We start from the raw sequence: 144,179 nt of genomic DNA, 5'->3' as shown, positions 1-144,179 counted from the left end.
AACAAATCCCATGATGGGTGTGCTTTGACAACATGATTCAAAACTGATAGTGAAAAATGTTTTTTTTAAGATCACTTTTTACTTCTAAACTTCCAGATTCTAAAAACGACTCTTCCCCCAAGAAGTTCTGAAATATTCATATAATTCAACGCCACTGTGACGCTTGAAAGAGGCACACTGCTTTTATATACAAGCTTGAGAATAAGCTGAGGCTGTCCCTGATAGAAACTTCATTCGGTCACTCACCCCATATTGACTGATTGCCTATTTCTGAGATTTTAGGGTTCTAAGATGTAGTGAATGGATGATAATTTAGGGCCCTTCCCTTACAGTAGCTTTTCAAAAAAAAAAGTTTAGGCTAGCAAGCATCAAGGTAGAAAAGGGTTCTGTAGTCAAAAAAGTGTGGATGGATTAAGGTTAATCAGATATTTTTGCTGCAGAAATTCTCAAGTCCATTAACCAAATCTGTTAATATACCTATGAATTTCCAGCAAAGAAAATTGGTTTGCAGTATTTTCCCAGGATTGTGAACAACATGGAACCCTGTGGAACAAATGATTCAAGGAACACCCTTTGGAAAAGCTGGCCTTATAGTAATACAAGTTTGCAGTGGTTCCTGAGCAGTTCTATAGTGATACCATTCATTCTGTCCTACCCACCACCAAGAGAATCATGCTCTTGAGTGATACACAGGATCATCTACTAAATGTTCCTTCCTTCCTCATTCTTTCCTTCCCCAGATTCCACCAAAGTGAATGAACCATGGCTCCCATAAGGCAGTGTTTTGCTGCCCCTGTCTTGTACTAACAGACTCTTTGTGGGCTCAATGGACCAGTGGTCAAAACATCCAGTTCTGGACCTTCCTCTGGCACTAAGTAGTAAGGTGGCCAGAGTGAAAGACTAAGAATTGTATTACAGAGATACAATAATTAAGTTGAAATCTGTTGTGTTTGTGAAATGAGATGAATTTTAAAGATGTTGTTTAGAGATGTACTTTGAAAAATAAATTGAAGCACTTACCACATCTCCAGGTTCATAGCCCTTGAACATTTTGAAGATGAGAACCTGGAAAGTAATATTAATGTTCCGGTTATTAAACATTTTATGCCTGAGCTATACTAAGTATTTTATATTCAGATCTTTGCTTACATGCCAACTCTTCAAAGAAGTCTCTCTAACGATCCCATCTCAAAGACCTTCCTATCTCTCTATATACCCTAATCAGGCTTTCTGCTTTTTAGAATTTGTCACTACTCAACATCATATTCTATTATTCCCCTGTGTGTTGTCTTTATCCCCAACTGAAATTTAAGCTCCAAGAGGACAGAAGTCTTGTGTCTTTTGTTCTATGTTGTATCTATAACATCTAGAGCAGTATGCGGATGGAACATTCTAGGTCCTCAATAAAGTATTTTTTAAAAAGAAGACATAAGTGAATGATCTCCTGGAATTCTAACCACAACCCTATGAGCTGAGTTCTTTGTTATCTCCATTGGAATTGAGGAGACCAGGCCACAGAGAGGTTAACTCACTTGCTCAAGGACATGGTAAGAGGTGATGGAGCTCTAATCAGATCCAGGTCTGACTTTACAGCCTTAGTCACCAGGCTGCAGATAACCTTCTAATGACCATAGAGTTGTTTCTCAGAAGGTGGTATCTGAACCCCCGAGGAGCTTACAAAAGTAAATTATTTGGGTTTTACTTGATATTTTAAAACAGAATAGGTGGAGGGAGGGCTGGGGAAATAAAGGGTAGGGAAAGGGATGAGTGGAGACAAAAAAAAAATCATATTTATTTCAGATGTCAGCTCCCAAGTGAATCGGTCCCATCTGTCAGAACTCCTGTGTGACCCTCCCAGAAAGATACAGGGACACAGGAAAAGCCAAAGGAGCTGTGAGAACTGGGATGCTTTGGTGTCCAGGGAGGAAGACGATATCAGTTAAGTTCCTTTTGCTCTGGAAGCACCAAGAGATAACAGCCTTAGCCCAGATTCCAGAAATGTCCAGCTTGGGGGAGGGATATAGAGGGAATCGGAACACTGAATATGAACACAGAGTCCGGGGTGGGAAATAACAGGGATATTTGCAAATCCTTCTGAAACATCACCTGGGCTCGGCCAGAAAGCCCTGGGAGGGGGGCAGAATTTACGAGGGTTGGAGTTCCAAGCTGACATAGGTAGCTCCTGACACAGCTGTCGTGATGCCATCCATACCCACAAATATTCTTTTTCCTTTTGCGGGGTCCCTGTTTTCCTTTGTCTGGTTGGGTCTGTGGCAAGCCAGAGGTCAACCCTCATGTGCAACATTGATTTTTTTTTTCTGCTCTTTAATTCTCTGGTGGCTTTAAATGGGGGTGAGGAATTGAAATAATAACTGCCTGGGTGTGAAGTCCTGCATCCTGGTGCCCCATTTCGCTGGGTATGGGTGGAGCTCCAAAGAGAGAGAGGAGACTTTTGTCCTTGTCAAACAACTTAATGTGTCTAAAATTTCACACAGTGTCCCAGGATTAGAGTGAAGTTGCCCTTCATTTCTAGCAGCCAAACTTTTTTTGAGAGGCCCCTCTGGGCTGCTACCTTTGTCACTCCTTTATTTACATATTAGTTAGTGAGCTACACCCACTCGGATTGTGAAACACCATTCATTGTTTGGGGTGAGTTGCTCTTTAGGTGTAGACAAGAAGTCTTCATTCTAAGGGGTTCCAAAGTGTTTCATAGCAACGCCAACCTCATAGTTATGGCCCTAAGTCAAACCTTGACCCGAGAAGTGAGAAATGCTCTCAATAGGTGAAGCAAGTAATTAAGCCAAGTACTGCATTTTATTGTGCAAATTACGCTCCACTTACTGTAAAGCTAAACTTCCAATAACCCTTATAAAGTCCTCACAGGTAACAACTTAACCACCAAGAAGAATGAGTTCCAGGGCTGCAGAACAGAACACGTCTGTCCTTTAAATGCTATTGGGAAAGAGAAATGAGAGAGATTACATTTGAAAAAGGCAGCTTTCCCAGTCTCTAGTCACCAAAAGTTTGGCTTGACTTCAGGGCTGGAATTCTGGTTTTCCCCCCAAATCTCCCCAGCAATGGGTTATGCAAATCTCAGGTGGAGCAAGAGTTGGGCATGACATCAACTGCAGTTTGGAAACTGTTTGTAGTTTACCTGCAACTTGCTAATAACGTGCTTTCTTCTCTCCTGGGCCGTTTTGCTCCCTGGAAATGAGAGACAGGTGAACGTAGCTTTCAGGCCCACAAGTTTACAGAACTCCAGGGAAGACTGTGGCCAGGGAACATGGTTAAATGTTGCCCCTAGAGGTGGGCAAAACATCTGCACTGGTTGCTTTATCACTGGGCCATTCATAACTGCTTTCCAAATGTGATGTCCATGTCCAGTTAGGTATTCCATTCTAGCATTCCTTTCCCACTTCCTGGCTCAAGTGAAATGATCGTTTTACCCTCACTCTGTTTTTATTTTTTCCTGTTCTTTAAAGATGGGATCTTTCATCCAATGCTAAGGATTATGATGTGTAATATCTATCATAAGAAAGGCTGGGCAAGTGGGTTAAGAAGTTTCTAAGGTGCTCTAAAGAGGCTGGAACATTCGTTATGAAAAAGATGTGAGAAATATCTTTGTCATGGAAAATAGCATTTTAGGTTTCAGATCGTGTGTCTGGTGTTGAGATGAAAGGAAGGCAAGGTGTTCCTGGCAAGTGATTGGAAATGGTCGTGTCCCCCACACTCCTCAGCCTAAATCGGTTTGTTTGTTCTTACTGTCTGCCTTTACTTACGTAAACAGCTAGTTCCCTTAAGAAGTATGCGTCCAGCTAATCCTCCACACAGATACTTGGCTTCAACAAAGAGAAGAGGTTTGCCATATTCAGCAGAAAGCTTGATAGCACTCGCCTTCAGGCCTTTGAACAAGCAGAGCTGCCTTCTCCATGAGGCACTGCAGGCAGAGTGCCCAGGCAAGGGCTCAGGAACGTTTCAAGAGCCGACTAAAATCCGAGACCCAGGGTGGGGAGAAAGAGAAAGAAATGTTTTGGTTCTGTTGAATGCTGTGATATCAGAATTTTAAAGTGTGTAGTGACGTAGCTAAAAATGATAATACGTCAACTTCATGATTAAATTCAATATTCAGCAACATAATTAAAAACAATTTGTGAATTTGATTTTCTCACTTAAAATCTCTCATGGATATCCTATGATTGCTAAAATAAAATCATTAACCAATTATCAAATAATTTAAATACTTAAAAATTTAATTATATGAAATCATACCAATTATGAATCCAAGGAATTACTAATACAAAAAGAATTTCAAGAGCCAATTTGGAAAATACTTTTTCTCTCTTTTTTTTTTTTTTTTTGGTCCCCAAATTATATTGAATGTGGATACAATTGAATATGTTTGGTAAGAAGTGAGGGAAACTGCCTATCTCAGACTTAGGGATCCTCCAGCCACCCCAAGAGGGAGTTATTATCCCAGTTCTCTCTGGGATACCCTCTAATTTCCTCTACAATTTCTGCCCTTTCTCCACTTTACATCTATAAAACAACTTCTCTTTATTCTCTTCTTTATTCTACTCTACTAGTCTCTGTGACTCTTTCCTCAACAAATGAAGACTTTGTATTTGCTTATTACAGACACATTTCATCCCGATGTTTTTATTTTGGAAGCCCAAATCCATTTTATGTATTTACGTGATACTTTAACTAAAGTGAAGTCCTCAAAAGGCACGCATTCATTTATTCAACAAAACTACCGTGTGTCAGGTGCTTGGGATACAAAGTTGAGTAAAACAATATTTACCCTCTCCTTCAAGACATCCAGCCTCTATTAAACAAGATGAGCAGGAAGGTCAAGACTTACATGCTGAGGCTGAGACTTGCATTGGGCTCAATATATTTTTATTTATTTAATAAATATGTTCTGTGTGTCCAGTACTATTGAACACAAATGGTGTTTTAATACTTTTACAAATATTAACCCACTTAATTCTCAAAATAGTATTATTGGGAATTATTATTATTATTACCACATTTTATAGAACAGGTCCTTGAAGTGCAAGGTCAGTCACATAACAGATAACCAGCAGAACTGGGAGTTGAGCCCAGACAGCCTGGTTCCAGAGCCCAGCTTCTGCTTCCAAAGTCTGAACTGGAATAGTTCAGAGTTGGTGACAGTGGGATTTGTAGAAAATGCCACATGGCTGATTAGGCACAGGTAGAATGAAATAGTCAGATCGTCACAAAGGAGGTGATATTTGAGTTGTTTTTTTATGAAACAGGAATCTGGCCAACAGGCATGGGTAGAGTACAGGATCCCAAAAGGCGTTCCAAGCAGAAAGAACAGCCGAGGCCATAATCTATAAAGATAAAACAGATAACCATGATTTGTTCTGAGAGATGCGAACAGTTTAGATGACTGGAATTCAGTTTGCATAGAGGATTACAGACATGGGACTTGAAAGGGAACCAAGGAAAATAGAACCTTACTGATCATTATGAGGAGTTTTGCTTTGGGTCAGTTTTGACTTTGGTTAGTTAAATGAGAACTGGCTCTACCTTCAAGACCATGAAAGCAAATCTCCATAAATTAAACTGTACAAAAACAAACAAGCAAGCATAGAAGGGAACCAAAGTCCAACAAATCAAAGAGGTGGTGAACAGTTTATAGAAAGGAATCAAACATTTGTGAAGGTGTTCTGAGTATTTACAAGGGACATGCAAATGAAAACAAGAGTGAGAGATCATTGTCACTGTTGGTTTGGCAAAGTTCAAAAAATTTGATGACACATTGACCTAACCAGTGTTTAGAGAAACAGCCATTCTCAAACACTGCTTGCATGAGGGTGAACAGGCACGATCTCTATGAGGGCAATTATCTGTCAAAATTATTTATATGTATGATTTTCAACCTAACAATTCCACTCCTGGGAATTTGTTCTGCAGGTAGATTCATGCAATGTGATGTTGCATATACAAGAACATGTATGCAAAAGATTGAGGGAAAAAAACTAAACGCCCAGTAGGGAACTGGTTAAGTCCATTATAGTGCATCTTTGCTGACTTTAAAAAGAATAAGTCTGTTTTTATGTGTATCTGAGTGGCAGAATCACCTACAGATGATGAAAAATACAAGTCTACATAATAGCAGTTTTGATTTGTAATCTCTCTCTCTCTCTCTCTCTCTCTCTCTCTCACACACACACACACACACACACACGAATGTATGTGTGTTTAAAGAAATAGATACATAGAGGTTAAAAAATGCATTAAAGACTTCTGGAAGGAATCCTAAGAACCTGATACAATTGATTGTCTCTAGGGAAGGAAACTTGCTGAGGAGAAAGGGATAATGACCATCTATTTGTTGTATGATTTATGGATCTTCTAAGGATTTGGCCATGTATTGCCTGTTTTGATTTTTTTATCTCACCATATATTCTCCGGATTTTAATTGCCATTTGAAAATGTTGACTGACCCTTATTGCATCGTCCTTCATTTGGTAGGAGGGTCAATCTAATACATGCTTCATGGATTTAACTTGCTATAGAACTCCAAACCGAGTTAGCTTCCTGCAGGAGGGAGTGGAGTGAAGAGCTTGGCCACAACACTCAGGAGCCACAGTTTCAGATGGCTGGGGAGGCTGCTGCTTCTGCCCACCTTCTGGAGGGCAGTCAAGTCACCAGCTTCCCTGCAGGATGGGCAGGTGAGACAATGTGCATGTAGGGAAAGGCATGCAGCAGAGCTCCTGGGAGGATTCTGTTTACACACTTTTCCAAATGCTGGTTTTCTGGTTAGTGAAAACCAGAGACGAAGGTTGTGAAACTCTTATCTGGTCTCAATTTGGGTGACAGCTCAGTATGTGTTTGCTGACACGTCGCAGTGTAGAAGCAATCCTCACTGACCTGAATTAGAGCAAAGGGATGCATTTCTACATCTTTTTTTTTAATATCTGGAATAGCTCTGCTTGGGCTTAATATTGCTTATGTCACCTCACAAAAGATCATTTCCTCAATTAATAAGGATGAGTGTGAAGAACCTAAGTGTTCCTGTAGAAGACACTGTGCTTGGACCGCTCAAGGTGTAACTAATAAAGGGAATCAAGGATTGAAGATCATTTCAACTGACAAGCTCAGGCCCTTCAAATTAGTGAGAACTGCCCAGTTGTCTTGCAATATTTTCTTTACCAGAAGACAACTCCTGTCCTAAATGTTTAAGTGACTTCTTGTTGAGCTGGTTTTGGAGGATTAAGCTTAGTGTAATTTCATCTTTCCCAGGTGTGAGACACTTGCCTGTGCAGTAATATGACTCTGTACTGTCAGGGAAAATAGTGTGTTTTTGTCAGCACTGTTCGAGAGACAAAGCCCTGAATCACGACTTCACACACAGACAGCCACTCTTTGCTGGCCTAAAATCCCTGTGGCTGCCACTTGCCCTTCTGCTAGGAGGGCAAAGCTTTGGGTGCTGGCACATGGTCAGTAGCATGAAGGTGATTAGTATCACAAACCAAGCTGGATCTGGGAAAGCATTTCCTTTCCAATTCCTTTGAACTTGGCTTCTAAGCCCTGAGTAATATCATCTCTATTTTCAAGAAGGGGAAAATTTAAAAAAGCTTAGTAATTAATTTACATTTACTGAGGCTGATTGTTAGATTATTTTTCTGATGATTTGGGTAATAGCCTCATTAAAAGTTTCCCACTGAATGTTTGCATGTCTGATATATAATATGTATAATTATCATGCCCTCTTTACAGACTGGAAGTGAAACATGGGGGGAGTAGAGCGACCAGGGCACTGGGCTGGTCAGTGGTGGATGTGAAATAGGACTCCGGTATTTATTCATTCTGCCTATATTTATTATATATGCCAGACACATGACAATCCTGAGAAGAGATGATTGTCATCCCCATTCTACAGTAGCAAATAGAGTGGAAATAAGCTACCCAGGTAGTGAATGATTAATTCTAGCTCAGATCCAAATCTGAGTCCTTAAGTCACAAATCATCTGACCAAGAAAGGGAAATCCTAGTTCTATCTTGGTCCACAGGGAGCCTAGCACACGTGATTGACAGACAGATATGAGCCGCATTGCTGTTTGGCTGCACCTGTCCACACTGTGAGGCACTGGAAATGAGAAATGGTTGTATTCTGATCTAGGGATTACAGAAGTGTGTTCCTCTAAGTCCAGCCGTCTTATAGTATCAAGGAGCAAGAAAAGTGTCTTGAAGGGATAGACACTTAAATAACATGGGTCAAGTCCAATCCTTTCCACCGGTGAGGAACTATTGCCTTAGAGACAGAAAGCCACTCATGCAGAGAAAATGTTAGTGGCCTTGCTGGGGATAGAATCAAGGTGTCCTGGCACCCAGACTGCTCTTTCTGCCACTCCTTTGGCTTCCACATAGTTTTGTTGACACTTGAATTGCAAGACAATCACCCATCCACCCACCCACCTACCCAACCAACCAAACAACCAAACAACAACCCCAAACTCCTGTTTTGGTGCTGCTGCTGCTTGATCTATGGTTCAAGGTCAACTCGTTCTTCAGTATCAGCACTTTACAGTTCTTGACCAGAAGCCTCTTATTTAGGCAACCTGAACTAGGTGAAATTGCTGCTTTTATGAGTCAAAAAAAAAGCTGAATATAATAAAGTTTCTTATGGTTCTACCTGCTATATTTTTATTTGCAAATTTTCAATTATAGTACTCAGCCTTGAATTTAGTAAATTAAGAAATTATGTTCCATAACTTATGGGACTATTTCTTTATCCAAACCCTACCCCCTAAACTCATAATAATACTTTCTACTCTTTCTTTTCCAACCAGAAGGAATTGTGCCACACTGGATAAGAATACAGGGGGTTCACCATAGCTAAGTGTCCTGAAGCTACCAAGATGACGGGTTGTGAACGCCTCTGCATCCTTGGCAATTAAATTTCAAAATATTCCTTCCTAACCACCAGTTCCGCCACCAAAACCAGGTCCAGTTTCTTTATCATACATTTTTGTAGCACCCCATAGCATCCCTTGTAGCACTTACACCTTTGCACTTGCTTGTAAGATTATTAGACCTCTCCTAATCCCCTGGGGACAGGAACCTGGCTGGTTTGGCTCATGCACACCTTGAGAATTCAGCACAGTGTCTGCCATATAGTAGGTGTTCACCAAATATGTGTTAAGAAATGAGTGAAGGGCTGGGGTTGTGTCTCAGTGATGAAGCCTTCACCTAACACGTGTGAGGCCCTGGGTTCAATCCTCAGCCCTACATAAAAATGAATAAAAATAAAGGTATTGTTTCCATATACAACTTAAAATTTTTTTTAAATGATTGAAAAAAATTGCAGTAGACGTTCTCATTTATTCTGATTTACCCCATCCATTGAACTTAATGTCAGAATATTTTATTTAAATTTAAATTAAACCATGGAAATTTGTAGGAAATATTCCCATTTTAGGAGATTTAAGAAGCTCACCTATCCCATGTCAACAAATGACCTATGCCGGGTACCAAGGTACTTAGGAGACAGCCTTGGCAAGAGCTTTCCTTGTCTGACCATGAAACCATCATGTAGAGAAAATTAACACTTGTATCATAAGCTTTAGGGAGTTTTAAAAGCCATCACCATGCTTTCTGAGCCACAGGAAGGCCCTGTAGTAAATCCAGCCATGCTAATACTCGCTAGAAGAGCCACTTCAGCCTACAGAGGCAGGAGCTGGAAGAGAGAGGGGAGGAATTCTACAAGGTCCAGTCTCCCTCAATTCATCAGGGCCAGAGGAGTTTATATACTTTGCATCAAAGATAGGACCAACTGGGCATAACAGAAGGTGCTCTGGAACAAATATCTTAAGATTTTTGAGACAAATCAGAACCTCCACCCACTGTCACTGCCAGCTGGTTCCTTCAGATAAAATGATCTGACCCTAAAATTAATCCATAGACCGCCAATGTCTTACAAAGGCCAAATCCACGCTGACTAACCTAGATTCTGCCCTACCTACATTCCCGGGCAGGACTCGAATTCCTTGCAGGGAATAGCACTTCCACTGATTGCTTTACTTCCATCAAGTACACACAGGAAGAGTGATCTTTCCACCACTGAAATAAGGACGGGGTGACCTGACACCTGAACTACCTTGCAACCTTCTAATCAAGATCATTATCTTGGGGCGTGCTAGAAAGTAGAGTCTGCCTCACTGACATTTCAGCAGGGATTTAAGATCCTCTCTGCTTAAGGGACAAGAGACAGCCAGGCCCTGGGAAATAGCTGAGACAGTCGGCTTGCTTGTGAAATTACCTCATCAAAGAGGACTTAGCTTAAATAATTGGTCTAAGCTGGGGTTGCAATTGGTCGTGGTCCAGCCAGAATTCCCCATGTCTCTGTCATCCACCACCAAACTTCTTCAAAGAGTGGTCCATGTACGTGCTTTAGGGCACCGTCTCCTTAACATCTGACTTCTGGCTTTTATGTTTTTCCTTGTCTTCCCAGAGCCGGGCCATCTCCCCCCTTGGATCTGGGTTGTTAGTACTTACTATGGTTGTCTCTATTGCTCTCCCTACTGGTTCTCTGCTCTTGTCCTTATTTCCAAAGCCCAAATACAGGCAAAAGAAAAATATTTCTAACTTGGAGTGATTCTGCTGCTTGATTTATTCATATACTACAGTTCTGAGTTGTGAAAGCCAAGATGTATTCTTGGTTTTAACTTCCTGATTTCTGACTGACCACATCCTCCAAGCTAAGAGGTCAAGGCATTGGAATGCCAAATGGTGGCCCTAAATGATTGTCACAAAAGCCGTTCTTCCCACATTTTATCAGAGGGACACATAGTGGAAGACACTGGAAAGTGCTGTAAGGAAGAACATACTATATTTTAAAGTTTAAGAACTTCAGGCAAATTGTCTTTCCAATTCTCCTTTTTGCCAAATTCGAAACAAAACAAAATAAAAAACACATAAATCATGTATTAACCAACATACTTGACACTTGGCATACATTATCTCATTTATACAACCCTTAACTCATACTAAAAGAGACTTGCCCAAGTTCAACTCACTAATCGATGGTGGAGTAGGACTCAAAATTAGTTTTTTCTGAAGCTAGAGCCCGTGTTCTTAACACAGTATTATGCTTTGTTTTCTCCATCTTATTTTTGACTTTTTAACCATCAATGATACTTTACCTTTTCTCTCCCTTTTAAAACTCTCACATCTTAAACTAAATGCTCTGTTCATCTGGTTCTCCACATATGTCCATACTTCCTCTTTCTCTATTTCCTCTGCTACTTCCTCTTTTCTCTCTTATACTCCAAAATTTGCCCCAAAGTTTAGTGTTTCTTCACACCCTTGGCTTCAGTTAACACTTCCACGATCTCACCAGACTCTAAATTCTAGGACAACAGACACCAGATCACTCTCAATTCACTGGCAAAACCCTAGTATCTTGAAAAATGACTGACATATGGTAGGTGTTCAATAAATATTATTGGAAAAATAAATGGCTGAATGGATGGGTGAACCACCGATCTGCCAAGTATTCTTATATATTCTTTTTGCTCAAAGTAAAGACTCTTACCTACTAGATATATTAGAGTCCTACCATTGCTGTAAAACGGTAGTAAGAGTTTGATGTATCCATTGAGGGTTTCAAAATTTACTGGGGCTGCAATATTATTTGGATTTTTGTCATCATTTTCCCAGATGAGGTAACCATTTACCAAGGTGGGATATAGATCTTCCATAGTGGAGAAGAACAGCTTGATTCTTCCAATGCCATGGGTTTGGGTCCCTGTGCAGCAACTGTGTGGTCTTTACTAAGTAGACATGGAAAGAGGACAGGTAGATCTGCCACACCTGGTGGCTCACTTGAAGTTGATAATATCACCATATTCATTTGGTAAATTCGGCCTAATGTTGAGAGCACAGAGGAGACTTAATTCCAGGTCAAGTCTAGACATGGAAGAATAATGAGCTCATAGCCATGAAGAGTCACGATCCTATCAGGCCTTCCAGATCTTTTTTTTTTTTTTTTTTTGCTTGCCTACTCCTACTGTGAGTCCTCAAATATGCCCATAAAACTTGGCTATGAAGGCCAAGGTTGTCTTTAGTTACTAGGGGTGTGGTCCACTGAGGATTTGTTCAGTCCAAAATAATTAATCAAATGACTTTTTATGGGAGGGATTATCAGAGACTTAGAGGCTGGATGACATCTGCTGGCTGAGTCAGCTGTCCACCTGTCGTTTCGTACCTATTCTATAGCATGTGCCTTCTGGTGGGCACTGACACGATTCAAAGATCATCAACACTTCATGCCCGCCATGGTACCTGTTCTCATGCTTCTATCCCAGACTGATTTGATCCCAATTTTCCAATCTTCCTCCTTCCAGACTTCAGATCAGCCAGCCAGACCATTTTCTGCTGCTAAAAATTCTGATTTCTATTTTAACCTCGGGCAATTTCTTTTGTTCATACAAAGTGAGTGGCCTGATTCATCACCTGAAATTCTCCCCATTGGAAGAAGTTTTCCCTCACCATCATCTTTCAAAGCCACCCTTAAGGGGGTGTGCAGTGAAGCTTCTGGCCATTTTTAACTTGCACCCACATACTGAGCTGACCAGTCTACACACTAAGCAAAGGTTCTTTCCTCCTCTGTCAGCTGGTTGTAAGGAACTCTCCAATGTGGTCACAGGGAGCTAAATGAGAGGAGCTGGGGTAACATAATGAATGGCATGGAAACCTGGGATACCTGCTGTTGCAACATGCTCGGGACCTCTGGCCTAGCTCATGCCTGGCTCCAGGTGTATTGCTTCTGTTTATGAGGTACTGTGGCTGGGCCTGTCTGAACTTGACTTGTTGGGTCTGACAAAACCCAGCTTATGGTGATTGGATATCTGGAATGCATGGTCACTTGGAATATTAGTCAGGGTTTTTCAGAAAAAAAAAACGATCCACTAGGATTTTAAATCAATGCATACATAGAGATGGTCCCTGACTTACGATGGTTTGGACTTAGGAATTTTTGACTTTACGATGGTGTGATTCTGGAAGCCATCCATGAACTGTGTGTGAACTGAGTGACGTCTGAGCCATTAGGCAGGGAAGCCCAATTTTGGGAACTCCCAGTTGGAATCCACCGGTTTGAGAAAGCCTGATTCACGCCCAGCACCCTGTCCTAGCTCACCACTCAAGTTCAAGCTCAGCTCCTGAGAGGAATAACGTGCTAGAGCCAAAGGGCCTCCTGGAGATGGGTGTGGCTTGCTAAACGCCAATCAACCTGTCTACTGCAAGACCCCTGACACTGAGAAGCAAGCAAGGAAACAAGATTCCTCTCACTGAAACCTTATCCCTTCCTTTGATGCATTCCCCATTAAATAAAGAATCCGGGCCTTTTTCAGTTTGTTCAGTTCCAGTTCCTATCAGGGCTGGGAGACCCATCAGGTGCTCCACTTTTAAAATCTATCTTTGGCTTTATCTTATTTTTTTACTGATTATTTCAGACTTTTTATTTTCCTAGGCGGCTCACACCTCCTGAGCAGGAACTTGCTCTGTTGGGGTGCTGGTCCACCCATCATAGTGTAAAAATGATACATATTTAACAGAAACCATAGTTCCAGTTTTGATGTTTTCCCAGACTAGTGATATGTGGCAAGACACTCTCTTGTGATTCTGAGCAGCAGCAGCAGGCAGCCGTAGCTCCCAGTCAGGTGCATGATCCTGAGGGTAAACAACCAATACTGTACTCTATAGTCAATAAATTACATGAGGTTTTCAATACTTGACTATAATACGTCAATACTTGGCTTTGTGGTAAATGATTTTGCTGATCTGCAGATTACTATAAGTGTTCCAAGCGTGTTTAAGGTGGGTTGGGCGTGTTTAAGGTGATGTTCAGTAGATTGAGAGTATTTTCAATTTATGAACTTGTTGGGTTTTGATGGGTTTACAAGACATAACTCCATTGTAAGTTGAGGAGCATTGGTATTTCAGTATATACCCATATATATGTATGTGCATCTTTACATATATTGGGAAGAAGAGTGAAAGAGATTTATTTTAAAGAATTGGTTCATGTGACTGTGGCGGCTGGCATGTCCACAATTGGCAGAACAGGAGGCAGACTGGAGACAGGTAAAGCTCAGGTAAAACTTGGGTCCAAAGTCAGTCTGAAGTTGAATTTCTTCCTTCTCAAGGGATGTCAGTCTTTTCCTTTATTTACCCCTTAAGGCCTTCCCATTGAATCAGATGATGCACATTCATTTCATGGAAGATAATCTGCTTTATTCAAAGTCTACTGATTGAAATGTAGATTGCATCTGAAAAGTAGCTTTGGAGCAACATCTATTGTGGTATTCAACCAAACATCTGGGCATGAGAGCCTAGCCAAGTTGGCACATAAAGTTAACTATCACTCCCTTGGTTCTCATGAGAAGATTCCTTCTCTGTCAGGGACCAGAAGCACACTAGGGGTTTCCAAAGACAAAGAATTCTCCACTGTAGATAGCATGGCCTTGATCCAGGGGCCTTGGGACCTGCATAATGACTCCTTACTGGGATTTACCAAAAACCACACATGACATCTTCTCCCACTATGGATTCTCAAATGTCACAGGGTCTTCTGGGTCATCTAGCTCAAATGCCAGGGAGTTGCTGTGGAGCTCTTCCTGCTCTGAATCGCACTTAAAGGGCAGCCTTTCAAGACACCCAGTATATGGGACTGGAGGAATAGTACCATGTGTGAAGTGTACTAACTTCAGAACCCAAAGAGACCAACACTTCAAGGTGTTGTGCTTCCTTCTTCCTAGTGGGAAGTACAAGATGTAATGATTTTTTATTTTGGATTGGATACCCCAGCATGCCCCGGACCATTGGACTTTTGAATTTTTTGCTGATGTGTTAAGACCATGAATCTTCATAAGTTATCTACTACCCACTAGGGCAGATGTTAGTCCCTTTTTGATTATTGAGCCCATTTAGCCTGATGTCATAAAGATAGTGGATCAATACAATGTTCTGTGAAGTATACAGAAAGTCCAAACAATTTCAGACTGTATTACAAGAATAAGAACTAATACAGTCCTTAGGAGAACTGTAATTGTTGCCTACCTCACATGTAGGTGAACTGTATCTGATCTTCTTTACTGAGAGAGATTGATGGTTCCATACCATGCACCTGAGGCCAGGTTAATCTGCTGTAGCAGAGATGCCATACCTGGTATGGCAGATGTGTTGGGTTTGAGATAGTCCACTCTCACCATCCAGGAGATTTATCTACCCAATATCTGCATGGGCCCAAGATGATAAATTAAGTAGAAATATAATATGGCTCTCTTCCCCTGCCTCCTTTAAATCCTCAAGTGTGATATTAATTTGTCAGCTCTCCAAGAATATGAATTTTATTTTCAATGAACAAGTACTAATAGCATATATTAATAGGGTTCAGTGTGCTCTTTCTGATATGCATATGGCATGCACTGATCAAATCCAAACTCCCTATATTCACACACACCCTCATCTGTTAATTACTATGCAACATTCATATTGGCTTTTTTCAGCTTCTACATTTGAGGGAGAACATGTGATGCCTCTCTTTCTATGTCTGACTTATTTCACTTAACATAATGTCCGTTAGTTGTTTTGCCGCAAATGACAAGATGTCATTCTCCTTTGTGGTTGAATAATCTTCCATTGTTTATGTATACAACATTTTCTTCATTCCACTTGATTCCATAACTCAAGTATTATGAATAATGCTGCAATCAACATGGGCATTCAGGTATCTCTTTAGTGTGATGATTTCGTTTCCTTTGGATACATATCTGAAACTGGGATAGCTGGATCATATGGCAGTTCTATTTTAATTTCTGAGGCACCTCCATTCTGTACCCATGATGGCTATATTCTCTTACATTCCCATCTGCAGTGTATATTAGAGTTCTTTTCCCCACTCATATCTTCACCAGCATTTATTATATTGTTTTTCAATAACAGCCATTCTTCCTGGGGTGAGGTGGTATCTGATTGAATTTGTTTATTATTTAGAAGCTAATGCATACATTGGCCCTATCTGTTGGGAACCTAGTCGGAGTGTAATGTACCTCAGGACGATAAATAAACTCTCCCATAACCAGTCTTATATCTCAGGCTTTTTGACCAAGCACCTTGGAATTCACTCCTATGGCACTCCCCTGGCTTTTGCCAGTACATGACAGCTGCAGGTTTTAGCTCTTTTGGGGTCCTTTTCCTCACTTACTGGGCCTTGTGCAATCCTGGGTGGGTTATTCTTTAATTTAACCTCAGTTATTCACCTAGAGGTCAGGAGGGCAGGGGAAAGATTGGAAGAAACACAAGAGGAGTGCCAACCCTTAAGAGGAGAAAACCTCACTTCCACGGGCTCAGAAAGTTCAGGGAATCTGGGACTCAAAGATTTTCAAGGCCATCAATGTTAATTTATCCATCCAAAGGGTCAGGGTTCTATCTTTTCCCAACAGGGCCATAACCTTGTCAAGGCAGACCTGCCTCAGTTGGGAGGTTAACGTCTTTGACTCCCAGATATTCTGATGATCAAAACCTGAGCATGTTCTTCAGATTTATTTGCCCTCCCACTGCAGGAATTAAGAGTCTCTTGGCTTCCAAGGAAGCCTTCTGGCTTTCACACTTAGCTTTTAATTGCCCATGAATCACTCTCAGCCTTTTGTTATCTTTAATAGAGCAACAATCACAGTATATCCAATCCCTGTCCTTAAAGTGACTCTCCTCCATAATTTTCAAATTCCTACTAGGCTGCCTGTGCTAGCAATTTTCATTCCTTTGTGAAGGATCCAACTTTATCATTAGTGAAAGTGTCAACAGTTGGGCCATTACCTTGTGCCAGGGTCTACCTGTTCTACTTACCATAAGATGGGGTGCTCAATGCCAACTTGGTGGTAAGAGATTCATCTCTGAACTCTACCAAATCACCTACTTTTCCAGGCCACTCTTGCTATCGTCACAGGCCAAGTTCCCCTGGAAGCTGTTGATGAGACTGAGTTCAGTGTTCGGGATGTTTATTAGCTGGTGTCCTTGGATCAACACATATGAACAGGATGATCTATTTGTCAATTTTCCTGGAACAGCCTTAGTTTTACCACTGAAAAATCCAGCATTCTGGGAACAGGGACTGTTGGGAGTGCTATCTCTGGAAGGGCCAATGCAGAAGCAGGATTTAACCAAAGAGAAGTCAAACAGACTTGATGGCCTTAGCTGACCCACAAAGAGCTCTGTAATTAAATTGGCCTACTGGACATTTCTAGCATCAAACTGACATGGCTGGGACTTTATGTCCCTGCTCCTTCTGTCACTGGTTGTGCACTGTCCTGGGAAGTTTGTGGCCTTCGAAGAGCTAAGAAGACCTCTGAGTGGGGCTAAAATGAACTAACAGACTGCTTGCTGACAATACTCTTATGACATGGTACAAAAAAAGTCCACCTTTGAAAAGTTATCTGAGTGATATATCGCTGAGCTCAGTATGGATGTAGATGGTCATATTCTTATAGTCACATGGACCATCCATACAGGGAAGCCCAAGAAACTTGTAACAGTGGCTGCCTCTAAATAGAGGAAGTGGGTGGCCAGAATAGGGTAGGGAAAGGATTCTCTAATGATATACTCCTTTGTATGTTTTGAATTTTGAAAAACCATGTTAAACATATGTATGAATTGCAGACATGAATCTAAATTGAAAATCTATTTAACAAATAAGTAATATGGAAATAACTTAAGAAATAAATTAGAACTTAAGCATATAAACCATTTTCTCAATAATTTGATTAATTAATAAGTATTTATTGAGCATCTGTCATGTGCCAGGATCCTAGAGATCCAAAAGTGAAAAATGGACAAAATCTCTTTTCTAATGCACCTACATGTCTACTATGCATCTTGTTAACAAAGTGGGTAAAATTATTCAAATCATCCTACTCAGTCATCCTCTCATTTTTTTCCAACAGTATAATAAACATAGCCAGTTTAATAGCATAAGAGCAAGAATGTTAATAATCTGATTTGTTATGAATTGTCACCTTATTTTATACAAGATCTGAATAGCATATAAACTAACTTAGGATTCTACACCATTCATTTTGTTTTTGCCTTAACCTTACCCTACAACATATCTCTGTTTCTATTTCTTCCCTTTCACCCCAGATTATCTTATTATGTAAAATTTTATGTAGTCTTCAAGCCTTTTTTAGGAGTGTATACAAATGGGATACAAATGCTCTAATACTACATAGGTATATATTCCTGGAAAATTCATATAAAATATTAGATAAACATCCATCTAAAATAATAAGCCAACTTGGATAGACAAGGTAGAGGCAGGAACTAAATGTTTATATGGAACCATGTAACAGTAATACAAATGTTACTAATAAAAATGCCAGCGTGGTTAGCTCTCTTCCAGTATGCACCACTGTGGATCACTTCCTTCCTTGTAATTCCCTGGGTGGTGCTTCCTTCTTTAAGATATTAGAGGGCATCTGCTTCTAAAAGGGTCAGATTTGGAAATCTGCTCAAGTCAGTAGCCTTCCTCATTAACCAATCACTTATGTGAGTGAAAGCCTCTTCCTACTGTCTTCGTCCATGCCTGCTGCAGGTAATGTGACAGATGAGAATGTTGAAGCTTCCTGATTCTTCAAATATCAGCTTTCCTTTTTTCCATAAAAATGAACTTCTGCAGATTTTCAGCTTTTTTTCTATAAAGTTTTCATATATTCCTAAAGCTTCTTGTTAATTATAAGAAATATTGTTCTCATTGCTTTAAATAATGTGCTAATAAAAGTCATAGATGACCCTGCATAACTTCCATATTATGCCAGTTACCAACATCAATCCTTGATTTATCAATTCTGTCTGTACTTTGCATAAAAGACCATTTTCCTTCACATCAATGTGAGTTAGCCTTTTATCTCCTAATATTGCCTAACATTTGGTTTGATTTAGTATTAGGTATTATATTAGTTAAGACTTTGTTATGAAAGAAACCATCTCAAAATAAGTTTTTTTTTTAAAAAAAAAGAAACTTATTCCTTCTCATTTAAAGACTGAGGGCAAATCCAAAGGACCTGCTGAATCTCAGGACTGACACCGAGTGGCTACAGCTCTGTGTCTATACCTTGGCTCTTTTTTTTTTTTTTTAATGCTTCTCTTTGTGTCTTGGTTTCATTCTCTTCAATCACTAACAGGTTTTCCCTGTGTGGCAGGGAATATGGGCCCTGATATCTCTCCTTGAATCAGGAGCCTAATATTTGGAATGATCTCTGTGGACTGGAAAATGATGTGCCATATTTGGTCAGACCTGCATCACCTGCTTATACCTGGGTCACGTTCATGCCAGAGGGCAGGCAGGACACCAAGATTGACATCATTCCAGAACTTCATGAAATAAGGGGTGGAGGCTGAGGGAGACTGGGTAGACACGAGCCATAGCTTACCAGTGCATATATATACCAGTGCCTGAGTATTGAAGTAGTCTGACTATTAAACAGGATTTGCTGAAATTAGAAATTTAAAAAATTCTTAGAAAATGCAAACCAAAACAAAAGGAAAAAAGTAAAATGATTCTGCTTAAAGTCAATGTAAATGTATCAAAAATATTAACACATATACTAAGAAAATAGGTGTCAGGAGAGAAAGAGTAAGTCAAGATGGTAATAAAAATAAAATAAAAGATACATATTTAAAGAATAAAAATGAAGAGTAATAAGAAAAAGGCAAACAAACAAACAAATAAACCCAAAATCCAGTAAATAAATTTCCCTTATTAAAAATCAACAGGGAGCTGCCTCAAGATGCAGATCAATGGCAAAAGACTTGTCTGACACACACAAGCCCCTGGGTTCAGTTCTCAGTGTAACAAACAAATAAAAAGTATGGAGGTGGGGAATAAATAAATGGACAGAAGAAAAGAATGCTAGTAGGAATTTGAGTCCCAGGGTGTAAAAGCATTAACAAAGATTATGAGTGATAATAGATACATTATGAATGTGTTTCACAGTACAGTTTTATTTCATATTGGTATGATAAGTGGCAATTTGTGTCTTAAGTAGGAAACATGCCTGAAGAACGTGTGAATGGCATTGAATGATTAAAGATTAACAGCTAGAAGTAGTTAAGGCTTTTGCTTAAAATCACAGTCATTTGTACGTTTGATGAGTCAGGATCATTGTAGATGGTAAATGGCAATTCTTACCAACTACCCCAGGCAAAAGTAATTTCCTTTAAATTGCCAGCTTTCGCAACACCACAAGGTTTTTAAAAACCATGTCACTCTTGGTTGGGAAAGGAAATAAACAATCAAGAGTTCAGCTTAGCTCTCTGAATGAAAAGAGGCAAAATAGAAAAATCATAAAGGATTGTGAGGAAAAGAAAGAAGTCCCTTTCAGAAGATTGCTGTAAAAGCTCACATGATTGCTGTTATGACATCGATGGATGTTGATGGAAATGAGTTAATTCATTTTATTGTGTGACAAGATCACTTAGTTCAAGATGCCACACAATTAAATTAACTGCAATAATTGCTAGAAAATAGCAAAGTTTAAAGGGCAGAATTGAAGCTCACATCCTGTAAATGACTTTGAAAGTCCCTTTGGAAAGCATTCCTAGGGGGCAAAGCTCTTACAGGCTTGAATTTAAAACAGAATCAATACATTTCCAAGCTACATGTGACAGAGATTATCAAGATCCTCATTTCCCCTGACAGCTACTCCAACAAAGTGGAAAGAACAGAAATGTGCAGATTTATCAGTTTATTTAGATTCATTCTTAAAAACTGTAGAGGGAAATAGTTGTTATCTTTGATAATATCCTGATATTCTAACATTGTGAGGTTAATCATCTTTACAAATATTATTAAAATAATTGTGCAGTTTTACTAAGATGTCAAAGAGAATATTCCTGAAATTTACATGAGGAATAAAAACAGACAAATCAACCTGAAAATATCCCTATGTATATTATCTTAAACAATTTTGAAAAGCATGAATCAAATGCATAGATATATGCATTTGCTAAGAGATATCTGTTTAACCACGTTGAGCAAATGACATAGAATTTAGAGTTCAAGAATCAATAAATGGGATGGTATCAAACTAAAAAGTTCTTCACAGCACAGGAAACAAGAGTGTGAAGAGAGACCCTACAGAATGGGAGAAAAGTCTTGGTCACCTACGCCTCAGATAGAGCATTAATCTCCAGGATACATAAAGAGCTCAAAAGACTTAACATCAAAAAACCAAATAACCCAATCAATAAATGAGCGAAAGAACTGGGCAGGCACTTCACAGAAGAAAAAATGGTCAACATGTATATGAAAAAATGTTCAACAACTCTAGCAATTAGAGAAATGCAAATTAAAACTGCACTGAGATTCCATCTCACTCCAGTCAGAATGGCTATTATTAAGAACACAAGTTACAATAAATTCTGGTGAGGATGTGGGAAAAAAGGCACACTTGTACATTGCTAGTGGGACTGCAAATTGGTGCAACCACTCTGGGAAGCAGTATGGAGACTCCTCAGAAAACTTAGAATGGAAGCACCATTTTACCCAGTCATATCACTCCAAAGGACTTAAAATCAGCGTACTATAGTGATGCAGCCACATCAATGTTTATAGCATCTCCATTCACAATAGTTAAACTGTGGAAACAACCTAGGTGGCCTTCAACAGATGAATGAATTAAGAAAATGTGGTATATATTTACATAATGGAATATTACTCAGCCATAAAAGAATTACTTTATGACTTCTTCTGTAAATGGATGAAAACTGGAGACTATTATTCTAAGTGAAATAAGCCAATCCCCCAAATCCAAAGGTCAAATGTTCTATCTGACATGTGGATGCTAACGCACAACTGGGGGAGGGGGTCACAGGGAGAATAGAATTTCAGTGGATCAGACAATGAGGAATGAAGGGAAGGGAATGGGGATAGGAATAAGAAAGACAGTAGAATGAATTAGACATAACTTTCCATGTTCATATAGAGAATATACAACCAATGAAACTCCACATCATGTACAACCACAAGAATGAGATTCTAGTTAGAATAAGTTATACTCTATGTATGTATAACACATCAAATGCAAAATCTACTGTCGTTGTATCTAAAAAGAACAAATTAAAAAAAAAATAGAGCTAAAAGCCTAGAACAAATTCCCAGCTCTATGGCTTACAGGTCTCCAGTAAATTAACCTTTCTGAACCTGTGTCTTTCTTTGACATTTATCCAAAAAGAAAATATTTTTTTGATTGTCTACCATGAGTGGACACAGGGCTACGGAAATAGATAGGACATGGCCCCAGTTGGCCAGAAGCTTATATTCTTTAGTAGATGGTGACACCACTGAAAATCACTGTATTGTTGGGAAGATGATGGCAAGAGGGAAAGTGTTTGCTAAACTATAATATTGTATGCAATCATTATTAAACACAGTAATGTATAATGTATAAAATTAATAGGAAGACCAATAAAAATTAAAGACACTGAATACAGAGATATTAGACAAGCTTTGTTTGATCAAGATTTTATAACCCTGTTACTCCAAATTCCTTCAAGAGGAAATATATTACTGATTTATTTTTATAATTCTCCCTCCCAATTCTGTCCCAAATAGGGATTTGAGACTTTTCTAGTCCTTCTCCATTAACTACAATGGCCAATTATGTCATTACATATAATGACAATTTGTTATTTTGTGCAATAAAGTTAACGTGACATTTATTCTTCTTAGGCTCAATTCTCTCACAGTGGCATTGGGAGGAGGAAGAGAGGAGGAGATTTCATTTTACTTCTCATTTCCATTTGCTGTAATGTTTTTGGAGGATCAAGAGTCATTATTCAACATTTACTGACATCTACTTACTAATTTGATTCTTTGGAGAGATGATGTTGACTGACAAGGCTTACAGCAAAATCGTTTCCTGTCATGGGCAGGAACATTCAGTGCCCTGAGGAGGTCTATGCCCATCCTCTTGCTTTTTGTACCTTTCTTGAGGTGTCCAATTGTATCAAACCCATATACTTATAGACGGCCATCAGGGCTTAGACAGAGAGCCTTATATTTGATATCAACACAACAGAAGACTTCACACGTGGCAATTCCTTATCTAGGGTATTTTTTTCACTCAGTTCTTGTGAAATAATGCAAACCTAAATATGCGTAAGAGTACACACAAACATATAATCTTTTTACTTTTAGAGCATGAATAAAAATGCTTATTAATAGGAAAGTTCAACCATGCTTGAGGAAGGAACAAATACTAGTTAGTGTGTTCTCGTTACAGTGATAATAAATTATTTTTAAGTTTTAAATTATAGGACAATTTCTCTTTTTCTGTGCTTACAACGGATGCAATTAAACCTGAAATCAACAATGAACATTTGTTAAATCACTGGGAAAATTTGTGAATGATTTTAAAACACATTGTCTAAGTAGTAAATGATTGTGATGGTTTGATCAACATCTTCCAGAAAGGAAATAAAGTACGATTAGTGGAGGACCATGGATAAACACTACTTAATGAATAAGAGAACCTAGATTAAATTCACATATCATATGTATAGTACTTTACTTTACAAAAAAAATTTAAAGAAAATTTTATAGTAATTTTGACTATTGGAGATTTTTCACTTTACTTAGCTTTCCAACCTAAGATGCAGCTATGAAAAGAAACAATTCTCTGGTTTCATTTGTAAAAATATGTATTTATTGCAACAATAAATATTAAGTAGGGTGAGCAAAAGGTACTTACTGAAAATATAAGGAAAATAATAGAAGAAAGATAACACTATATTTATATTTAAAAGGATAAATATTAATCATATATTGAATGATAAATGAAAACCTATCTTCAATAAATACTCCAAAAAGAAATTTTTGAAACTATTAGGCTCAAAGGCAAAGATGCTTCTTTGTGAACATACATAAATATTCTGTTAGAACTCTAAGTCCTCAATACCTATATCAGAAGGTATATACAATTTAAGAGCAAAGTTGTGTTTACAACTTCTAATTACAAAAGAATACTTATTTCAGTAATCATCATTCAAAACTTGATGGTTCAATGCTTATAGATTACAAACCAGTGATGTGGAAATCAAAAACTCTTCTTTTGTAGTTCTGTTTTAAAAAAAAAACTTTGCTAGGAGAATAGTAATTGCCTTTTGAAATGTATTATTAACTTTCTATACACTCATAAGAGCAATTAGTATTATATTGATAAACCAGAAGAAGTGTGGGAAGTTAGAAAGGGCTTACTGGGTGACTTTGGTACATTTTTTGCTTGGGTCACTTAACTTATGAATTTCATTTTCTTTATGTGGAAAATAGAGTAATAATGCCTTCCAAGGTTATTATAAGAAATGAATGTACTGTATGTATTAGATCTTTAGCACAGTGCCTGGGTCCTAATAAGAAGAGGCTGTGTGATCATTACAATTTCAGTTGACCTGTTCTGGGTGCTGTTCTAATGACAACACATGTAAATTCATCTTATCCCCACAGCCTGAACTTCCTCTAAATCAGAAAGTTTCAAGGACAATGATAGAGATGACGACAGCAACTGTAATGAAAATTGAATTGCTTATTTTCTGGCTTCAAAAAGGCCAGTAACTAAAAATTTATAGAACAAAGAAGTATTAAATAGAGGAAATTTTTTTCTTAACTCAGGTCTAATTTTCAGAAAATATACATTCAAGCCATCAAAATCATACAGTTAGAACTGTGACAAAGAAATGAATATGACTTATTACTTATAATCATAAGAGAATACTTATTTCAGTGATTGTCTTCAAGACTTGAAGCTTCACAGTTTACAGATCAGCAGAATGGGCCCCAAACTCTCTTGTAGTCTTGTTTTAGTGAGTCTTAGTGGGAGAATTCTAATTGCCTATTGTTAGTCCCCACATTGGACCACCTTGCCTAGAGCTGCTAATGAGACCTGGCAAAGTTTTCTTTTTCAAAAGTATTTGAACAAACTGGAATGTAAGATGAAAACACTCCTTCGGACTATGACTTGCCTTTCTGATTGTTTGGAACATTCTCTGAGGGGAACTGTATTACTTTAAAGGATCTCTCACAAAAGAATTGGGTGGGACCAAAGTGCTCTAAAATCATTTGAGAAACTAATGACAATCTCTTGATTAAATGTGTTGATCCCTTGTTTAATGTGAGCATGAATAGCATGTCCTGCACTTAATAAAAAAAAAAAATCTGTTTGCTCTAGATCGTTTACCAGTTTAATCCCTTCATTTATAACCAACCTTTCTCTCTTATTTTAAGGAGTAGGAGTAATGGAGAGAACAAGAGTCACAAGGACATGCAAAGAATGCCTGTTGCTCTCTCCCACAGTCACTGAACACTTATGTGCCAACCACTTGGAATTAGCTCTCCCAGGTTGTGTTTGGATTCACCTTTGGAACTTAGTTCCTTGCAACCACGCCAGAGGGATCATATTCTTAAAAAAAAAAAAAAAAGAATACCAACTCAGGAATATGGAGTTCCACTCACTGTCCTCCTATCTCTAGACCAGATTTGCGAATCTTTTCTGCATTCCCTGTGATGAAGAAATATACAGTGGAGATGTGCTGTTGCAACGTGGCTTAAATGATTTTTGTGAATAACAGCGAGCCGGAAGATAACCGGGCAAGGAGTTCTTAGGAAAGGAAGCTTATATTTGGATTGTATACCTACCATAAGACAGGTATTGTATTAAAAAGTTCAGATGCTTTCCCTTATTTAAATTCTACATAATTATCCTGCTCTGAGCTTCAATTTCCTCATCTTAAAAAATGATAATAATACCTACATCAAAAGACTCTCATGATCCCACAAGATAATTATGTGAAGTTCCTCTTAATCTAATCTTAAGAATGATCATGAAGATTGAATGGAATTTATAGAAAGGAAGTTAACTAAGATTTATTGAACACCTACCATGGCCCAAATATTATGGTTTGTCTCTTCACATATTTTTATCTCATTCTTAGCTTTAAAAGTAAGGAAAATGAAGTCAAAACAAGAATAATCCAAATATTTTTCCCTAGTAGAGGAACTTCCACTAAGTATCCAGAAAATAAACATTTTTATGGAGTTGTTACAATGGTGGCAGGCATTTTTGTTGGTTGTACTGAACAAGATGAAGTCTGTCTCAAGGAAATTTTTGGCATAATCATCTAGAAAGTGTTTGGAGGTGGGGTGAAGTAATGGCTTATAGGGAAGAAAAATCAATTGTGCTGTTTTGACCATAGTAAGTTTAAGATGGTAGATATTAGATATCCAAAGAAAAATGCGGAGTAAGAGCTGGGAATAACTGGAACGTGGAGAAGACATGTAGGTCAGAGATAAAACACCATGAATCATCAACAGAGAGGTGGTATTTAAAAGCACTAAATGAGATTCACTAGGAAAACAAAGTATAGTGAACATGGTCAAGGACAGATCCTGAGGACCTCCACATTTCAAGGTCTGATAAAAGAGAAACAGTCAAGGAAAGACTCACAGAAGTGACCAGTAATGTAAGTAGAAAATTGGAGTTTGGAGTCATGGAAACATGGAGAGAAACATTTGCAGGAAAGAGTAATCACTAGTAATACAGCTGAAAAATTGAGCAGAATATATCCTGTTCTTGACAAAAATGTGGTCTTTCATTCAACAAATATTGTTGAGTTCCAACAAAGTGAACTCAACTGGCTTTCCTCTATCCAAACACTACCTGAGGGAGTAGGGATGGATACACACTGAACAAACACAAGAGTCCTACCTTCATGGGATTAGCATTCTATTGAAAGACACAAATAATAGTATGTTAGTTGGCTATGGAAAACTAAAGCAGGGAAGGAGAGTTTTGTGTGGGCAGGAGTTGTGATTTCAAATATGGCAGTCGGATGCATTTGAAGATGTGAATGAGTAGGGAGGGAGCTACATGGGTGTTTGGATGAAGAGCATTTAAAAAAATGGAAGGAAATGTACAAAAAAATGCCTGGAAAGTGTGAAGATTCAGGCTTTCAGAGTGCTCAGGGTAGAGTAAATGAGAAAGGTAACTGAATGAAGCAATAGGAGAGGGAAGACGGTTGAGCCTTTGCTTAGAGACAGGAAGCTAGGGTTTTGAGTGGAGAAGTGACACTGGCTGACCTCCATGGTAACAGGATCATGTAGATTGGTGTTGATGACGGACTGTTGGGTGCAGGGGTGGTGGGACAAGGGCTGAAGCATAGAAATTGATTAGGAGACAACTGGCATAATTTAAATGAAAAATGGAGGGTTTTGGCCCAAGTAGTAACAGTGAATGCACTAAAAACTTTATCAATCAAATGTATTTTGAATGTAAAACTGAAAGAGTATGCTGATTAGCTGGCTATAGTGTGTGAAAAAAAAACATTAAGCATTACACCAAGATTATTAACCATGAGTGATTGTAAAGATGGTTACCATTAACTGAGCCAAGGAAAGGCTTCAGGAAATGGGAACTGGTTTTGTATGTATTAAGGTGTCTACTGAACATTCCTCTGATGACATTAAAAAAAAAAAAAAAGCTGAGTTTGGAGATTGGGAAAACTATTGGCTAAAGATACATACACTAAGAGTTGTCGGAGCACATATTGTGTTTAGGTCTGTGAAACTAGATGAGATCATCAAGTGAGGATGAAAGTTACACAATGACGAAAGCATGAGATACCCTTGACTTTGTAGCACTAGCACTGTGTGGAAAACCAGTGTCGTGATTTGTCACTGGATCAGGCAATGTAATCATTGTCAGAGGCCGTGATGACAGTCACAGTAGAGTGGTTCAGGCAAAAGTCTGATTGGAGTGAATTCAAGAGTAGGATAAATATTTATTTATTTTTTCTTTTTAGTTCTCGGTGGACACAACTTCTTTGTTGGTATGTGGTGCTGAGGATCGAACCCGGGCCACACGCATGCCAGGCAAGCGCGATACCGCTTGAGCCACATCCTCAGCCCCTATAGTGACTCTTTCAAGAAACTCTGGAGACAAAAGCAGAGAAATGAGGCCATATCTAGAAAGTGGGTTTGAGACTTTGGAGGACAACATACTTAATACGCTAAAGGAAAAACAAGATCGAGAGAACAGAACTGATGATACGTGAGGAGGAAGAAATTGCTTCAATGATGTCTTTGAACAGGAGAGGGGGCGTCTGGCCTCAGTGGGCAGCGAGGAAAGCTCACCTGTGCTGCAAGGCACATACAGAGGTGGGAAGCCTGTAGAAGTTGATGACTGATGACTTTTTTTTTTGAAAGTGAAACAGCAGTCGAGGTCAACAGCCCAGATTGAGTATGTAGGGAGGTATTTCAAGTTTGAAAATCGAGAAACAGTTGCCTGAAAAAATGGGAGAATGAGACTAGACAAGGGCAGTAAGGTAAAATTCCCTGGCAGCATTTAAGATCCACTTGACATTAACATAGGTTTTTTTTCCCCCCCAATACATCAAGATGCATATGTCCAAGTGTGGAGTCAGAAAACAGCTGGAACTATGAATGAGAGTTTTGCTGAGTACAGTGGAACAAGGGAAAGGAGACATTTAGCACTCAAAGAATTCATTCATCTTAGCCCCAGGCCCAGTGGTAAAGGAAGAAGTGGAAACAGCCACTTCATCCTCAAGGGAAACTGTCTTTAGGCGAAACATGAGAATGTGGGAGATTTGGTTGCTCTTCGTAAGAGTGGTTTCAGTGGAGATTAGAGGCCTATTTGGAAAAAATCAAGGACCAAGTAGGGGCAAAAAAATTGGTAGGAGGGAACAATTATTTTTAAAAACTTTGTTGTAAAATAAAATTGCTGGGGTAGAAGGCAAAACTTGGAAGTATTTTAAAGTGGAAGACATTAAGAGCAAGTTTTTATGTAAACTGAAAAAAGACACAGTTGGGGGAAAATACCTGACAATACAAAAGAGAATCAGGTAGAGATAGAGATAAATGTAGAGATCTTGACTGAAGCAAATCCCTTGAAAAAAAAATCTAAAGACAAAGGGTCGAAGGCATAAGTGGAAGAATGAATCTTAGAACCAAACCTGTGGAAGGAAATTGGCAATGGTGGCTGCAGGCAGGAAGGGTGGCAGAAGTGTGAAGTGGGGCAATGAGTTAGTTCCCTCGGAATGAACCTATTTCACCTTTTCAAATATAAGGTGAAGTTGTCACCTGAGAGTTGGTGTGAGAGAATGTTGGGAGATTGGACTAAAGAAAAGGAAAGGTAAAGACAAATAATCAACAGACTGGGCAAATGAATTCAGTAGGGAATTGTGGTAGGTTTGTTTATGGTATCCAGTGCCCCCCTCTGTGATCTATGGTCTGATTCATCATGGTTATATAATTTCCCTCACCAGTCCTTGCTACGTGGGTACAGGTGCTAAATAAGTGGCTTAACAAAGACACTGAGGTCTTCTCCAGGTGAATATGATTGAGGAAGCAGGATACAAGGGGCTTGGAATGTCCTCAGTGAAGTGGTGTGAATACTGGGTGCCTCACAAGGAAGGAAGCAAGGACATGAAAAGAGTAAAGGGTAATGAAAAATGGTAAAAGCAAGGACTGGACATCTGTGAGGTTAGAGAATGGCTGGCTGGGAAGATCTGGGTAAACCATCTTTGACGGGTGGGAGATGATCATGGGGAGCAGTGGGAATACGACATTAACATTTCAGAGATGGTGCATTATTGATTTTCTCCCTTAAATGTAAAAAGTATTAACCAAATAAGACCTTTATAATTAAGGTGATATTCCTTCTGGCACCATTTAAAAAAAAAAAAAAGGAGCATTTTCTGATTAATTGCATCTGTGGTTTTGTCCGGGTTTGTTTGGTAAAAAACTGGACTTAATGTCATCTGACTTGAATTTCATAATTGTTCTTAATATAAGAGGGTGTCCTATATTCTATTACAGGCTGAGTATTCTTAATTGAAATGCTTGGGACCAGAAGTATTTTGGACTTTAGAATATTTGCATATACACAATGAGATGTCTTGGGGATGGGACCCAAGTTTAAACACACAATTGATTTATATTTCATATACAATTTGTCCTGAAGGCAATTTTATACAGTGTTTTTAGTATTTTTAGTGCACCTGTGTTTAGACCATGACCAGTCACAGGAGATCAGCTATAGAACTTCTCACCTCTGGTAAATGTCTGTGCTCAAAAAGTTTTGGATTTTGGACTTTCTGATTATGGCTGCTGAGTCTGTATAGTGAAATGCTCAAGTTTATGGGTGAGATCTATAAAACTGTCTTGACGTAAAATATGGGGATATATTAGGTCTTAATGTTTCACATAAATTTTATATACCAACATTAAATCAAGAAAATGCTCATTTCATAATTAAATGAAAATTTACCATGAATTCTGTTATCACCAGCAGCTTTAAATATTAAAAGGAATTCTCTGAATGCATATAAAAAGGCATTAATTTATAGACAAATATTTTGCTATCACAAATTTTACACATAAAAAACACTGAGTAAAAAATTTTTATTCCACTGTCCTGTCATTTAAATTACAAGAATATGAGCAAATATTATTCAATGTCAGAAGAGATTAAATATGATCATCTGTAGCATTTAGTGATAAATCAATGGTGTTTTTGGAAAATTTCAATTCATTTAAAACTAATTGTTTCACTTAAATAATAATTAAGTTTAGTTTAATCTCTGTATAATTAAACTTTTGTTTGGCTTATACAATTCCATTTTCTCCAACTGGGAGCTGGGTGGGATCAAGTCCTACTTTCTTCATTGATACAGCAATATCAAATAAATAGTCGTAACATTCACACCTGTAAAAGAAAAAGAAAAAAGAAAAAATGAAGGTGTTTACTTGAAATGGAGTTCTCCAAACTTAAATAACCACATCTCTCCTTTCTGTCCAGTTAACTCTGCTTTCTTCCTAGTACCTGCAAATTTTTCCTATCAGTTTGAGGGCAAAAATCAGAACATTTAAAAAACTATTTAAAAACAACAATTTAAAAACATGTAAAGGAATCATATTGAATCAGGCAACCATGTCATATAGTTCTCAGGAAATAAAAGAGATTTTTAAACATACTACTTACACAAATTTATACTGTGTGCTATTTTTTGAAATAAAATATATTTAGGATCTGCGTCTCCTTCCTCTTCTGTCCACAGAGCCTTCCCAAATAATGGCTCATCCAATAAAGAATTCTCAATGAATCAATACATAGTAAAAATCAAATATCTGGATATAATGATAAACCCTTTAAATTTAAGCCTATTTGACCAATGAAACATGACAATCATCCTTCATTTTAAATTGTTGAGACATTTTTTGTTCATTTTCACATTCAGGGTGTGGTGACTTATCCCAAATGTTTTTACACTTACATGGTTTTAGCCTTCTCCCATGTGTCTCCCCACACGTACACTCCATGGCGCCTGACCAGGACTGCACAGGAGTCGGGGTACTCATTCATTGCACGGGCCATTCGTTCTTTGAGGTCTTTTTCTTGAGGTGTGTTCTCAATAATAGGTACCACTAACATATCATCATATCTATAAAGACAATATGAGCCATTTTTTTCTGTTAAAACAAACATATATAGTAATTTTGACAAATTACCAGTTAAATATTCTCTTTTTATTTGGAAAACCACTCCAAATTATGAACAAGATGTTGCATGTTACTCTGTGTATCTTGCATAAATATCTGTATCAAAAGACACCCTGGGAATTTGGCAGACAATCCTAAGTATATGTGGCAGAAATTTGTATAGTATCCCAAAATCTAACAAAGAAATCATCAAGATCACACAAGTATTTCCTTGAAGCAGATACAATCATAATATTTTTAATAAGAGACGGGAAATCTTAGAATCAAAAGTGTTGATAGGATTAAAAAGTGAATTAGGTAGGAATTTTCCAATAATCTAAGATCATTGTGTTTTATCTCGGTAGGACTGCAAAATGTCTTGGACAGATAAATCGATAAATATAGGTATAGTTTGTGGCGGTAAGATAGCAAGAACTTTCTAGAGATAACTACTAAAGGTATGATGATGCTTCCAGAATATTCTCAAATCTGTAACTTCTTTTATTTCCACTTTATTCTCAGTAAATACATGTGATGAGATCAATGTTCAACCAAAAAAAAAAAATAGTTACTAATTCAATTAAGTCTATTTTTGAGGTCACTTAGAAACAAACAAAGCTCAGACTAGTTTTCCTTTTCACATGAATTTCTGTTATGTTGTTAATATAATATCTGCCTTTTCCCATCTCTGTAGTGTGTGACTTAACAACAACAAAAAGTTCTACCTAAAGTGGTACCAGAAATTACTACTTTAGGGTGGGTATAGATTAAGTACCTGTCATGTGATTAATTGTGTGATGAACAATTATCATTAATAATTTGGAGTTGCCCAATGTTGTTTAACATTAGTGAAGACAGAAGTAATTATAAAACATCCTCAAACATGGAAGGAATGAGTAGCTAGTTCAAAATCTTTCCTAACACTGGCTAGGAGAACCACAAACTTCTAGTAGACTTCTAGTAGACAATGATCAGAAATATTTCCAGGTGCAAAATAATTTCACAGCAAAATAAGACTTGAAAGCTAATTCAAGCTAGTCCCCCCATTTCACAGACAGGTTAAACAGGAGACAGCTGGGCAGTCCTTTGACCACGGTGTTCTTTTCACTTTACCAGCCATGTTGCTTCCAACAGGGAGGACAATTATACTGACACATGTTAACTACCTCTGGTAAAAACTAAGTATTTTAAATCTGTTTCTTTTCTTTTCTTTTTTTTTTTTTTAAGGGTGACTTCCAATAAAAATAACACTAGAGAATGTCAAAACTTCTTTCTTTCCTCCTCCTCCCAGCTTAGGATTCTCCCTAAACTCAGATAAAATATCACTACCTCATTTCCCAACAAACTCAAAATAAAATTATATCTTAAAAGAGTTTTAGGCTGGGGGTATAACTCAGTGCAAGGCCCTGGTTCAATCCCCTAGCAACACACACACACACACACACACACACACACACACACACACATTTTATTCTTTAAATTTTGACACTCTGTAAATATATATAAATGTATGTTATACATAATAAATAGCATCTTTTCATTGATATCATCCTTTTCTCCACAAAATTCGAAAGGCTCTCTATTATGCTTTGATCCTAACTCACAGTTCCCTACATTGTTCTGTCTTAACTTTTATTTGTTCAACAAAGTAATCAAATGCATATGAAACTGATAGCACCCATATGGCTTCTCCTTTAAGCCCCAGAGACAGAAAAGGCAACACAGGCTATCCTTTCTCCAGTATGTCCACTTTTCATAATTTAAATATTTAACTTTTGTAAATAGGTTTTTCAGGGTGCTGAGGAATGCTTTAGGCACACAATAAATATTAACCAAAATCAAATTAAGTTCTCAGTTCACCAGTTTAATGGTGTACCTTCTACTAAACGCGGTAACAGAAGATACTGCTGGAAGAACACTTCAGTAAAACTGGCACTGCTTCCTCCAAACAGACAGCTATCAGGCTCTTAGGGAATTAAGAAGGGTGACATCCCAGGAAGAATGCCACTAAATTTAAAGGCAAGGTGTGGCTGGTGCCTGGGCACCAAGAACATGCTTCTTCATGCCATAATATTCTAGATTTATGAATAATGACGACATTTTTGTGGGCTGGAGGATTTACTTAAACCTATCTGGAAGGTCACTGTTCCATACTTACAGTCCAGGCCAGCTTCCACACTGAAGAATTCTAAAATATAGAGACCTTCTTAATTAAAATGATTAGAAAACTTTTTTTTTTTTTTAAAAATGACAATATTCTAGAAATACTAAACTGGATCAACATGAATTCTAGACTCTAGCGGTGATTTAGGCCTCCTGCACACAAAGTGAAGGTGGGTAGATCTTGCTGTTTGGGTGCTTCAATGTAGGGACAGAATTTTTCTACCTCCATAGAAATCACAGCCAAGATTTTTTTTTTTCATTTCACTCTAATGAACATTTCATTATTCATGTTGCTAGTGCTTTACCATTACCTGGCTGAGGAAGAGTGGAGGAGGATTTGTGTCATTGCAAATAGATCTGGAAGGGCAAGATTAAGTGGGGTATTATTTAGCATAGATCCCACAGCATTTCATTAAACACATAAAAGATCAGTATCCTATTTATCAAAGAAGGAAAAATACTTTCAAATTATTTAAGAAAAAAAAAAAAACACGACAGCAATAATACCTAAAATAGCCTCCTGAGGTACATTTCCTTATTCCTTTGATCATCTCTTGATGTGTAATTTTAAATTCTCGTCCTGGAAAGAGGAGAGTAGCCATGACAGCAGCTTTAGAGTGGGTATGAATCACTGCGCCTGCTCCTGAAGAGGAAGAATAAAGTCACATGCTTGGTGAAGATAAATTATAGCTTCACACACACACACACACACACACACAACTATGGACTTATTTTTTCTAACATGAAATAGGTAGGAGGGTAAGTGGGGTAATAATGGACATTCTTCAAAGCCTGATGTGAGAACCAAATGAATTAATATTCTTGTACATGACAGATATGCAAGAAATGTTAACTAAAATAATAACTACTATTACTTAGGGGAGCCCGCTCTGCAAATATTCCTGGTGTCAAAGGCATTTCCGGCATACCTCTCATTGTGTATGCATTCATGAAAAGGGGAGTGCACTGGCTTTTTTTTAGCTTCTTAGATGCTGGAGGTCCACTTATATCCTGCTCATTTATATCACAGACAAACATATCTTCTGGCTACTTAGAGAAGGAGAGAAAGAAAAAAAAGATGACTTACAAAACATCAATTAGAAATGCCACTGAGATATAAAAAAGTTCCCTACTATAAAAAATATTCTTGAGAGTTTAAAAATAGAATGTGAAGAAGAAAATTGACATATGTAATGATGCTGATATAATTTCATTCATTTAGCTTAACTTGGCCCTGTAATTTCACAACTATATTTTGGGAAGACTAAAAAAGGAAACAACATTCTCAGACAGGTGTTACCATATTTTTTTCACATTTTATAAAATAAGAAGAAAATTTTAGAGGATAATTTTATTTCTTTTTATTTAAAATTTTTTATTTATTCTTTTTAGTTATACATGGCAGTAAAATGTATTTATACATATTATATATATATATATATATATATATATATATATATATATATATTTTCCCATTTTTGTGGTTATACATGGTGTGGAGTTATACTGGTCTTGTATTCCTATATGAGACATAGAAAAGTTATGTCTGAATCATTCTGCTGTATTTTCTATTCCCATTCCCTCTCCCTACTTCATCCTGTCCAATCTGGTGAACCCACCCCTGCCTATTGTGAGTCAGCATTTAAATATCAGAGAGAATATATGATCTTTGATTTGGGGGATTGGCTTATTTCACTTAGCATGATAATCTCTTGTTCCATCCATTTACCAGCAAATGTCATAAAGTCATTCCTGAGTAATATTCCATCATGTATATATACCACATTTCCTTTATCCATTCATCTGTTGAATGGCACCTAGGTTAGTTCCATAGCTTAGCTATTGTGAATTGAGCTGCTATGAACATTGATGTGGCTATGTCACTATTATGCTGATTTTAAGTCCTTTGGGTATATATTGAGGAGTGGGATAACCGGGTCAAATGGTTGTTCCATTTCAAGTTTTCTGCTTTCCAGAGTGGTTGCACCAATTTGCAGTCCCACCATCAATGTATGAGTGTAGCTTTTTCCCCACACAGAGGACAATTTTAAAGTAAAAATTCCCTATATCCTGAGAAATTTAATTGGCATTCAGAAAGGTTGATTTCAATAAGGAATATTATTTTTTAAAGTGTATGGGGGGTTTTTGTTTGTTTTTTAATATTGGAGACCAAATCCAGGGCCTCCAGTGTGCTAGGCAAGCACTCTACCATGAGCTACAACTCTAGCTCCCTTTTTAAAATATTTTGAGACAAGATCTTGCTATGTTGACCAGGCTGGCCTTGGGATCCTCCTGTTTCAGCCTCCTGAGTAGCTGAGATTATGGGATGTGCCACCATACTTGGCTTGTACTTCAAGTTTTAAGGAAGCATATAGATCTGCAAACTTTTCTTAGTAATGCATGTATATTTCTGATCTGTAACTTTTATTTCTCAGGGCTTATAAACCACAATAAAAATGTTTTGTTAATAAAGCAGCTTTTTTTCCCTTTGCCTTTGAAGTATTACATGTTTGTCTTAACTAGATTTTGGATTTTATTCCAGTATTAATATAAAATAAAACTCAAAAATTCAAAATAAAGTTTCATAATTTTAAATTGAAATAGTTTTGCTAATATGAAATATGAATCCATTTGGGCCATCTGAGACCATTAATCTGATTACCCCAACTAACTTGATAAAGATAGCATGATAAGGCTACAAAATTATAACTACTTTTTATTATGATTTATAGTAGCACTATTCACTTTTTCCCTCTACCTACTTAGTAAGATTCATACATTGGTTGCATGGAAGATACTTACCACCTGAAAAAAATTAAATTATTCAATAAATATTTGTTACTCAACAAATGTTTGTTGATTTGTTATTTAAATTATCACAGTATAACTACCCTTCAAAACTAACACAATTGTTTCATAAAACAATAGTCAAGAATGAAAGATAAGACATTTGGGTTAAAGAAGGATCCATTTACCATACCTGAATTCGTTCCTTTTGCACTCCTGAAGGAGCAATGTAGATTTCATTGCTGGCAACACAAAATATAGAAATTGGGTATTTATTTAATTTTATGCACAAAAATATCTCTGCAGTACAATCATTAATGTTATTTATAAATTAAGTTTTATAGTTTCTTGGCTTAATTAAAGATTTAGGATGCATAGAAAGAATAACCAAATTACTTTAATGCCTTGGTAATGCTGGTAGCTTACCACAAGACTAGTACTTGCTTTTTGTCACATACATTTATTTCTTTTTATGATGTAAAATCAATGTTGACCAGGCTTTTATCTAGTTGGAAGAAATAATCTGAACATGTAAGTCTTCAACATCTTAAGGTGTCAGTAGAGTTCATACTATCATATGTGAAATACAGTCATTCTAAAATACAATCAGAGGAAAATACACTCAACAGAAGATTTCTGCATGCAAAGAAGCAAGTTTAATATTATTGCTTGAAATACTTATTACAAACCATGAAGTTCAGAGACCTCTGCTGGGCAGGTTATTAAATTACAGCATAACAGTGTCTTGGATAGAAGTGTATTCTATTTGAAAAGCACATGTATCTTGGAAAATAATTGGTAATGAAGCTAAAACAAACACAAAAAGTTAAAAATATAAGAATGGCTACATGCAGAGATCTCTACCACAGGATGTGGTGCTAAGGAAGATAGTGTAGCAGTAAGCTGCACGCATGCATGGAAATCAATTTAGACTTTGAGAATGTCCACAGAAACTCTCAAATTTGATTTGCAAATTAATTTCAAAATCTTCTTTACATTCCTTCCACACTAAACAATAGTTCTTTGGCTCACTTGCTTTTTTCAATTGCTGCTGGGGAGTGTTAATGAGCTGCCACATAAATGCAAACCAAGGAAATGCCAGCACCTGATGCTTCTGCTACTAAGGAACAGACATAAGGACACTCAATGAATATTAAATGCTTCATAGTGAGGATGAGGGTCTATGTTGACCTGCTGATTTGGAACTAACGAAAATGTAAGGTGAAATTAGGGCTCCATTGGTAAATTAAGTCTAGAAAATCAATGCCTGATAATCTGAGTGAAGTCCTATGCACAGTAAGCTGCACATATGCATTAACTTTCATGAAGCAGCTACTGTTCTAGAGCTCTGCTGCTCAGGATGACACAGAGGGCACTCTTCCGGAATCACTGTTAAAAGGGGCCTTTAACAAATAACAGTTATCTAAAACCTTTGTCTTTGTGTAACATAAAAGAAATCCAGAATCATGGGTAGTATGCCATCTACTCACTTGCACAGGTAAGGAGATGAGTCCACAGGTAAGTGGATTCATAGATCTTTGGTGCAGGAAGAATTTTATGCAGTACTGGGAACAGACCAAAATAAAGTACAATATGGCCTGCTAGTAAACAAAATCCATCAATGACATAGGAAAACCCAGGGCATTTATTCTGTTTATTTGTTATTTGTCAAGCTAAATCTGTCTTTACTACTGCCTTTGTAAAATGGAAATCAATTTAGACTTTGATCAACTTTGGGCAATTAGCTAAACAGGTTTTAGACAAAAACATATTAACATCTACAAAGAAAGAGATATTTGGATAAATACAAAGGTGACAGAACTTTTATTTTAGGAGAGAAACACGCCAAACAGTCAGTGAGTGTTTACTTGGTACTCTAAGCCACACATGAAAAGCATCTTGAATTTTAAGTTATTAAGTTTTGGAATTTACTTCTCTCTACTCCCTGATTTTTCACTGTATGATAAACAGAGAAACAAACTCCAAGAATTCATAATAGATCATGTTCACTTACTTCTATTTTTATTTATTCTCTGTTCACAAAAAATCATTAAGATATTACTATGACTCAATGATCTCATCTCTGATATGGATTTATAAATTGTAATCCTACTAGTGAGCAACAGGATTAGTATGTCTTACACCGATCAATACTATACTGTGAAAATAGGAAATGTTAAATTTGAATGGTGAGGACTCAATCTAAACACAACAGTGGAAGAGTATCCTGTGATTACCCACATTACTGTTGTTTTCTTAGTCCTCCATTTTTTCCTTCTCATTTAACTCTTGTGTCTGTCCTAGGCTACCTCTTACATACATCTTTTCATATCACACACCATTGGTGTAAGCTGGAATGATATTAGCCAAACCTTATAATCAGTCAACAATTCTGTATTCCCAAAGAGCTTATTGCCAGTAATATTCTAAAAACACATTCCAAATTTATTTGCCCTAAGAGCCAGAAAAAGAAAACCAACTATCACTGACAACATGAGAATGATATTCTTGACAAAATAAGTGATGCGGGCTCATGAAGTCGTTTTAATTATCAGAAGCAAAATTCAACTTTTTACTACAAAATGCCTATTTCAGTCTGTAAGGCTCGAATGTATTACAGTTCCAAACAGTGCCATAAGATGTGGCTCTTTCTATCTGTGACCTCTAGGAGGAGCTCCTCACCCAGTAAGAATCTGTAGAAAAAGTATTTTACACATGATGCAACTTTCCTATAAATTGATTGTAGTGCTATGAAAGCCATTTAATTTTAAAAGATGTGCCAATAAGTGTTTTATGGTGGCCACATACAGCCACAGTTACATGGATTAGTAAAATTCTGCTAGAAAGAAAAGTCTTTATGACGTGGTTAAAATAAATCCCTCTTAGCCTTGGGGTTGTGGCTCAGCGGTAGAGCACTCGCCTCGCACACGCGAGGCTCTGGGCTTGATTCTCAGCACCACATAAAAATAAATAAGCAAAAATAAGGGTATTGTGACCAATTACAACTAAAAAAATTAATATTTTAAAAAATAAATAAATCCCTCTTGAGTTCTGTATTCTCATTTTTAGCTCTACTATTTTTTAAGAGGCAATTAGAAATGGTTATTTCAGTTCATTTTGAGACACAGCTTTGTTTTGTGTGTACAAAAACTTTTCACACATGCAAACAGTAGTTAATTAAAGGCAACATTTAGATATGATTTATTATACATAGTATGATGGGAAAACCAAATTACTGTGACTCAGCTTCTAAATGGATAAGTGAGATGAAAAAATTGCTGTTAGCATTGAGTCTGCTGTAACAGAACAACTTAAAAGTTTGGCAAAATAATCTGAAATCTTGCACAATGCTGAATTGACACATTAGCAACTGGGATGATAATGACAGGGCAGCACAGATGGATATACAGAGCTACCACGTGGAACATGGTTTTACTGGACTCTAAAAGAGTGCATTCTTAATATTATTATTATTAATAATTAATATTATTGATATTACTAATATTAATATTTTATACTTGGTAATTTGAAGAGGATGAAATTATAAATGGCATCATCTTGTGGTATGCTATAAAATCCTTTTTGTCCAAAATGTTCTGATTTATTTTATATCTTGTTTCTTATTATGCCATGCAGCCTCCTTGGGGGGGGGGGCATTTCTTTCTTTTTCTTTCTTTCTTTCTATCTATCTATCTATCTTCATTCAATAGCATAGCAATGTTTTAACAATCCAATTTTGTTAAAGAAAGTGAATTAGGATAATAAATTACTCAGCTTAGCATTTAGTCTCCAGATAGTAATATTTCAGAGGAAAATATTAATCCTATTTTAGAAACCTGTGAAAGAAATTAGGTGCCACAATCTTTATTTTCATTGTTAGTAAGGTATTTATTCTTCATCTTTCTGGAGGAAAGACACTGAATAAATCTAATGAACAATCTAATGAACTATTTATTCTTTCTGTTTTGGTAAGTCTAATACCTCTTGTTTTGCCCAATATTTGATAAGTCCAATACTTCTTGAGGAATAAAGACCAGCAAGTGCTATGTTCCATTAATAATGATACATAGACTAGCATATGGTCTTTCTTTTGACTCAATAAAGCATAACCTTTAGAATTTTAATGGTTAATAATCTGTATTTAAGTGATTTAAAAATAAGTATCTGAACATTTGAAACAAATCTTGTCTACCTAGAAAGTATTTTTTATAATTCCAGACATATGAACATACTTGCAAAACATAATCTAATTTTGGTACTCCAAGGATTAAGGACAAAAAATTGATTAGAAACTGCAGTTCATAAATCCTTAGGTATTTATTATAACTATTTCTGCATACCGGCTCCATTTAGTTATGCAAATAGCCATTTGATAATTTAGAAATGAAATACCTTTACTATCACATAGAACTTATGATTAGCTGTTCTTTGGACATACCACATTAGACTCCCTGTGTTCTACTCATATGGAAAATTCCCAGAGATGAGCCAGCCAGAAACTTACCCATGCTTCAAGCTAATTCCTCCTCCAGTCCCAGTGACCCAACCCAAATGGTAAAACTGTTTGCAAAGTTCTGGAATCAGGTATCTTGGATGTTCATTGTCCTTAAAAAGAAAATAATAATTTTTAAAGTAGGCATTATTTTATCAAATAACTATTCCAGCTGGTATTTCTAATATGAAGCTCATTTAAGGAAACTTAAGATCTTCTACTACAGAGACGAGACAGAGAGGAAGAAAACTATTACAAACATATTTTGTTTTTAATGTTCATGAAGTAGATTTACTATATTATTTGGCAATCTGGGAGTATTCAGTATGGGGCCGTATAGTTCATCACTAACAGGCTTCAGGAACAAGGTAGGATGCCCAGTATGTATTTATTACATTCTACATGGCTGAAAGAAATAAAATCTGATGCTGAAAGAAACATGCTTCTGTCTGTCAAGAAAATTTATTTATAAACACATTATTACAAAAAAAACCTTGTTCAATTAAGGCAAGATATATATGAGATATCATGATAGCTACATGTTCAACACAGACTGTTTGTTCAGTTTTGTTTTTACTTAAAAATTATCCTCTTTTTTCCAAAATGATTTTAATGTTTCTCTTATTATTATTATAAAGTAATATATGCTCATTATGGAAAATTAAATCAAGCAAAGAGTATTAAAAACACTCAGAAACAATTACAAAACCTGCTAAACCCATTTTTATGAAAATATGTGTTTAAAAGTATATGCATAAATGCTGAAATAAATATCAAACCTTACCTATAAGTCCAATAATGACTTCTTTAGAAAAAAACATACCAATGATTTCTCCTTTTTTAAAATTTTAACAATTTATTAAAAACAAAAATAAATAGAAATACAATGAATTTAATTTTTGGCAGTATGAAGTATGATATACAACCCTTACCTTGAAATCAAGCTAAAATGCTAAGTAAATTATTTTTACAAATATTTCAAAATAAGTTGCCACACTGTCAAGAAAGTAAGGATTCAGAGGGGCCATAGAGAAATGAGAGTGAGACTATCTGGGTTGGAAACCTGGGAGCCTAAAGCCAGAATTGTTCCTGAAGGTATTTGAAAAAGTCTGATGACACTGAGCTTCAATTCGATTGGCTATATAAACCATTAGAAATATGACGTACAACCTAAGGCTTGCTTAAAATCCCCCCATATAAGCTTGAGAACCTAAGGGGCTATACCCTTCAGGAAAGGGCAAACAAGAAACAGATGTACTATGCAGAAGAGCACAGGCAAGCAAGCTTGCCTTTACTGATCTTGGTCCTGTGTAAAGGAGAAAAACACCCTTGAGTCAAAAGAAAAACCATTACATAATGGACTAAAGTCTCAGCTACTTAATTGGTTACCTGCAATTATGGTGTTTTCCCCAATTTCCTGCTAATGTTTTATATACACATTTCATTTTAGGAAAGTACTATGAATGATATTAATGGAGTAGCTTTCAAAATATAATATCAGGAATATGGGAAACTAGAAATTTTTAAAAGTTTTGATGCAAAGGGCTCATGAGTTAGCAGGCATGGAGTCAAATCCACATTACATCACTCACTGCTTACGTGACTTTGTGGTTCAGTTTACTCATTCACAGAATGAGCATGCTGTGAGAGATGCAACGCATATGAAGCACCCAGCACAATGTGTGATTTAAATCCTGTTTTAAAGAGTTAAAAATTCTTGAATTAAAATTGATTTTATTATTACTTAAAGATATTTCTTGTCTGTTCTTAAGAAATCTAGCCAAAATTATCCATGCCCTGTATAAGTCACTATTTCCTTTTTTAGGAACATAAATGATATTTTAATTACATATTAAAGTAGAGTTAACAGGAAGACTCCTGCAGTTTTCCAATCCTTAAAAGCAAATTGGCAGAACAAATTGCAAACATTATTGAAAATGGTCTGTTATTATGGGTCTTCCCCTTCTCTTTGTCTTTTCCAATACTTAGGTATTACAGCAATTAGTAAGCTTCATGCTTACAGGAATAAGAATCAGGCAGTTGCTGTTAGTACATTTTCATCCAGTCATTCAGACATGTAAAATTTCAATTAAAGCAACATGATCAGTTAATCGTCACCAACAGAGATACATTTGGTGAAAAATTCAGTCCTAGAAAACTGTCCAGATAAGATACTAAAAATCAGAATATATACTTTAAAAAGAATTAACAAGAAAGAAAGGTTTAGTTAGTGTCTAGTTCTCTTTTGAATGTCAATAGTATTACTTGGATCTGGATTTCAATTCAATTATTAAATTTAAAATATGTATTTAAAGATTCATTATAATCAACTATTTAAAATGTTCATCATCTCTAGAAATTAGAGAAATGCAAATCAAAACTACTCTTAAGATATCATCTCACTCCAATCAGAATGACAGCTATTAAGAATACAACAATAAGTGTTGGTGAGGATGTGGGAAAAAAGGCACACTCATATATTGCTGGTGGGACTGCAAATTGGTACAGCCAATATGGAAAGCAGTATGGAGATTCCTTGGAAAATTGGGACTGGAACCACCATTTGACCCAGCTGTCCCTCTCCTCGGTCTATACCCAAAGCACTTAAAAACAGCATACTATAGAGACACAGCCACATCAATGTATATAGCAGTACAATTCACAATAGCTAAACTGTGGAACCAACTAAATGCCCTTCAATAGATGAATGATAAAAAGAAAATGTGGCATATATACACAATGAAATATTACTCAGCAATAAAAGAAAATAAAATCATGGCATTTGTAGATAAATGAATGGAGTCGGAGAATATAATGCTAAGTGAAGTTAGCCAATCCCCAAAAGAAAACAAATGCCAAATGTTTCTCTGATATAAGGAGACTGACTCATAGTGGGGTAGGGAGGGGGAGCATGGGAGGAATAGATCAACTCTAGATAGGGAAGAGGGGTGGGAGGGAAAGGGAGGGGGCAGTGGGTTAGCAATGATGGTGGAATGTGATGGACATCATTATCCAAAGTACATGTATGAAGACACGAATTGGTGTCAACATACTCTATATACAACCAGAGATATGAAAAACTGTGCTTTCTATGTGTAATAAAAATTGTAATGTATTCTGCTATCATTTATTTAAAAAAATAAAAATAAGAAAAAATAAAATAGAGGTTCTATTGTAGACAGAAACATATTTAACAGTATTTAGTATATATGAAAAATATTAAAGCCTAGAATGTTTTTGATTCAGTATTTTATTTTTTCAAATTATTAATCTAGTTATTTTAAGGAAATCAGACTTGTTACTGATATACCTATTCATAGCCAATAATGACTCTAATTCCCAATGATTTATCCTTTTTAAAATTTTTTTTAACAACTTATAATTTTCTTTCAATTTAAGAAAATCCAGGCTCCAGTTTGGTGCAGTGGCACACACCTCTAATCCCAGCAGCTCAGGAGGCTAAGGCAGGAGGATCTCAAGTTCAAATTCAGCATCAGCAACTTAGTGAGATCCTAAGCAATTTAGTGAGATCCCATCTGTAAAATATATAAGAAAGGGCTGAGGATGTGGTTCAGTGGTTGAGTGCCTCTAGGTTCAATTCATGGTATAAGAAAAAAATCAAATCCAGGCACTTGTTATTCAAAGATAATTTTCCTGGGAGACTCAGACAAATTATTTTAGATTTGTCAGGATGGAGGTATAGTTCAGTGGCACAGTGCATGTCTAGCATGTGCAGGGTCTTGGGTTCAATCTTTAGCACTAAAAAGGATGACGATGATGATAACATAAAAAATAATACTTAGCTCATTAATTAATAAGGAAATCTGTAAGATGTTAGAACCATTCAAAGGAGAATTCAGTATACTTGTATAAGAGTAATCAGGAATCTTAACTGGGGAGTGGCACACGCCTATAACCCCAGTGGCTCAGGTGGCTGAGGCAGGAGGATCAGGTCCTGCTTTGGAAAACCCTCTCTCAAAATTAAAAAAATAAAATAAAATAAAACAAAATATACAAAAAAAAAAAAACCTACTGGGGATGAAGTTCAGGGGTAAAGCACCCCCAGGTTTATCCCAAATATACCTCTCCAAAAAAAGTAATCAAGAATCCTGAATTCACAAAGAAGGCACAATTGGACAATATCCTTAGGGTAACTATAAATCGAATGTCTACTGAACACAATTTATTGTCATAAACAAGTCATGTACATTACTGTCAGTATTCTGTAATTTACATACTTATAAAATAACTAAAAGATAATCTTAAAACACCTAGTAATTTTTTTTTACTCATTTCAAAGTTTTCATAATTTTTTCTGACACTGTCTTCAGGAAGGGACTGATATATTTGTGCAGTAGTTGTCTAGATTTTCTCTCTGTGCTTGGTCTTTGTGTCTTTCTGCACATTTATTCTATTCTCCTCTCTGTGCATGTTGCTTTGCTTTCCAATATCACCTTCACTCAGAAGCCCTCTCTTCTTCCTCTTGCCACACTAAAAATTCTTCTCTTTCCTCTGCATTTCAGTTAAGTGTTGAATAGAAATTAAAGACAATGAATCTGGTTTCAGCTTTGACGCCACTAGCTGTGTGCCCTAAGGCAAGTCAGTGACATTTTCTGGTACCAGTTTCCTCATATTAATAATCTGGATCAGTGATTTCCAGACTTGTGAATTTCAATAGCAGTTTTACTTTTCTATTTTTTTTTTCCTTTTGATTTTAGGAAATGACCTAAGATTGTCAGGTTATGACATGAATTACATTTAACTATCCACTATCACCTTCTTCAAAAAAGAAGCACATTTTTAACATAAAAGGAGGACAACCTCAGAATAAAAACTGTTTTTTTTAAATTGCATTCAATTAAATTTAGTGAAATTCATGTTTTGCTGACTTCCTTTTTATTACTTTGCTATATATAGTTGTAGTAAAAATTCTCTTAGAGACTGACATTTGGGAGTATGGAGGTAATCTTTTATTTGGTCTCCTTGCTACAATTCCTCCTTCTATTCCAGCTTATCCTCTAATATGAATCATAAACTAATACTATATTGATCACGAACTCCATTCTTCAAATCATCTAATGCTCAAATGCTCTATGGTCTGCTAGGATCTTTCTGTATTTATACAAATATCTCAGTTCTAGTCACCCTAGTTGCAGTAGTAAAACTACAGAATGGCTCCTCATGTTCTCTACCTCCTGATGACCCCATTCCATTTTACCCAAGTTGATCTGTGTGACCAAGAAACTATGGCAGAGGCAACAGTATGTCAGTTCTGAGATTAGGTCATGGAAGAGTGTAGCTTCTATCTTGATTGATCTTTCTCTCTGCAGATCATTGGCTTTGTGGGAAAGCCAGCTGCTGAAGCATAAGAGTAATCAGAAAGCCCAGGAAGATGGCCATTTGGCAAGGAACTGAGGTTCAAGGCCAATGACCAATGCGAAACTAAGGCCTGCCAAACTCGCTTGAGTGATCTTAGAAGCAGTTCCTATGGCTGTAATCAAGCCCTGAGTTGACTGTCAACCCACACGACAGCCCAATTGCCACCTCATGAGATGCTGAGCCAGAATGTGAGCACAGCTGCTCTTGGGTTCCTAATCCTTGCAAATTATGGGCCACAATCACTGTTTGTGATTTCAGTTACTAAGCTAGGAGGTCATCTGCTATGCAGCAATAGATAACTAAGACATGATTTCTTACCAGCCAACATATTTTTAAATTTTCTTTGGGCTCTTACTGCTCAGGCTGAATCTCTAATTACTAAGAGTCCGTCAAACTCCTCCTTAAGAGCCTTTACACCAGGCTCCCTGCTCACTTATGATGCCTTCACTCACCTCCCAGTGGGAAGTGGTCACTCTTCCTCCAATGCTGTGCCTTGACATTTGTTCTCCGCACTTTTCTTGTGTGTTTATCACATACTCACATTCAATGCACCCTTACTGAGTGCTAGGTTCTGTGACAAGCCCTGAAGAAACAAACATAAGATAAAAATCCTTACCACTGAGGAGCTCAACCTAGTAAAGAAATTGCTATAAAATGAAAACAATTTCTTTACTAGGTTGAGCTCCTCAGCAAGATAGTCTAGGGCACTATGGGATTAGAAGGTACTGACAGAAGGGAACAGGAACTGGGAAACGTTTCACAAACGAACTATGACTAAAGTCAGTCTTGAAGCACAGTGGGAGGACACTGGTCATTTGAAGAGAAAGGACACTTAAATTGGAGAGAACTCCCAGTAGCTGGAAATGGTTACACATTGGTGGTTTGGTGGGGTGGAGGTGGGACGGAAGCAGCATATAAAGGATCTTTCGTGGTGTGCACAGAAGTTTGGGATTTATTTTATAGAAAACTGAAAACCACTGAGGAGTTTAAATCTAAGATGATCAGATTTTGTCTGTGAAATGTTCTATCGTGTCAGTGAACAGAAGAGGCTAAAGGGTGGTTAAGATAAAGACCAGAGCATTAAGAGACTGCTGAGATTTGAAAATGAATTGGTGAGGTAGTGAGAGCAGAAGTGGATTTGGAAAGTTAAACAGAAAGAAAGAATTCTGGGTGAGAAAACTGAAGGAAAGAACACTTCCACATTCTGGCTGGCCGAGCAGCTGGGTGGGGAGGAATACCGTTCTCTGGGATGTCAGCCATCAACATTTACTAAAGGCTTACTATGTGCACAGCACTTCTCTAGGCCCTGGGAATTCATCCACAAACAAGACAAAGTCTTGCCCTAAAAGAATTTACACCCCAGGGTAGAGTTTTAAAAGAGTAAAATGAAAGGATAAATAAGTTGTAATAAGTGGTAAGAAACAAATAGGGACTTGAAGAAAAATAGCAGGGATCAACTTTAATCAGGTTGTTAAGGCTTAAACAAGTGGCATTTAATCTTAAACTGGTGTGTGAAGAACTCGTGTGTGTGCACAGGTAGTTTTGTGCTGGGGAGAGGCAGGTGACTCCAGGCAGAGGAAATGACAGGTGTGAAGGTCCTGGAGTGAGAAAACCCTTGGCACGAGGAAGACCAGCTGGCTAGGGCAGGGTGATGAAGTGCTGAGAGTGGTGGAAAATGACCGCAGGGACCGGATCATGTAGGGATCTGAAAGCCCTGCTGATGAGCACAGTCCTCCCAGGGAGGAAATGATTGATGGTAAGACAGGGAGAGGGAGAGAAATAACTTCAGAAGGTGAAAGGCCTGGAGACCTGAGACTGGTGGAAGAACTGGGCTGCTTCCATTTTACGAAATGAAAGGAAGCTGGGTTCATTTTTAGGCATATCTGTAGGTTTTATGGTGGGAAGGTGAGGAAGTTCACATCTAGTGACTTCTGTTTTCTTAAGTATCAATGGAGTCATCAGCTGAGAGTGTGGGGATGGTCTGAGAGGCATAACAAGAGAATGAAGGCATAAAACAGTCCTCTGGGGAGAGGGTACTTGGGAGTGAGCACTACTGTAGGACACAGGAGCACTGCTGGAGTATGAGGTTGAAACCATGAGTCTGAAGTGAGCCCACACAGCACAGTTGAGGAATATTCCTCAGGAACGTTCAGGGGCTAGTGAAGGAACAAAGAAGGTGGGCTAGCTGTGGTAAGACCCCATGATATTTGTAGAGACATCAACTCGTACAGTGAGTGATTCCTTCCCTTCCCTGGGAACATTCTCAGCAGACCTGGTGGAGGGGGGGGGGCTTCCATAAAGGTACCTATTTATGATAGTGTGTGAAGGATCCTCTGATAGAGGGCACACAGAAGGGACCACAGAACGAAAAATTCCTTCACCTACAAAATCTGTGAGGTGAAGGGGTAGTGGTTGGGCAGGGAGTTTATGATCATGAGACTGGGTTGCTTCCACGGAACTGTTGAGGTCCAGGAAAACAAAGGGCAGGGAGTTGGATAGCCTTGTTTTGTAGAAATATCAAAGAAAACAAATATTTGTTCAGAAACACTATGACACATAAACAAACAACAACAAAAAAAGCAAAAACAAACCAGGGTGACGCACGACTGCAATCCCAGCAGCTGGGGAGGCTGAGACAGGAGGATCGTGAGTTCAAAGCCAGTGTCAGCAAAAGTGAGGCTGCTAAGCAACTCAGTGAGACCCTGTCTCTAAATAAAATACAAAATAGGGCTGGGGATGTGGCTCAGTGGTCAAGTGCCCCTGAGTTCAATCCCTGGTAACTCCCCCTCCAAAAAGAGTAAAAACAGTGCCTACCTGTTTTTTCTCGCCAACTCTGCGCAGCTCACTAAAGGGTAGGCAACATGCTCTTTCTAAGTTACTCCTACCGCAGTGCTTGGCTTAATAAATACTGGATGAATTAAGATCATATATCTTACATTCAAGAATATATTATAGAAGTAACAAATTGATAACTTGCGGATTGCATCAGACTTCCAGGAAGTAATTAATTTGGTCTGTACAATACGTATTTTAAAATTTTGAAAATTATTGATTTCTATACAAAATCCCAGTTTCTGGTTCCCCTAAAAAAAAAAAAATTTTCCCCCAGCAAAAAAAGTCAGAGTTATATATTGTAAACTCTTAAAATAGGGCATATGGTCACCCTAAGGAACTTCTTTTTGGTATCCCTCTAGAACTATGAGCACATCCAAAATTCTCCATAAAGTCCTCCTTGAATTGCTGTTTCCAATTATCTTTCCTCTTTCTGCATTTGCAAAAATTCCTTAAGAATTTAGTCTTCTCCTCTTCCTTCCACTGCCCAATTCTGTTATATAGTATATTAGTTACTGGTATGCATTTATAACTGCCTTAGTTTCCCAAGAACAGAGAACAGTGACTTATTCATGTTAGTACTTTTAGAATCTGGACTTTGTTAATACACAGTTTCTAAGTAAACACTTTCTCTCTTAGGGAAATACCCCTTGACTTTTTTTAATTTTTATTTTTTAGCCGTAGATGGACACAGCATTTTTTAAAATTTATTTTTATGTGGTGCTGAGGATCTAACTCAGGCAAACAAACACTCTACCACTGAGTTCCAACCCCAGCCCAACCCCCTTGACCTTTTGATACTAGAAAAATTTAGTCCAAGTATCAGAGGTCATTTGGGATTGAATTTTTGGACTGTAAAATCAGCCTAGACATTACTGGTATAAGCTGAATCTATCCCGAAAATAATACATCAGTGCCTGAGAAATCTTTGCAATACTAGAAGAAAGTCCATGAAACAAATCACTTAAAAGTTACAGGCAAGCATGATAAAATAATATTATTGAAAAGCCCATAGAGGAAGGCAATTAATGTAATAGGGGTTTAGGGAGAGGGTGTCCATCAAATAAAGAACAATAAATACAAGAGGGAAGGCTTTGGTGACCAAGTTTTCCAAAACTTCATCTCCAATCCAGCTCTCTTTCTTGAGCTTGAGAGCCACAAATATGAAGCTTTTAATATCTCACTCCAACCAGGGACCTCAAATTTGTTATGTCTATGACAGGCTTATCATCAACTGTTTCTTCCTCCAGTGCTCTTTCTGAGAGTCCACCAGGTCCTAATTACTCCATCAGAAACCTAAGTCATTCCTGGCTCCTTTTTTCACCATCCCCATCGAATCAACATCACGTCCTCTAGACTTTACCACCTAAATCCCTCACTGAGGGCACTGGCATTTCTTGCCTGGTTACTGCTACAGCTTCCTGGTTTGTATCTAAGCCTCCAGATTCCAATCCAGTCAGCACCCCATACATTTTCTTTCTTTTTTTAAAATATCTTTGTTTTATTTATTTATTTTTTTATATGGTGCTGAGGATCAAACCCAGTGCCTTACCCACGCGAGGCAAGCGCTCAACCACTGAGCTACAACCACAGCCCGTCACCCCATACACTTTCTTCAGCCATCTTTCTTATTATCTCATTGACCTTAAAATAAAAATCTGTATTCCTAAAATGGCTTAAAGAGCCCTCTAGTTTGGGTCCTAGCATTCATCTTTTTAGCTTTATCATTTTCCCAAGTCCCTGTCCCCTACTTTGTTCCCATAACACCAAGATTCTTTTGATATGAGAACAGACAATGCCCTTTTTTCTAAGACTCTGTGCATGCTACTCTTTCTACAGGCTTACCTTTACTGTGCTTTATGTCATTGTACTTTGGATACTGCATTTTTTATGAATTGAGGGTTTGTGGCAACCCTGAGCTTTGTAAACCTATCAGTAGTATCATTATTTCCAATAGTTCAGATCATCATAACCATTTTTTAGCAATAAATATTTTAAAATTATGTTTATTTTCTAGACATAATGCTATTGTACACTTAATAGACTATAGTGTAAACATAACTTTATATGCACTAGGAAACTACAGCTTTTGTGTGACTTTATTGTGATGTAACCTGAAATATCTCCAGTGTAAGCCTGAAATTAGAAAACCCAGCTTCATTTCTTACTGTGGTTTTCCTGATCCTTTAAGCTTTAGTTGATACCTTTATTTCCTCCAGAGGCATTTTCAAACCCTACTGCACCCTGAACTTTCCCATAGTGGTGCTATTATATTGTCATACTGTCTCTTTACTGTTTCTCCCACTACATGGCACTCTCTATGGGGGAAGGAATTAGATGTAACTTGCATTATGTTAAATTTACAGTGTCTGGCACACAGTAGGCCCTCATTCAATATTTGCTGAAACAATCACAATTGAACACTCCTCTTCCTTAAGGATAAACTCTTTCAGTTGCACCCTCTAAAACTGCATTGAAATTTTATGCCTCAAAACTTTTCTTATTGCTGTTCTCATTTATTTTTGTAACACAAGACAAACAAAAATGTTTAGTGGGGTTAATGTATTTAAATGTACATGCAAATCTAGTTTGAGGAGTGGAAGCACATGCCTTGGGTTAAATTAGTAGCTATTTGTCAGTTCAATCCAGACCCCATGAAGAAATAAGGGTCCAGTCATACCAAATGCTCTTAAATTTCAATAGAAGCCAAGATTGTTCTGGACTCTGAAAAAGTAGCTCACATTTTTCATGACCACAGAGTGAAGCAAATAAAAGATGCCTGTTCTACATGTTGTCCTGTGGCCATTTTTGGTTTGAGAATCTTAGTTTATTCTTAGTTTTCTTGTTTTAGGCTCTTTGAAGCTTAGACATCCTGCTCTCTTAGAGACTGCCAAAGATCTAATTACTGGGGGCATGTGCACATGTGCCAAAATGTCTTAGCAATGTTTCTTCTAATGGACTGCTTTCACTTTCCTTATTCTCCAAACCCATCTGTCTCAAAATGATCTCCAGTGATCTGTCCTGTATCCAAGATCATCATCTTCCTCATACAATCATGTCTATCCAGCATTCTAACCTGTTGTGTTTGCTAATTTGGGAGAAGTCACTTACTCAAAACAACATAACGGTTTACAAATGCTTAGCAATAAAATCTTCCCAGTGAGACCTTCAGCCCTTTGATCAGAGAACTAAGCTTAGGGGGCTTTTCCTGCCTCTTATGCATTGTGCTGAATTTGTTAATTGACCTAGTTCTCCTCTGGACTCCGGGCCATCTGTCATATTCACCACTCTCTGGACACTCAGAGGCGTTCATTAAGACTTCCAGTAAGATTGTTGGTTGTGTATAAGTGAATGATAAACCTGCAGCCTGAATTCTGCTCAAGGAAGAATCCTTAGGCAGAATCACCCCGTTATTCATCTAAACAGTCAGGCAAGGAGCAACTCTACTAAAGGGTGCAGGCTTCGGAGGCCCAGCTGCAGTTCAGCAGCGTGGAGCTGGTCGCCAGGCGCAGAAAAGAAGCTCGAGGAGCTCCGCTTTCGCTCCAGTTCCACTCCAGGGCCTCAAGACTCCTTCGGTCTGTCATCCCGACAGGCACGCGATAGCGGCCCAAATGCACTCCTCACTCATTCTTCCTTTTTCAGTCTGGGGCCCAGCTCCCGCAGTGAAGTGCGCAGCCGGGACGCGGAAGCCCCGCCCACGACCCTGCGGCTCGCGACCCCGCGCCAGCGCCCTGCAGCCTCGGAAGAGCTGCGCCGGCGGCCCCGCCCCTACCTGCGCGACGCATTGCCGTGAGCAGCAGTCTCCCTCCGGACCGTGGCAGCCAGACATGGTCCGGACGAGGGACACCCACGATTTCCAGCCTCCACACGGTTCTGCACCCAGCACTCCGCCCGGTCTACCGCGGCCAGGCCACAGTGCAATCAGGCGGCGACAGGGGCATCTCGGGGGCGGAGCGTACAAGTAGGGAGGCGGGATCTGGAAGGGCCTCGCTGGTTGGGAGAGGCTTTAGTGTTGCTGCCCGGCCGGGAGGCGTGGCCAACGAGGCTGGAGGCGGGGCTAAGAGGGCTAGTCATCGAGATCGACTCGCTAGGCGGGCGCCGAGGGGGCGTGACCAGCGGGAGAAGGCGGGGCCTGGGAGGGCCCTGAGGCTGGCGATCAGGCTGTGCTGCGGACAGCCGGGGGGAAAGCCGGGAAGATGGCGGCCTCCTGGAAGCTGGGCTGTGACCCTCCGCTTCTTCGTTACCTCCTTGGCCTCGGCGGCCGGCGAAGCATGGGGGTGGCCAGGGCCGCTGCCGGGTGGTCTGTCGGCCGTGGAGCTAGCTGGAGATGGTTTCACAGCACTCACTGGCTGCGGGGTGAGTGGCCGAGGCTCGCTCATTTTCTCTGGAGCTGAGCAATGGGCCTGAACGCATTCTTGCTTCAAGGCCTCGGTCTGGGTATGAAGGTGCCTGATCCCCTTCTGAGAGGGGTCTGCTGGCTGGGTCTAATGCGTGCCGCAAAGGGATGTCTTGGGAGCTGAGAGAGCTGGACTCCCGCACCTGGGCTGGTATGGCTTCTCTATGACCTTGCTTCGGAATGTGGTTTGTTTGTGAGGCACCGAGAGAGGTTTGCTTTAAACGATCTTCTCTAGGACCCCTTCCTATTCACAGCTCAGATTCCTTTACTGTTGTCAAGAATCTCTGACCGAGAAAAACTGCGTAAGGTTGCTTAGATTTTAAGGCCTCTGCTAGCTGTTCTTATTCATTCTCAGGGCCTATCCCTTTTAGGAGATTTGAGGTCTTGGCTGCCTGTCTTATAGCCCCACCTGAAGATACGTAATTTATAAGATTTAACTTCGGATGATTAGGAGAATGTTTCAAATAAAACATTCGCTTGAAAAATGAAAATTTAGGACGGGAAACTAAGTGGATTATAGAAAATTGACTAGTAATGATATTGGCACAAAAACATAATCTTCCAGTATTTAGCAGGACAGTATGTAAAATGCATGCCAGGCATTATTGTTTCTTAAACCAGGAGTCTGGAATAGGGGTTTGGAGTGAAGTATTGGAAGATAAAACTTAACGTTTTTTTAGTTTGATAGTATTTACCTACTAGTCATCATTCTTGGCACTCCACAGAATGAATTTTCATCTAAAAAATTAGGTGGAATTGTCTACCTCGGCTGCCTGAGGTTCAGAAAAAATAACGACTTACAATAATCAGCAAAATGACTGAGGTTCTTAAAGATTGGGTGATGGAAACAATTTATTTCAATCTCTAATGTTTTGTACAACATTCCTTAGAGCAGTGGTTCTTTTATTGTGTATATTATTCTGTCCCCCATCTCTCAGTTTGTTGAAAGAATTGAGCTTTCCTACAGCTCTCAGAGATTCTGTTTCAGGTGGAGTTTGGGACTCTGCATTTTACTAACAACCTTAAGTGAGTTTTAATGCTTTGTTTGGGGGTTAGATGGTCTACAGATTGAGACTTACTGCCTTAGAAAATCATGGAATGTTAAAAGCCACGTTTTGGAAATAATCTAGAAAGGTGCTTACTCTTGCTTATAAAAAATCCTTTTTAAAATCTTTGAATGCTCCAGACTACAAAGAAAAGAACTTACGCGAATGTGCATGCAGTTTTAGACGTTTTTCTTAGAACCAATTTAATTCCTTCTGCTTTCACAATTTCACTTAGGCAGTGTTTATTTGATGTATCTTCACTGTTTTACCTACTCACCACTCTCCTACCCCTACCCCTACCTCCATCCAACAGAGGTGCACCATGAACAACACCAGAGTTGTCTAACATCATCTGTAAGGGAAAGAGTACTACATTCCAAGGCAAACTGAATTAATTTCCTGTTGTTGCTGCTGCCACAGACAAATCATTATCTTATAGTTTGGGAGGTCAGAATGCAAAATGGATCTCAGTAAGCTAACATCAGGCAGAGTCTTTATTCTTTTCTGGAGGCTCTGGGAGAGAATTGTTTCCTTAATTTTTTCAGCTTCTTAAGACCTCTCAGATTCTTTGACTCATGGCTCTCCTCCATCTTCAAAATCACAAATGGCTGGTCCATTATTTTTCACATTACATCTCTCTTGCCACTCCCTCCTGCTTTCCTTCTTCCAGGGCCTACCTGGATAAGCCACCATAATCTCTTCATTTTCAAGTCAGTTGGTTAGCAACCTTAATTCTGAGGAGGGGAGTTTTATTCTACATTTGAAGTTGTGTTGTTAGATTGTTCTGTTATTTGGAAAATTTGCACACTTTTTTTCTTTTCCAAACACTGAGCCAAAATATATCTCCTAATATATTAGCATTTACAAGTTTTTGTTTTGCCGTGATAAATACTTGCATAGCAAACATGAATTTGCAATGGTGTTTTTCTTTATATATAGACAGGTTTTTTTAGAGTCTGATTAAAAACAAAACAAAACCCTATGGTTTATAAAGCTAAACAACTATTTGGATAACTGTAAACTGTATAAATTAAGCAGAAATTATTGAACTGTTTCCTCTTTCGCACATCTAACATTTAAAAATTTGTCATTTGGAAGTATTTTTAGAGTTTTGGTTTCCCTAAAAGATGTTTTTTTGGAAGCATTTTTATGAATTATGACTGCCTTTTACTCACTTTTCATAACAACCTAGTAAATTTGATATTATCCTTATTTGGTTGGATAAAAATACTAAATTAATTGCATTAAGCTGTACATCTTTAATGTTAATGAACTAGAGGACATATATACATTTATTTATGTCTAGCAAATCCCTCATTTATTTATTTCTTTTAACTGAAATGTTTATTGAGAAGGATGAATCTATGTTATTCACCACTTCACTAATATTATTTGAGTAAAGGAATGAGCATCTGTTAGGTGCCTGGTACATGGTAGCCTCCTTGGATAAAAGGTGGTCTACTAAACAATACTTTCAGTGTTCTACCACATGGTCCATTTTTTTTATATTTAGCTCCAGATATACAGTCCCAAGGATTTAGACCTTATCCTTAAGGTATTTATAGTCTGCTTGGAGAGATAAACAATAAAGACATGATTTCAGTAGTGTGCAGTGAGTTCTGAGGGTTAAGTTCAGGATGATAAGGAAGTTGTATATTGTGGAAGAAGGGCACAGTGTGATATTTAAGGAACTGACAGCATATGCAAGTAGTTTTTCAACCTACTCTAGGTAGTGAACTATGAAGAGTTTGTGTTGCTGTCCTGTTAGAGTAGGTAGTGTGATTTGGCATTTAATGTTAATTAAGACTTGTTTCAAGTTGTTGCTGAGGAACAACATTCAATTTTAAATCATGTGACTAGAAAAATACATGAGGTTCAACTTTGATAGTGATTTGCCTAATACATAGTGGAAGGCTTTGCATATTATAGATGTTAAACATAATTTAGGGAAGCTAGAAATATAGGAAGTTTTAAATGATGCTAAAGTCTACAATAGAATTGTAATTCAACAGCCAGTGAACTGACCCACTTTATTGTAGAAGAAAATTAATTTATTAACATTTTACAACTAGGAGACTTTACATAAAAATCTAGATTGTTATCTTCTCTTGTAAATTTCAGGTTAGACCATATAATGGTGATAGTTGCCGGAGACTCAGTAATGATTTTTTTTTTTTTTTTTTTTTTTTTGTAGAAAATGTCTTCCTACTTTACCATTACCACTCTTCTCTATAACCTTTTAGTCAGCAAGGCTGAATGTCCCTTGATATGTACCATCACCTCTAGTCTTTCTTTTCTTGTGTCCTGCTATGATTTGAATGTGCCCTTCCAGATTTGTTTTGGAAACTTAATCCCCAAATTCATATTTAATGATATAATAGGGGTGGAGCCTTTGGGAGGTAATGAGGATTAGATGAGGTTGTGAGGATGGGGTACCCATGATGGCTTTAGTGGCTTTATTAAGAAGAGAAAGATAAATCCAAGCTTATGCAGCATATTTATTCTGCCTTGCCATGTGATGCTGTTGTGTTATAAAAGAACAGGAAGGCACTTACCAGATACTGGCACTATGCTTTTGGACTCCCAGTCTCCAAACCTTGAGCTAAATAAATCTCTGTTCTTTATAAATTACTAAGTCTCAGGTATTGTGATATAGTAAGAGAAATGGACTAAGACATACTCTCATCTTTGTGGAACGCAGAAAATAAAAGGTAATCCAAGAAAAATGGGAGAGAGCAAATGAATGTGTTTTTGAAGAAGGAAAAATTTTATCCAGTTAATATGAAAATAAACATGTTTAAAGAAGAAGAATAAAACCTAAAGGTGCCAGCCTCCTTCTCTCACCTACCTGTTTACTCTAGGCACCTGTTTTTGACAACAGCTTCTATAACAAGGAGACAACATCTTTTCTTTGATAACAAAATTGCTGGTGTGGTATTTCTGCCAGAATATGGATGCTCTTTTAGGACTAATACTGATGAGATTGATAGTCTTTCTCAAATTCTCATTTAACTGTGGAAACAAAAACAGAACAGCTGAAGTGAAAGTGGGATTTATTGAAGGGATACAACACCACAAATATGAAATGATGCAGGCCACACGGTAACCATTACAGTTCCATCTATATCTGTTTGTTTCTCTTGGGTATTTCTCTGCAGTCTTGCCAGTCTACTTATTCAGTTTTCTTCCTTTTTGATGTCATCTTGCCTTGCCTTAATGCTGTCAGTCCTTTTTTTTCCCATGCTCTTTCAGTTTTGTGATCTGATTCCATTTTTTTTTTTTTTTTAAAGAGGCTGATCGACCTAGTATAGGTTTGTTGTGGCATGGAACACTCAAGAGCTTTCTTTCAAAGGCTGAAGTTTGAACACTATCTTAAGAAGGAAGAATGAGTTGTGAATCAGTGACTGGCATCTCTGCTATTACAGTCTGATGAAAATAAGACCACCATGTAGTAGTTATTTATTTTAGATTGAGTTACTACCAAGTAAAATCATCCAAACAGAGTATTTATAGGCCACTCAGTGGTTGCGATATATGGGCTTCCAAGGTAAGTAGGCAAAGAGTAAAGGAGGTTAAATGAGTAGAAGTAGCAACATGGGAAACCAAGATCTGGATTCTTAAGTATACTTTCTACGTGTTTGCTTTAGAACATTTCATTGTTTGTGAAAGTGGGGCATTAGTAGTAGCTGTCACATACAGGATACTCACTATTTGTCAGGCTTCATTTATTTACATTACTTGTTATCAAAAGAACACTAAAAGGGTTAATCAAATTGTAGTGGTATGTAGAGATTCAAAGAGGTTTTAATAATTCGACTAAAAATAGAATGTAAATGGATGGTTACTTTGGAATTGTGTGCTTGATGATGCCTAGTAGAAGTGAATAGAGTCTTTCTTCTTGGATCCCTCTTTTGCAAAACTAGGAAGTATCTTTATGTGGTAAGGCAACAGAATTCCCTTATTGTATAGACTAGAATTAGATCATGTTCTCTTTCCTAAGCCAGTTGCTAACTTGACTATACTGATGGGACAAATGGATTGGCTTTGGTTAATGTAGGAGTTGGGTGATGGAGTCACTAACCTTGAGCACTTGGTCACAAGAAAAACAGATAGCTGAGTAAAAGTGGGCCTCTGGCAGCAAGAAAGAAGTTGGAGGGAGTGGGTTTTGGAATAATAAATAGTGTGTTTTGAGAACTTATTTTGTTCCATGCACCCCTCTAAGTACTTTACATGAATTAACTCATTTTCTGTCACAGCTAATGCTGTGCTCTGTGGGTAGAGTTCAGCTTCAACCACATCTGCTGGACACCAAAGCCTGTTACCTAAAACACAGTCAGCCCTAGTATCAAGTGACTTGTTATAGATACCAGCAGAACGGCGTCAGTGTGCTGGAGTTTTATTGACTATATATATATTTTACAAGTGAACATTTCTGCTTTTTTGTTTTATGAAGTGAGATGTATTTTTAATAACCACCACATTGTGAAATAGTATTTCAGTAATGGTTGTCATGTTACTCTTGTTTTAACACAATTTAAAGTACTAAAATTCTAGGCTGTATAAGGTAGCAGGACTATTTAAGAGAAAAAAATATGTAACTTCTTGCTGTCTTAGTTTCTAAGATGGTATACTCTTAATGTGCCTTTTTATTGTTATCATGAGCTTTCTTTACTTTTTATAATGTGTCAATGCCCCCAATTATCACATTTGCATAGATCTTTCCTAGATTAAGTGGAGTGATACTTTCTTTTTGCCTTTGTTCTAGAATTGCAAAATAAACAGGAATTCATGTGTAATTTTAATATGGTTTAGAACCAAGAAGACCTGTTCTGTAAACTGAAACCTCTTCACTCAGAGGAAATAGATACTAGCAGTATACTGGCAATAATTCCAGTCAGTCCCCTTTTAAATGTGCCAGTGAATACAACATGAAAATGTACAAAAAAAAAATATATATATATATATATGTGTGTGTGTGTGTGTATACATATATGTATACATATATATGTATATATATATAATCTCAACAGTCTCTAACAAAATATGTGTATGGTCATTTTTTTTCTCTTACTGTAAGTAGTGATCTACTTGGTACATTTCTTTAACTATATAAAGACCTTTCTTTATTATATGAAATATTTCTAGGGAAGAATTGGGATTGACAGATGTATCATTCAGGACAATTTGCTAGCACTGTTTTTTAGAGAGGCACAAATCTACTTGAAAACCGATTTAAAAAACTTATACCACTTCCTCGGAAAAATGCTTACATGCAGATTTTTATGTGATTCCAAGGGACTCATATCCCCCATATAAATTAGCCATAATATACTACCTCATTTCCAGCCTATATCCATAAACATTCTGGCATTAGTTGTGCTACTTTACAAGAATATTTAATGTATTTGAGAATAAGGAAGTTGTGTTTTAATATAGAGGTTTCAACATAAGTAGTGGATACATGTATACATGTGACTACAACAAATCCAGCAATATGGAACTCTTTCTTCAGATCTGGATGTGGGTTAATTTTACTTGTGCATTTAGGCTTTATCAGACCATTCACCTTTCCCAAAACATCTGTGCTTCTTTGTCCTTTCTTACGCTTGTACTGTTCCTTTAAATGGACTGACCCTCCTTATGGTTTGACATCTTTCTCATTTAGCTGCCACCCTCCCAATTCTTTCCATGAAATCCAGGAAGTCTAGGCAGGAAAAAGTCTCAAAATGTTAATTTGTGGAGAATTTAATAAGTGACCAGTTTTGTGAATGCAGGGTGTAAAGACAGTGCTTATACTATGAGGCTATTTGGAAGAAGGTACTAACTATCACCACTACCAGGAGACTTCAAGGGACATGGGAAGGGGGCAGTCACTAGAACTGGAAAGGAGTGAGCCTGCTAGGAGGCCCTCCAAGGGGAGGCAAGCTATGTGCCCTGCAATGGAGGTTGCAGCCATCTCCAGTGACCCCACAGGAGAAAGGGAGCCAGGGAAGAAGTGCTCTGACCAGACTCCTCTCTCCCTTCCTTCTGCCTGCCATGCCCATTGGCAACACAAGTTGAAAGCAGAATGCTAGGAAGCCAGGAGATAGAGTAGTGAGAGGAAGGGCAAATGGAAGCCACCCACCCCCAGCTGACTCATTCCCATCAGTCTTGATACTTTGTTTCTACCTCAGTTTGAGCACTTAAACTGTCAAGCACTGTAGTGTGGGTGTGTGAGTGTGTGGAGGTAGTTCTCATGCTAAGAGAAGGGAAGAGATGAAGTATAATTTCTACATTTGGAAAAATCAAGTTGTTTCTCTGGATTGTGACTTGCACAATATATTTTATTATATTTTGTTTTTTTTGTGGTGCTGGAGACTGATGCGTGCCAGTTTGGTACTCTACCTCAGAATCTTTTAGACTGACTTTTAATGATTTTTTTTGTTTGGTTTTTCATTTATATAGTTGAATAAGAAGTAAGTTTGTAGTTTACAAGGCTTCTTGGGCAATTTTTATAGGAAGAAATATTTTTCAATTTGGAGCCATGACATCTAATTTTGCATTTTGTTCTTTTCACTTGTGCTCCTAACAAGAGTCATTTTTTACTCCTTACTTTCATATTCCACATCCGGTCTATCATTAATTCCGTTGGTTTTACCTTTTAAATGTAATCTGAGCACTCCCAACTATACTGCTCCTTTCAGCCATTGATCCATGCAGTCACCATCACCAATCTAGATTGTAAGCAGTGGTCCAGTATGTGTCCTCACTACCATTTTTGCCCCAGGATAGTCTACCACAAAGACACACAATACAGTGCCTGACAGTTTAGGTACTCAAACTGAGGTGGAAACAAAGTGTCATGACTGATGGGGATGATTCAGGTAGGGATGGATGTCTTCATTTGCCCTTCCCCACACTACCTTGTGGCCTATGTCATTTGGCTTTCTTTCACATGGCTTTCACTTGGGTTCTGTCAGTGGGCAGCACAGGAAGGAGAATGAAGGGAGACAGGAATTTGGTCAGGACTTTCTTCCCGGACTCTTTCCCTCCTGTGGGATCACCTGGGGCTGGCTGCATACTTCACTGCAGGGCACACAGATTGTTCCCCAGGAGGTCTTCCCCACAAGCTGCACAGCTTTCACAGTGCTGCTATTAAATTGGAAGTCAGATCTTGTCAGTTTTCTGCTGAATACCTTCCAAGAGCTTTCCATTTTCCTCAGAAGAAAATTGGAATTCCTTACCATGATTTACAAGGCCAGGGAAGTGAATGCCCCCCCCCCAACAAATCTTACCTTTTCCCTTGCCCCTCCTCACTCCCACTCCAGCAACTGACTAACTGACTTGCTTGGGATGTTTTGGACATGGCAAGCACTTTCTTCTCATTCTTTGTGCTTGCTATTATCCACGTTCAGAGGATTTTTCATTAGATATATGCATGGCTTCCTCCATCCAGCTCAGCTTACCCTTAAGGTTTGGATCTAAAAATATCCCCTAAAGATTTTATGTATTAGGCAACGTGGTAATGTTCACAGGTGAAGAGATTAAATTATCAGAGCTATAAGTAGATTAATTCATTTGATTGTAATAATTGGAATGGACTATGAGGTGGTAACTGGAGGAAGTAGGTCACTGGGCACATGGCCTTGGACTCTATCTTGTCCCTGGCTCCTTGCTTGCTCGCTCACTCTCTGCTTCCTGGCTGCTGTGAACTGAGCAACTTTCCTCTCCTATATACCCTTCTGCCATAATGGGCTGAACCTCTGAAAACTGTGAGCCCAAAATAACTTCTCCTCTAAGTTGATCTTTTTAGGTATTTTGGTCCTAGTGATGAGAAGCTAACACACCCTTTTGAAGAGAACTTCTATGATCAACTAACAAAATAGTTCCTCCCCTGTCGTGTTGTCTCTATACCATTATTTAATTTTTTAGTTTATATCACTATTCAGATGTTTTATTTCTTCTCCCTCTACTTCAGAATGAAAGCTTCATGAAAATAGGGATTTTTGTCTGTTTCTATTCACTTTGATGTATTTAACACTAGAAGAATACCTAATTAGGGCTGGGGATGTGGCTCAAGTGGTAGCACACTCGCCTGGCATGCCCTGGTTCGATCCTCGGCACCACATACAAACAAAGATGTTGTGTCCGCCAAGAACTAAATAATAAATATTTTAAAAAAAGAATACCTAATTAGCTTCTGGCTAATTAGAAATATTTGCTAAATAAATAAATGAAAAATCAGGTCTCATCATTAGCCTTTCTACTCCTCTCCTGTGTCATGAAATAATCTTCTAGAAATGTATATCAGAGGATGCTACTTTCTGGCTTTAACTCATTAGTCCCAAGTTTTCAATTCTGAGAATAGATCAACAAAATTGTTACAGGTATTTTAAAATAAGTTGTAAATTATAATCTAGAACTTATATATCCTTTATTATTGTTAAGAATGAAAATACAGGTTATCCTATAAATAGGACCCTCAGACAATGTAGTATCTTTTTATGTATATATAAGCCATCCTGTAAATGGGACACTGACTGAGCAAATAGGGTGTCCTTTCATACATTACACCATATACATAAAAGTGACTGGCATGATCCATTCAATCGTTATTTTTGGTGGAAAGGATCAAACCACTTCAAACATTGTTAGATTACATTTTTTACAATATGTTGTCGATTTCACATGATGGGACTTGTTTAGACATCACCGTTTTTGCCATTTGAAAATAATATGGCTTTTCACATCAAATCTGATAGTTTGGACTGTATAAGTACTAATATGCTTTCTTCCTCAGTTTCTCCTTCCGTCATTTTAGCTATGCTGAGCAGGTGTCTGTTTTGAAATCCAACAAATGATCTTGTCTTCACAAATTTTGTGAGTAATTCCTATGTATATGGTAAACATCAATTATTCAGATGAACAAAAGCCAATATCATTTTTTATTTAATATTATTTTCTAACAAATGTAGTATTAGGAAACCAACCAATTGTGTTCATCCACACAACCACTGACATTATTATAGCTACCTAATGCTTTTGGTTTAAACATAAATGTATATGTAGATATATATATAGATATAGATATATATATATATAGATATTTTTTTTTCTGTTTATTTAATCACAAATGATTCTCTTGTTTTTACATCAGATCTTGTGAGTTTCATAAGATACCAGTTTAGTTTCTTTTCCCTCTTGGTGCTTGTACCTTGGAATCCAAAATTTCAAGTGTATCAACAAGTCATTACCAGTGAAGAGATTGTTGAATAAACAGAGTTTGTTTATTCTCTGCCACTTCATCCATTAGTAGAAATACCTTACTCCCCCCCCCCAAAAAAAACCTTCTTGAGCACCTCTTTTCTACAATATGTATCAGTTATTGCAAAATCTTGACATTTCACACAATGCATAGAATTTATAAACAAATCTTGTTGATTTACCTCTTATAAAAAATGTCACAACAATAAGTGCAATAACTATTTAGGAAAAGTATGAAAAAAAAGTCACAACTTGTCCACAAATAGTGACAACTAGCAACATATTAAGAGTTTGTCAGGCAGCAGTGCAGTACACTGCACTGCAATGATTGTGCAGCATACACTATTCCATTGTCCTGTGTGGGGACAGCTCTTTTCCGCCACAGGTAATTTGAATTACAGTGCATTCTCTTAAAATGATTTTCTAGTTGTAGAAAATTGTTTATGCATTTTTATATTACATGTCAGTCATACATGTACTATTTTGTTCAGTTGAACATATAGTAGAAATAACTTTCACAGCAAAGTTTGCCATTTTCATAATAATCTTTTTTTTTTTTGGTTTAAACTAAATTTATTTATTCACAGTTCTGGAGGCTTTAAGTCCAAGACCAAAGTTCTGGCTGATTTCATTTCCAGTGAAGGCTATCCTCCTGGTTTAGAGATGGTCATCTTCTGTGTCCTCACATGACCTTTCCTCAGTGCTTGTATACGAAGGGAAGAAGAGGAGAAACACTGTGTGCACATGAGCATAAAATGAGTGGCCTACTGTCTACTTTGACAAGGATGTTAATCCTATTGCATCAGGCCTCATGTGATCTCATTTAAAATCAATTCCTTAGAAAACTCATCTTTAAATACAGTCACACTGGGCAATAAGGCCTCAACATAGGAATTTGAGGAGGACACAGTCTATATCACACATTGCTTTTTGAGTTATCTTACAGCTTTAATCATAGGTAACTGATAAAATGCAATATAATTTTTCATAAGACATGTATATTACTTTCCTATTGAAGCTGTAATAAAGCACTACAAATTGAGTGATTGAAAACAACATAGGTTTAATATCTTGATGGTAGTGGAGGCCAGAAGACCTAAAATTAAGACCCTGGCAGGGAAATATTCCTTTTAGAGGCGCTGTGGGAGAGAATCTATTTCCTTGCCATTTCTAGCTTCCAGAGGCCAACTGCATTGCTTGAATCTTGGCCCTTCTCTCCATCTTCAAAGAACACTACTCCAACTTTTTCAGAATACATTTTAAAAATATTTTCAAACACTAATTATTCACCTAGTCTCATAAAAGACATTTGAAAGCAGAATAGTTGTTTTGGAGTTACTATAAATGGCATATTTTGTTGCTCAGTTTAAGATTTTATAGGTGTTCCATTTATGAGATGATGGGGCAAAATGTGGTAGTCCTTAATATGTGGACCCTACGTGCCTTTTTAGTCTCACGTCAAATGACCTGCATGAGTGAAAACAGGCAGCACATCTGTGGGTATCTTTATTTTTTAAAATCTGAAAGTTTGTTAATTTAGTTCCTCTGCAGTATTTATAATTGTGACCATCTCAGAAAGGTGTGCAGGGTTTAATGGATTTTAGTTTTATGAATGTGTGTGTGTATATATATACACACTTATATATACTTATGTATACATATTTTTGTATATATATTTTTTTTGTAGTTTATAATTTGGGAATATTAACCATATATATGGAATTGCAAATAAGTCCCGTTTTTGTTGTTTACTTGCTCAAAAAAAATTTTCCTGGCTTCTCATATCTATTTAAATAATACCAAAAATAATTGGGTTAATAGAATACCTTAAGGTCATATGTACTAAAAGGTACTATAGATGACTGTAAAGTAGTCCCAACATTCTTGTCTTCCTTACATGGCTCACCCTTCATTTTTATTATATTGTATTCCTCAGCAAAGCTAAGTAACAATTGCCACCTATTTCTCTGCATAGAAATGCTTCTAATACCTGGAATGTGTCTGTTCTTCTTCTTCCCTTGTTCTGTTTGCCTAGCACAGATTTTTTAAAAGTTAATTTTATATCATGGTTAAAAAATATAAATTACATCATTTTAACGATTTTTAAGAATACCATTTCCCTGGTGTTTATATCATTGTGCAGCCATCACAGAACTCTTTCATCATTTCATACTAAAACTCTGCCCATTAAACCATAATCTCCAGTTCCCTTCTTCAGTATGTGGCAACAGCTATTCTGTCTCTGAGTTTGCTTATTCTACGTACCTTGTAGAAATATTGTACGTGGGGTCATACAACATTTGAACTTTCATGTCTGACGTTTTATAATGGCAGGTATTTCACTTTCATTTTTATGGGTCAATCATATTGCCAACATTTTTATCCTGGTGTACATCAGAATTGTTTCAATCTTTTGGCTTTTGTGAATAACACTGTTATGAACAAGGGTATGCAAGTATCTGTTCCAGTCCGTGATTTCAATTTGGGCGGGTATATACCTAGAAGTGTGGGAAGCCATTCTAACACGTGATTGGGTGACTCCCGTTAAGGGTCTGAGGCACTTTGGCTGTGTCGAAGTTTTCCCGGCCCTTTCCTAATGAGAGAGCCTATCCGTGTGGGGGTGTGCCTGACCACTGACCCCGGGGACCCAATCACTGACCCTGACCTTGGAGTGCAGCCCCCCCTCAACCTTCATTGGATGGAATTCTCCCCTGAATCTCTTGTTCCCCAATAAAAGGCTAGTCCCCGGCGTGTTCACTCTCTCTCTCTCTCTCCTGCTAGCCCTGAGTAATCCTTGCTGCCCTGCTGGGCAGTTAGAGGAGGGAACCAGAGAGGGGAGCCATCTCGGACCTAGCAATAGAAATAAGGTAACTGAGTCTGTGTGTTTTATTTTGATCTCTTCTAACTAACTTTATGCCTAGAACCTCATTAATGAAACCATTGCGCAGGCTGCGTGGTAGATAGAAGTACAATTTCGGCATCACATAATAATCCTTTGTATAATTTTTTTTGAGAAATTGCTCTATTATTTTCCGCAGTGAGTACACCATTTTACGTTTATACCAACAGTGCATAGGGTTCTAATTTCTTCATGTCCTCACCAACATTCTTTCTCTGTTTTTGTTTTGTTTTGTTTTGTTACTGTACCCATCCTAATAATTAATAAGTAGAACTAGTCCAGGTTTTGTTTGTTTCTTGATAAGCTAGAATCTCAGCTCTTAATTCTTCTATGGTCTCATGGCACTTTTATTTATACTGTCAAGTACTTATGTATTTATCTTCCCATCTAAATTATAATCCTTTTGAAACTGATTATGTCTAGGTCTAGGCTAAGATAATAGATGTGTTGTAGACATTTGTCGAATGCTTGCTTTGGCTTTGAGCTCTGGTTGTGGATAGTATAACTGAATCTAAAGTGGAATATTTGCTAGTGATTCTAATGATAGTTTGCTTTTCAAATATGAAATGCAGTTAGAATAGAAATTAAGAGTGAGTGAACATCAGCCATAAGGATAAGGCTGGGTACAGGAGAGAATAAAAAGGCAGTTTCAAGTTTAGGTTGGGAAGGTTAAATGTTTATTAAATATTTTATTAGCACAGTAATACATGCATAGAATTTAAGTAGTGAACTAATTGTAAAAGATTCATAACCATATGGTTAGTCTCTGCCTCAATTTCTTCTGGCATTTGCCCATGTCTGTGTTTCAGACATTATCTGTGGGTGACGTTTGGTCAGTGCTATCCTGTTTTCCCTTCTCCATGTAGTTATTTTGTAATTCTTGGCTAAATTTATATTTATTATCAAAACTAAACAAATATTGTGCACTCCTGAGATTGTCTGATATTGTCCCATATTTTGCTTGTTGCTTTTGGTTTGTCTTTATCTGTGGTAATTATCGCCTTTTAAAATTGTTTGGGCTTCTGTGTAACTGTCTTATACCACCTAATACTATCTACAGGGAATTTTCTGTTATGTTAGTCATATCAGCTCATTTTTCAGTTAATTTTGTAGTTTTTATTTGTCTGCGGCTATATAGGTTAAAAAGCCTCTGTACGAAGGTCTTCTTGTTAGTCTTCCAGAGAGAACAACCTCCAGTCTTGTATTGAATGATGGTGGAGTTGTTACCTAAGTACTGGACCAAGGTGCCCAGGCAGGCACTAACTGCTTCTCAGTGTTCACCCAATCCTCTCTGGCATAGGATTCAGCTTTCTAGGATCCCTTTAGTTAGTTACTACTTAGCTGTTTACTTTTTTATTTTCAAAGTTCTGTGCCATTGTTCCCACTTCATGTCCTTGATGGTTTCTGTTTAAAAATAACAAAAACTAAAAACACACTTTTATATTTGGTTAAGTTTGGGGGAGGGAGTGAAATTGGATAAACTTTGTATAGAAGAAACAAATATAAATAACTGTAATAATACCATTAGCTAGAGGTAACTACTGCTGTCATTTTGGAGTATGTCCTTTTAATCTTTGTGTATGTGCAAGCTGGCCAGATAGAAATTGGATTATGCCTTATATACTGTTGGTAGGTTACCTTTATCTGTTTGTTAGCATGCTAACAAGACCTCTAAATGCTATTTTCACACAAACTGTTGTACATTAATTTCTGTTGTGTGCCATAGGTATTTTTCTATTTTTAGACCACTACCCACATCAAGATAACTTTGAACACAGAAAACTTATAAAACTTAAGTGATAAGCACTTTGATAATAACTTTGAACACAGAAAACTTATAAAACTTAAGTGATAAGCACTCATTTTTAAAAATGCCACAGCTATCTTTATTCAAATATCCACTTTTAATATTCTGTGCCCTGGTGCTGATTTTTAAATTGCCTGCTCTTCATTCTGCTTTATTTCATTCAGCCTGCAGATGGCAGAATTGTTTTATTTAAACAGCAATTTTAAAGGTTCAATTTATTCAGTAAGTTCTTGCTTTGGAATGAAAAGTAATTAAATGAGTGATCTCTCTACCTATTAAAGAAGAAGCAAATTAATGTTAGGGACAGGGAACCACACTAAGAAACTACTGGGTAATTTACTTCTTCATTTGGTCTTATCTATTTCACAGTTTTTGTGTGCTTAGGTTATAGCCCCATAAATGGACCAGAGCATGACTCTAAAATGTACCATATGTAAACTGCTGAGTTTCCTTAATTACTTTAGTCAAAGTAATGGAGCTTAGATCTGCTTCCCATTAACCACAAAGCAATTTGTTCTGTGTTTATATTTTAAGAGTTTGCATATATTCTTTTTTAATTCAGATGCCTTTTACAATTCTTGTATATCATTGGCTTAAGATATTTAGTATAATTGATTTTGTTGGAATATGAGTTTTATTTTTAGTGCAAAAGAACTACTAATAAGTTAGAATTAGGTCAGTGTACAATATTTGAAATCAATATTAGAAATATGCTGTAGAAAAATTGGAAGAAGAAATTCAAAGAAACAAAAATTGCTTAGAGAAGCTTTTATAAAATTCAGTGATTGATAGATTGATCATGTGATTGATATGGCAGGGAAAGCAGCAGTAAACTAAGCTGTTTAATTTATTGTGTCATTCTGTTGAGGCAAAAAACATTAAGAGATAAAGATAGTTATAATGATTTGTGAGATATTTGCATTTAAAATCAGTATATGTGAATTTAAATTGCTGGAAATATACATTACCAGAGTCATCTTATGAATTTTTAATGTTTTATAAGTGTTACAGAATGGCAGACTTTATAAGAAAATTAGGCATCATTTGATAGTTTTGTATAAAAGAACAGAACAATAAATTACTACAAATGGATTAGATTCTAATTTTCAAGCATTTTTAAGTTCTAATTAAAAAAAAAAAAACCTGTATAACCAGTTTAGAAAGATCACATTTCCTTTTTTCTTACCTGTAGTTGTGCCAGTTGGTATTAGTAGGAAATGTAATGGGTGCACATTTCAAGGCTTCTGCAATTTAACAGAATAATGGTGGAATGTACTGCTTACTGAAATGAAGAGGGGGCTGTCATTAATTTCTAATGAAAATTAAATAATGTATGTGTAGGGTATTTCTATTCCAAGGGAGTCTAGAAAAGCATCCACTATCTTAAGACAGTTGACAGCAACCTAAAGGGTAGATATTAATTATGTGCAACCTTGACACTGAAAGCTGATATTATATAATTACTTTCCCATCAGAAAAATACATTTGGAAAATATATGTAATATTTCAGTCCAAAGAAGGAACTAGAATGAAATATGGACTCTTACTAATAAATTAATGCTTTTATTTTGAAATGTTTTTTCTACCATTAAAGTCATAGGATTGATCGGTTAGAGTAGTCAGAGAATATATTACACTTTTTATTCCATAATAAGCCAGTATAATCAATCAAGAGATGGTACTGAATAATGGAGATGTCAAAATCTTTCTTCCATTTATGTCACCTTCATTGCAGAATAAGGATAGTGATCTATTACAGAATTTTTATATTTTATTATCATTATTCAGAGAAGCAATTTCAGTTCATCCATGAAGGGTGACTGAAAAATGATTTTTTTTTTTTAAATTTTAAAACATGAAAGTGTTTGAGGTGCTTGATGTTGTGCTTTGGAAAAAAATACTTAATGCAGACATTTCATAAAATAGTCCTTAATGTCAGGAATAATGCAAATATGAAGGTCTCTAGGTGAGAAATTATCATAGGAGATAGAATCATAAAATAAATTTGAATTTTATCATGGCAACTGAACCAAAGTATAAAAATATTGAAGAGACTTTGTTTTGAGAGAATTGATTTAGTATTTGTCATAAATTGGAATCTGAATGTAGAATTATTGAGATCCATTTATTTTGTGCCGCGAAGTGGAACTTTATTTGATGGATTCATTCATATATATATATATATATATATGTCAGTCTCATAATGCCAGGCTTAAACTTGTTGATAGAGTCAGCACATTGGGATTCTTTTTTTTAAGTTGTGCTTCTTACCATGATACTGTTTAGAAGTTAAGGGGTTTTGCCCTTTTTTTGAGTACCGGGGATTGAACTCAGGGGCGCTGGACCACTGAGCCACATCCCCAGTCTTGTTTTGTATTTTATTTAGAGACAGGGTCTCACTAAATGGCTAAAAGAACCTTGCCATTGCTGAGGCTGGCTTTGAACTCATGATCCTCCTCCTCAGCCACTGGGATTACAGGCATGATTAAAGCCACCGATCTGGCTTTTTATTTATTTTTTTAAACAAAAAGCACATTTGTCATTACCAGCTTAAAAAACAAATGCTGAAGGTTGAGTTGGCTCTACATTTTTTAGGCAAATTTTTTTTTCATCAAGCCATGTAAAAAAAAAAAAAAAGAAAAGAAAAAGGGAGGAGAGGCAGCAGACAAAATTATCCAGGAGATTAGAAAGTTCAGTTTATTATTTCCAAATATGTTCAATGTATTAAGCTTTAGCACTTTAAAATTCTTTCATTTTCAAGTGTAGGATTGTTGTGATTTGGATTTGATCTGTGTGAGTGTTTTTCCCAAGTGTACTTCCCTGATTGTAGTTCATTCAAGAATTTAGCATTCCACTGTTTTATAGATTCCATGCATTAAGGTTAGGCATAGTAGTTTGCATTGTTTTCTACCTGTGTACAATGTCTGAATGTGCCTGTTTATGGACTTATTTTACTAGAAAAAGTGCAAAAATTTAGAAAGATATACTCTGTAATTTGTCTTTCAATTAGAGGTAGCTTGGGAATTAAATGCAACTTGCAACAATAATTATTGAGAGTCATAAGTGACAGGAGTTTGATGGTCAATATTCTGCAGTCCTTTCCAAAATAACTGTATGTGTGCTGGAGATTAAACCTAAGAATGCATTATAGCTGAGCTACATCACCAGCCCTATAAATAATCAGCAATCAACTGATGATCAGTATTTGTAAGGAACATGAGAAACAAAGTAACACAGTCTAATAAAGGGCAGCCTAGAGAGCTAGGCGGACAGATTCAGCTCCCTTAATCTGAACTGTGGTCTTCATATTGGTGAAATGGTCATGCTCACTTTGAATTTAGTTTGGGCTCTGTCATTTTGGGGCCATTAAAAGTGATAATTCTAGCTGTCTTAGAATTTGGTACCAAATGTAAGAGAGGAAAGGAGTCAGATGTATGAAGATCAAGTGGGTGGGTGGAGTCGCTGATAGGCTGGATTAGAGAATGTGATGCAGAGCTGAGGCCTTCCACAGTTGGACTTTCCAGTACAACCCCGTATTTAAAGTTTGGCTTTTTGTTTGAGGGAGAGAGTTTGTGTATACAGAGCAAACATGGATTGTCGCCTCACACCCAATGAACCCTGATGATGGGAACAGGGAGAGGTGAGCCTGTGGATCTTTCTTTTTTTTTTTTTTTCTTTCTTTTTTTGAGAGAGAGAGAGAGAATTTTTTTTTTAATATTTATTTTTTAGTTTTCAGCAGACACAACATCTTTGTTTGTATGTGGTGCTGAGGATCGAATCCAGGCCACACGCATGCCAGGCGAGCATGCTACCGCTTGAGCCACATCCCCAGCCCTGGATCTGTCTTTCAAAGGCAGGTTCATTGATGCAGGGCCATGCAGGGCCATGGAAGAGCTCAGAGGAAAATGTAGGTTCCCTATAGACAGGAAGGTCTTAAAAGAAAATGAGGACGAAAGCTGAGGCAGGTAGACATGCTTTTTCCCAGTCCTTTACAGAGGAGTGAAGAAGTAGAGAACGGACAGAACCTTTCTTCTTAATATTCTTGGAAGTACCTTTAACATGAAGATATCGAAATTCTCCAAAAGTCACTGTAAAATTAGTTCCATTTCCCAAAGGAAACCTCATTTTATTTAACCTCATTTAACATGAGTGCTAAATTTCCTTACTGTTAATCCTAATATATTAATGGGGAGTAAACTCCATTCTCTCCTCTTCCACATTTGAAATATGTTAGCTGTGCTGCAGTATTTTGCTTTTTTTGAGTCTTGAGTGTTGAATATCTGAGAAGAGAATGGTTCTGTGAAAGACTTCAGGGAATGTAATTTGTTGTTACAGTAGTTTATTAGTATAACCTTTATATAAATTTTAATCAGAAGCTGTGTGCTCTTTGAGTATAGTCCTGGACGGTGGGTGATTATTGGGAAGCAGATACATACTGTCTCCTTTTTGGGTGTCTAAGGAAAAAATAATTTGCTTCAGTGAGAGGTGTCTCAGGTTTAAGGTCAGCCTTTTTGAATCCTCAGTTGAATCGTGATAGGGAACAAAATCTGAGATCAGTTCAACTGCTTAGTTTCTTGCCTGATCAGCCTTGACTAGAAACTTTTCCTTTCAATCTTAAAAAATTTGAAATGCTATCTCTGTCACCTACAGTTGAATATTAAGTAATATAATATACTGTTTGAATATTGAATCATTGAATATTGAAAAGTATAATATTATACCTTTGAATCTTGTGTAGTGTAGGTTTAGAGGTACATTACAACAACCAATTTCTGAAAGGCTGATCTTGATTATTCTGCTCTAGGTCATCAGAGTCCTGTTTTTTTTTTTTTTTTTTTTTTTTTAGTTGTTGAAAGACCTTTATTTTATTTATTTATATGTGGTACTGAGAACCGAACCCAGTGCCGTACACATGCCAGGCAAGTGCACTACCACTGAGCCCCAGCCCCCAGAATCCTGTTTTGATGTTATTTTTTCTTATCTTTTCTTGTGATCATTTTACCTGAAATATTTTTTGCAGAGATAAAAGGGAAAGGAGATGAAACTTAAATCAATTTTTCTTTTTTAACTTATAAGCACCTAATTATGAAAGTGGTCAAGTATTTTAAAAAAAGTTTTATAAAAATATGCACAGTTGAGAATGTTATGTTTCCATAGTATTTACTAGACACTTTATTTGTCATCTGGGAATTGTCTTTGGAGTACCCTCTTTCTCCATAGAATTTGATAGTAATTTATTTGAATTGATATTAATTCCTTGTGTGTACTTTTTTGGGAGAGGCTAATTTTTCTTTTTTTCCATTTTCAGTTGATCCTATTAAGGTTCTAATGCCATCTCTGTCACCTACAATGGAAGAGGGAAACATTGTCAAATGGCTGAAAAAGGAAGGTGAGTTAAGAACATCATTGGTGTCTACTGTGCTTTTTTGATCACTCTTCCTGGTTATTTTGGCTTTTTTCTAATCAGTTGTATTACATAGTACATAATCTAAATGAAGTAACTTGTGTTTCTTTGCTACTAATATAGGTTTGTTTAAATAAAAATTTCCCATGTTAATGTAGCAAAGTTTTCTGGGTTCATCCTGTGTGTTTCCACACGCACTGAATTTTAAAATATTTTAAGGGTTTTTTTAATTTTCAGTCCTTTTTCTTAGATTTTAGTTTCAACCTCATGCTTTTATCAAAACCCTTAGTTTATAACTCTATCATGACTGTGTGATGCCTATTTTCCTGGAGCTAGGGAAGTTGATTATAAGAGGGAAAATAAGTAAGACTAATAAGGAAAAGCCTCAAAAGAAGAACAGTAGAGAAGGGCAGTAGACTTCTAGTTATTGAAACATACTATTAAGCCTATATAATTAAAATGGTGGGATTGGTGTTTAAAAGAGCGGCAAGAATGGGATCCTATTCAGACTAAGTTATACTCTATGTATGTGTAATTTGTCAAAATACACTGTACTGTCATATATATCTAGAAAGAACCAACTAAAAATAAATGCGTACTCGGTACAGTGGCTCACTCCTACAATCCCAGTGACTTAGGAAGCTGAGACAGTAGGAGGATCACAAGTTCAAAGCCAGCCTCAGCAACTTAGCAAGGTCCTGAGCAACTTGGTGAGACTCTATCTCAAAATAAAAAAATATAAAAAGGGGTGGGGATATGGCTCAATAGTTAAGCACCCCTGAGTTCATTCCCTGGTACAAAAAAACAAAAACCAAGCAAGTGGCTAGCCCTGGCAAGGACTTCCTGGGTTTCCATTTGTGATTCAGTGAGTACAGATTTTGCTAAGGCAAATTCTCCTCTTGTGTCATCCAGAAAGTAATTATAAAAGAGCATCTGGAGAGTTTAAGTCACAGGTAAGAATTGAGAGTCTGGCAGAGTTCTGTTGTGATTCCAGGAGGTCTAGCCACTCGTGGTGTAACTTTTGCCAATGATGACACGTATGGGGCTTGGGAAGAAGGCCGGCAAATACTTATTTGACGATACCAGCCAAATAAGCTTGGGAGTTTGGGGCAAGGCTGCCATTCTTTGAGGGATTCTGGGGTGCTAGGAAAAACAAGAAGATAGATAACAGAATGGGCCTCAGAGCAGAAGCTTTGTCCTATGGATTAGGCAGGTATCCATATGGGAGTAACCTAGGAGACGTAGCACAGTCAGGCTGTCCAGATGACTGTTCCTGGTTAGGATTTACCTGTGTGATTGGAAGCATTACTAAATTCTCTTCCATAGCACGGAATATGTCCAAATGTGTTAATGCCTCCCTGTTATGGTTAATGCAGTAATTGGAACAGACCTGGCAGAACTGTAAACAGTTGATTAGTAAATATATGAGCAGAAGGGAGAGAAGCCAAAATCAGGGAATGTGACAAGATCCAGGAAGGCTTTATAGATGAGATAGTATTTGATATGGGTCTTCAAAAAAAAAAATTAGGGCTGAGGATGTGGCTCAGTGGTAGAGTGGTAAAAGGCTTGCCTAGAAGAAGATTGAATTTCTTCACACTATGAACTATGAGAACAGATAGGCAAGTAGATAGGAATTTGTTTCTGTTTTTTAAACTGGGCCACGTTTCTCTCCAACTTCTAGCTCACTGGTAATAAATTATACGTATCCATTGAAATATGGACTGTATGATTTCAGGCCAGGAGGTGTGGTGTCTCATCATTTTGGTCTTTTTACTTTTGATAACACTGTGCTGTTTTCATGTAGGGTAGGCCAGGGTGTATTTTAAGTATCTGGAGCATATTTCCCTGAAGGTTGCTCTTAAAATTCTGTGTTCTGCCAGTTGAAGGGAAAATCTTGTTTACCAATACAGTGAATAATTAAGAGCAATCTGAATCCTAGTTTCTTGGTAATCCACTAGCTTCTTTTTTAAACTTACTTTTTTAAACTTTGCCGTTTAATTGTTCTTTTGAGTATAACTTACTTCTTTTCATTAATGTTTATGTACTCTTTGGGATAAGTCTAACTACGCTTGGTGCTTGGTACATTGATGGTGACACTTGGCTCATTCAAAAAGGGACTATTAGATTATAAATTTATATTGAAAACATATTCCCTTTTTTATATACTTCTCCTTAGCTATGCTTTTTGTTTATATTGAGATCTTTATTAATGTATGGTTAATGGAATTTAAAACATTAAGAATATTAAAAATTTTTAATGAAAAAGAGTGCTGTTGTATCTAGTTATCAATCTAATTTATTTTTAAGCAAAGGCTAGATAATGATCCAATAGCCTGTGGATAGCAGTTCGGTTATATAAACTTTCAAGGTTTCTTGAAAATCTGAGACTCTAATTCACATTACTTTTATTAATGCATGTTTTAAGCTAGGGAGGTAAGGGTGCAATAAAAGAATCACGATTTGCCCTTTGGAGTTTCTGTGTTGCCGTGAGAACTACCTGGAGTGAGTTAAGCTAGATGAAATCAAAGGTATATCATAGAGGCTGGGGGTTGTGGTTTAGTGGTAGAGTGCTTGCCTAGCATGTGCGGGGCGCTGGGTTCAATCCTCAGCACCCCATAAAAATAAAATAAAGATTTTGTGTCCAACTAAAACAAAATACAAAGAGGTATATCATAGCTTCAAATTCAATCATAATTTATTTTTATATTCTGAGTTATGTGCAATAATAGCATGTAAATTATTTTCATCTTTTTGAGCTAATGAATCTTAGGACACTAGTTTAATAGTAAGTAATAGGATGCTTATTTAGTCTGAGGATTAAATTAAAAGTATGCATCATAAAATTAGTAGAAGCTGAGTGTGGTGGTACACACTAATATCACACAGCTACTTGAGAGGCTGAGGCAGAAGGATCACAAGTTGGAGTCCAGCCTGAGGAATTTAGCAAGACCTAGGCTCAAAAAATAAAAATAAAAGGCCTAGGTATGTAGCTTAATAGTAGAGCACTTATCTTGTGTGCACAAGGCCCTGGGTTCAGTCTTCTGTGCTGCTAATAAAATAAAACAGTAGAGAAGATATTTTGAAAGTGCTAAATAACACACAATTTCAAAATATCTTGAAAGGTAAGTTGAACTGTTAATTCTACATCTTTATTACAGGTGTTTAGGAGGGTGGGGTTGTGGTAAAGAAAATATACTTCAGGTAATTTCTGTTTATTAATGTGGCCATAGTTTATTTTTTCATTAGTTGAAAAGTCAAATCTGTTAAAACAACAAAAAGAAATATTTGTTCCCCTTTCATGAGAGAATATTTACACATATGAAAAATATTTTTTTCCTTGAGATTAATATTTTAGATTTTCGCTCTGCCAAGAAGCACTATAAACAAAACCACACTGGAACAATTGTGTGACGTGCTTAGCACATGGTGTCTGGAGCAGACATAGGTGCTTAGCAAGTGATGTCCTCTGCTGCTCTAGGTGTGATTCTTCAATCCAGAGGCTGTCATTCTTAGTGAGCCTTTCTTTTGTTGTATAACTGGAAATTTTGACTCTTCCACACAGCTTTTGTATAAGTCGGACTGTCTCAAACTTAGTGTTTGAGAGTAAAACTGTTCTGATGGGGGCTTTATCCTGTACCACTAGGTACCATTGGAGAATTACACAAAGATTCTGGATTCTACTGTAGAAGAGGCTTTGGTTTCTGTTATTTCTGGGAATATGTTTGTGGTGCTAAACTGGAAAATTTTGGAAAAGTACATTTCACAAATAGCCTCAGTGTTTTTTTGGTATACTACTATTTTAACATCTTTTTTGAAATATAATTTACACATTCACCAATTTTATGTGCACAACCCAATTATTTTTAGTAAAGGCATAGATTGTGCAACTTACCATAGTCCATTTTTAGAACACTTCTGTCATCCCAAAATGTTCTGTGCTGCTTGATTGCAGTTGCTTTAGTCTCCCATCCCTGGCTTTAGACAGTTTTGATCTGGTTTCTGTCTCTAAAATTTTGCCTTTTCTAGACATTTCATGTAAATAGTAATCATAATGTAGAGTTTTCATTTAGCATGGTTGAGATCATCCATGTTGTAGCAACTATTAGCAAGTTCGTTACTTTTGTTGCTGAATTGCTTTTATCATTATGCTTTTTTACAGTTATTGCTAACATTATGTTAGATCAAAATTGTGAAATTGGTGAATGAATTGTAGATTACAGTATTAATCAATGGAACGCTCTGTGGCGATAAAGTACTTTGCCAAACTGTTCAAAACAGTAACCACTAAACAGGTAAAGAAGAGACCAGAGGGATGTATGGGAGTTTAACCTGATGTGATGGTCTCCTTCTCAAACTGCCACTCATGCTGTCAGCACTCTGGGCAGGATTTGACTGGCCTAGCAGCCAGGCTGCCTCAGGTCATGAGACCATGCAAATATCATCCTTTTAATTATGATGAAGTGATAAGCATTGACAGACTGTGATTAGGGGTCCCTCTTCTCTATTACCGTTCTGTTGTGTAGTAATTGGGTGGGATTGGCATTGTCAGCTGGTACTCTTCGTCTGATTAGGAACTTCTTGCAGCATTTCTATTTTATTATTTTTAACCATGGTGTGTTATACAGTGTCATTCATATAGGGGCAACTTGTAGATGTTTGCTGAGCAAATCATTAATGTCTCTCAACATAGCAATAAGAAGAGGTTTTTCTCTTTCATGTTTATGTAGATCTGATTTACTTGGTTTTTCAGACAACAAGTAGCCCTATACCATCATACACCTTGGAAATAAAGACTTAGTCTTAAATTTTTGGCAGGACAAAAGTATTTTATAAAAACCACAGGATGTGTTTGGTTAATAATATAAACTGTGTTTGACTAAGACACTATTTCATGCCTAGAATTTACTAAGAAACAGGGAAGCCTCTGTATACTTCCATCCTCAGCTCTGACAGCTGCTCATCTGGACGAAGGAACAGGATATGATGCTGGCGTCGGTGCTGGGGAGCGGCCCCCGGGCGGGCCTCTGGTCTGGCCCCTCCTGGGGCCCGCACTCTCGCTCCGGGCCCGCTCCACCTACGCCACTGACACCGACCTCGAGGAGATGGCTCAGGAACACTCCAGGGCTGCCATCTTCTGCAGCCAGTCAGCCATCAACGTGACAACTGAGAAGCCTTCTGTCCCTCAGATCGCCCATGAGTCTCTGTCCTGGCTGCTCAGTCTTTTCCACTAGACTATAAACTCTTTACAAATAGAACCATATCTTGTTGTTTTTGTACTCAGTGCTTACTACAATGTCTTATACATTAATATTTGTTGAATGATCTGTTTGAAATAATAGACTGTGGAAGAGGAGCGAATAATGGATCTTGAGTTTTAATCGTTGTTACTAGCTATACCTAATATTTTGTCTTTAGTTCTGTCTGAAGATGTGAAGTGTTATGTAAAGGTGTAAGTGAAGTGTTAACCTAACACTTCCAAGTCTGTGATTTTTTTTTTTTTAAATCTCTTCCTGAGAGTCAAAGAGATTAAGATGAAGTGACTAGATCACTACTAAGTGTTCAGCCTTCAAATGAAACTCATATCTGACATGTCTGACTTGGGAGAGGTTCCTTTTAACTACTCTGCCAAGCAGTCTTTCTCAATATAGTGCTAACTTGTTGATCAAAGCTGAAACTTAGCAGACTTGCATCTTTGTGGCATTTAGTCTCAAAATTTTCTTTTGGCATTTATGTTGGACTTGATTATCAATAGATAGAATTTAGTTTCATAATAAGTTAGGGGTAATGCTTCTTTATATGAAAGTATAATGTTTTAAATGTTGTAGTTTATGGACAAAGCTCTTTATACTATAGAAGTTTTTGTCTGTTTCTCAGCATTCTTATTTAGCTGACATATGTGCTATGTTATGTGGCAAGATGTAGGTATTGTTTAAAGAACATAAGAAACGGGGTTACATGTCTTTAAAATTAGAAACATTCTACAAATCAAATGGGAGAATGAAAAGACATGTAAAGGACAGTTTGATGTGTACCTCATAAGGAAATAAGGATATGTTAAGTTATTACAGTTTTTTTGTAAAGCATTTAATCTGAAGTGCATCTCATGAGGCACTGGCCTGAGATCTGAGGAATGGGAGTGTTATAAAACATCTCTAATGTGCCCTGTTTCTATTGTGGAAAAGTTCACAGTATTTTCTAGTAAGTAGAGAAAAATACAATTTTTAAAAAGTAATTAGTAGTAGCAATATAACATTTTATATTGCAATTTGTGGTTCTTTTCAAATTAGTTATAACTGTTACCGGAATTCAGGAATAGAAACAAAAACTTGTCAGTTGAAGTACCAAGAGAAAGTTACATGGCTGAAGCAGAAGAATAGATAGTTCTTAAAGAGTGGTTGAAATTTGAACATGGATGAGCACAATGATATAGTTTCATTTTACTTGGTTTCTTAAGGCCAGAATTTATTTTCCAGCCATCTAAGAAGTGGTTTTATGGTAGGTTGCATAATTCAGTGATCTCTCCCATGGTTACTACAGAAACAGAATAGTGCTTTTTTATTTTTCCTTTTGGAGTATGATCTATTTTAACTAAAACATCTGTATAAAGAAGTACGTAAGATAAAATATATAATATGACACTGGGACATTCTCTGTATGACATACAATGGTCCTTTTTGGTCTGTTCCTTCATATCTCACCAGCCTAATTTTTCATTGCTTCTCTCGTGTACTGTTTGCTAGTTCCCCCAAAGGGGCGTGTTCTCTTTGCTCCCAGGCCTCTGGGTATGCTGCCTTCTGCCTGAATCATTACCCTTTATTTATCTCCTCATCCTCTCAGGCTCAGATGAGATTCATTCTAAGGAAACTTTCAGAGCACACTTATTAACTTACTAGTATTTTAGATTTTCTTTCACATTTTCTCATTGTATTCACCTGTTAATATTGCTATTTCAGCTATTTGGGTGTATATGTGAAGAGATGGGGGTGTATTTGTATGCCTTATATTTTCTATCCCTTTTTTTTTTTTTCTATTTAGGGTTTAGGTCTGTCTCTTCTAAGCTATTTTTACCAAGATTTTATTTCTGTATTTTCATAACCACTACTTTTATATGTAGTTTTAATCCGTTTACAATTATTGTGGTTATTTATACATTTGAATTTATTTTTGCTGTTTTTTGTGCATTTCTGTTTTTATTCTCTGCCTTTTCTTTTTATGGGCATACTTTCTGTTAAGTGGTCGTTTTTATTTTCTGTTTTGCCTCTGATTTTTTTAATTGATATAGATTATATTTCTATTTTTAAATTCTTAAATTTTGTCAAAAAATGTAGTTATTAGTATTTTTTCCTAATTGTATCAAAGTTCAGTATGGTTTACATCACCTAAACATTCCCTTATTCGTCTTATTGATTTTTAGTTTTTGAGTTTTTACTTTTTGACCTTCAAACATGGCCTTTTAAGTGATAAATGGTTAGCATTATAGCAGCTTTTGTGGTAACTTTTTTCTTGTGTCTCATGGGTCCTTTCTGTGTCTACTTTTCTTCTTGATGACAATCTTGTATGAGCTCTTTGAAGTGATTGCCAATAATGGTAAATTTTCTAGCTTTTATATGTCTAAACAATACTTTTTGTCATTCTTAATTGATGATTTGGCTGCATGTAAAATTCTAGACAGTTATTTTTCCTCAGCTTTTTGAAGATATTGCTTCATTGTCTTCTGACCTCTATTGCAGCTGCTGAGAAGTGTGCTCTCAGTCTGTCATTCCATTGAGGTAATATGTTTTTTTTTCCTCTGATAGCTTTTAAAATTACGTTTTTTATTGTTGATTGTATGCAGTTTCTCTACAGTGTATCTAATGTGAATTATGTTTACATGCTCTAATACTCTTTTTCCTGTAAAATTTTGTCACCGTTTTAACTTGCATAGAATATATCTCAATATTTGTATGTACCTCTACCTACAAGATTTAGGACATTCCTTACATGCCACAAGGCTCTCTTATGCCCCCTCTCAGTCAATAACGGGTATTTCAAACTCTTAATATTATGAAGGTGTACATCTCTAGTTCTGGAAAAAATTTTGGCAATTATTTCTTCAGGTATTGCTTCTCCACCAGCCCCCCAAGTCTTCCCCAGGAAGTCCATAAGACAAACATTGCAGCCTCAATCTATGTCATTTAGCTGCTCTTTTTTTTTCTTTCTATTTTTTTTTTAATTTTTTTATCTGCATGTATTAAGTTCTGGATAGTTTCTTGGTGCTAGCTTTCAAAATCATTCTTTTGCTATGTCCACTCTAGAATATATACCTTTTTTTTTTTAATTTTGATGACTTAATTTTTTTATTTCCAATATTTCTAATTAGCTTTTTTCCTTTCTACTTGATGCTGTTTTGTTTCATTTCTGTACATTTTTTTAAAAAATTATTGTCCTTGTGATGGCTGTTTTATCTTTACTTATATTTTTAACATCCTCCAGATACTTATTTTAAAATCTTTGGCAGATTGCACTAAAGAATTGCTTCTCAAATCTGTTTCTGTTCCAGTTATTGATTTTGTGACTTGCTTTCTTAGCATCAGATTTCTTAATGTTTCAGGACCTTGTTTTATGGTTTACTTTTGAATGGAAGGTTTTTCTGTTTTTCTCAATGTCTTCCCTCTTGCCCATCCCTTGTCTTCCCCTTAGCCCCTGGATTTTGCTATGGATACTGGGAATATTGACAGATGCAGTCCTGGAGCCAGAAGGTTGTTTGACTTGGTTTCTGATATTGGGGCAGTGTTTTTGTCCCCCATCTCCTACACCCCCAGTTTCTGAATAAAGCCTTATCTCAGTCAGGTTTTGATGGCTCATTTTGTCAGCCTGACTTAGCCCTAGCTTCAGGTGGTAAAGCTGATTTGAGTCCCCTGGCTCCACAAGGCCACTTTTAGTTCCCTGTACTTCCTAAAGGAAATCTGTCTCTTCTTTCCTCCCCATCACAAACCTACTTTTTGATCCAGAAACCAGCATGTCTGTAATGTCAGTTCCTGCTCAGGTTTTTAAGTTTTCATATCTTTTCTATTGCACAGAACTGGTCCTTAATTTGACATTAGCCATGTTGATTTTCTCTTTTTTATGCTGTGTATGCTTTATTCATTTATGCTGTGTGGTACAGATAGGATTTTTGAACTTGCCCTAAGATGTAAACCAAAAAGTACTATTAATTACGAAACTTCTCTCTATAGAGTATTAGTCAAATTAGCAGGAGATAGGGGTGGGAGTTTAACTCAGGGATAGCATGATGAGGCCCTGGGTGTGATCCTTGGCACTGTTAAAAGAAAAAGAGATACGGGGTCTGAAACTGATTTGTTCTGGAGAGAATATTCATTTGTTGCTATTGTCTCAGTGTGATTTTACTTTTAATATTTGTTCAGTAATCTTAGCAATAGCTTTTTATTACGACAAATATAATTATACCCCTTATAAAGCTTTCAGAAAATACAACAAAGCACACACACACACACACACACACACACACACACACACAAACACACACATGAGATGAGAACTGTTTATGATTTCACAAGCCAGAAGTAATTATAGAGTATTTTGTTGTTAATTATGTTTTACACACATCTACAGATATTCATATTTTAAAAAAACAAAACAAACCCAGTCTTGTTTTGTAGGTGAAGCTGTGAGTGCTGGAGATGCATTATGTGAAATTGAGACTGACAAAGCTGTGGTTACCTTAGATGCAAGTGATGACGGCATCTTGGCCAAAATAGTGGTAAGTTTTCATTTGGATTATCTTCTATAGGATAAAGATTTCTTTTTTTTATTTTTAATACATGACAGTAGAATGTATTTTGATATATTATTCACATATGGAGTATAACTTCCCATTCTTCTGGTTGTACATGATGTGGCATTAATTACATTGGTAGGATGAAGATTTCTTAAATGTAAAGTTTTTGAAAGAAAGTTACCTCATTATTTATATTGTTGTATTATCTTTTACATAATACATTTTTAATTCGAATTGTGTTTTTTGTATTTTCTAAATTTTCTATAATGCATATGTTATTTTTAGATGGAATTTTAAAACTCACGAGAAAAGTAAAATAAAATGCGTAAATTTGCATATGGTAAAATACTTTTCTACTGATGTAGCCAATCAATGTGTTGTTTCTTCATTTCCAGAACATTTGCCAGATAGTATAGAATAGCAGCTAAGATTGTGGTTTCTGGGAGTCACAGTGCCACCTGAATCATGTAGCTAAAGTCTTCTTCTGCAGTTATAACTGCATAATGAGAAGCAAATTCTTTATCCTTTGCTTCATAATAGAGAAGATTATAACAGACCATGGGGTATTAGGGAAATTTAAGTGAGAGAATATACAAATGACTCCCATGTCATTCTATGTGAGTCTAAGCATTTGTATCAGTTGTTTGTGACTAACCAATAAATATTCATTTATGCCTCTATAGTTTGATTTGTACTGGTAAGACATACCTCTAATGGTAGTCCCTTGTCGATGTGTTTTTAGTTCTGAGCCACCAGCTCATCTCTGCATTTAGGATGGATATATCACCTTCCATTGTCTATTTGATCCAAAGGCCATACCTTAGAATGTTATACTCTAATTACATATAGATCTTATAACTTTTAAATTAGTGTTTCTTACTAGAAAGTCCTTTGGAGGTGGTACCAGGGATTGAACTTGGGGGCACTCAACCACTAAGCCATATCCCCAGCCCTATTTTGTTTTTTATTAGCAACTTAATGAGTTGCTTAGTGCCTTGCTATTGCTGAGGCTGGCTCTGAACTACAGATTCTCCTACCGCAGCCTCCCAAGCCTCTGGGATTACAGGCGTGTGCCACTGCCTTTTATGTGTATATTTTCTAGCCACTTGTTTTATTCCCGACATCTTAATATATCAAACATCTGTCTATGATTGAAGCACATTGTTTAAAATATAGTTAACTTCCTCAGAGGAAGTCTGAATTGAAGATTAAAATGTTTACCTTTATAACTGAGAAAATAAAAAATATGCTTACCAAAAATAATTTGACTAATTTATGTAGTATTTTGAGGAAGAGAAAGATTGCTTACATTGCCATATGTAATAAACCCAGTTTGCATTTTATTGGGTGTGCTTTTGACAGGCTGTGCTCTTGGCCCTAGTTCTGAATTGCTTGGCTGAAAAAGTCTCTCAGAATTTATAGCATTTTCCACTTAACTGCTTAGTAATGCATTTCAAATGGCTAACCATGTCAGTGGGTCAGGAGTACCTAGTCATATGGTCCCTAATGCTCTGAAAGGTTTGGGAGGGTATTCCTACCAAAGAAAAGATTGTGTGTTTTAGGGCTTTGTATTTTTATTATTATTCTACATGCTTTTTGGACGATGGCAGTGGGAGTATATTCATGTCACAATGTTATACAGTTTCACAGAGGGAACAAATTAAGGTGGACTCACTAGTGCCTTTTGGTTTTGTCTTCTCTCCTGCTTCAACCCTCACCACCATCACCACCAGCAAGAGTTGTACCCATCTTTTTCGCTGTGGAATAATTCTCATTTTTCCAAACAAAATAACATGATTTTTACAGGAGTAATACATTTAAGAGACTTCTGCTTTTGGATAATCGAGCTTATTAAAAGGCAAGGGATGATAATAAAACTAAACTGAACACTGAAAATAAGTACTGCAACTCTAATGTCAATTTTGAGCACACATATTTGAAAGGCTTAGAAATCATAGTACATTTTACTCTTAGAAATTTAAGAGGTTTTGTATTTTATCTTCACAGTTTGGCTTTCTAAATACTCTTATAGTTTTGCATCTGAATTATATTTTAAATGTAAAATAATACTTAGCACACTTTAATTTTACTTTGTGCCTTGATTTCAGCATTCCATACTTTTGGGTACACTGATAAACATAGGTGAGCTCTATTTGGTATAGTTGCAGGTGTTTAATGTCAGTGCTTGGGAACATCTCTGGTACAGGTAGAGGGATGAAATTTAGCCTATCAGTGTTATTAAGAATTTATCTCAGGCCTTACCACCTTTTATATGTTGCTATTTGCCCTCTAGTGCTACCAGCCACATGCTGGGCCATTAGGCAGGAATTTCCAGCCCTTATCAAGGTGCACTATATAGTCCAATCTTGATCCTGTTGATAGTATTTCTTGTTTTAAAAATAATATCTTTAATATTTATGGTAAGTGACACGTTCTTCTAAGTGCCTCACATGTAACTCATTTATTCCTCATAACAACCACACATACCTGCTGTTACTGGTTTTTATTTTAAAGAAATCGGCATGGTGAAATAGACAAACCTAAGGCCATATAACTAGTAATTAATGGAGTTTCAGCATTGAAAACCAGGAAGTCTGTACAAAACTGGGAAGGAAGGCTAGTACTTTGAATGGCAGACTTAATTTAGAATTTCACTATTAATAAGCTGTAAGTTTATAGGGCAAAGTGTAAAATTTTTTCATTTCATATTAAGAAGTGCTGATTTGGACAGAACAGTACCAAAGGCCTGTTTGGTTTCTAAACACAGTTTTGCAGAGTATGATTTACTCCTATGTACTAAGTCTACACCAGTTTTAAATATTTATGCATGGGAAAAAATGTGAGTACTTTAAATATTGTTTGATATTTAGATACAGTAAAAAGTGAAATGATAATAAAAACTTGTTACTGCCTCTTTGAAAATGTTAATGTCATGTTGGTAGGATATATGGAATCATATATATGATTTACAGTAAATTAATCAGAAAAGGAGATTTCAGTTTCAAATTTAGTACAGTATCTGACTCACATTTCAGAAATCTGTTGATATTTTTAAAACAAAACTTTCCCCTACAAGGGAATGGTTTACATTTGAATCATATTCTTTGAACTTGGATACTGATCTTACAGCTGATTCACTCTTGAAAGGAATTATCAAGTGGACTTCATATCATTTAATGCTTCTTATTTCTATGAGTTTTTAAAGAACTACTCATTTACTTTGTGATTTTTAGTAGGCATCTCATAAACAGCTAATTAAACACTTTTAGATGGAGAAAATGTTAACCTAATAATAATCTTAACTCATCTTTTGACATAGAAATGAAAAATGAATAGTTTGCAGAAGTAAAACTTTTTTTTTTTAAGTTTTAAGTAAAACTTTTGCAACTAAATTTTTCTTGGATTGTTTAGTCTTTTCCCACAGCTTATAATTCATTGTTTATTCTTAATTAGTTTCATATGTCCATTTATCTATATATAAATGTATACATGTATATATACATGTGCTTCATTAAAGTATTGTTCCTTTTCTTCCCCATTGGCAATTAGTAAATTTAGAAGGCTTCCTAGTTCTCAGAATTTATGTTTTATTGTTTTAAGAATAATGCACATACTAATACGCATCAGAAATGTCAAACCCATGCTAGGTATTATGCTTTTCCTTATAATTATTGTATTAATGAATGTCCTACAGCCTGTAATTCTGCTATTCATTTGATACATCTGTGATGAGTATTATTTAGAGTAATTGAAAGGAAATAATAGATAATTTTAAAGGAATGACATTTTCTTCCAATACTAAGCCTACAAATATTGTTATCTACAAGTTTTCTAGGAACTTCATTTAATAAGTAAATTAGAATCAGCCTTTCATTTATAAGTTAATGCTGCTGATATGCTTAAAATCTGTTTTTCCTAATTTTAAAAAAATCATCTTTGATCTTAGGTTTTTTAGTTGGTAAATATTATCTAAAAAACTGGTTAAGTAGGACACCTTAATGTTATTGATAAACTTTAAAAAACTCATAATTTTATTTTATTTTTCAGATTCTATAAGTAGATATTCAGGGGAAGAATTAAATACTAAAGTTAAATATTCTTAACATTAACCAGAATAGTTAGCCAGTTCAATACTATCAATACAATAGTTCAATAGTTCAATTACTATCTATACAATGGAACATTCTTCCCTGGCCTTCCCACAGAGACTAAGTTTACTGAAAAGATTTTATTTTAAATTAATTTTAGTAGTTAGGACTAATGGGGGGATTAAGCCCATATGAGCTCTTGAAATGTGTAAAAATTGTCTGAGAAAGACAATGTATAGAAATTGTCTGAGAAAGACAAAATAATTGAGATATGTAACCATAGTCTCCTGTTTTAGATTTGTATTAGTTGACATCAAAAACAATAAACCAATGATAACTCACATATTTGAAGGCTGCCATGAAAATGAGAGATTCTAGATTTTTCCTTCATCTCAGGAAGTATTATTAATAAATGGGAGAGGGAGACTGGTGAAGGAGGGCATGAGTGGAAGGCAGAAGTTTAGGAAAGTAGGAGGTTGAGACTCTCAGTTCAAATTAAGAGATCTTTCCTTGATTACCCATCAAGGCATGAACTACTTTGCCGCAGGCTGCCCGGCGCAGGCTGCCCGGCCCCTGGCCGGCTGAGTTCCGCTCCTGCCGCCGCTATCGCCGAGCCCTGCCTGCCGCACCCCTGCTGAGCGATTCCCTGCTGAGCTGTCAGTGCGCGGGCTTGCAATCTTGCAACCCGGTTGGGCACAAAAACACAAGCCAGTCAAACTGAGAGGCCGTGTGCGTCCCCTAACAAGTGGGTCCGCCACGTGTGTGTTCTACCTGAGGGGGGGGGGTTCCACTTCCCCCGGAACACCCTCCTACCATCCTTTTCCAACCAATGGGAACTCTCCCATTACAAGAGTGACATGAGTAACCTGAGTCTTGAAATGGGCCCAGCTGAACAGCATGAGTCCAATTACCATATGAATGTGAATTGCTGGCTGGCAGTCATTAAATCCAAAGGTGCCTATATCAATATTTTTGCTGTGGCTCCTAACACTACTTGACATTGATGAGCCTTTCTATCTCTACTTTTTTTGTTTGTTTGTTTTTAAAATACAGGTTGAAGAGGGAACTAAAAACATACGACTGGGTTCACTAATTGGTTTGATGGTTGAAGAAGGACAAGATTGGAAACAAGTTGAAATTCCCAAAGATGTAGGTCCTCCACCACCAGTTTCAAAACCATCAGTGCCTCACCCCTCATCAGAACCACAGATTTCTCTCCCTGTTAAGAAGGAACAAACAGCAGGGACAACGCAGTGAGTATGTTTATTTGAATGATAATGTTAATTTAAAAAAAAAAAATTGTTATGGCCACTCTTATGGTTTTAATCATTATCTTATTTAAAGCATCTTTGTACATTACATAGAAAGTTGCTGAACTTCCCTTATTTCTCTTGAGGACACTGAGGTCTAAGAATGATTATTTTACCATCATTGTTCATTCAGCTATAGTTACTGAATACCTGCTTGCCCAATGGAGAACAAAACAGTCTGTTTTCACATTGAATTTGAATTAGGTTTTAGAATTCCAGAGTGGCACTCAATATACCAAACTTCATTAGACTCATGAATCTGAAGTCCCACTATATATTCTCTTAAACACCAACTGGCCTATAAACTTGTGTGTTATTAGGTCATGCAGTGATTAAAAAAAAATTTTTTTAATTGGTTACTGATTAATCTTATTCAATAATCTAAAACTTCACTTTCTCTTGGAAAAAATCTTAAAAATTTGATGACAGTAGGCCCATATCAAGCAGATGTATTTACAGTAGCAAATACATTAAAATGTTCTCCATTTGTCAGTTTTAAACTTTCAGACCCAGCCTGTTTTACTCATTTTCTTCATGAGATTATGTAGTTATTTACATTTGCTACTTTGCTTAAAGTCCTTAATTAAAAAGTAGATGCTTACTAGTCATATGACTATAGGCTTACTAGCTCATGAAATCAATGAGTTTGTTTTCCCCTTTCTTATTCTTCTGGAGTATATGTGAAAATAGAAGCATTTTCAGGTAATACTAAGGACTTTAAAAATTATATTAAGGATATAGTTCAGTAATAATGAAACAGCCAAAATTGAAAATGGCACAGAAATTTAAATAGACATTGCTCCCAAAAAGATAAACAAATGTCTAGTAGGCACAGAAAAGTTGCTCACTGCACTAATCATTAGAGAAGTGCAAAACGAAACCACCAGGATGAGACAGCACATTGATCAGTATGGCTAATATCCAAAAAAAAAAGAACAAACAAAAAAACCACCTCAGGATATAACAAGTGTTGGTGAGGATGTGCAAAAAATTGAAACTGTATGCAATGCGGATGAGCATGTAAAATGGCACAGCTGCTATGGAAAATAATGTGGCATTTCCTCAAAAAAAGAGAATTACTTTATCACTCAGCAGTTCTACTTCTGGGTATATGCTCTAAAGAATTTAAAGCAAACACTCAGTGTTTGAATATCCAGGTTTTATGCATCATTATTCACAGTAGAAAAATGGTGGCAATGACTCGTGTCTAAAATGCTGTGTACATACCTTGAAATGTTATTCAGTCTGAAAAGGAAGGACATTCTGACACATAATACAACATAGATGAACTCTGAAGACATTATGATGAATAAACTAAGCCATCACTAAAAGACAGATATTATGTGACTACACTTAAATGAAGAAGTGCTCAGAGTAGTCAGATTGGTAGAGAGAAATAGAACAGTGGTTGTCGGGTTTTGAGGGGAGATAGAAATGAATAGTTACTGTTCAATATATACAGAATTTTGATTTGGGCAGCTGAAAAAGTTATGGGGATTGATAATGGTTCCCCAACAGTGGGATTGTACTTAATGCCACTCAACTTTACACCTAATGCTTAAGATGGTAAATTTTATGTATTGTTTATTATAGTAAAAAAAAAAAAAAAGGAGGAGCCATGTGAAACGTAGTCAGAATTGAAGCTCTTTTCACTAGATTATTTACTCTTATTAAATAAATAGTTTGAAATAGTAACTAAATTTTTACAAGAATGTTTGATATTAAAATAAACTAGATTCTAGATAAAGATTTATCTGACTATGTCCATCTATGGGAGTCATTTTAGTTTTAGTATAAGATTTTGTTTTTCTAATTATCAGCAAAGCTGTTGACATTTAGATGTATTTGAAACAATATAAGTCTTAATTAGTTCAATTAATCTTCATGTTTTCTTCTTAGATTTCGTTTAAGTCCAGCTGCTCGAAACATTCTGGAGAAACATGCACTGAATGCTAGCCAGGGTACAGCTACTGGCCCTCGGGGGATATTCACTAAAGAGTATGTGTGTACTTTCTATAATAATCAAGTCCATTATTTATCTTTCCTTCCCCCCCCCAAAGAATTTAAAAGCCTTTTTAATGAGTTAACATTAAAAAGGAGGTACATTGTTCTTTTGTGCTTTTAATTGCTTTTGTCACTAAATTGTGGTCTGAACAAGGATAGTTTTCTGAATAATTGCAACATAACTGAAAAACAGTTCTAATTTAGCAACTAAAACAGATTCTTAGAAATAGTGATAAATGCAGAAAATTAAGTGTAGAACGGTAAAACTATATTGTTTCAAGTTTGTGTCACCCAATCACAATTAATTTCTAAAATGTGGAAATATATTTTTTAAACAATTTGATTCTTAATGTACTTCAGTTTTATTAATTTGTTACAAAGCATTTTTTTTGTATTTCCATTTCTAGTCCATTGATGTTTTTCCATAAGTTGGTACCATACATTTTTAGCACCGTACTTACAATTAAAAGAATTTTATAGTTATGCCTTAAAAGCTGATAGAGAGATCATATTTTTTCCATTGGTCTTCTTTTTCAATAAACTGGTTTTATTGGTATGTTCTTGTTTTATTCTCCCAAGTGAATTTTTTATATGTATTTTTAGTTGTTGATGGTCTTTGTTGTATTCATTTATTTATATGCAGTGCTGAGAATCGAACCCAGTGCCTCACACATACTGGGCAAGCACTTTACCAGTGAGCCACAATCCCAGTACCCCACCCCCATGAATTTTAAACAACTCTTTTAGCTCCATGTGGGGTGGGGGTACTATGGTATTTTTATGTAATTGTACTAAATTAATTTATTAAGAGCTGGCATCTTTATGATGATGAATCTTTCTACTCAAGAAACTGGTGTGTCTTTCCATTTGTTTCAATTTGCAAATCTTTCAAGAGTTATTTAAATAAATGGCCCCTTTTCTGTTGGGACTCATTCTGAGAAGACAAAGAATAAACAAATAGGTTTATGAAACTAATAATGTAAAACCACCATAGTAGATATGTGCTACATTTTTTTTTTTTAAAGAGAGAGTGAGAGAGGAGAGAGAGAGAGAGAGAGAGAGAGAGAGAATTTTTAATATTTATTTTTTAGTTCTTGGCGGACACAACATCTTTGTTGGTATGTGGTGCTGAGGATCGAACCCGGGCCGCACGCATGCCAGGCGAGCGCGCTACCGCTGAGCCACATCTCCAGCCCGATATGTGCTACATTTGTCTAGGCAGTCACATTAAACATTTCAAATTGAGTTAGTGTTTTAAAGCAATATGCTCATTCCATGTTTAATATTAATAAATAATTCTGGGCGAAATTTTTATAAGTAGAAATAGAGTAAAGGTTATAAAATAAATGCTGAACAAGGTGACTTGACTTATTTTCACTAGTTTACTATTCATTAGAATATTGGATTACTTTTGAGTGTTTCTTTTATTGAAAATAGAAGGGCTTTATTCCGTACGTGTTCTCATTTATCTATATTATGGTCTTACTGATTTGTTATCCAAATGTGTATATGTGGGTCCATTACACACACTGAGTTGGAAATCAGCTTTCCTAAGAACCTACTGAATGGCAACATCCTAGATTGTGGGATTTTTAGTTAAAGGACTTGAAGGTTTCACTTAGCCATAAAAAACTAAAATTAAGAATCCTGATAGCATTTAAGCCTGGTTTTCTCCCCACATCAACCTTCATTCAGTAAATACTATTGATATCTTAACTTTAGATCTACTATCTATGCTTAGTAGATCTGCCCATAAAAATGGAATAAAACAACTATTTTCATAACAAAATAGACTTGCTTTGCCTATAATTTTAAGGGATTAGATGAAGAGATTATGTTTAATTCATTAATCATTGAAAGATTTAGTGAAATGCAAAATAATTATGGCTTTAAAAGGATTGGTTCTGCAGGTTTGTGTGAGTTGAGTTTGGGCAAAGACATGAGGTAAAGAGAAAGTTGAGATTCGCTGGCTAAAAGGTAATCCAGGTAAGAGATGATGAATATTGTGCTTGCATGTGGGTAGAGGAATTAAAAGAAACTCTGATGCAGAAAACATGAGGGTAGAGTACAGAAGCCTTTGTGAAAGACTGAATGTGGCGCACAGGCCAGGACAGCAACAAATCCACAAGTGGATTTGGTATTCTGGTGTGGATGATGAAAATGTTGGCTCTGGAAATGGAAGTAAGGGGTTTGGGAAAGCTTTTGTCTTGGTGAAGTAAGTATTATTTGAAGCTTCTTGTCAGCACTTAGAAGCTATCTGGTCAGGAGCAGTGAGATAAAGATGTATCAAAGAAGATAGGTTGGGATTAGAGAGGTAGGTTTGGTAGATAATAAAGCAGTAATAGTTTTAGATCATCAGGAGCTAAACTATTTAAAAGGCTAAATTCCTGTATTGGGAGACCTCTGGGATATAGATGAAAATAAGGGTTGAATCTAAGAAAAGGTCCTTGAACTTGGTGGTTAGCTGACCTTATGGGAAGCAGCTCAGCAGTGTGACAGTAGTAAAGAAATAAAGTTTTCTTTTCTTTTTTCTCCTTCTAGCTATACTTAATATATATAATTTGTATAGATATCCTAAATTTTTTTTAAACCTACATTGAAAATCATAACATTATCATCATATTTCCTAAGAGGAGCATAAATGCTTTTATCTTCTGAATAGCCTAAGAAAGCAATATTGAAGAAATATCCTTTTAATATTTTTGCCAGTTTTTTAATTCAGTTTTCTTCCCAAGTTGTTCCTTAACCATAAGGAGGTCAACTGGGCTGGTGTCGTAGCTCAGAGGTAGAGCACTTGCCTAGCATGTGTGAGGCACTAAGTTCAATTCTTAACACTGTATAGAAAATAAAGTTCCATCAACAACTAAAAAAAAATACATATACATATATATTTTTTAAAAAATGAAAGTCAACCTTTAGGTTGTCCAAATACAAAATTTATAAAAAGTTTCAGGAGAAAAATGGATTCTTCATGCATTATTGAGGATTTTTGGTTTTATATGCTACTAAAAGTACCTGTGTTTTAAGTTTAATCCTAAGGTGAGCTTTGGAAAAAAAAATTTGGCCTGGTTTCATCTACAGAAAGGTCATCTTAAATGATTGAAAACTTGCAGGCTTTGGCATAAGCTGCCTCAAAATATCTTAGCACACCTTCTAAAAATGGTGAGGATGTCTTTCTTCCATGCCTTGTCGACTGCAAGTGTAAGTGGGATACAACGGTTAGTTCCAATGCTGAGGAAGTGCCTGTCGCCCATGGCATTTTGGAGAAGATCATAGGTGTCAGTTTTAATTTAACATTTAAGCAAACATATTGCTCTAAATATATGTTGTATAAAAGCATATAAACTTTACTTCGCTTCTACATATGACTGTCTTTAAGAAAGCAAATACCTGGAGGTCCTACTTATAGCTTTAGATTAGATAGATTCCATTTCTTTATTCAATCCCAGGATTGCTGTTGAACTTAGATACACTTAGCTTAATTCTCTGCTTCTCTATTCTTATGAGAAAACCCTGTCCTAGTTTATGTTTAACTTGTGCTATATGTGCATAGATATTGAAAAAATGGTAGGAGATGTGTAGGCTTTAGAGTTTGCCATACCTTAGTTCGACCTCAGCCCTGGCAGCTCTTAGCTGTCTCCCTCTCTGACTTTTATCTTTTAATCCTCTTTACTTTGTTCACAACACTCCTGTGCCAGCCCTGCTCTGTTCGTAGAAGAAGCACATTTTTTCTGCCTTTATACTTGTTCTTCCTTTTGCCTAGAAATGTAATTTTCCCCTCTTGAGTCTTTGTCCTTTGCATCATTCAGCACAAATATTATCTGTTCAGATCTTCTCTAATCATTCTGTTTTAAAATAACCCCTCTTCTTGTCCATCACTCTCTAACTTATTGCTCAGTTTTGTTTTCTTTATTTTAGATTCATCACTGTCATTCTAATTTATGTGATGATTGTATGACTACCCCTATAGAATAAAGCTCCTTGATGGGAAGTATCTTTCTTAGCATTGCGTGCCCTAACATCTAGAATTCACTAAGTACCTAAGAAATACTGACATAGACATGGGGTTTGACCTTTTTGAGTCTACTCATCTGTAAATGAGGGATAATAACACCTTTCCACAAGACTGGTATAAGATTAATAACACAAGCACTTACCTCACACATGATCAAGCACTTACCTCACACATGATAGACTCATATTTCCACTTTTACCCCCATTTTTAGGAATCCAAGACGATGTACCAATTTAGATTTCCTTGTCAATATGACCTCTCATTTAAAGTGTTAGTTCTTTAATTTTCTTAAATAAGGATGTTAGCTACACTTAAAGATGAGTTTATGAACCCCTTTCTGGATCTAATGTAAAGCATGGAATGATCCTCTTTCCTGCCAAATATTCCGGTGTGTGTTAGGGGTGTCCCTCAAATCTTTAGATTCATGTCATACTGAAGTTGTTTTTATGTTAAGGAAAACAGTTTTACTTAAATTGGAAAAATATTTCTTAATTCGGGTATTAAATTTTTCAAACAAAGGTATTGGTTTTGTACATTACGTTTTTACATGCTATAACTTAACACACTGAATTGAGGTCTTGGCATATTCAGTAGTCTAGTTATATCCTTTTAAAACAAATTTGTATTACAGAGTGATAATCTGTAACTAGTTATTTTTTATTGTAAATGATGCTGTGGTTACATTTATTACACAAGATTGTGCTTATTGAACAAATTTGAAATTATATGATTTCCTGGCCATAAACGATATTATTTACACTAGAATAAATAATGATTTAGTAAGTATTTTAGCCATACATATAATAAACTTGACACTTTCTGAACACTATGTAAAAATTATTTCACAAGTATAAAGAATGAGGACATGTTTTAATTAGTGAATTGGTCATCTACCAAGTGATTCCTTTCCAATGAAAGACTAATTCAGTTTTTAAAAATTAATATCTAAAGGTGATACTTTGATAAAATTCTAATTATTATTTGGTTTTTGAAAATATACATGCAGCCATTGGACAAATAATAAGCTGTAGAATATGTAGGAAATGAATTTACTTTTGTAGCTCAAATAATTGATTTGCATTATATTTTAGTCTTTATATTTCTGTAACTTCCTTTCATATATTGCCTCTATTTTATAAAAACTGTCTTATATATCTTGTTGCTAATCACAGTTATCTGATTTCTTCTTATCTCCAGAGATGCTCTCAACCTGGTCCAGTTGAAACAGAAGGGCAAGATTACTGAATCCAGACCAGCACCAGCTCCTCCAACCACTCCCATAGCACCTTTGCCCCCAAAAGCCACACTGGGACCATCTTATCCCCGGCCAATGATCCCAGCAGTATCAATTCCTGGACAACCCAATGCTGTGGTAATGTACTCTGAGTAAGGTTTTCATTTTGTAGATAAGTGGGAGGGAAAACTCAGACAATTGCTGTGTTTATGAGTATTTTTATCAATCCATTTTAGTAATAGTTTAAAGTTATGAAGAAAAAAAATGCTCCCAGTGCTTTTCTTGCAGATTTCCTAACACAAATTGAATTTGTGCCAACTTCTATGTAGAACTTTAGAACTATGATTCAGCTTAAATTTATAAGTTCCACAACCTTAGTACCATATGTATGCTCTACAATCATGATACTCTATGTCTTTTCTTTTTTTTTTCTTGGATGTAATAATAATTTGTAGCTGACCCTGGCTCCTTTTATGGATATGTTTTAATTCTTGGCTAGAGAATTGATAAACTCACTATGAAAAACTGTTCAGACTGAATCATGTACCTAATCATACTTGCCTTCTCAGATACATGCAGTTGAACAGCTATATGTTTTGTTTTCAGATTTTTCCTTTTTTGTATTCCTTTTCTTGCCATCAAAGAAATGCAGGACAATTAGGTTAAAAATTGAATAGGCACTTAAATAAAAAAGAATAAATACCTGTACTGTTCTTACTTATGGAGAAATACATTTCATTATAATTTTTGAAAAGAAATGAAAACAGTACAAGTTTATGAGACAGATTTTTTAATGTACATTGATGATTCATGACTACATATGCAAAACTTTGTTCATAGTTAAATCCAGTTTTTTTTTTAAAGCAGATTGTTCACATTAAAAAGATAAGCCTTTGAGATACTTACATAATGTAGAGAGCTTTTATTCTACTTGGTCAAATGCTTTGCTAACATAGATGTTTAATTTTATAAGAGATGATATATTAAAAAATCAGCTGTATTTTTGGTTGCATTATATTATCCTAAGATGATTGTAGTTCTGTCCTGGAATGGAGTGAAGGGAAAAGAAAGGAATTAGATGTAATTTGAAGTCCATCATGCATTTGTGAGAGGCTCAAGAACAGAATGGAAAAGTTATAGAAAGATTTTATTATCTTATTAATACTCTATATTTTTAATTCCTAGGAATAAGATACTCATGGTTTTGTTTCAAATTGCAAATCAAAACAAATAATTTGAGAGACTATCCATTATATTGGATTATCTTTTTCTTTTCTATGCCATTTTTTATAAGAATTTCCTGTAGTTGAATTGTTTTATTGGCTGCTTTGAGTTTTATTAAATGAAATTTGTAACAAAAGCTGCTTACAATCCACATACATGTTTCTGTGTGTGTGTGTGTAGTATGCATGTATAATATCTGATATATATGTATAGATTTACTCATCACATGCACCTGTGGGGGAATTAATCATTTGATATATGTGTTTTTGAATTATCTTAAACGTAGTAACATGAGATATCCTATTTACAACTGAGACTTGAATTTTACAACTTTTTCCTAAAGTTGTATACTAAAGCCTAAAACTTCTCAGATTTATTACATTCCCCTTTCCTTTATACAAAGAGTTATTAATAGTACTTTTCCTATATTTATCTTTGTGTGTGTGTTCCTGGGGATTGAACCCGTGGCCTTGTGCATGCGGTGCAAGCACTCGACCAACTGAGCTAAATTCCCAGTCCTATAATAATCTTTAATTAGTATCATTAATTGGGTCACAGACTGGATTTCAGATGGAAAGTCATTTTATATTTTTCTATTCTACTTATGGTTTAATGGACAAATTGCTGTGGTTTTGTTTATTTGGTTTTTGTTTTTGTGATTTTCAGGGCACATTCACTGAAATTCCTGCTAGCAATATACGAAGAGTTATTGCCAAGAGGTTAACTGAATCTAAAAGTACTGTACCTCATGCATATGCTACTGCTGATTGTGACCTTGGAGCAGTTTTGAAAGTTAGACAAGATCTGGTCAAAGGTTAGTTAAGTTGAATTACTTCATGCAATAAATACATGTGCTAACCTAACCATCATGGAATCCCTTATTTTTAAAATTCACATTCATGTAACTTTTAAATTCAGTTTCATAATCTAATTGCACTCTAGCTATATTTTAGTGCAAGAGAAAAGAATTGATTATGTTTCCTTATGAGTAATAAATTATTTCCATAGCTTATTACATATTACATATTATTTATTATGAATAAATCACGGATGTGTTCTTTTGTGCAGAATAAGGATTTCTGTTCTCTGTTGCTTATTATAGAATCTGTTTTGATACTTCAATAAGGTGCATTCATTTGGCAGTTTTTGAGTCCAGCTCTGTGCCGAACTCTAGCCCTGTAAATAGTGTTATGGTTTGGTTGGTTGGGTATGTTGTTGGGTGTTTTGTTTTGTTTTGTTTGTAAAAATTGACTTAACTTTTTAATACGCTTTCACTTACACATAGTTGAATGTTTTTGTAAGGACACATGCATGACTTGCTTAAGCTAGATGGTTGTTTTTATTTTGAATACTTTTTGATAATGACATCTGAGCAGAACATTTTTAGCAAGCTTAAAATTAAAAACTGATTTAAAGAATATTTTTGGTTGTAAATATATCTATCATTCTTTTTTCACAAATTTTAATTTTATATTTCTTCAAAATGCTTTTTTAGGTTATTAAATTTGTAATTCTCCTCCCAAAAATCAACTAATAATGAAGTTGCTTAGAGACATGGATTTTTAGCGTGATGGTTTTAGTTCTCTTTCCTTTTGTTTTGTTTTCTTATTGCACTGGTTGAGGTTTTTGGTGCAATAATGAATATAAGTAGTAAAAGCAGAAATTCTTGATGTGGGGGAAAACATTTAGTCTTTAACATTAAAAGTAAGTTTGGTAGATGCTCTTTTATCAGATTGAGGAAATTCTCATTCCTCATTCCCAGAGATGTTGAATGTTGTTAGATGTTTTCTGTGCATCTTTTGATGTAATCTTTCTTTTCCCTGTTGTTATTGTTGACTGAACTTCACATGTGGAATGAATTGATAGTCCACATATAAAACCATTCAGTCATTAACTTACTCATATTTTGTTTGATTTCGTTTTCTAACGTTTTCTTGAGAATCTTGCCTATGAGAAATACTGGCCTGCAGTTGTCTTTCTTTGCAATTATTTCTCTGGGTTATCAGATTTATTACATAGGTTGGGAAATGTTTCCTCCTTCATTTTCTGGAAGAGTTTTGGTAGGATTTGTATTTTTTAATATTTGGGCAGAAGCTGTGAAGCTTTTAGGCCTGGGATCTTTTTCTGGATAGAGCTTTTAACTACAAATTCAATTTTAAAAACCAGATACAGAGATTTTGTATTCAACATTTTATATTATATGTGTTTTAGGGATTGTATTTTTATCATTTATATGAGTTAGCAAATTTATTGGCATAAAGTTGTTCATGATAACATCTTATTATAACATCTCTGTAATCTGAAGTGATAACTTGTTTTCAATGTTAGTAATTTGAGTCTTCTCTTGCCTTCTTTGTCAGACTAGAGGTTTATCAATTTTCTTTGATTTTATTAACTTTCTCAGTTGTTTCTGTGATTTAATTTCATTGATTTCTACTTTTACTAGCCACTCAAGAATACTTTGATTTGTATTTTTATAGAATATCCTTTTAATCTGTGTCCTTATATTTAAGTAGGTTTCATGTGATAGTATATGGTTGGTTCTTGCTTTTTTTTATGCAGTTTTGCAGTCTCTATTATAATTAAGGTGTTTAGACCATTCACATTTAATGTAATAGTTGGATTTAAATCTACCATTTTGTTCTTTGACTTTTATTTGTCCTTTCTCTTCTCCCTTTTTTCACCTCTTATCTCCTTTTAGAGTCCCTTTTTTTTATGATTGTATTTTATTTCTATTTTATTTCTCCCCCCATTTCCTCTCTTTGAAATGGCTCCCTTAGAATTTATAATCTAATTCTTTAACTTATCCCAGTCTGCCTTCAACTTTTATCACAATATTTTATGTATAAGTCTCACAACCATTTACTTACATTTTTTTCTGTCCTATATTTTGTGCTGTTATTGTCATCCTTTGTTTCTTTGTGTGGTGCCAGCATAGGATGCATGATTATTGATTTTTTTTCCATAGCAAATTAACTCTCTTTAAAAAAGAGTTTTAAAATGGGGGTGGGGTCTCTTTGTATATGCATAGTTTTTCCATTTCTGACAGTCTTCATTTCTTTGTATAACTCTAAAGTGCTATCTGCTATTATTCTTCCTCTCTATAAAGAATATTTTTTAGATTGTTTTATGTTTAAATGTTATTTCAGTGGTATTAGGTACATTCATATTAAACACTAACTCCCCATTCCTCTCTTCTCCTAACCCCTGCTGACAACCACCATTGTACTTTCGGATTTTTTTTTTTTTTTTTTTTTTTTTTTTTGGTACCAAGGATTGGACCCAGTAATGCTTAACCTCTGAGTCATATCCCTAGCCCTATTTTGTATTTTATTTAGAGACAGAGTCTCAGTGAGTCGCTTAGCACCTCGCTTTTGCTGAGGCTGGCTTTTGAACTCACAATCCTCCTGCCTCAGCCTCAGGAGTTGCTGAGATTATAGGTATAACTGTGCCTGGTCCTGCTTTCTGAATTTGATTACTGTAAGCACCTCACATGAAGTGGAATCATAAAGTACTTGGTGTTTTACTGGCTTATCATTTTACTTAATGTAATGTTTTCAAGGTTCATTTTGAACTGGCATGGATCCAGATTTCCTTCCTTAAAAGCCATTGTATATACACAATATATATTTTGTTCATCCACTCATCTGTTGGTAAATACATGGATTGTTTCTACCTTTTGTTATTGTGAATGGTGCTGCCATGAATGCACATATATCTCTGAATTCCTACTTTTAAATCTTTTCGAAATGTCCCCAGTGGTGGAATTGCTGAAGAACCTGGTTGCCCAGGTATGGTTCACCATTTTGCATTCCTGTCAACAGTATGTGTGAGGGTTCTAATTTCTTCCCATCCATACCAATGCTTGTTATTTTGTAATTTTTTAGATTAAAAAAGAATATCCTGGTGGATATATCACCTTCATTTTTTTTTTATTGTTGGTCATTCAAAACATTACATAGTTCTTAATAAATCATATTTCACAGTTTGATTCAAGTGGGTTATGAACTCCCAATTTTACCCCGTATACAGATTGCTGTATCACATCAGTTACCCTTCCATTGATTGACATATTGCCTTTCTAGTGTCTGATGTATTCTACTGTCTGTCCTATTCTCTACTATCCCCCCTCCCCTCCCCTTTTCTCTCTCTACCCCTTCTACTGTAAATCATTTCTTGCATTTGTATTATCTTGTCTTACCCCTCCTTTCCTCTTATATGTCATTTTGTATAACCCTGAGGATCACCTTCCATTTCCATGCGATTTCCCTTCTCACTCCCTTTCCCTCCCACCTCTCATCCCTGTTTAATGTAAATCTTCTTCTCAAGCTCTTGGTCCCTACCCTGTCCTTGTTTACTCCCCTTATATCAAAGGAGTCACTTGGCATTTGTTTTTTAAAGATTGACTAGCTTCACTTAGCATAATCTGCTCTAATGCCATCCATTTCCCTCCAAATTCTATGATTTTGTCATTTTTTAATGCAGAGTAATACTCCATTGTGTATAAATGCCACATTTTTTTTATCCATTCATCTATTGAAGGGCATCTAGGCTGATTCTACAATCTTGCTATCGTGAATTGTGCTGCTATGAACATCGATGTAGCAGTGTCCCTGTAGCATGCTCTTATTAGGTCTTTAGGGAATAGACCGAGAAGGGGAATAGCTGGGTCAAATGATGGTTCCATTCCCAGCTTTCCAAGAAATCTCCATACTGCTTTCCAAATTGGCTGCACCAATTTGCAGTCCCACCAGCAATGAACAAGAGTGCCCTTTTCCCCGCATCCTCTCCAGCACTTATTGTTGTTTGACTTCCTAATGGCTGCCAATCTTACTGGAGTGAGATGGTATCTTAGGGTAGTTTTGATTTGCATTTCTCTGACTGCTAGCAATGGTGAGCATTTTTTCATGTACTTATTGATTGATTGTATGTCCTCCTCTGAGAAGTGTCTGTTCAGGTCCTTGGCCCATTTATTGATTGGGTTATTTGTTATCTTATTGTCTAATTTTTTGAGTTCTTTGTATATTCTGGTTATTAGGGCTCTGTCTGAAGTGTGTGGAGTAAAGATTTGTTCCCAGGATGTAGGCTCCCTGTTTATCTCTCTTATTGTTTCTTTTGCTGAGAAAAAACTTTTTAGTTTGAGTAAGTCCCATTTGTTGATTCTAGTTGTTAACTCTTGCGCTACGGGTGTCCTATTGAGGAATTTGGAGCCCGATCCCACAGTATGTAGATCATAACCAACTTTTTCTTCTATCAGATGCCGTGTCTCTGATTTAATATCAAGCTCCTTGATCCATTTTGAGTTAACTTTTGTGCATGGCGAGAGATAGGGATTCAGATTCATTTTGATGCAAATGGATTTCCAGTTTTCCCAGCACCATTTGTTGAAGATGCTATCCTTCCTCCATTGCATGCTTTTAGCCCCTTTATCAAATATAAGATAGTTGTAGTTTTGTGGATTGGTTACTGTGTTCTCTATTCTGTACCATTGGTCCACCCGCCTGTTTTGGTACCAGTACCATGCTGTTTTTGTTACTATTGCTCTGTAGTATAGTTTGAAGTCTGGTATCGCTATACCGCCTGATTCACACTTCCTGCTTAGCATTGTTTTTGCTATTCTGGGTCTTTTATTATTCCATATGAATTTCATGATTGTTTTATCTATTTCTACAAGAAATGCTGTTGGGATTTTGATTGGCATTGCATTGAACTTATAGAGAACTTTTGGTAATATCGCCATTTTGATGATGTTAGTTCTGCCTATCCATGAGCAGGGTATATTTTTCCATCTTCTAAGGTCTTCTATATCTTTCTTTAGGGTTCTGTAATTTTCATTGTATAAATCTTTCACCTCTTTTGTTAGGTTGATTCCCAAGTATTTTATTTTTGGGGGGGATATTGTGAATGGGGTAGTTGTCCTCATTTCCATTTCAGAGGATTTGTCGCTGATATACAGGAATGCCTTTGATTTATGCGTGTTGATCTTATATCCTGCCACTTTGCTGAATTTATTTATTAGGTCTAATAGCTTCTTTGTAGACCCTTTTGGGTCTGCTAGGTATAGAATCATATCATCTGCAAATAGTGATAATTTAAGTTCTTCTTTTCCTATATTTATGCCTTTAATTTCTTTCGTCCGTCTAATTGCTCTGGCCAGTGTTTCGAAGACTATGTTGAACAGAAGTGGTGAGAGAGGGCATCCCTGTCTTGTACCAGATCTTAGAGGGAATGCCTTCAATTTTTCTCCATTCAGAATGATGCTGGCCTGTGGCTTATCATAGATTGCTTTTACAATGTTGAGGTATGATCCAGTTATCCCTAATTTTTCTAGAGTTTTGAACATAAAGGGATGCTGTACTTTGTCGAATGCTTTTTCTGCATCTATCGAGATGATCATATGGTTCTTATTTTTAAATAAGTCTATTGATGTGGTGAATAACATTTATTGATTTCCGTATATTGAACCAGCCTTGCATCCCAGGGATGAATCCTACTTGATCATGGTGTATAATTTTTTTGATATGTATTTGAATCCGATTCGCCAGAATTTTATTGAGGATTTTTGTGTCAAGGTTCATTAGAAATATTGGTCTGTAGTTTTCTTTCTTTGAAGTGTCTTTGTCTGGTTTCGGAATCAGGGTGATGTTGGCCTCGTAGAATGAATTTGGAAGTTCTCTTTTTCTATTTCCTGAAATAGCTTGAAAAGTATTGGTGTTAGTTCCTCTTTAAAGGTTTTGTAAAACTCTGCTGTATACCCATCCGGTCCTGGGCTTTTCTTAGTTGGTAATCTTTTGATGGTTTCTTCTATTTCCTCTATTGTTATTGGTCTGTTTAGGTTGTCTGTATCCTCCTGACTCAATCTGGGCAGATCATAAGACTTAAGGAATTTATCTATGCCTTCACTATCTTCTATTTTATTGGAGTATAAGGATTCAAAATAATTTCTGATTATCTTCTGTATTTCTGAAGTGTCTGTTGTGATATTGCCTTTTTCATCCCGTATGCTAGTAATTTGGGTTCTCTCTCTTCTTCTCTTCGTTAGCATGGCTAAGGGTCTGTCAATTTTATTTATTTTTTCAAAGAACCAACTTTTAGTTTTGTCAATTTTTTCAATTGTTTCTTTTGTTTCAATTTCATTAATTTCAGCTCTGATTTTAATTATTTCTTGCCTTCTACTTCTTTTGCTGTTGTTTTGCTCTTCTTTTTCTAGGATTTTGAGATGAAGTATGAGATCATTTATTTGTTGTTTTTTTCTTTTTTTGAGGAATGAACTCCAAGCAATGAATTTTCCTCTTAGAACTGCTTTCAATGTGTCCCATAGATTCCGATATGTTGTGCCTGTGTTTTCATTTAACTCTAGGAAGTTTTTAATTTCCTCCTTGATGTCTTCTAAAACCCATTGATCATTCAGCAACCTATTGTTCATTCTCCAATTGATGCTTGATTTTTCCTTCCTACTTTTATCATTGATTTTCAGTTTCATTCCATTGTGATCAGATAAGATGCATGGTATTATCTCTACCCCTTTATATTGTCTAAGAGTTGCCCTGTGACATAATATATGGTCTATTTTTGAGAAGGTTCCATGTGCTGCTGAGAAAAAAGTGTAACTACTTGATGTTGGGTGGTATAGTCTATATATGTCAATTAAGTCTAGGTTGTTAATTGTGTTATTGAGTTCTATAGTTTCCTTATTTAACTTTTGTTTGGAAGATCTGTCCAGTGGTGAGAGAGGTGTGTTGAAGTTTCCCATGATTATTGTATGGTGGTCTATTAGACTCTTGAACTTGAGAAGAGTTTGCTTGATGAACACAGCTGCACCATTATTTGGGGCATATATATTTATGATTGTTATGTCTTGTTGGTGTATGGTTCCCTTGAGCAGTATGACGTGTCCCTCTTTATCCCTTTTGATTAACTTTGGCTTGAAATCTATTTTATTAGATATGAGTATGGCCACTCCTCTTGTTTCCTCAATCCATATGAGTGGTATGATTTTTCCCAACCTTTCACCTTCAGTCTATGAATATCTTTTCCTATCAGATGCGTCTCCTGTAGGCAGCATATTGTTGGGTCTTGTTTTGTGATCCATTCTGCTAGCCTGTGTCTCTTGAGTGGTGAGTTTAAGCCATTAACATTTAGGGTTATTATTGAGATATGGTTTGTTCTTCTAGCCATATTTATTTATTGATGTTACTAAACCTGATTTGTTATCCTCTTTGACTACTTTCCCCCCTTTACTGTCCTACCTCCCATTGTTGGTTTTCATTGTTATTTTCCATTTCCTCTTCCTGTAATGTTTTGCCAAGGATTTTTTGAAGAGATGGTTTTCTAGCTGCAAATTCTTTTAACTTTTGTTTATCGTGGAAGGTTTTAATTTCATCTTCCATCCTGAAGCTTAATTTCGCCGGATACACGATTCTTGGTTGGAACCCATTTTCTTTCAGTGTTTGAAATATGTTATTCCAGGATCTTCTAGCTTTCAGAGTCTGTGTTGAGAGATCAGCTGTTATCCTGATTGGTTTACCCCTAAATGTAATCTGCTTTCTTTCTCTTGCAGCTTTTAAAATTCTCTCCTTATTCTGTATGTTGGACATCTTCATTATAATGTGTCTAGGTGTGGATCTCTTATGATTTTGCACGTTCGGCGTCCTGTAGGCTTCTAGGATTTGGGATTCTGTCTCATTCTTCAAGTCTGGGAAGTTTTCTCATATTATTTCACTGAATAGACTGTTTATTCCTTTGGTATGGAGCTCTGTGCCTTCCTGTATCCCAATGACTCTTAAATTTGGTCTTTTGATATTGTCCCATAATTCTTGGATGTTCTGCTCATGGTTTCTTAGCAGATTTGCTGAGCTGTCTATGTTCTTTTCTAGTTGAAATACTTTGTCTTCATTGTCTGATGTTCTCTCTTCTAAGTGATCTACTCTGCTGGTAGTATTCTCAATTGAGTTTTTAAGTTGGTTTATTGTTTCCTGCATTTCTAGGATTTCTATTTGTTTGTTTTTTATTACCTCTATCTCCCTGTGAAATTGATCTTTTACTTCCTGGATTTGTTTGTCAATGTGATCTTTCATTGTCTGATTTTGCTGTCTCATGTCTTCCTTGAGACTCCAGATCATCTGAAGCATATATATCCTGAACTCTTTATCTGACATTCCATGTGTTGCAGCTATTACCTCTTCTAAAGTTGAGTTGACCTGCATTGCTTGTGGTCCTTTCTTTCCTTGTCTTTTCATATTGTTCGTGTTTCTTTCTGCTTGGTGCAACTGTTGTGTTTTTGAAATTTACCCCCTATTTATTTATATTGCTCTTGTATAGTTGGGAAGTCTCCCTTGCAGGGCGGGTAGTGGCTGTGCTCCTCCTCTAATTAGGGTGGTCTGTCTACCAAGCTGATTGGTCGCAGGTCTGACCCCCCTGCGGGCACGGGTGGCGACTCTGCTCTGCCCCCACTCCAATTGTGGTAACGTAACTACCACGCCCTGGGGTCGTTGGTCCTGATCTGGATGTGGGTGGCGGCTCTGCTGGGTCCCCACTCCAATTGGTGTGACGTGTCTACCACGCTGGCAGGCCTCTAGGCCGGTGGGTCGCAGTTCTGCACAGCCCCCACTCCCAATGGGGGTACCTGACTACCTCTCCAACGAGTCGCTCAGCCCCCTCCGGACCCGGGCGGCGGCCCTGCTCCACCCCCACTCCAACCAGTGTGACGCGACTGCCTCGGTGTTACGTGTCCACCACGCTGGCAAGCTACCTGGCCTGTCTTGCCAGTGGGCCGCAGGTCTGCCTGCCCTGCTTGCTCAGATGGCAGCTCTGCACAGCCCCTACTCCAAATGAGGTTACTTGGCTACCGTGCCGCGGGGTCGCAGGTCCTATTCTAGGCTTGGGCGGCTACTCTCTTCAGCCCGAGCTGCATTTGGTGTGTCATGATACCACGTCAGCGGGTCACTTGGCCTGCTCTGGGCGTATTCGGAAGCTCCACTCTGCCCCCACAGCACCCAGCAGGACCCTGACTGAGAAGCAGTCACCGCCGGTTCCCTAGCCTTGGGTCAAAGCAGCTTCGGTAGCCAGAACCCCGCCTCTCCGATCCCGATACACTCTCCGCTGGGAGCTGGCTCCAGCAAGCGACCCCCACGGGTTTCCCAGCCCCAGGCCAAAACTGTTCCGGGAGTCAGAACCCAGTCGCCCCAAGCTCAGCGCACGCTCCACTTGGAGCTGGCCTTCACCGGCAGTCTCCGCAGTTTCCTCAGACCTGGGCCAGGTTAGCCCCGGGAACCAGAATCCAGCTGCTCAGTGCCCCGCGCACGCCTTGCCAGGCAGGAGCCTCTAGGAGTATTCTCCACAAGATCCCCAGTCCCGAGCCTGAGCAAGAAATCTGTCTGCTAGACGCAGGCAAATACCAGCCTGAATTCACCTGTTCCGTAGCTGAATGAGCTGAGATCAGTAGAACATGGGGATGATTACATCATCTCTCCGAAATGGCGGCTGCTGTCCTCCTCTGTGGTCCGACCGGTGTCTGGAACCAAACTGGACCGCTTCTCTCCTCTGTCTCAAAGCCGGAACTCAGCACTAAGCGCTGCCAATGTACCACTGTACCACTGGCGGGAGCCCCCCGAATCCGTATCGCTGCTCCCCCGCTCCTGTACCTTGCCGCTCCCCAGCGCGCGCCACAGACTCCAGAGGCGGTGCGATCGCCTATCAGGCTATGCGACCCTCCGTGCGGAGAATTGGAGCTCCCACAGCCAAACCTTGCACGATGGAAATCTGTCCACTAGATTCTGGAGCACCTCAATTTCACTGGAAATTCCCAACAAGATAGCCTTCAGCCGTTTCACATCGTCTTTCTCCCGCTCAGTGACGCGGCGCACTGGGGTGATGCACTCCCTTCGCCGCCATCTTCTATCTCATCTTCATTTTTGAAACGTAATTCTGTTAGGTGTAAACTTTTGAGTTAAGGGTCTTTTGTTTCAAAACTTTTAAAGATAACATCCACTGTCCTCTGGCTTGCAAAATGTCTGCTGCTATTATTAATCTTTGTTCCCCTGTGTATGCTTTTACCCCTTCTTGTTTTCTTCAAGATTTTCTCTATTAGCAATTTGACTATTAAATACCTAGGATTTCTCCCCCACTTCATTATATTTATCCTGTTTGGGTTTTTCCTTGGCTTCTTGTTTATTGTCTTTAACCATAATTTTGGAAAATTTCCAGAATTATTAACTGTATCTACTTTGTGTGTTTTCTCTTTGAGTTTCAAGCTATAGTGTTAGACTGGATTAGCTGAACATGTTAGATGCTCTGTTCTTTTGGTGCACCATTTTTTTCTTCCTTATGCTTCGGTTTGGATAATTTTTGTTTATGTAAGTTGAAATTCAGATTCTTTTCTCTGCTATGTTTAGTCTATAAAAGTTGACCAAAAAAATATTATTTATGTTGATAGCATGTGTTTTTCTCCCTGGATTTCCACTTGGATGTTTTTCATAGTTTCCATCTCTGCTGATCTTCCCCGTCTGTTCATGCACATGGTGACACACTCTGTCCTATACACTCCCGTGCCCTGACAGTGGGTAATCATTTCCTGTGTTGGTCTCCTCAGAGCAGATTATCTGCCTTAGGCATTCAGTTCATCTCTTGGCTTTGTACCCTCAGCTCCCTAAAGGGTTCAGAAAAGTTAGGGTTTTGTAATTTATCCTGCTTTTTTCTCTACCCTGTTAGGGTGGGAATGACTTTCTTGCAGCTTTCTACACTGTGACCAAAAGCAGGAGTGATAAGTCAGTTTGTATTCAGACTTTCAGCATTTCATATGAAGACAGACTGACTGCTGTTTAAAGATAAAGGAACCAAACGGAAGGCCATTCAAGAGAAAGGGATACCTTTTGAAAAAAAAAATTATAAAATAGACATTATTATTGCTGTGGGTATATACGTGACTGCATGACCAATGTAATTCTGCAATCTGTACACTTGGAAAAATGAGAAATTATATCCCATCTGATTCAAATGTATGATATGTCAAGATCATTGTATTGTCATGTGTAACCAATTAAAACAAAACAAAACAAAAAAATTAACTATGGAAGCAGTCCTCATATCTCTAATCATACTTTCTTAGTCATAAAATTTTCCTGTTTTCTTCCTGAGACAAGAAGCAGTAATATTTCAATGGAGTTACGGATTAACTTAGTATCTTTACATAGTTTGATAAATTAAGGATTTTCTGATGAGTCTTAAGAGAACCCACATTATCTGAATTCCTCTTTCTTATATGAGGTTATATAATATCTGTAAAGTTTGTTCCATGTTTTACTTTTTTAAGAACAATATGCCAACGAAAACATTTGTTTTTCATTATTAGTACATCATTACAAACTGTTTCCTATTCAGTAAATGTCATTAGTGTTCAAAATTTCTATAATAACAACAAGTTAAAAACAGAAGAACTGGAGGAGAATCTCCTTTGTACATGTTAGAATTGAGATGCCTGTTAGCCATGTAGGTAGAAATAGCACATGGGACATTAGATGTACAAATCTAAAGATGCAAATAGCTTAGGATAGAAATAGTATTTGGAGGATTCAGCATCATATAAATGGTATCAAAACCATGAAACCAAAAGTTTCTGTTTGGGTGATGCCAACATTAAAAGGGGGGGACTGAGTGAGTAGACAGTGAAGAAACCCACGAGAGAATGGTGACACAGGAAGTAGTAAGTGAAAGTGTTTCAAAGTGAAGAAATTGATCAACTCAAGAATGTTTACAAGTGTTGGAATACGGTGAGGACAGAACTCCAGGTGAGAACTGGGCTTAGCCAGTAGATTTGGGAGTCATCAGCAGCTAGGTGGCTGTAGAGTTTCACTCTATGCTTACAGAGAGTAGGTGAAGTGAGAAAGAGACTCGGGGAGCTGTGCAAGGAAGTGGAATGAACTCGTAAAACATGTGCATGTATTTTGAGTTTTTCAGGCCAAATCTTTTGTGTGGTGTTACTATTAAAAGTCTCTGAACACTGAAAATTTATTTATATTTCTACTCCTTGAGGGATTTTAAACAAACAAACCAGAATGTTCGTATGTTTCTGGGTATCCGAATTAGAAGAGCTATACTCTCATGGAGCCAACATTTACTATGACAGTTTGTCAGTATTTCAGTTCCTGGCAGTTAATCTCTTTCTAAAATCTCCAGCATACCCGAAAAGAACGATTGTTCATATGAAATTCCATGATACTATAGTAAGAGGATATGTGTGTCTTGCCACATACCATTGACTAGATCTTTTTCTAGAATCTCTTTCAAGAAAGAATTGAGTGTGGTTTATGTTTTCCAACACCTTTATACCATTGCAAAAGCAGAGGTATAAAGCAAATACTTTAGCTCTGATCAGTTCTGTGGAAAGGGAGGGGACCCCAGCTTTATCTTAAAATCATTATGTATACTAGGAGGAAATAAATTCAAATGGATTCTCCATAAATCTAGACAGAGAACCTCATTTTATTCATTGCACTAGGACCTATGCCAACATTGCTTCATCTTTGGCATTTGCCATATCCTGTCCTGTTGAGTTTAAAAGAAGCTCTTGTTTAATATTGTGGCCATCCTGAATTCTTTTTAACCCCCATTAGTAAGAAGTAATTTTTGAACATACCCTATAAATACATATAATTGTTTGTCTAAAGCATTTACATATACTGCTCTTCTACTATGGTTAATATATTACAAAGCATGCACAGAATAAGGACATTTGAAGAGAAAGAGGGAAAAAAAAAAGAATCATCTTGTAAACTTCCTGGTTACAAACAACACAGAGAGAACATTTGTCTTTTTAGAGATATGGAAGTTGGTTCCTTTCTTTCTAATTATAGTCGTTATATATCCTTAAACTTCTCGTGCATAATATCCAAGTACTTTTAAAAAATTGTAATGAAGATCCAGAAATGATATTATATGTGTATGTGGCCAGGGGGAGGGGGGTGCTGGGAATTGAATCAAAGGTTTTGAGCATGCTAGGCTTATATTGATCTATCTTTAAGATTCACCCTCAGTCCCTAGAAGTGAGCTTTTACATTTATTTTTTATCTAGGAATCATATCAACATAAATTTTTCTCATAAGGGGAAATTTACATCTATGATATTTTTTATCATTGTCTGTCAGAGCAGTTCATAATTTACAAGTTTGACATTGTAAAGGTCAGTGGTAAAAGTTTTAATGTGAATACTAATTTTAATGTTTATTTTTCTTTCAGATGACATTAAAGTGTCAGTAAATGACTTTATCATCAAGGCAGCAGCTGTTACTCTTAAAGTAAGTGACAAGCCCCAAAATAATTTTGGCTTCTAAAATAGTCTCATATCATGAGATTTTTATAAAAAAAGAATAAAACTCATTTTTAAGTAACAAAAATTTTATGATTTTATTGCTGGAAATATCCTATTATTTAATCTCACTCCCTTGTTTTACAGGTGAAGAAATTGAAAATTAAAGGGGCTCACAAACTAATATTAGCAGTTTAAAGACCATTTAATCAACAAATACTAATTGAAGAACCGGGTATGGTGGTACACACCTATAATCCCAGCTACTTGGGAGGCTGAGGCAGGAGGATCACAAGTTCGAAGCCAGGCTCAGCAACTTAGCAAGGCCCTAAAAAACTTAGTGATACCCTATCTTAAAATAAATATGGCTCAGTGGTTAAAGGGTCCTGGGTTAAAAAAACAAATACTAATTGAACCACTGTCTTATGCTAAATATATTTTAAGCATTTAAGCATTAGAGAGTAATGAACAAAAGCCTATGTAGTTTCTGCTTTCATGGGTATGATATTCTAGAGGGGGTCCAGTAAACATGTCAGGTGGTGAAAATGTTAAGGAGAAAAAGAAAGCAGGATAAAGAGCCAAAATACTAGGTGCTGTTTTTTAAGAGTAAAGGAAAGCCTCTCTGGCAAGGCTACAGATAACAGAAGCAGGAATCAACAAAAGAGGGGGAGTGAGCAAACTAGGTATGTGGTGGAGGAGCACTCCAGACCCAGAGCAGCAACCCAGAGGCTCCGAGGACTGGGTTGTGTTATCCAAAGTCACGGCCCTGAGGGTGTACTGAGGGTGTAGCGTGTCAAGAGTGGACAGAGTGGAGAGATTTTTAAAGAAGCAAAAAAGAAGGATTCAAAGGGAAACCAAAGGCCGCCTTGAGGCCTTCTCAGCCGTGGTGAAGACTAGTGCTTTTATTATGAATGAGAAGGATGCTTTTGAAAGTTTTAAGCAAAGGACTAATGTGATCAGACTTACTTTTAGAGGCGGGAGGCCGATCTGGTCATGTGTGACTGTAGCCAGTGAGGAGGCCGCAGAAGATGACCGTGGCTCCGACTTGGGGTAGCAGTGGAGCTGCAGTGAAGGGAGGTTTTGGTTACATTTCAGAAGTAGAGCCAAGGGCACTTAATAATGGATTTGATATGGGACATGGGAAAAAAAATAAGGAGTTCTTTTCAAGCAGTGGGAGGGGTAGACTTACTCCGTGTATTAAGACTGGGAAAACGGGGAGAGAAGCAAGTTTGAGGTAGGGAGTCTCTAGTTTGCTTTTGAGTGTGTTAAGTTTGAGGAGCCTAATAGGTGTTGCAGTTTGGCTAGCAGGAAGACAGGTGGAGTGGAGGTGGCTGGCTGGAGATGTAATCTAGAGCCCAGCTTCCTGCCTTCCCACTCAATGCCATTTTCCATCCTGCCTTCTCTCTGTAATGAGGCTGTTTTCTAAGTTGCTACTTGTTTAATAATGTATTTGAATTGCACTTAAAATGGATTCGTTTTTATTTCTCAAAAAATACAATAATGGAGAACTTTGAAGGCAAGCCTTTTCAACATTTTTTTTGTCATATGGCTTTTCTCTTAACCAAATATTTTGAACTATAATCACGAATCATTTTTATACTCCCTAAAAATGACTCTCTAGTGGTCATTAGCTGTTTGCTAATGTTTCTTTTGTATATAAGAAACTATAAGTAATTGTGCTTTAAATTTTATACTAGCTTTGTCAGGTCTTTCTTTTATTTGTTTGCTCTGTGCTCATTTCAATAAGGATTTTTATTTCTTAAAGTTTTATAGAACTCACCAGTGAAATTTTGAACCTAGTTCTATTTTGAGGAGGGCATCCTGGCTGTTTTTCTGTTTTTCCCCTATTTTTAATTTTATCTTAAACCAATTATGAAAACTTGTATGTTCCCAGAAAAATCAACTTTTGCATCTATATTCTCAAATTTATTAGCTTAGCATCATTTAAATTTATTTCTTATAATTATTTAAATGTCCTCATTGTCCGAAGCTATTTGAAACTCTGTATTGCTTCTATAATTGCATGTTTTGTGTTTTCAGTTTATTTTATTTTGCATTTTTTCCTTTATTTTCTTAGCCTCATTTTGGTTAGAAATATTTGGTTAGAAAACTGAATGTGTAATTCATTTTAATTCTATTTTTATTAACAAGGCTTAAGATTATAATAAATTTTGCTTTGGCTGCAACTTAGACTGTGTCCCATGGTTTTTTATTACATAATTTCCTAATTGAATTTATTTGCCAGATAGTCTTCATTTGTGAGGGGTTTTTGGTTTGGCTTGGGTTTTAGTTTTACTTTAGTGTTGTCAGAATTTAAAAATCTTACAGGGGTTTGAACCTCATTTTTTATTCTTTTGACATTATCTCATTGTTGAATGGATGAATGATCTGAGCCTTAAAAGATGGAGAAATGTAAACAGCAATGAAGAAATGATGTGAAGGCCATCCTGAAATGTGCAGAAGCCTAGCATGGCAGTGAGAGGTTGGACCAAGAGAGAATTCATCTTAGGGAAGTCATCACAAGTAAAATGATATCAGTACAGTGGAATCAAAATTGTGCACCGCCGTTCTTAAATGGCATAGTGAACAGCTTGGATCTTATTCTGTAGAAAGCAAAGAGTTTTGGGGATGAGGGCTGGGGTTGTGGCTCACTGGCACAGCACTTACTGACATGTATGGGGTCCTGGGTTTGATTCTCAGCACCACATATAAATAACTAAAATAAATATCTGTTGACAACTAAAAATACATTTAAAAAAAGAATTTGGGGGATGAGAAATTAGCTTTTTATGTCTATTTTCATTTCTCTCTCATCTTGTGATATTTGACACAATGCACTGATTCCATGCATATGGTCATCCCATCTGTTTTTCCCTCCATCTTTCAGTATAGTTGTTTGTATGTTAAATGTGTACATGCTCATATGTAGTATGTATCTTATGAAGCTTGGGAAACCGCTTTAAATTGGGTAGTCATTTATTGAGGGTTTGCTAATATATATTTCAGAGCTGTGCTAAAAAATCAGGCTTCCTTTATGCCAAAGGAGTATAGTTGAATATCACTAACCCTTTCTGCTCCCTTCTCCCCCTCAAGGTCATATTGCGTATCATGAGGCAGGAAGCATAATGATCATTAACTGCCTTCTGGCAATTAGTTTGAATAAAGGAAACCCTTTTTTAGCCATGATGTAAAAAGATCAGAACATACACCATCAGGATTTCCTCAAGCTTGCTTCAAAAAATATGTGTTTAATTATTTTTCTTAAACATAAATAATAAACAACATAGAGATTGGAACCATGTTATGTATTTTCTTCTATCCAACTATATTCACTTTGGAAAATAGATAAAATGTTAATTATTTTTCTGTAACCACCTCAGTCTAAAGTTTTAATAACATGTTTTTTTTCTACTTCCAGCAAGTGCCAGGAGTAAATGTAAGCTGGGATGGAGAAGGCCCGAAGCAACTGCCCTCTATTGACATTTCAGTGGCTGTGGCAACAGATAAAGGTTTGATTACACCAATCATAAAAGATGCTGCTGCTAAAGGTATACAGGAAATTGCTGACTCTGTAAAGGTATGTCATAACAAATACTATGCTTTCAAATTGTTAGCAGATCCTTTCACTTAATTCCTTTCCAATAAAGTCTTAACCTTCTGGTTACACCGTAATTTATGGGGGAGGGAATATTTCAAGTGATTCTCATCTGTGTATTATAAACGTTTAAGTGTTTATTCAGATATGACCCAATTTAAGAAAATTTAATAATCAAAAACTCAGAAGTAAAATATAGATAAATAAGAAGGCTACTTTATTAAAAAGTTCCAGATACAAGCTTTATTTCACAGAATCCAGAATTCAATTCTAAAGATGCTGCTTAAGATAGTATTAGGTTATTTAAAGTTGAAATAAAGCTGAAACTACATTTCTATGAAATAATCATAGCCAGACCTCAGTATTAACAATATTCCATTCGTAAAGTTTATTTTATTCATTTCCTTTTTAAAATTGAGACCAGTAAAAGTACTTAGCATTCCAGAAGCAAGGTACTTTGTTTTTCCTATATCTTGAAAAGCAGTTTTCTTTTTTAGCTTCAATATGGAGGAATCTGATTTCACTAAAAATCTTGTTGAATAAGCAGGAATACAGGCAGTAGGTCAGCCTTTACAGCCTCAGTAATTTGCAAGGGTATTTTTTGGCCGAAGTATCATAGGTCTTGAAGTGTATATATTGAAATCTTCAGGTTCATTTGAGTAGCTGATTTATTTTCTTTTTCCATCTAGTAAGAACCTATTATATGTTTAGTGGTAGAACAAGTTATAAGATGAATAAAAAGAAGATAAGACTTATTTGGTGAGCTGACAGTATAAATGTGTAAGACTCTTTGACCAAAATAAATAAGTGGTGGAAGTTTATTTTGGTTTTAAATGCATACCCCTAAATGTTGAGCTTACTTGAATTTTAGACTTAAATGTAATTAAAGGTAAACTCAATGTAGTTGATATTTTAAGGTGCTTTTTTCCTCTTTTGAAGATTTGCAGAGTATGTGTGCATGGGTGAAAATGCAACTTTTTCTTAATTGAAGGGTCATATTAATATGTCCAAGTCAAAAGTCAAAGTAATAGATTGATTTACTGAGACATTGTACAGTGATCTCCCTTTATCCCACATAGGAATGCATTCCAGTGGATGCATGAAACAACCCTAAATATGCTGGGGTTTTTTTTCCTATACCTACATACCCATGATAAAGTTTAATTTATAAATTAAGCATGGTAAGAGATTAACAACTAATAATGAAGTAGAATAGTTACAATAGTATATTATAATAAAATGGCCAGCATCACTATTCTTGCCCCTAGGGCTTCCATTTTTCAGTAAAATAAGAATTATTTGAATATAAGCACTGTGATACTGGGACAGTTGATCTAGTACCAAGATAAGCTGAGTGACTGGTGGGGAGGTACATATATATAGTGTACATGTACTAGACAAAGGGATGATTCATGCCCTGGACAGGATGGTTGGTTCAAGATTTTATCCTGCTATTCAGAATAGCAGACAGTTGAAAACTTACTGTTTATGTCTCAAATTTTCCATTTAGTAATTGCAGACTGAGGTTGACCATGGGTAACTAACTGAAGCTGTGGAAAGTAAATTAGCAGATACAGGGGCTGTATACATGCCTTTAATTCATCAAGGTTTCTCAGCAGCACTGAGAATACATGCATTTCAGTGTTGTTGTGAAGTTCAAATGAGATTAAGTGTTGATTACACATGAAGTATAAGGTACTTTTTAAATGTTAGTTACCGACCTTAACGATAGACCTAGAGATTTACGTTCATATTCATTAGATTTTATTTATTTTTTTTAACAGAGAGAGAGAGAGAGAGAGAATTTTTTAATATTTATTTTTTAGTTTTCGGTGGACACAACATCTTTATTTTATTTTTATGTGGTGCTGAGGATCAAAACCAGCGACGCGCTCATGCCAGGCGAGTGTGCTACCACTTGAGCCACATCCCCAGCCCTTCATTAGATTTTAAAAATGAACCATGTGTATGGTTTCTTTGTTTCTGGGCAATGTAGCAGTTTAGCAACTGTAATATGTAAAATAGTTATATCAGCATTCTCTTTCCTTGAGTCCTGAAAGAGCCTAAGTTTTAGAGGTAGTGAGGCACTCTGAGCAGCCTCCAGCGGGGCCTGACTGCAGTGGGAAGGCAGTCAGAACCTTTGGAATGTAATGGTCCCTGGTAGTCCTTGAGCATTTCCTGGTACTTGGCACCTCTAAGGCTTGCTAAGCTTTGAGTACTCCTCTGTGCTTTCCATTCTACCTGCTTCTTTCCCACCCTGCTGTCTGTGATCAACATTCCTCCCTTGATCCTCTGATGTGCCAGGCACTGGGTTCAGTATTTCATTTAATCCTGTTAGCCCAGAGTGATGTAATGGTAGCAGTGAGGATTTATTTAAACCTAGCCAGTTTGATCCTATATCTCGTCCTTAATCACCTCTACATCATACTACCTCTCTCTTCTTTCTTACTGTTTACTTTCTTTTTTATTTATTTACTTTTCCAATTCTCCTTGTTTGGCACCACTTTTTCTTTCTCTTGCTCCTAGTTGCCAAATAATTGGATTTGATTGGTCTACCCCATACATTCTTGTATGGAGCATTTTTGCTGGTCATGTCTCATGCCAGGCCCGTGGATCACATGGTGCAAAGCATAACAAACTTTATCCGTATAATCACCCCTGGTTCCATTCAGGAATAAGGCGGCTTGGAGACACCCTGAGGCTTTTCATAAGAAGCAGGCACCATGCTTGGTATATTAGCAAAGCAGCTCTTTAGTGTACAGAGCGAGAGACCTGATTTTTTCCAAAATTAGCGTCTTGCTGAAATGGTTTAGAAGATATAAACATGATTTTTTAAAAAATAAATAAATTTAGGGTGGTATTGTTGTAACTATGGCTTCAAAACTATGTGTTTTGTGTCTTTTTCACAAGGATAATGTTCATTTAGCTGCTGTGAAATAGCAGTCATTAAAAAGCATTTATGCAACAATTAGAAACCTTGAGCATATGTTTGTGTCTATATGCATGTGCATGTGAATGCGTCTCTTTCAATATGTGAATTAGAGTTTATATTAGAAACCCAGAGAGAGAGTGTGTGTTTGTGTGTGTGTCTATATGCATGTGTCTGTTTTAATATATGAACTAGAGTTTATATTAGAAACCTAAACAGAGAGAAAGAGAGAGAGAGTGAGTGTGTGTGTGTGTGTGTGTGTGTGTGTGTGTGTCCTTCATATCCAATAAAGATTTGGGCTCAATCCAAATCAAGCAAGATCATAATGGAATCTGTCCTGCTCTGCAGAAAACAGCATCTGCCTGGGTATCCAAGTATAGCTGCATTTTTTCTTTCAGTAATAATTGCACTCTCCTGTGCTTTGGTGGTTTCTCAATGAACTTATTTAAATTTTTTTTTCAATAAAAACTTTTGTTGATAATTTTTGAAGAGTTTGTAGATCTGTGGATCCCTCATTAAAGACACCTGTGCTACCTGTGCACTTTTTGACCATCAGGAACTGCAGGTGCCAGCCAAGTTCAACTGTGTAATTCCATGAATAAATTAACATAGTAGAAAGCCCTAGATCCCATGCTAAGTTTAATTCTTCATTAATTGTAAAGGTTTAAAAGCAGAGACAAAGTTTACCTCATAAGGACCCAGTGAATTTTTTTGAATGAATTAGCAAAGGTTATGAACTATTGTAGGAATATTTGCTAGCCTCTTTTCCTTTCAGCTGGATTCTTCAGGTAACATGCACTTAGTTTTAAAGTTCACATTCCCAGGAGATCCCAGTTAGAATTACAAATTTTCAGAATCAGCAGACTTTATACATATTTTGGTCTCTTATTAAAATTCATTGATGGATATATCCTGCTGATAGATGATCTACAGAGACTGTATACAGAGATATGATAAATTGTGGCATAAAGGTGTATTAAGAATTGTAATGCAGAAAATATTAATAATAATAGAACTCATGTAAAAATAAATAAATAAATAAAAATTTATTTATTCCTGCCTGGTAATTCACAGGGATCTGTTGAGATCATCTGCCATTAAAAAAAAAAAAAGTCTTTCAAAGTTCATGTGATACATGTTTGTTCAAATCATGTGCATAATTATATTGCTTAAAGGCCAAAGATAATATGTTTGTAAATTGTTCTAATGTTCCAAGCATTATACAAGCCAAAGCTTATCTTCATTTTCACTTTAAATTCATGTAGAATTATAAGTAACTCTATCCAAATTTCTAATTGTTTCAGTTGGCAATAAGTCACAATAATGTGTTGATCACTTTTGGACTTAAGTTGTTTATGGTTTAAAATTAAATAGTTCTTAACTATGATTGTAATAGTATTACATGTTGGCTAAGTAATACAAAGTATTAAGTAAGCCTCAAATTTATTTCATATACCCAAATGACTGGCTTTACTTTTTTTTCTACCCTTCCCCTCATAAATTAATTATTAATTTTTGTGTATAATGACTCATCCTCTGTCCTTTGCTTTTGAAGCATTGAGAAATAAAGATTGACAGAACTACAGTTAATTTCAAGTGCAAGTGAGAGGAAACTTTAACTAGTTTTCTAAATGCCTGTGTCATCTGGCATTTCCCTCAGTTTTTAGAAATCAGTATAAAAAGTGTGATGTGAAACTAGTAATTGTTATATTCCTTGTGACTGGTTCATTCAGGAAATGTTTCACCTGTGGTTTCCAGAACTTAAAAAAAGCCATTCTCTGAGGTGTACTATAATTCCACTTCTGAAAATTTATCTGGAGTATTTCAGAAGAAATCAGTGAACCAAATTATAACACTAGGTAAATGATTAAGTAAATTTTGGCAGATGCATTGTTTAGAATTTTTGTCTTACAAGGAAAATTTTTGTGTATATAGAAGATACTGAAACATTATACATATTATTGATGTACAGGGTTATTTGAAAAAAAAATTAACGACTTGCTGAACTTTAGCTCCTTGGGTTATCTGTAACTTGTTCTTAAAATTGTATTAAAGAAAAGTATATATATATATCTAACATGTTGTAAAGTTGTGAGAGTAAAGGTAAGAGTGTAGCCTGTACAAATATTACAAGTGACATGTATATATAACATTCTTTTGTTGTCATGCTTCATTTTCGTTTTTCTCAGGCATTATCAAAGAAAGCAAGAGATGGAAAATTGTTACCTGAAGAATACCAAGGAGGATCTTTTAGGTAAGATTTAAATTCTTAATTACCAGTAGCATCAAAGTAATAGATATAATTTATGAAGTCCATGTCAACCTGTTTTATTTATTTATTGAAACATTTTTTTTAATTTAAGCAAAATATTACATAATTTATTTAGATAACAGAATATGTAAAAATATTTTTTAGACTAGTTATGTTATAAGAACCTATACTAATAAGAACCTACTAGCATTGAACTAAGCATTCTTTTGAATGGACAGTGACCAGCACGAAATGACATTCAGGTTCTTAAAATCTTATTTTAAATAATGAACTTTTATTTTAAATGAATTTATAAATACAATACATTTATAAACCTCAGCTATTTTCTTTCTATTTATGATCTCTGTGTTAGTTATTATCAGCTGTATTTTTAAGTGTCTCATACAGTAAAATGCACTGAGCATACCTTGAATATTTTATAAAGAAACTTGAGTAATCACCCAAAGAAAGATAGAAAACATCACTAATATCCTAGAAGCCTCCTTTTATCACCCCCCCCCCCTCAAAGGTAACCACTGTGCTGGTTTGGGGCTTTATGTAAATGCTATGTATTCTTTATTGCCTGGTGTTATTTTTTTTTTCATTCATCACCAATGTCTGAGAGATTCACCAGATTGTTATGTGAAGCAGCCATTTATTCATTATTGTAGAATATAGCATTCTGTTGTATAAAAGTGCTAGTGTCCATTTTACTCTTGATAGGTATTATGTTTCCAGATTGGTACTATTGAAAATAATTGATACAGTGGGTGTTCTTACTGGTGTATTATGGTAACTATATGACATTTTTGCTTTATAGACACTATGGACCCAAAGGTAGAATTCTTGAATTAAAAGCTTTAATAGATACTGCCAAATAATTTTCCAAAATGGTTATACAAATTTATACTTCCTTCAGCAGTCCTTCAGAATTCCCAGTGCTCTACATTCTTGCCAACATTTTAATGTTAGCTTTTAAATCTTAATGATTCTTCTAGGGTGTAGTGGTGCTCTTTATTGTCAGGGAAATGCCAGTTAAGAAGGTTGAGTACTTTTGCATTTTTCAGCCATTTGGGTATCTTGTAACTCATCAGATAAAGTGCTGTTGAAGTCTTGCATCCAGATTTGAAAGTTATTTGTAGGAGTTATTGTTATTTCCAGATACACAGGCCTTTGTAGGATAGGTACTAATTCAGATGCCTTTTCCTATGTGGCTTGCCTTTTGTCTTCCTTGGTGATTTTTTTTTTTTTTAAATGAACAGAAGTTCTGAATTTTAATGATTTCTACTGATCAGTTTTTTGTTTGTTTGTTTGTTTGGCACTATTTATTTTATTGGGAACTTTTTGCCTGACCAATAGTCATGAAGTTAATTCTTCTATGTGGTCATTGTGAAGCACTCTATTTTTACTTTTCACATGTAGATCATAGTCATCTGAAATTGGATTTTACATGATAATGAAGTAGAAGTCAGGGTTTTCTTTACCTCCCTCATATGGATATTAATTGAACCCAACATATATTGAAATTTAATTTCTCCTCCATAGCATTGAGAACATGACCATGTATGCATTTGTATGCTTAATTGTTGTTTTTTCTGTCTCTTATTCTGTTATAACTAAACTACAATAGCTTTAATATATGTTTAGGAAAATTTTTCAATTTTTTTTTTTTTGCTCTTAAGATTGTCTTTTCTAGCTTTTCATATTCCAAATAAATTTTAAAATCAATTTGACATATTTTATACATACATACAGCACACGTGTACATGCTCCCCACCCTGGTCATATTTTGTTTCCATTAACTCTTGACTGACTGGAGGAAAATTATCATCTTCCAAGTATTAAGTCTTGTTGAGTTTTCTGAGTCCTTTCAGTTATGTTTTATAATTTTCTTTGTAGAGATCTCATGTTATTTCATTAAATTTATTTCTTGATATTTGATATTTAATACCATTATAAATGGCAATTTTTTAAATTTCATTATCTAATCATTGTAACATATATAATTATGATGTTTTTATCTAGTGACTTAAATTCACTTATTAATAATTTATCTTTAGAACCTTCAATTTTCCATGTACATAATCAAGTTATAGTGATTCCTTTTTTTTTCCCTAGTATTTATACCTTTTCTTTTTCTTGCCATATTTCACTGCCTAGGACCTCCAGTTCAATGCTAAATGTTTGATAATAGATATAATGTTCACATGCGTGCTGATACATATCCTTTAGTCTTTGAATAGCTCCATAGAAGGTTCAGTAGCACAGGTACTGTTTTTTAGTAAAATAAAAAAAGATGCTTCAAGGAAAACATTTTTGGCTGCATACGTACCACCTTCTGTTGCCTTTTCCCTCTCTAGTATTTCCAACCTGGGGATGTTCGGCATCGATGAATTCACTGCAGTGATCAACCCTCCACAGGCCTGCATTTTGGCTGTTGGGAGATTCCGACCTGTCCTCAAGCTCACTGAAGATGAAGAGGGGAATGCCAAACTGCAGCAGCACCAGCTCATAACAGTCACAATGTCAAGTGACAGTCGAGTGGTCGATGACGAACTGGCTACCAAGTTTCTAGAAAGTTTTAAAGCAAACCTAGAGAATCCTATCCGGCTTGCCTAATCCTCTAAATCAAGAGGCTAATTGAATAGCTGTTACCAAGAAAATAATTAAGTATTTAAGTATGAAAGAAAGTAAATGTTATTTATTTAAGGGGAAAGCATTTGATCCAAGTTGTCTTTATTTTCAATTTGGGTTTATTGTTGTAGAAATAAGTAGAGATAAACTGTTCCTAATGAAGAAAAAAGAACATTACTTAGCCAGATCCATTTTTAACCTCTGGTGCTGTATAGAAGGGGTATTAAACTAGATAAAAATCATAGATTACGTTTGGCTCATTTGAACATCTTGGGATATTTTAGAATGTACAATATGTTGTACATTCGAAAATAACATTCTGCCTTAGTTGTGTTGGAGTTAGAAGTAGTCTTCAAAGAGATTTCTGCTGAGTTAGCAGTGGGACCTCTTTCTTACAAAACACTGATGTAGATATACTTGAACAATTTAATATGTACAGAAGTTTATTCTGCATAGTAGTAAATAAATAAGGATCACACTGTATCAGGGGTTGTGGCAACATTATTAAATTTTTGATGTATATAAAGCCATAAGTGTTTTAGCCATATATGTTTCTATCAGTCTCATTTTTCACTTCTGTAACACTGTGAACTTTTAAGATGATAAAAGGCACAAAAATGGAGAAAGAAAAACTAAAAAAGTTGGTTGATTCAGTGAAAGACCTTTCTTCATTTAAACTTTCATAAGTAAATGCTCGCCTTCATGCTGAGTTGAAATATATTTAAATAAATTGTTGTCTCCTACCATACACTTTAAGTTAATATTGACTTAAACCTAAATGTTGTTTCTTAGTACATTTTAATCAAGTTTGTATTGTGCAATAAAATGTGAGAAAGTATAAAAATTTCTATTTTACTTTGAATATTAGGACATAGAAGTCTAAGTAAAACCTTGAAGTAGACTAGTAGGTTCTCAGGAACATATTAAAAGGAACTCTACAGGAGGAAAGGAGGAATTGAAATAGTATAATATTAGAAAAGTAGCTGATAAGGAATGTAAAACTTTGGAAAGAGTAGAAGAGAATACTCAAGAAGAACAGATGCATTATCAGTGTTATAAGAGCTTCTCTGGTTTGGCAACTCTGCTATGCTGGTGAGATAACTGTATTTAAATTGGATGGTAATGAATGGTAATTTAATTCCCCAGTCACAGAAAGGCTCCCACTAGTTTCTGCTGGCATAAATCACCAGAAGAAAGACTGTATGGTACAAGTTACATTAGGTATGACATGATGAACTATTAAGACCTAACAAAAGAGTCTTCTAAAATAATTAGTGCCTCAGTGTATCAATTGCTAAGAAAATCCTTAATTTAGTTACTCAATTTTAATAGCCATTTTTAAAAATAGTCTTTGAAATTTTTGTCATATTAACTTTCTGAAGTTTGTAACCAAATGCAATTTTCAAAATAACTTTTATAAATTACATTATTTTCAAGGTCAGATTTTTGTCATCGTTGGTTTGGTGTGGCATTTTGTTGGCACTGGGGATATGACCTATGGGTGCTTTACCACTGAGCCACATCCCCAGCTCTTGAGGTGTTTCTGATTGTTTGTTGAGACAAGGTCTTGCCAAGTTGCTGAAGCTGGCCTTGACCTTGCAATCATCTTGTCTCAGCCTCCTGAGTCAATGGAATTACAGGCATGTGCCACTGCACCCAGCTCCAGAGTCACTTTTGCAGAAATTATTTGGAGGGATTATTTTTTTTTCCTGGTTGTTTTGAGCATTAGAGCATGAAACAGCCATAAATAATCTTTGACTTGGAGTTCTGTTTTCCATGGACTAATGTCCATAAACAGAGTGTACCATTTCCCTGTAGTTGAGATGGGTGGTGATGCCCACCTCAACCTGTCTTGTAGAACTATTGTGAACTGCACACACATGTGGTGTCAGGTAAAGACATTTTAATTCTTTGTGGACAACACAGCTGGTCTGTTCATGTAACCAGTAAAAAGAATTTGATTACAGTGTAACATCAAAGAATAATGCTGGTTTGAGAAAGGAATATGTGTACTTGATTTGGACTGTGCGTGCAGCAGCAAGTCCCTTCCACATTATACTGATTTAGTTCTAATATAGGTTATCACACAGCAAGGATAGGGCTGGGAATGTAGCCCAGGGGTAGAGCATTGGTTTAGTACCCATGAGGCCCTGGGTTCAATCCCTGGCACTGCAAAAACAAAAACAAAACACAGAAAAGATAGAAAAATGAAATGCTGTAACTGTCTTCCTTGTTTCCTATTTAAACAGGAAATGACTAAGATATTTCTAAGGAAAAGCCACACACATTCCAGCTAACACTTAGGCATGAAAATACCCATGATTATTGGGATTTATAAGTCTGCTTCTCCCTAATTGCAATTTCTAGTTAATATTTTTTATTCATTGTTTTGTGCTAGATTAAAATCATATGAATCCTGCTGACCAGACTTTTTCTTAAAACATGACCAAGACATTTATATGTACCATTAGAAAGGTATTTTATAAAATGTCAAATGGAACTTCTATTTTTAGATTATCTTCTTTTTTAAGCTTTGGACTTAATTTCACAATAAATTGTATAGACCAGCCATGTGGCCATTATGTGGAAAGTAAACCTTGTTTTTTACTATTTCATTGACAGATAGGTGGTGCTGTGAGTTAATGTATATTATAGTGAGAATATGCAAGAAGAATTAAAATGGCACTTAAATCTTAGTTCCCAAGGAAAATGTGTCCTCATTATACATTGCATCCTGATGGGCTTTGTCTCAGGTAAAGCAAAATGAAAGAATCAAGTGTGCTCTGGGTAAGAATTAGCCATTAATGTAAACATGATGTTTTTAATGGGAAGCTTTGGATTTTTGAAGAAGGAAGTAACAATTCAGAGTTAAAATTTTTTCAAGATTCATCCAGCCTTAATATGCAATTTTTGTAAAAATGGGAAGAGGACACCGGTCAGCAGGAATCTGCTAGAAGTTTTTACTCTAGTGAAAGCAGTCACTGATTAAGATCTGCTATAGGTCAATGTCTTTAAAGAGCGATGTTGTGGTGTGCTGTGAACACATGGGCTGGGTGTATTTGATCAGACAGTACAGCAGCAGTGGTGTCCTTTCCTGTCCAAAGCACAGCCCCCCTTGGCTCACATTTGCCAATATCAAAAAGAGTAAGCTGATAAGTTACATATAGCAGATGATATTTCAGTTGACATTTAAACTTTTTGTCATTAGAAAAAGCAATCGTTTTTTCAATGAAGTCATTTTAAATAGTTGGGTTTTTAAAATTTTTTTTCTAGTGTCTAATGGTGTTGGGAGATGGAAACAGGGCTAGAGGGAAAGTATGATTTGTTTACTATTACAATATTGAAGGCACCATTTAATTGAAATTATAAGATAGCGTACAGATGCATTTTGAAATATAACTATTAGCCTCTTTCAGTAGCGGCTTTTTTTGTTTCTTTGATTATGTAAAGTTTAACATTATACTTGATATCATTGCCTCATCGTCATCCTGCTAAGGAATGCTATGTATCAGGAGTTACAGGATAGTAATAAATTATCATCATTCCCAATAGAACTACTTACTTAAATCTTAAGATTTTCTTTTCTTCACAAGTTTGTATACTCATAAATCAAGAGGATTTTAATTTCAGCTTTATCTATAAATTGCTGTGCTCTTGGCAAAAACCTTATTTCTGTATTTTGACCTATAAAATGAAGATACGAGGAAGAGTCATTGTACTGGTAGCTTATCCTGTTTAATTGCCTCCATTCTATGTGGGAGGTATATTCTGTCTTGCAATGATACACCTCCTTCATAGAATGTCAGAGATTACACACATATACTTGTAGGTTACACAAATGGGCCAAAGCTCACAGGTTCCACAACTGGGGTTTGAGTTCAGTTCTGTGGTACAAAAGGTCAAATTGCCATGCTGCAAAATGTAGCTTTCTGAGCTGTGATACTGCAGGTGAGATGGTTCTACTGAAGGTCTTGTTCTTCAGTGATAACACTAGTATGTTTATTACATGACCACACCTTCATATTTTCTTTCTCTTTCTGATGAAAGTGTATAAGAAGTACTAAGGGGTTTTGTTGTTTTCATTATAAACAACTACTATTAATCTGAAATGCTAAAGTTAAGTGCTTTGACTCATACTCTTTTTTTTATAATCTTTTTTTTTAATTGTCGGTGGTCCTTTGTTTTATTTTACACACAGTGCCTGGAATCGAACCCAGTACCTCACACATACTAGGCAAGTGCTCTATCACTGAGCCACAACCCCAGCCCCTTATACTTTTAATGGAAGGCTTAGAAAAATAGAAGCTAAAAAAAAAAAAAAAAATGAGTGTTATAATGCCTGTAAGAATAAATATATAGAACATTTTACCTTTTGTAAATAGTTTTGAATCTGGTCCAAGTTAAAGCTAAAAGTTAACTTATCTTTTATTTCAGAGATTCCAGGCTTCTATTAACTGTCAGCATCCTCTCAATCAGGACCAATGGGTGATGGCAGAGAAGTTCATTGGGTTGCCTAGGCCAGATTTGTCCATGATCACCAAGCAAACAGGGAGCCAGTCTCCAGGACACAAGGGACCCTCAGCTAGTATACTGGAATTTGGATGCCACTGAGGGTGGGAGTCTGGAACACATGGTGTCTATGTTAGGGACATGAGAAGGTGATCATCATGCCAACTGAGGCTGCCATTCTAGACTCAAAGTAGGGCCAGATCATCACTAGGTGTTCTACAGCTGCTGACCAGCTATGCATGAGCAGAACTATCAGTGTCTTCCACTGAGGGAGCTGAATAGTGTGCTTGCTGTAAAGGAGAAATGTTTTTTAAAATGGTCTTTATTGTAGTAGAACTGGCCTCAAAGGGTATTTTTTAATCTTCAAGAAATTAAGTTAATAACTGGCACAAGAGATTGTCCAGAACATGGGAAGTAAAGTGTACATTTCATTATTTAGAATAAGAAGAAATGTTAAGACATTTTGTATAGCAAACCATGGTAGACCTCTTTTGTGGGTAGAAATCTGTCCAGTTACAGGTATTCAGAAAATATTGTCACTCCATTTCAAATAAATTACCTGATTTGCTGGAAGAGACATTTATTTTTAAATAAAATATTGAAAGACATTGATTCAACAGTTGTGAACACCTATTGTACATAGCTAAGAGCCCTTAACTGCAATTGGCCTAAACTAGATAAAGGATATTTATGTGCCTGAATACATTTCAACAATAGACTTCACAGAGGAGGTGACATTTTTTAATTCCTTTTATTTTTTAAATACATGATAGCGGAATGCATCACAATTCTAATTACACATATAGAACACAATTTTTTATATCTCTGTATATGAAGTATGTTCACACCAATTTGTGTCTTCATACATGTACTTCGGATAATGATGTCCATCACATTCCACCATCATTGCTAACCCCCTGGCCCCTCCCTTCTCCTCCCCCTCTATGCCCTATCTAGACTTCCTCTATTCTTCCTATACTCCCTCTCCTTACCCCACTATGAGTCAGTCACCTTATATCAGAAAACATTTGCCATTTGTTTTTTGGGGGGATTGGCTAACTTCTCTTAGCATTATCTTCTCCAACTGCATCCATTTACCTGCAAATGCCATGATTTTATTCTCTTTTATTGCTGAGTAATATTCCATTGTGTATATTTCTTTGTCCATTCATTTACTGAAAGTCAACTAGGTTGGTTCTATAGTTTAGCTATTGTGAATTGTGCTGCTATAAACATTGATGTGGCTGTGTCCCTGTAGTATGCTGGGAGAGGGATAGCTGGGTTAAATGGTGGTTCCATTCCCAGTTTTCCAAGGAATCTCTCTATACTGCTTTCCATATTGGCTGCACCAGTTTGCAGTCCTACCAGCAATGTATGACTGTACCTTTTCCCCTACATCCTCACCAACACTCATTATTGTTTGTCTTCATAATAGCTGTCATTCTGACTGGAGTGAGATGGTATCTTGGAGTAGTTTTGATTTGCATTTCTCTAATTGCTAGATATGATGAACATTTTTTCATATATTTGTTGATTGATTGTATATCCTCTTTTGAGAAGTGTCTATTCATGTCCTTGGCCCATGTACTGATTGGGTTATTTGTTTTTCTAGTGTTTAGCTTTTTGAGTTCTTTATATCCCCTAGAGATTAGTGCTCTATCTGATGTGTAAGGGGTAAAAATTTGCTCCCAAGATGTAGAGAAGGTAACATTTTTAACCATGTTTTTAAATTGCTATTAAAACCAACTCCCATCCTATTTTTGTTATTGTTGTTGTTCTGATTTCAGTAACCAAATTTTGGGGCTCCCAGTTTATTTCCAAGACCTTGACTCAGTACATGTACATATCACTACAATAAGAAATTTTTAGTTAGAAGGAAATGTGCTCATATAGGGAGTTGCTTGGACAAAAAGAGCTTTGCATTTTACTACTCAGAAAATGTTCTTTGCTATAGGAGCTTATGAATTGGGCAAAATGGAAGTGCAGTATTCAATAGGGTATAGGATAGGGTATAGGGGTTTTGCATATTTTTTCTTCTCTAGAATGAACCATTGCAACTTTGGAAAATATCAAGAGGAATAACTTTGTTTAAAAAAAAAAAGTCTTAAAAACGGAAAAACTGGTAAAGTAAGTTTGGATTCATCAAAAACAAAAGTGTCCAAAATGTCATTTTATTTGGAAATTACAGGACTTCTATATAATTTTTTCACTTACCCAATTACTTAGTTCTCACTAGTATCTACAAACCTTCAAACTTCGTATGCTACCCATGAAAATAGAATAATCCAGTTCTAATAGCTGGCTTACTGTGTTCCAAGCATTGTTGCAAATACTCTGCATGTGTTATTAAGTCAAAAGCCCTTGTCACAACCTTGTCCAAGATCAAACAGAAAATTATAGAGTTTAGCACATTAACAGGACTCATTAGCTGGGGACACACTGCTGTTTTGGTATAGTGGAAATATCTTGATAAGCTTCCCAGTAGCATCTTCTATAATTATTACACATATCATAGAAGTGAATCTGTGGCTGAAAACACAGAAATCTGACATTTTAGTTTCTTCTGAATTTTAATATTGATAAGTGATGTATTTCTTTAGCCTTCTGAAAGGGATAAGCTGACGTGGATTAATAATTAAGGGTCAAATGGGAAAACACCACCTCTGCATCTTACTTAGAGAGCCAGTGGGTAATGACCAAAGAGTTTTTTAAATTTTCCTCTGGGATAGTAAGTTACAGAAAAAGAAATGTCTGACAAATTTTTAAAACGAAACGTAATAACTGTCTTTAACCACAAAAAATACTTGTTTCTTCTATGTAGATACCAGAGTTTAGTAGGTTCTCAAGTTGATTTTAAATTTCTTGGATATGCTTTCATATCCAGTATAGCACTCCACCCAGGATGTATTGTCATACCACAGGTATTAGTTGGTTAAGTGTTGACAGGAGGCTTCTACTTTGTAGGGTGCCCGGCTGATTGGATTTCTCCTCTCTCCTCAGTGGACCCCATCGGGAGCAGTTAGACCTTCACCAAACACTCCTTTTTTTTTTTTTTTTTTTTTAAGAGGGACTGAGGGAGTCTCCTTGGAGCAGTTCTGTGCCTAGCTTTCAGGAACATACAGTTAAGTAAAGGCACTGTTAATGTTGAAGTCTACCCCATAACATGCATTTTGTAAAATGTTCTAAGGCCAGTTTCCCTTTTATTTGGGGTCAATAGTGAACATTTTAAGGTGCTAGCATTGACTCATCTCGTGTGTGGAGGCCAGAGAAGTCTTTCTGCATGTTGACTTTTTGCAACTGTGAATAGTAATTTACATAAAGAGTCTCTTGGAACCGTTGTGTTTTTTTACATAAATGAAATATTTCACTCCCTTTTATTGGAGGGTGACCTTTCAGCAAAGGTTTCTGCCTCATGTCAGATAATGACAAGACATACTTGGTGGACTTTTACTTCCCTCCCCCCACACCTTAAAGGAAAAAAATCATGAAGGAGAAGATAAGATAGGTGGAATAAGACAAAATGAAAAAAAATAGTCATGAAAAATGTGGAACACCAATTATATTTTTTACTGAATGTAAAAAATTGAATAGTCACATGGACAAGGATTTAAGAATAACATGGACAGTCAGTGACCTGATTTGATTAAATACAGGATTTGCCATTAAAAAAAAAAGGTTTCATTGCTCCCACCCCCACCCCCACACTGAAGAAAACTCATTTAATACTTAATGTTGGTTATTGTAATTTGCTTAAAGCTACCAAACAAGACTATTGGGTAACATGATTTTAGAAATTCCTGTACTTTGCTAATTGTGTTTTACTTCACCTTTATGAAGACATTTTCAAATCACAAGTGACGATGATTTTGAAATAAATGCGAAAGGAGCTGTGGTATTCACCTGTACTTCATTTGCTGGAAGGTAGAAATGTTCTTTGTTATGTGCCAAATTTGGCCAGGAAATTCAAACTCCTGTCCCCAGCATCTGATGTGGACTCCTCCAGGGGGAAGGTGCTTATCAGGCTCTGGTTCCAAGAGTGCCCTCTGTTAGGATTCACTCTTTTTCTCCACTTGGCAGGTGTGGTCAGGCAGCTGTCTTACCAAGGACTTGATTAGGACCATTAAATTCTCTGCTCTGGAACTTAAGGTCAATTTCTTTTCCTTTTGATGTAACTGTATAATCCTTTGTACTTTTTTTTTTAATTGGACACAATTCCTTTATTTTATTTATTTTTATATGGTACTAAGGATCGAACCCAGTGCCTCACACGTGCTAAGTGAGTGCTCTCACACTGAGCCACAACCCCCAACCCCTCCTTTGTACTTTTCTTGATGAGAATGGTAAACTGAAGAGTGTAGACCTGGAGAATAGAAGCCAAGGAGGAAGCACACTGTTTCTGTTCTTGGTTTAGTCAGTGGTGTGCTGGAAATGTTTAACAACCAGCTCTCCAAGGAAGAAATGTGTATGTATAACCAAATGTAAGTCTACTATAAACTTTACTCACAATAAGATTCATAATTGATAAATACTAGAATATGCAATATTCCTTATTTTAAATTTATGTACATAATTCTCACAGAATGCTCTCTCTAATTTTTACAGGCTCTTGTATCTGTAGCTCAATCAGAGTTGCAGTTGATAAGTGTAGCTCCCAACATGAAAGTTATGTTTTCTTCTACCAGAAACAAAAAGGACTTAAATGTAATTTTACTTGTTTGTCAATGAAGAGAGTACTGTCTTACTGAATCAGATAATTTTCAAATAACTAGGAGAATATTTCCTCAGATTTTTGTTCTGCTTACAATGTACTAGCAGTAGACATGACTTCTTGTTTTTTTAAATTTTTTTTACACATGACATTTTAAATTTAATCCTTATTATTTACATTTTATTATATTTTCTCCATCAGTTTTTGTAAGTCTAGAGACAATCACAATATCAAGCGCTGATTTGTTATGGTGGTTCGTTTCCATGCTATAAAGCGTTCTGATTTGAAGCATCCATGTGGTGTCACTGAATGGGAAATTGGGAAAAGATGCAGATTAGTGCATCATTGCATATCATTTCCACCATTAAGATTCGAAAGACAAAAATCTCAAGAACATGGATAATAGTAAATGATTAGGAAGTGATGAGCTTTGGGTATTTGTTTTGGATAGAATTTTTATTTGCAAGCTTATAAAATTCAGCATTTAGTAATGGCTGTATTTAGCAACTCACTTGCAAAATTCCTGAAAATTTAACCATTGGCTCCACAAGCTGATACTATTCAGCTGCAGCAAATCACAACTTTTTTTAGATCGGAGGTTCCCTAAGACTGGGAGACAGCTGGTGGGCACCATGACATATGCCAATACCCCATGTTTTTTAAAACAGAATCCAGGGCCCACCCCAGCAGATAAATCTGGGTAAAACTTGTAACTCTAGTGCAAAAAGAAACACAAATCTCCCAGGAGGTTGGGATGTGCAACCGGATTTAGGAACAATTCCTCTAGCAAATGGAGTGCTTTGGCCCAGGCCAGCTCACCAGGGCCCACTTCATCAGGGTTTGAGGTAAGATCCCATTAACAGTGTCTCTTTGCCTGGTCTTGTTCTCTACTCCCTTAGGACCTCATGGAGTCTGGGGGTGGAGGAGAGAAAGTGGGAAAGAGTACCCAGGTCCTGGGATTCTGCTGCTTTTCTACCATTGTTAGCATGAGATGTCTTAGCTAGTCTTACGGAAGTAGAAATTAACCCAATTTCTCAGTTCCTAACTAGAAATTAGACACAGAGACTACTGAGAAAGCAGAACTGAATATAAAAGGCTGTGGTCTAGTTAGTTGGAACCATGAGATCTTTTGCTGGGCTTATTTACTGACTCATGGGGGAAGTTTCTGTCTCAGTGGCCCACATTTTCAAATATTATTTAGTAAAGCTTAAGGGCAAAGCATGGTTGACTCCTGTGTTGGTGTGGAGCTTGCTCAATGAACAAAAAAGAATGGTGACCTCCACACTTGTGTAAAATTAATACATGATATTATTACACATCGTTTAGGGAGAGATGTTATTTTTTTCAAAGGGTTTTTGCATTATAAACAGATTCATAGAAAGTTTCTTTGAAAATCCTCAGATAATTTTAAATGGTACTTACAAAATCCTCATTAGTGCGTGTTTGCAGAATTGTACATATTACATTAAATCTGTATTAATTGTACAGCATCCACAACTTGCTTCGACTATAAAATAGGAAATGTGACCCAAAGGGAAGGACTGAGGAGTTATATACTAGCATGAGGGTATGTTCAGGACAGTTAACAACATGAAGACTTTTTTTTGGCTGGGCTGAAAGTCGCTTGGGCAACACAAGACTGAGCCAGTCATTTTGAAACTGCTTTGGTAATCCCTGTAATATATTCTAGCCAGTGAAGTCACCAATAAAAAGTCACTCAAGCACCTTAGCTTAAGTGAAAGTTTTAAACTTGCCTGAAAAGTCCATCATACACATTTTTGTGAGGGAAAAGATTACAGGTTGTTGAGAAACCAGGAAGCAAATGTGCCATGAAATCAGATAAACCAAAGGTACCATGCAGTCAGGAAATTCTAGTATATTTATTTATTAACTTGACCCCAAATTTCTAATGAAAAATGAACAGGTCAAGGACCAGAGGAACAAATGAGAAGAATTTTTCAGGGATCACTAGGAATGCAATTGTTTGCTTGAGCAGGTTCCAAGTCCTAGGATGAGAGCTAAGTACTTAGGTTCACATGAGCCATGCTACAGTTCGAAGTGACAATAGGAGATGATTAGGGCATTACTTGAGGTTTAGGACATTTCCATTTGAAACCTTGCTTGAGAGAATGCCTGATTTCAAAGGAGGAATGTCTGACTTGATAAGACTGGCTGCTCTTGGGCATGGAAAAGAGATTGGAAACAAAGGAGTTGTTTATTTCATTAATGTGCCACCTCCTCTCTTTCTCCCTTATTCAATTAAATTTGTTTCTTTGTTCCTTAGTTTCTCCAACTTGGAAATGGCAGTAATATTCTGTGCAACAATGTTTCCATGGAACAAAGGGAACCGCTGGCATTTCTGATCCCTTGTTCCTCTCCCACCCCTCCCCCTTGCTCCCTCTACTGGTCGTGACTTGTGTGTCGCCTCCTCACACGTTACCTTCCCTAAGGGTCGTTTGCACTGTTCTCTTTCTCTAGGTCCCTCATGTCATGACCCTGTGCACAGATCCTGTTCCAGGTTGATCACTCATCTCTGACCTCCTGCAGACCAGAAGCTCTATAAGAGCTTAAAGAAGGTCATCACTGCAGCTTCAGGAAAGGTAGACTGGCTCTGGGATTTGGCACTAAGCCTGGACTGGTCTCCCTGTGCTACTGTACTAGAATGCTATCACTGGGACCAAGAAGCAATGTCAGATGAAGCGAACACACAAAATCATACCAACTTTTATGAATTTAGCAGGGATTTTTGTCCTGCTATATTGTGCTATATTACAATTCTGGTGTCTCTCCCCTTTGGTAACACCTTTCTATTTTAAGATTAAGTTCAAATTTCTTTGCTCAAGGGACAAAGCCCTTCATGCTCTTACCATCACCCTTCCCAGCCTCCCCTTTAATGATGCCCCTTTGCTACATCCACATCAACCATCCATTTTTTGGGTGCACCCCCTCCATGACTGCTACCTCAAAGCATAACCTCCTCTTGGCTCTTGAATGGGTTTTTCTGGGATCTGCCAGATTCTGTCAATCGCTGCTCTGCGAATTTGCAAATGCCCTGTTTACTTTTCCTTAGAGAGCTTCCAACTTTGTTTAATCATGACCTTTCTTATCTCATTCACCATACTGTAAGCTTCTGAGAACACATCATGATTCTTCATCTCGGATCCCCAGCATACAGTAAATATGTATGAATGAAATCTGTGGCATTTCTTGGATGTGAAAATTAATGAATAAGAAGAAGATGGGAAGATTATCTCTGAGCTCCACTCATAAAGAAATCAATTTTAAGAGTGTTTAGTGACCCATGGAAGAGAAGAAAGGCCAAAAAATATGCTCCTGCCGGTGATTTCTGAAGGCTAGAAATCTAACCGCATGTGACTCAGGGATCGCTATGAATGCAAAGCATTGAAAGGGAGCAAGCAGACAGGAAGAGCTCAAAAGAAAAATTATCATTAAACAAACACTGAGGGCAGGCTGTCTTCAGTAAGAAATAATGCCCTCAGAATGCATCAGGATTTAGCACATAGAAATCTAGATAAAGAAGAGATTGTATCAAAAATGATCTTGTTTTTTCAAGCTGAAGGGTTAGGAAAGATGATTCATAGCTCTCCTTGGTTACAAAGTACAGTGGGTAAAGCAATGGCACAGTAGCAACAAATATGTAGCTTAATAGGGGGTGCTTTCAGCTCAAGGGAAAAAAATGTATTCCATTCAGCACAATAATAGCATATATGCCATGAAGCAATTTGGTGAAGAGTATCAATATATAGAATTTGTTTTCCAAGTTTCAGGTAGTATGTATCAGTGACCACTAGCAACCTAGAGTCCTATCAAAAGGTACTGTTTTGTTGATTTTTCCCCCAAAAGGTGGTGTTCACTTGTAGGTATGCGGGTCATATGAGGACCAATTATATGATATTGTACCCAGCAACTCCACCCTGCTCCCAAAGGATTACTGATGGGAGAAAAAAACTGAAGGGAACAGAACTAAATGATATTGAATAATTTTGTAAAGCTCTTTTATGGAATGTAAGAAACAGGAAGAGAACTTGGAATCAATGAACTTAGAACAGAACTACGAGTTCTAATTCTGCCTTCCTGTAGTAGTAGACTGAGGAGTAACTTTCCCAGTAGTCTTGTTTGAGTTGAGGGTTCTTAGTGCACCTATTTTGAAATGCCTAAGCATGCTGTCTTTCCTTCTGAAAAGCTCCTGCTCTGCTAAGGTCAGGCTCAGTGAAAGGCACTTGCTTCCCAGGAGTCTCATGTTGGAGATCAGAATAAGGCAGTGAACTTCAGTGACTATTTTAAAGACCCCTGAATATAGCTTATGTCTCCAAGTTTGTCTCAAGAGTCACTCTGTCTGCCTGGCCTCTACTCTCTCATCCAATGTCATTTTAGTATTTCCCACTTCAATACATTGGCAGGTGGGTCAGTAGGTGGCAAAGAGATCCCAAGCTGATCGTTTTATCTTTGTGAGTCTAGGCTTTGCTGCCAGAAGCATCCTAATTTATATCATTTCCATGAAGTGCATGTGTCTTTCTATAGTAATGTTGAGAACTAAATAATGCAAGAGAATCCAGCAAGAAGCAGAGAGGGCACACACTAGCCCTGGTTTTTGCTTCTCTGAAATGCTGTTGATTGACAGATGAACTGATTCTCACACTCCCTTTCTACCTTCTAAGCATGCAAATGTCAAGGGAGCTTAATCCTCCGATCTGCTTATCCTCCCATACACATGGTGATTAAAAGCACACACCTCAGTTCCACAATACTGTAAGACACAGGTCTCTCTCCCTCTCCGTGCCTTATTTTTTGTCATTTAAAATATAGGGGTCACAATTATAAATTTTACCTCATAGGGTTATTAAGAGGATTAAATGAGTTAATACATATAAAGTGCTTAAGTGTTAGGTACTAATATTTTTAAGCCCCTTTGGCAAGTACAAGTTCTCAGATCTTTAACTTCGAAGCGTAGAGCACGTAGCTGGAAGAGAGAGCACCGATGAGCCAGCCAGCTTCTCATTTTTTATGCAGGAGAGAAGAAAACTCAAGTCCAGAGCAAAGAGTCTTTTCTCAAAGTCATATGGCTATTAGGAAGCCAGCAAGACTAGCACTTGGGCTCCCTCTCATCTGAGGCAACTTTTCTGAGAGGTTCATGGTTCTCTGGGCGATGAGATGATCAGACTAAATTGGCCTTTTTCTAGATTAACTAGTCTGGTTTGCTTGGCTTTCTGGCTGGACATAAAATAGAAGACTTTGTAGTTTATATCTTACCAAATTCTAAGTGCATGAATTCAGAAGGGAAGAATCTCAGAGGGCAAAATTTTAGAGAGCAAATCAATGAGAGCTCCCATATTTCAAGGGCCATAGAACTTCACTTTGGTGGATAGTGATTTAAGGAGGCTGCCTAGGAAGAACGGGAGAGAGATTTGGAGCAGGGCATGGATTTATCAGCTGGAGCTTAAAACAAATGTAAAAATAAAAAGGTAAAATAAAAGGCTCATATACATTCAATGTGACAGCAGCAGAGTAAAGAAGTTGGTTGGTTTCGACACCCAGGCAATAAAAGTGATACCTGTAAAATACTGTGTAAAATATGTGTCTCACATATTATCTGTACAAAATTCCCACCATCCCTTCCGCCCAATCATGACTGTCCTTATTAGCCAAAATAAGCATCATGGCTTTTTTTTGTACTAGAGATTGAACCAGGGGTACTTTATCACTAAGTTACATCCTTTAGCCCTTTTATCTTTTTTTGTCTTGAGACAGGTCCTTGCAGAATTGCTGAGGCTGGCCTCTAACTTGCCATCCTCTGCCTCAGCCTCCCAAGTCTCTGGGATTACAGGTGTGTATTGCTTGCTCTTTTTCCGTCCTTCCCCAGTTGTGGTGCCTCCTTAAACGACAGTCAAAGTTCATTGAAGTGTCATTTAACCTCAATGCAAAGGCTGGGACAAGACACAATATGAACTGCCCTGACAAGAAGAAAAGAACTAAACATCATCCTTAGGACAAAACCATCCCAAAGGTTTGAGCTTTTCTTGTGGCAACTCTTGACTTTAGATGGTGTCCTGGAACCAGGGACCTCATTCCTTTATTTTTGTTACATCAAGAACTTCTCTTCATGCCCCTAAAGGCTGAAAATAACCTCATACTGCTTATCTCTTGGGTTCTTGGGGACAGAGAGTTACCAGATTTTGTGAAATAATCCATTTGTTCTTTATATTTCACTGAGCCCAGACAGATTGGGAAAGAAGTGGTGTTTCCTTCCACCATGTCAAACAGCCTATGGCTGTAGGGACGAGGCACCTGGGAGTTCTCCTGCCTTGAGGTCAGGGCACCTCCTAATCGACCTGTCCCCACTTTCCTCCAAACCAGGATGTGGTAGCTGAAGATGAGGCTTGATATGAAAATGGAAAGCCTAAAGAAGCATGGTGGGATGTGAGCAATCTAAAGAACTGGGGTTTCCCCCTTGGTTTTTAGGTAGAGGGGAAACCTACCTACTATAAAAAGTTAAATGAAAAATACCAGCAGAGGGAAGTCCAACACAGATACCATTTTTGCTCAAAGTAAATCCACTGAGGGAATTCCCCTCTTAGGAAAAAAAAAAATTATTAGAAGCGACTGCTTTCAAATTTCTTTCTATCTCCATTTCTTCACTGTTTTCTGAGGAGAGCCAATAGAGGTTAATCCCGGAGATACTGTCTTGGGGTTGGCAGTTGTGGAGACTGACCACTTGGTACTTGGAGCATCTACAGAAAAAGGAAAGTGAAATGCTAGATCCACAGGGGCCAAGATACTCTGGAATGTAAGTCACAGGTGAGCAGAGGAAGGACCGAGGCTGCCCTGGGGGAGTACGTGACTATGTTACAAGTTCAAGGTGGTGTCCCTGATGTCTCAGAGGGAGGGGGACCCAGCTCCAAAGTTGCCTGCCACAGACGCCAGAGAGGGTCTAGGGCATTGTGTCTGCTGACTCTGTCCTCAGGGATAGAACTGGCTTAATCTCTCAGGGACCCAAATTCCAGTTTCCTGTTTGGTAAAGAAGGCATCAGCCAGCATTCTGACCTGCACTGGTTCCTGATTACTTTGAATTATGTGGCTCAGAAAACCCCAGAGATTTCACTGTCTGATATCTGGAGGCCAACTGAAAGAGAAACTAACTAATTAATGGCAGCATAAGTCTAAAAGAAAATGCAAAATTTAGCACCTTCTAAGAGTAGCTTCTTGGTCTCAGTTTGGCTCTTGGCAGAGGCAGAGCTAAGAGTCCCCCCACCCCGTGGATGGGGGACAGGTCCACAGCATTATCCACACAGGGCGGTGTAACTTGACCCAGCTTCGAGTTCTGTGGCTCCTTTTATGGCTGTTACTTTTAAACACAGTTGCCTTTTGTTTTCCTCTTGCCATGGAAACTAGTAAATAAAGAGGAGCAAGTTTTTTGAAAGGTCTCCAGCTTTAGATGCATTGTGGCTTCAAGACCAGTCAAAACGCTCCTCCCTGCCCCTCACCTGAAGAGGAAATAGCTACTGGGGATGAAGAAGGGAAGGAAAGAATTGGAAGCTCTGGTCAAGGGAAGCGTGGGCTTCGTGTTGAGGTCCTCTGAGTCCAGCGTCTAACATTTGGTGCTGTTTGTTCACAAAACTATGGAGTGTGCACATTATACGATTCTTCAGAAAACTGAGTTCAATCCGGTGGTTTTTTGTTTCTTGGCTATCCTTCATGTAGCTTTCTCTGAGTGATTATTTACAGTTACTTCAGCATGGTGTCACACGACTCATTCCACTGGAATCCGGTCAGATGGTCCTCATGCTCTGGTTCCAGCTATGGACATGTGTTTTGATTTACTAAGTGCTTAAGCCGATCATCCTATGCTTCATTCCTATGGAAGACATAATTTGCAGCAGACAACTTGGAATAGCAGCATCGTGCCTGCAAAAAAGAATTTTTTTTTTCCAGTGACTTCCTGATTAATTCTAAAATCTTCAACTGTCTTTTGGGTAGACACCATTCCAAGTGGTTCACCCAGCACTTCTCAACCCTGGATCCATAACCTCCTCTCCATCAACCCCTCCCACCTTCATCCTGTGCATTCCATCACTCCCAGAGTCTCGGAATGTCCTGGATGGGACCTTGTGTGTGTGTGTGTGTGTGTGTGTGTGTGTGTGTTCAACACCCCAGGTGAGTTTTGAAGCCCAGACTCTGTTGAGAACCTCTGAGGCAATGTGATCTTTTAAAAGCAATTTGCTTTCATGACAATACAGGACATAAGGACAGGAAGAGAAAATGCTCACAGAAATGAAGGCAGCGGAATAATGTCCATGTTCATCAAGGGGCTTGCTTCATGGTGAAGACCAGCTGCTCTCTTATCTCATGGGTTCATTTGACTTTACATAAATGCTATAAAACTGTAAAATTCTATAGTGTTTTTGGAATCTGAGACATGAAGAAAGGTCACCTCCAGATGTTTTCTTTAAAAAAAGCAAACTGCCATTTTACTGCACTCAATCTGGCCTCACAGATGAAAAACGGCATGTGCTGGTAAATCCACAAATAAGGAGTCATTCATTTTCTGGATGGTGAGTGACTGGCTCCCAGCACATACAGTTTTGCAGGGAGATGGACCCAAGCTTTATGAGGGCTATTCCGCATATAAGACAGACCCGGGCTTTGACAGAAACCTCTCACCAGGTATGAGATAGGTCTACTCTGCTTGATCCCAGCCTCTCAACAAGGTAGGTATTGTTATCCCCGCTTTGTAAGTGAGAAGCTAGGCTCAGACACTTGCCCACATTTGCCCACGAGGTAGGCAGGGATTAGAACTCAGATCTGTGGCTTCAAAGCCATGCTACAGCCACATCAGCCCTTGGTCTCATGCCCTCCTGCGGAGGGGGCCATATTGGAACAATAAAGACCAGACAGCTGACAGATATGCAAACACCTCCGAGAAATATAGAAAACACCTACACACAAGAATACACAGCCATGACTCAAGAGTTTTATTAAAAAATATACTAAGCACATATGGTAGAAGGTTAACCTTTGAGAATTCTGGGTGGTTTTGTTGACTTCTCTTTCTGTGTGTTTGAAATAATTCATTGCTGATTATTCTTGGGTGATAGGATATGGAAGGAAGGTGATAAAGTTTTCCTGTGATGAATAATTCAGGTAGTTTTACATAAACTGGAGGGAAGATAATTGCTGATATGACCTCAACAAAGAGATAAGGTGAAGAAAGCAATGTTTGTTAGTTAACTACAAAGGAAAGAGAAATGTGAGAAATAATTAAATCACCCAGTTCTCTGTGTTCTGTTGCTATGTGGCCCTCGGAAATATTCTCCCCAGTGTCTCACTTGCAATTTAATGACTGAGCTCAATTAGCCAGCAGTGCACTCTACTAGAAAAAGACATTAGTTTTTTTGTGCAATGCCTGTTGTAGGTGTATATTGGTGTTCTCGAGTTGGAGTTGTTGCAGTGGAGATGCTCAAACCTAGGAAACCTAATATTCAGTTTTTGAGTGAACCCTGAAGCCAATCCTTAGCTACAAGAAGAGTCTTCTGGAACCAACCAACTTTTGTTCAAAGCAGGGTATATTTTATTTACTCTTTCTTCCCAAGTTCAATGTGACATGGAAGGTTGCTCTTTGTTTTGACTCTGGGTTCATGAAAAGGTATCAGTGAAACTTCATGTGCTCATCTTTACCCTCAAGACAGCTGACACATCTCAGCCAGAGTTTGACATGTGTGCCTCACAGAAGGAAGAAAGAGATGTTTATCTCAACCATGTGTGTGCTGTGGGGCACAAATGTCTGTGTCCTGTTAGAAGGAGTCTTGACTTTAGGGAAGCTGCTTACATAAATAAGGCATATGATGGGAGTCAGCAAATTTTAATAAGACATCTCAATTCTCCCTCTGCTGTAAAAATAAAACAAAACAAACAAAAACAAGCTGGACATGGTGGTGCACATCTGTGATCCCAGCAACTCGGGAGGCTGAGGCAGGAGGATCACTAGTTCAAAGCCAGCCTCAGCAATGGTGAGGCACTAAGCCACTCAGTGAGACCCTGACTCTAAATAAAACAAAAAATAGGGCTGAGGACATGGTTCAGTGGTTGAGTGCCCCTGAGTTCAATTCCCAGTACCAAAACTAAATAACTAAATAAATAAAAATAAAAATGACTGGGGTTGTAGCTTAGTGGTGAAGCACCCCTGGGTTTAATCACCAGGATCAAAAAAAAAAAAAAAATCAACTTTGAGATCTTAGTCTCCAATAAAAGTAGTTCTAGATAGAACAGTTTAAGAAACACCCCTTGGTCAGGTTCACAATATTAATTTTTAAGATATTAAAGCTGTATATGCAATATAATTCCACTTCTGTTTTAAGAAAAAAAATACAAGAGTTATATCAAAGTGTTCAATTGTCAATTTTCCCTTTCTCTTCAAGTTGATATTTTAGATAATTTCTAGTTAATTTTCTTTTATCCTTTTCTGTGTTTTCATATTTCTCTAGATCAAGCCCATATAGCCTCGCTTAACAAGAGGAAAAAGTACAAGAACTGTTTAAGGGTTGGGGAAAGAGGGAAAAATGAACACACATCTGCATGCTACAAACAGACCGTCCCTAGTGATGGAAATGTCTCATGCTTGATCCTCACTTTGCAAATGAGAAACTCAGGACTTCCTGTGAGAGGGGTCATCATGGTGGGCAGGAGGTCCCAGACAGTTCTCCATCTTCTACAGCAGAGAAATCTGGGCACATTTTCCTCCCCAAGGAAGACTTGGGTGAGTGGCAGCTTCATTAGGAAAGGAGAGAAGGCTACAGGTAAGTCCACAAAAACCATCTTCTCTCACCACGCAGGGGAACACAGCCTGCAGTCTCACACAGAGAAGGTGCTGGGAGAGAGCTGGACCCCAGCTCTAAAGCACCCCAGAGAGCTGAGCTTGTGGAGTCAGAAAGTCGCCAAGAGAGTTTAGCAGTCACCTGGTTCAGTAGGCTCGTGGGTTCCGCATCAATCTTCTGGGGAGCCTTTCAAAATAAGGACTCTGGGTTTCACTCAGAAATTTGGGTTCAGTGTTAAAAGCTCCCAGGTGATTTCCATAGACTGCTGCGTGGTATCCACTTTAGGGCAAACTTTCCTTTTACAGTCAAAGGAACTGGGTCAGTAGAGTTGACTTTCTCACGTGCTGGGGACTCTAAATGAGATGCCTCTGTTCAAGCGTCCCCCTTTGGAAATTGCATGACTCGGGTCAGGGGTGCAGCTTAGTGGTAGAGCATGTGCTTAGCATGCTGAGGCCCTGGGCTTGATCCCCAGCACACACACACACAAATTTCCATGCCCAAAACATTGTGTGACCCCTTTTTTACACTGTTTTCAGGACACACAGGATTCTTTTGACTATTCTTAAAAAATACGTTAACAGTACACTTCTGAGAGGAGAAAAGAGTGATCAAATAATTTGTTATATGTTTCTGAAATATCTGTTGACCGAAAAAGGTTTTGTTATATTGGTGGAGTACTAAAAGCTATTATTCTTTTAAAATATTTCTAAAAATTATTTCTAATAAACTCAACACGTAT

General features: G+C 36.8%; 2 protein-coding genes across 3 annotated transcripts; one reads left to right on the top strand and one right to left on the bottom strand.

The window, feature by feature from the left end:
• Positions 1-30,488: 30,488 nt before the first annotated feature.
• Positions 30,489-53,218, bottom strand: Apip (APAF1 interacting protein). Of its 2 annotated transcripts, XM_077797477.1 has the most exons (7): positions 53,008-53,218; positions 41,037-41,137; positions 36,726-36,774; positions 34,675-34,792; positions 34,253-34,388; positions 31,378-31,545; positions 30,489-30,809 (listed from the first exon to the last, which is right to left on the bottom strand). In XM_077797477.1, exons 1-7 carry the CDS (start codon positions 53,062-53,064, stop codon positions 30,710-30,712), a joined length of 729 nt encoding a protein of 242 aa, XP_077653603.1. In that variant the 5' UTR covers positions 53,065-53,218; the 3' UTR covers positions 30,489-30,709. The 2 variants fall into 2 exon arrangements, with proteins under 2 accessions (XP_077653603.1, XP_077653602.1); XM_077797476.1 differs by lacking the exon at positions 53,008-53,218 and having other exon boundaries at positions 34,675-34,795; positions 41,037-41,077.
• A 161-nt stretch (positions 53,219-53,379) lies between these two features.
• On the top strand, positions 53,380-123,634 carry Pdhx (pyruvate dehydrogenase complex component X). Its single transcript, XM_026404387.2, has 11 exons — positions 53,380-53,591; positions 73,935-74,015; positions 83,690-83,790; positions 88,950-89,149; positions 91,106-91,204; positions 96,423-96,597; positions 98,350-98,497; positions 111,916-111,974; positions 115,404-115,562; positions 120,699-120,763; positions 123,121-123,634. The coding sequence occupies exons 1-11, from the start codon at positions 53,432-53,434 to the stop codon at positions 123,377-123,379; spliced, it is 1,506 nt and encodes a 501-aa protein (XP_026260172.2). The 5' UTR covers positions 53,380-53,431; the 3' UTR covers positions 123,380-123,634.
• The last annotated feature ends 20,545 nt before the right edge of the window (positions 123,635-144,179 follow it).

The sequence above is a fragment of the Urocitellus parryii genome, chromosome 4 (genome assembly GCF_045843805.1).
Source record: "Urocitellus parryii isolate mUroPar1 chromosome 4, mUroPar1.hap1, whole genome shotgun sequence".
Classification (NCBI taxonomy): domain Eukaryota; kingdom Metazoa; phylum Chordata; class Mammalia; order Rodentia; family Sciuridae; genus Urocitellus; species Urocitellus parryii.
This window is presented reverse-complemented; position numbering and strand designations above follow the sequence as displayed.

Bases quoted from the DNA above. Each gene is read 5' to 3' on its own strand.
- Apip (XM_077797477.1), bottom strand. From the start codon at position 53,064: ATGTCTGGCTGCCACGGTCCGGAGGGAGACTGCTGCTCACGGCAATGC. The intron at 34,793-36,725 runs GTATGGTAAATG...TTCTCTAAGTAG, and splicing joins TGCAAAAGGAACGAATTCAG to CCAGAAGATATGTTTGTCTG. The intron at 31,546-34,252 runs GTATTATTGCTG...TTGTCTTTATAG, and splicing joins ACCTCAGGAGGCTATTTTAG to ATATGATGATATGTTAGTGG.
- Pdhx (XM_026404387.2), top strand. From the start codon at position 53,432: ATGGCGGCCTCCTGGAAGCTGGGCTGTGACCCTCCGCTTCTTCGTTAC. The intron at 98,498-111,915 runs GTTAGTTAAGTT...TTTTTCTTTCAG, and splicing joins TAGACAAGATCTGGTCAAAG to ATGACATTAAAGTGTCAGTA. The intron at 115,563-120,698 runs GTATGTCATAAC...CGTTTTTCTCAG, and splicing joins AAATTGCTGACTCTGTAAAG to GCATTATCAAAGAAAGCAAG.